A 144179-nucleotide genomic window follows, 5' to 3' on the forward strand; every position below is an offset into this window, starting at 1 on the left:
ACAGCTCTATTAGCATATTGATTCACTTATTAGTAACAAGGTTCAAGGATGCCAATTTAGTAGAATGGTCAAGTCAGCATTCTTAGAATTGTAGTTGATTAGTTTACAGTTGAACTATGTAACAAAGTTTAGATGAACTGCCAACCTTTTATTGTATGTCACCTTATAGTTTACATCTCACAACAACAAGATTCAGCTGCTAGCGTGTACCTCATAAACCAGCATCTAGCTGTCAGCTATATTTTAGTAGTTGTCTACCCTCAATTATAGCTCACTTGTATGGTAGGCCTATTTGTCTCATCTGTATTTTAGTAGTTGTCTACTTTTAGTCATAGCTTTCTTGTACGCTACTTGTCTCAGCAGTATTTTAGTAGTTGTCCACCCTCAATCATAGCTCTCTTGTATGCTACTTGTTTCAGCAGTATTTTAGTAGTTGTCTACCCTCAATCATAACTCTTGCATGCTTCTTGTCTCAGCAGTATTTTAGTACTTGTCTACCCTCAATCATAGCTCTCTTGTATGCTACTTTTTTCAGCAGTATTTTACTAGTTGTCTACCCTCATTCATAGGTCATTCGCGTGCTACTTGACTAGTTATTCAGTTCTCCCACATCAGGGCAAAGTTTAGTATGTCAGTGCTTCAAGTGTAACAGCATGTTGGATAGAGAGTAAAGTTTAGTACGCATGAATCATCTTAAATTTATGACTGCATCTCTCTGCCAGCTTCAGCATTATGACCTAGTAACTTAGTCCTCTCTCTCTACTTCCCCCAGGCTGGGTCAGCAAAGCTGGCAAGATCTCGTGCCACTGCCAAGGGTTTGTCAGATGAAGAAACACGCGGAGCACACAATTCATTTTCTGTATGTCTTCTGCCTCATCTTTCTTATAGTGATCTTGGCTCCTTTAAATGTTTATCATATGCCAAATCTCTCCTTCTATCTGCTGCAGTTGAGGGGATCTGTAATATTTATTAACTATTAAACTGGGAGGTACCTTCTCATTATAGTCGTATTCCCTTACACCTGACATTTCTTTCAAAATGATGATCAAAAAAATATTTTGTTCATAAATATATGATTGCTTGTACATGGAAACACTTATAAAGATTCTTAGGTGTTGGTGTTTCCATAGTCAATATAATGGATAACATACAGGACTAAATTCTCTTCACCATGATGATAGCTGTTGCTAGGGAAAACTCTATATCCTCTGTTGACAAATATTATTATTTACGAGAAGGTACGCAAGCTATGCCACTCTAAATACACAATTAATTCTGGTCACTCCCTAGCTATTCTCAGTCTATTGCTATAGCTGTATCTGCGCATTACGCACAGAGGCTGTTTTAGGTGATTTGCATCACAAGCCACAACTTAATCTACTTCTTGTTATATTATGGCTACTCCAATATTAAACCTACTTGGCTCATCAGCCAATCCCGTATACAGCCAGAATAGTGTAGCCGTATAGCCGGCCATATAGTCTCGCCAGAACTTCATGAAATTCTCTTCAATTGGAGTCGTCTGTTCATAGAGTCATTTTATTAGTAATATTTTAGGATATTGTAATTATTTGCACACTGCGAATATAAATGGCGTACTATTTTTGGTTATTTTTAGCCTACCACAGCTGGTTCGGATAAAGTTGCGGGGTTAAGGACAAGTGAGGATAGCATATCTGACACAGAATTGCGCAATGCACTCTCTCGCATACGCTCAGAACGCCTCTCTACGGTGAGTGGTCTATAGGTTATAAACTTACCGTAAAACCTCTAATTGAACCCCACCTACAATTGACCGCCACTGTAGAGGAAGGGTTAAAAATAAAGCACCACGGCGATCAATTAGAGGTTTTACGGTATGCCTGTTATAGCAGAATACTCCGCTGGCAGTCATGAGAGATCGTTGTGTGTAATAAGTAATACAAATTTGCATAATTAGTCTTAAATTTGGAAAGGTGAGTGGCGCAGATGTTGGTATGTTTAGTAGCTGCGAATCCAAATATCTGGGTTCAGTTCCTGTGCAGTGCAATCTTTTTTCCTAACGCTCTTAGCGTGGTTTCGGAGAGACGGACACAGCTGTTATTGTAAAGATCGTTGTATAAATTGCATCGCTACACTGTCTAGGGTATGAATTTTGTCGTTATATCTGATGTTTGTGTGAGCTGTGTTGGCATGTCTTGCGGAGCTGGGAGCTGGGAGCTGTAGCTTTTACCTATCGCCGTCATTCATCGTCTTATAAGTTTGGATGCCAAACTTGACAACGGTTATTTAAAAAGTGACATACATCGTTTTTGTTGTTTTCCAGTTGTAGAAGAATCTCTTTACACACGTTTTTCTTGCTCTTGGCCATTATATCTCATGTGTATATACAGGGTGACGACCGGGCAGAGTAAAATAAGTATTGAAGATTTAGTCTAGGGTCATTTACGTTGTCTCTGTTTCTCTCTGCTGCATTAGAGAGAGTTTGAATTGTAGCCATATCCTGATATTTCTCTCTAGGTGAGTTTTGGAGATACACAGTTGAAGCGTCGAACGCCTGCACTCAGAAAGAGATCTCCATCACAAACTAGCCTAGACAAGAAATCTGTCTTGAATCAAAAACCTCGAGCAATGGCTAAAAGGTTGGGTGAAGCACGCATTGGAACCATCAATGTTTGCCATTCATTTGGAATTGTCTGACACTGTCACTACCTGCTATAGTTATTTTATGTCACACGCATGTAGTACAGTCATTTCTCAACAGATGAAGTTAATCCTTTCCAATATTTGCTTCTTTGTTGAGACCATAATATGTATAGGTTGAAGCAAGTATTCTTATAAAAATAAATTTGTTTTATTTAATTTGTTCCAGAGCCAAAATACAGTGATGAATACTTGAAGTATTTACACAGCATTAAACCACATGTATTATATAAAGTATGTAAAAAACTAAATAGAAACTCAACTTACATGTGATTACTTTATCTTAGGAACACGTGAACAGAAGTGTAGGCTCGGCAATAGGTAGGTTCAGTGGTAGAGTAAGTAATAAAAATATTCAGCATAACTTACTCTAACTTACACTAGATATTTGAAATTAACTTACTTTACATATTCTTATTACTTTTGCATTTTTTCATTACTTTTTGTTTTATGGGAAAAGTAATGTTTCAAGAGATTTCGATTTCTGTATGTTAGAAATTACTTCATATGTCAAGGCAAATATTTGCTCGAGTTTGTCATCATATGTCTAGCAATTCATATGTCGAGGTAATTGTAAGTCAAGGTGATTTTAAGTCAAGGTGATTGTCAGTCAAGGTTTAATAGCATATTTTGTTTGCAAGCGAAAACTTTATACTTGTGTGGTTGCGGGACTTTGTAAATTGTAACTCTAGTCGTAACGAGATGAGACTAGCTGAGATCGGAAGCTGTCTGGTTGCATGCAGGTAAAACAGCTCTAATAGGATTACTGAACATGTCTCAATAACTCTCCCTGTCTCATAGCCCGACCAAGAAAAAGGGACTATTTGATGATGACTCAGTGACTCAGCTAAGCGCTTCGAATGAACAACCGACAGAATCTACTGATGCGGACTTAGAAGCCCCGGCGGTACGAGAAGATCCTATGACAACCATGGAGGACATACTACCACCCGCCGAGGCAGTTTTATCACCGCCACCAGACACCGATGTGAAGATTGAGGAAGCACCTTACAGGCCTAAATACACTCGAAAGCTTGGTCATGGTACACGTGAGGAAGAGCATCTGGTGGACTTTGAACAAATGGTAAGAATATTACGTTGCCAGTTGGTATACACCAGCTTTTTCACTTTTACTTACTAAACTATTATGTTTTGGCATACTTTGAGGGTCATTGCGTTGAAATTACTTTGTGTGCTTAAAGTTTGTATGGTATGTTGAAGGATTTCATGTTGAGATGATCATAGGCATGAGTATGACTGTATCATAGATTATTAGAGAGTATATGGATGCTAAGAGAGTATTATAGACTAATATATAGTATATAGATTATTAGAGAGTATATAGACTATTAGAGGGTATATAGACTATTATAGAGTATATAGACTAATATAGAGTATAGAGTCTATAATAGAGTATAGAGACTATTAGAGGGTGTAGAGTCTAAAATAGATTATAGAGACTATTAGATAGTATATAGACTATTATAGAGTCTATAATAGAGTATAGAGACTATTTGAGGGTATAGAGTCTATAATAGATTATAGTGACTATTAGAGAGTATATAGACTATTAGAGGGTATAGAGATTATTAGAGAGTATTGAGGATTATAAACGAATGCATAGATTACATAGACCACCACGGTACATATTGTAAACAGTAGAATTTGTTTAAATAACAGCCGATATACTTACTAAGTATAGATTGAGCACTGCCAGCAAATAAAACAATGGCGACTATATTTATCATCTCTTGAAATTCAGATAGGCCGCGCACAGGCAAGGTAGATGACCTCCTCATGAGCAATGATAACATATCATTAAATCTCTTGCCGGTCCGGTATCATGACTCATTCACAATGCCAGAATAAGAGATCAACATTGGTTTTAAAGTTAGCCAACTTGCGTATCCCATTGACAGTTGGAATGCACTCACTACGGTATTACGGTTGATATCCTGAAAAGTAAGATGTTGTGTTAATATGTATCCATTGTGACTAGATATGTGCCAGTTGCGGTAGGGGGTGTACCGAGTGTGATATCTGCTCACCAGTTTGTATAATTGAGAGGTAACATACACTAACATTTTACACTCGGTACACTAACATTTTACACTCGGTACACTAACATTTTACTCTCGGTAAACTAGCATTTTACTCTCGGTAAACTAACATTTTACACTCGGTACACTAACATTTTACACTCGGTACACTAACATTTTACACTCGGTACACTAACATTTTACACTCGGTACACTAATATTTTACTCTCGGTAAACTAACATTTTACTCTCGGTAAACTAACATTTTACACTCGGTACACTAACATTTTACACTCGGTACACTAATATTTTACTCTCGGTAAACTAACATTTTACTCTCGGTAAACTAACATTTTACACTCGGTACACTAACATTTTACACTCGGTACACTAATATTTTACACTCGGTACACTAACATTTTACACTCTGTACACTAACATTTTACACTCGGTACACTAATATTTTACTCTCGGTAAACTAACATTTTACTCTCGGTAAACTAACATTTTACACTCGGTACACTAACATTTTACACTCGGTACACTAATAATTTACACTCGGTACACTAACATTTTACACTCTGTACACTAACATTTTACACTCGGTACACTAACATTTTACACTCGGTACACTAATATTTTACACTCGGTACACTAATATTTTACACTCGGTACACTAACATTTTAGAATTTTGTTTTAATTTCTTCATGCCTGCTCATGTCTTCTTCTGTGTGACTCTACCATCGCACCGAATATCCCCTCTAGCTTTCTATTCATTCACCTACTCTCAGGTCAGGCTCACCAGACTGATGAAGCAGCGCAGGCGCTCACTCTCATATGACTCCGGCTCTTCTAAGCAAGTCAAACTCATCCAGGTGACCATTTTAACTGCTTTCTCCTGCTCTTTCTCTCTCTTGCTCTCTGCAGTCTCTCAACCACAAATGTATCTACTGACTTGCCAATATCTTGTCTGCCATAGTATGATATTTCAATTATAAGATGTCAAATAATTACTTGCTGTTATGCGATCCTGAAGCAATCAATTAGATTGCCTATCAGGTTATCAGCACCATTCTAGAAGTTTTTATTGCAAAAGTTAATTTGAAGTCAGCGTTGCTTTTGCCTCAACAAATTCTATTAGAAATTCTAGCAATAATTGCAGGGCTTTTATGCTGGACAGTCAGCAGTTAGGTCGAAGAGAGATTACTTGGTCTACAGGGCGAGTGATTCATATATTTTTTACTATAGAACATTTACGTCGGGAGTAAACATGAACTAATATTGTCAAGTACCTGTATTGATACAATCACCATGCTTTGTGTGTAATCTTTGGCTAATTTAACTGATAGAATAAGTTAGCGTTGCTGCCTCGCACACTCGCTCGGTTGGTATCGCCTCTTCAGGGAAGAAATGGTTGAAATATAACAATTTGCTGTCATATTTCACTTTTTTCATGGTTTTAGCTGTATGTGGAAGGGCATCTAGTTTAATCTATTGTTAACTCATAGGGGGTTTTTGATTTAACCGTAGGGATTTTAAAATGTTCTCCAAGAGTTTCTGAGAAATTTTTTTTCTAGTAGAGGTTGGTGCTCCCCGCACTCTTATAACTTTATTCATTCCGTAATTTTTTCTTTTCAGGTGAGGTCGCCCCTGAGAATGCACGCCTGGATGAATGGACGACTCGCACTTTCCAAGCGATCAAGTCGCTTTGAACTGCCGATTGACATGCGACTGCTGGAGACCATGACCCCTCTTGAGTATCTTGGAAAGTATTGTGTGGTGACCTCTAAAAGACAGGTTCTTTATGATAGGATATTTGCTAAACAGAAGAACACTGTCTCTGGCAAGCTTGGCTTTCAGGTAGGCTGCCGATGGCATCAACTCTGAAGCTTGTGTGATTAAAAGATGCTGTCTGTACACACACTTTCGGGTCAGCACTGAGTTCAGTTCTCAACACCAGTCTTGTCTGCTTTATCAACTCCCGAGCATTAACTTTCGATCATGTTTTTGTCTCATGGTCTAATTTTCTTTAAGCCGTATTGACAGGTGATAATAACGTCAATATATTTTTATCGTTACACCAGAAATTAACCTAAACATGTGATCTGTATGAACAGGATATATCAAAGGGTAGCTGCATATTTAACTATGATATAGCTCTTCACTTACATAAGTTAATATGAGTATTTATGAAACAAAAGAGTTGAAGTTTTCTGCCAAATATATGAGTCAACAGGATATCATACAAGAGTAGATAATACCTTTTGCTTGACATGAGAAAAAATGCACTATTTCAAACTGTGAACTCTTTTTGTTAATCATAAAACACTAAATTTAAACACGTACAAATTTAACTAAAGGGAATGCACAAAGTATCAAACGCATCCATGGCAGAACAGTACTAGTGTCTGTATTGTTAGTAACCAGGTGGTCTTTGTTATTTAATGACAATGTTATGCATATATTGAAGACTGCAAGAAATACTTTCACAACGTCCAAATCAAATACATCAGTGTATTTCATATAGATTTGTGTTGAATAGCTTTTTCTATTTGCAGCATTGACTTTGTCAAATAATAAAATATTGCACATAGGATCCTATTATTGTACTGCTCTTACCTTGCATGCTCACAGCAGTTAGATATCTATGGTTCACATTGTTGATGCCATATTGCAGTCTATAGACCCTCGCAGTCCAACCATACCAAAAATACCAATAAAACAATCATCTATTGTTCAGACTTCCTCAAGTGTACTGTGCATGTTGTTTTCAGTTTATTTTTCTCGGTGGGTGGGCAAATGTAATAAAATTGAACCTGTTGGCTTGAACTGAGCTAGAAACAACCCTTACTCATAATGAACCACACAAGATGAAGTGATTCAACTGCAAATTTACTTTCTTTTGACATCTCTATAGATTTTGCTTGTCACCAGTCCTTTTTATTCCTTATAGTTGTGAGATCATTATTGTGAGTTATCTCCCTCGCACACTGCCTTTGAAATGCTCCATAAATCTTTCATCTTATCATTAAAATATCCCAAGCAAATTCAACCACCATTATTATATGAAAAATTTTGTTTTTATTTTAAATTATTTATGTGAGCTTAGCGAGTTATTTCCTGGCGGCAGAGCTGTTCGTGATGTTACCCGTCAACTTTGTCAACTTGAATACTGTATAGCAAATAGAGTGCAACTTACAGCGTATAACTGCCCATAACGAGTAGACACTGTGTTGAAGGAGCTGCAAAAGGCACTATCTGAGGTGCTCATCCAGTCAATAGACGAGCAGAAGATGGAGCTAGTCCTGGACATGCTGCGTGTCGATGATAAAGTGGTCATCGACAAAAAACTTTTTCACGGAGTCTCAGCCTTCGCAGAGCGACTGCTCTATCCTATATTTGCGTATGTAGAATAAGTCTAGCGCATGTCTAATTTCTTCCTCATAAGCGCAATACTTGCTGAAAATCTTTTCAACAACCCAAACATCTGTTTGCACTCTCTAATAAACCCAACATGTTCTTATATTCTCCCTAATAAGCCCCTTTTACTATGTAATGTAGTCTGTATCCAAAATGTGTTTCAGGCGTAATGACCAGTTTGCATCGGAGACGCAGAAGGAAAAGATTGAAACTGCCGATTTCTTTGCTTTGGAATGGAAATTTCATGGAGTAAATGTCAATCCATCTATCAGGAAAATCCTAGAAGCACTATAGTCATTATTTACAGTTCATGATTATAAGGTTCTAAGTCTAATAGTTGTATTTACTGTTCATGATTATAAGGTTCTAAGTCTAATAGTTGTATTTACTGTTCATGATTATGAGGTTCTAAGTCTAATAGTTGTGCAATTGAATTTTCTCTCATATGGCCATGCTAAGCATCGTTCATCGTTCGGCCATGTCACAATCATCTGTTTAGGGAACTTGTATTTATTTACTGTAGCATTCTGTTTTGTTGTACGGTCAGCAATCATAGATTATTTTTAAACTTATCATTTCCAATACATTCTGTATAATAAATATTTATTTTTCTTCATCACTCCAATATTGCAAAAATTTGTTTCATCTTTTAAAAAGCAATGTCACACCCAACAACAAAACATAGGTAAGACACCTTGAATTTTATTTGCAGTCCCTAGTGTTCTTTAAATGCTAGCCATCTATCTCCTCCCACTACAACCTCCAAATTTGATAATTACCGGGTAAAAAGCTAGCTGTAAGTAACCAGGATATATGAATATTCACAGGCCACAAACCGGCATTATGGGAGTAATATTATACAGTGTGGACGGACAGTACTATTCTAGTTAATGTCACGAACTAATCTCTTGTTCATGTCTATTATTAAATCAAGTACAAAGAAATAAAAAAGAATAAATAAAGAATAATTACCTATAATATATCGATATATAACAAACACTCTAATGGACGGCTTACAAGATACCTCTGATAGTGGAATGTATAGCTTTAGCTCCTTAATCTCTGTCAAGGGCTTGCATAGACAAGCCGTAAATGGATTCCTTCAGTTACTGAGCAAGGTAGTCCTGGCGATTTGATATCCTATTTTGGTTATTGGCAAGAGATAACAGTCTGCATAAAAAAGAAAATGGAAGCGCCTGCTTTATGTCATCATGTGGTGGGAGGCCAGACCAGGAGGAGAGTACGATACCTGCTTAAGGTCCTCAAATGACCTCTCCAATGATAGTAGATCCTATAAAAATACATGTAACAACTTGCACACTAACATTAGCATTGTAAAGACAATCAAATAGAATCAAAAGCTGGCTGGTGCCGCTTCTGATATACTGTAAATGACACCAGGAATCCTAAGTCATACAGATTAGTTGGAGTTGTCGCTACAATACAGAGATATAGGTATTACACCCACTGCAGAAAAACTTACTCATACCTTAGTTTGACTGTTTAGTGTATGCTGTAGCTGATTGACTTCTTGCAGTTTGTGGTTGAGAAGGGCCTGGTTCCTCGCCGCCCTCTCCTCTGCCAGGTGGGCCTTTAGCTCAGCTAACTTTACTCTCTGTTCAAGAGCCGTGGATGCGCTCTCCGCCTGCTAATAGTATGTTCTCAGATATGTGTCTCTTTGACATATTTATTGACTTATCTAGAGTTCTCATACAGTCATAGCGACATAATATTTAAGAGATCCATGCTGCACTTTGAATTTGTAAAAACCAGGCAAATGATTGCATTCTTTTTAAGTGGCACATCTACAAAAGAATACTGGAATTAGAGTCTCAAACTGGCAACTAGTAAAAAAATTGATCTCTCCCAAAAGATTAAAATTACTTTATACTAGGTGAATGCCCAGGTAACAAAATAATAACCTAATGAATTTGAGTAACTTACCTGGTAAGTTAGTAACTTACGCTAGATAATAAGAGCCATGTGTGAAGCCAGCTTAATAAAGCATAACGATCAAGCGTGCTAGTTAATAACCAACAATATACCTCCAGGCGCTTTAAGCGTGAGTATGTTAACCGATGTAATGAGTATGGGCTTAATCATTCAGCACTACAGCCAGTCGGACAACAGAGCTTAGTGGTTAGTACGCCTCTTGGAAGACCTGGAGGTTCCTGAGTTCAAACCTAGTGCATAGCAGATTTTTTTCCTAGATTTTAATTGCTGTAACTGGACACATGAACAAAAGACAGACGAAAGACAAACAATGAGATTTTTATATATAGATTAACTATCAAATTGATTCTATTTTATTGTTCCAGAGTTTTTACGTGACAGAAGAGTGGAGCTTGGGCATCGACATACACCTATTTGTTTGCACTAAAAAGCAAAAATATTCAGCTTTTTATGTATTACCATTCGGTAAGAATAAAAACAATAGATCTTTTGTCGCCACCACTGACTTGCATGGTTGTGCAAATCCTACTCCAATGGTTTAGCATTCACATTTTTAGCATTTTTAAACTTGTGACTTGAGAATATAGATGTCTAATATAGCTCTGCCTAATATTGTGTTTTAAGTATGAACCCTAATTGAACAGAAATCATAAAATATACCAGATATATCATGTAAGATATCGCCATAGTACTTCTATACATAGAGTTATACGACATCTCGAGTGAAAGCAGAAGCAATATAGTTTATCCTTCCCGGTGCAGAAGGCAAAAAGGCAGGCCCGGCCATATTATTAGCATTACGTAATGCTTACTGCTAGAGAGAGGTCAGGGGTTGAGAGAGATGTAGCCCGATGAGCTGATGAGCTTCTAGATCGAAGTTGTCTGATCCTACTCTGCACACTTTGCCGAAGGGGTGGAGATGCACCGAGGTCATCCATTGCCAAGTTTCCACTTTGTTGTCTGTCTGCACTTTGAGTCTACACATACCAGCTAAATCAACACTTTAACTCTCACAGAATAAATAAATAAATAGATTTGCTCATGAAAACTAAAATCCTCCAGGAGACGTTCTGATTGGTCTATTACCTTCTTAGCGGAGTCCCTTAACGAGCGATGTAGAGTCTTGTCTGCAAGTTTTCTCTCTAGGCGTGACAAGTACCTGCAAGAGATGGTTGGTTTATGTAAATGAGAAACAGTGAGATCAGATGATGAGTAAAGGAGTGAAAAGAAAGTCTAGCTTACACTTCACTAGTTTATTTCACACTGCCTTGTAGATATATCAATTATAGTAATCCCTTATTTTTTGTGGTTAATCAGGACCCACGCCTTATCCGAAACGTGACAATCCCCAAAATAGAAACCATTGAACTTGTATAGAGCAAAACCACTTTTCCATTAATAGTAAGCACTTTCTTCATTTTTTCAGGTTTATTAGACTATGTTGAGGCTTGAGGGCATTTAAGAGACCCGATGGAGGGTGTTACGAGAACTGTACTTTCACACTTCACAAAACATAACAGGAAAACAGTGAACTGCAGTGACTACAGTCACAATGGTGCTAGCGGAAGGATCTCACTGGGCTAGAGCCTGAAATAGAATTATTTATTTTAGTTTTGCTTATGTTTATTTTCTTTATTCTTAAACTTTCTAATGAATATTTTTTATCCTGCAAAGTACCGAAGGATTACTGTAATACAGTCTGAAAAGGTGAGACTAGGAAATCCATAATTATGGTTTGCGAATCACATTGCAATATAATTACGTAATTGCATATCAAGTGTAGCATCAGTAGTTTTCTCTGAATGATAGAAAACTACTGATACTTTCTGATAAAATCTACTCAAATTTTGTGTGTAAGTTCATCTTTCAAACAATTCATATAAAAGTCCAACAAACTGTAGCTCTAGGTAAACACCTGTTCTACATGCCATAACTGAGGCAGACAGTGGATCAATGGACATTGCAATAGGTCAAAGGTTATGTGACACAGTAGCCAGTGTTGCAAGAGTGGAACAGGTAAAAAGTCTTGTGTCAATATAGCCAGTATTGTAAGAGTAGAAAAGGTCAAAGGTTATGTGACACAGTAGCCAGTGTTGCAAAAGTGGAACAGGTCAACGGTTATGCGTCACAGAAGCTAGTGTTGTAAGAGTAAAAAAAGGTCAAAGGTTATGTGACACAATAGTTAGTGCCGCAATAGCTCCCCAGCAGTGAAGGTTATAGCAGCAGTTACTATGATAAAATCACAAAAAATACAGTGTTATTGCAGTGACTGCCACAGTAGCAAGTATAAAACACAGAAAATCAGTGCAGGTGGTAAGTGAGCACCTTACTGTAGCCAGCAGCTCATGCGTTACTCTTTAATGAGCACACTTAACTTATTTACAGTTTGAAGCGTATAACTCTATGAGTCAGTGTTAGAAATTGGGCACACGAGTGAACGACTACTGGTTTTAGCGGACTGCACAAAACACTCAAATTACACTTTTAGTTGATTGTGTAGCTCATCCGTAAACTTGTCAGCCATTTTGTTGGCAGTTTCATCTTTCCATGATCTCATATTTTGGCGAATATCTTTCAGCTCTCGATCTCTACTGTTAACCAGTTTGGACAGCTTTTCATGTTCACCAACCATCGCGCAAATGTGGTCTATCTGCGCTTTGTGCTCCTGTCATTTTTAAAATTCATCGTTCATAGTAGTTGGTAACTATGGTAACTGAAACCTTGAACACCACTACAAATGAGTTGTCTGCCCATAGCAAGTGAAAGAGACAGGTTTGGGATTGCTCATGAAGGAAAGGCACCTCCTTTGCCAGATTTAAAAGACATAAACTAGCTGCCGACTACTTAAATAGTCACTACCCCAGTCTAAGGCTAGCCTGTGTTTCTGTGTAAAAGGCAGAATGAGCAAAATCTACAAAAGGATGGAAATAATAGGGAGAAGAAAATAGGAGGAAGAAAGAGGACAACAAGATGAATAAAATAGTCACACAAAATCTTACGGGCTGCGACTTTTGATGTCTTCCAATGTGGACTGGCTGTTAAGCCCATTCACCTGTGAGTTTACAAACACTTTGATGTAGTGACACGATTCGGTAAATGTAGTTGCCAACATAAAACAAATGATGTACACTTCAATTTTGGAAAACATAGTAGTTGTCTTCTCATTGTTGCATTACAATGTTTATACTGTTCAGGAACAACTCCGTATCTTAAGTCATCAGCATTGCCTTCTGTTCATTCATGCATCAAAACCAAGCGCAAGACAGCCTAACAGATAATAGTGTAGTTCATTAAATGCTGCAGAATGTCGTTTTAGAATGAATCAAAGGCCGAGGCAAAAATAATTCACTTTCACGTTATCCACACGTTCTCTTTAAAGGCTTAACAACTTTTGCAACAAATATGTGATCTGTCTATTCTCATAATTGCAAGGGCGTGTATAGAAATGATATGACTCTACTCGATCTATGCGTGCATAAGCTAACCAACAACTTATAGAGTGCTGATTTGGTATTAACAGGTCTAAGCAGGTCCTTACGAAATAAGACCCATCGGCAGAACTTTCCGGAGAGTCCGACTCGATATCGGTACTTTGGGCTTCTGGCTCCATGAGATTGCTAGCACTGAGGTCTAGCATGTCTAACACGGACTGCTGTGTTGTGACTATCTGAGTACGCAAGGAAGAGTTCAATTAGAAAAAGGGTGTCATTTACCAGCTAGTTATGCGGTTAGTACACTTAATACTGGTTGAGCAGTCACTTTCGTATCCAAGTTTGTATATGAATTACTTGAAGGTCTAAACTTAGCTATGCTCTGTGATGTAGATGTGTTGAGACAGAAACAGAACGGAGATGTTATACCTGGGTTAGACGCACTCTAAGATCATCCATGTCATGGCCTTTCGCTCTTGACATTTGCTTTTTTATTTCTTCCAACTCCGTTTCCTGTTGAAAAAATTAAACTCAATTATATGAACTAAATAGCATAAGGCTTATCGAAAGAAATTTTTAAGAGACTGATGTCTTACTTTTGACTTCTTTGCTTTGTAAAGAGCTGATTTGAGCGCCTCCACATCCTCCTTCAGTTCCTTCACAGCGTTCCGCATCTCTTCATTGCAGGCCCTCAAGTTGGCTATGGCTGATGTTGTAACAGACTTGGTCCGCCGACGCTTGCCCTTGCCGCTCCTGCTTGGAGAGCTGCTGTGGCGAAAGCTGCATCAAAAAAATGCACACATGCGCATAGCTTCAGGTCTCAGGTTGGGTCTCAAACCAAATACTACATGCTTAATCTCACAATGTTGGTTCTCACACCAAATCTCAATGCATGGCTTTAGGGTATTGGGTCTCACACCAGATACTAAATGCATTGCTTTAGGGTATTGGGTCTCACACCAAATACTAAATGCATGGCTTTAGGGTATTGGGTCTCAAACCAAATACTAAATGCATGGCTTTAGGGTATTGGGTTTCACACCAAATACTAAATGCATGGCTTTAGGGCATTGGGTCTCACACCAAATACTAAATGCATGGCTTTAGGGTATTGGGTCTCACACCAGATACTAAATGCATGGCTTTAGGGTATTGGGTCTCACACCAAATACTAAATGCATGGCTTTAGGGTATTGGGTCTCACACCAGATACTAAATGCATGGCTTTAGGGTACTGAGTCTCACACCAAATACTAAATGCATGGTTTTAGGGTATTGGGTCTTACACCAAATACTAAATGCATGGCTTTAGGGTATTGGGTCTCACACCAAATACTAAATGCTTAACCTCACGAGGTTGGATCTCACACAAGAAGATAGATATTTATTAAGAGGCGCAACCCTGACATACGATAGTTCTTCATATGTGCTAAAATAAGGTTATCTTTTGTCAAATGCTTTGATAAAAATTTATATACAATGAGTAACAATCATGGATGACAAAATATTTTAAAAATAAATCAGTCAAGGTTTGGCAGTGGGAAACAGCAATTAGTTGTTCAAATTACACAGCAAACTTTTTATAGAGGAGTTCAATATCTCACACCATGCCCAGTGTCACATGACATGCCCAGTGTCACATGACATGCCCAGTGTCACACACCATATCCAGTGTCACACGACATGCCTAGTGCCACACGACATGCCTAGTGTCACACGACATGCATAGTGTCACACAGGATGCTCTGTGTCATACGATATGCTTACTGCCACAATGCTTACTGCCACCAGTGCCATACGCCATGCCCAGGGTCACATGACATGTCCAGCATTACAGGGCATGCCAAGTGTCACACGACATACCCAGTGCCACACGAGATACCCAGTGTTACAGGACGTACCCAGTGTCACATGACATGAGCAGTGTCATTTGACATGCCCAATATTTCATGACAATGAGGCCATTTTTATAGTTTTATGAACTACTGTGAACTATTGATTTAAAAACGTCAATTTTTCTATCTGCATGTAATATAAGTATGGTTCGTTTATGTTACTTGTTCATCAATATATATTGGTAGCATTTGATAGATTATCATTATATAACTTAAAAATTTACAGATTTATAACGTATTATTTAATAACATATTTGCAGATATCTTAACACTGCTGACAATGGATCGACGCTTGTAACTCCTCTTCTATTGCTCATGAAAAGCTAGTTTTGGCTGCAAACTGTAGCAAACACATCAATGAGTGCAACAAGCTTTTATTCAACATTGTTAAATATCAATATAACATAAAAAACATGAGTTAAAATTTTAAATGAAATAAAATTTTGAAAGCTCTAACAAATTGCAAAGCAGGACACAGGCTATAATATCATCGCAGATTAATAGCAAGCAATAGATATCAACTGGTAAAGATATTTCTTGGCTTCCCAATGCATATTTTATTTAGAGATCTTTAACAAGTTAGAGGTAAGTTAGCAGATTTATTGCATTCAAAAGGTTTAATATCGATCAATCGGAAAAAGAGGGCAAGATATAGGCAACATTCGTTTCGCCAAAATTCAGGCGAGCCATTTGAAAAATACACCGTCAGCCTCCAATTGATCGCCACCAAAGATGAGTTGATAAATAGAGCGCCAGATCGGTAGATACTCATATACACCAACATACATACAGATATACACCTACACACATTTATACACATCAACAAATACAAAGGTATATACAATAACACACATACATGCATACACTTACATACACACATACATACACATGTACATGGTATTTACATGCTATCAATGAAGTACAATATCTGATTGGATGAGAAAGGGATGGCTTACCCAGCACCCTGTGCCTTGCGAGGTGTCAAACCCAGCAAGTGGGCTGTTTTTCGACACTCATCATTTATCTCGCTGACTACGAGCTTCTCAAGCTTCTCAAGAGCGATGCAGCTGTCAGAGTCTTGCTGTTGAAGGTCGCTCACTTCATTCTTCAGTTCTCGAATCTCATCTTCCCTCATGGTTAATTCACTCCTCAGCTTGTCAAGCACCCGTTCTGTATCCTGAAAAAACAACAGCGAGTGGGCAACGCTAACCTTTAAGCCAACAAATATTTAGGCTTGACACAGCAAAGTTGCGCAAGTGTGAGCGAGTGTTTGTCATCATCTCAGCAATTCATTACTTTCCACTCAGTATCTCACGTTTGCTGCCTCCTCTGCGCGAGATACGAGAGCTCTAAAGTTATCAGGTCTAACAATAAGAGTGATAAAAGAGCCTTCCTTTTGGAAGCAGTATAAAACTGATACAAAATTGCGAGTTTCTGCTACAAACTAACAGAGCTAAAGGATACAGTCGTAGAGTATTCTAATAGCAAATGTGTATCATTAGATTTTTGACTCAATCAACTGGATTCCATAAGGATATACATGTATACCATTGGAGGCACTTTGGCCTGATTGTAATTCATGAGATTATATGCTACTTTCCATCATCACCTTGCGAGTGACAATGTCAAGGTCATACAGTTGACCTCCCCAGATATTTATGTCTATTGCCAGTAGTATTTCCCTATCAATGATTCATGTAAAATACACCACTTACAGTGTACCACTGCATTCAAGCATTCACCGCCGCCGATAAAAACAGCATTAGAATGATTGTATGTGTTACATGACACCTGGTGTATCCTTACCAGCTGCAGATGTACCACAAAATTTAGCACAAAGATCAGAGCTTAGGAAGAGGTGACAGGCAGCAAAGATCAGAGCTTAGGAAGAGGTGACAGGCAGCGAAGATCAGAGCTTAGGAAGAGGTGGCAGGCAGCAAAGATCAGAGCTTAGGAAGAGGTGACAGGCAGCATCGATTTTTTGCGTGACAAAAAACGAGTTACTGCTGAAATGCATCAAAGCTCCATCCACAGCAGCATTAGGAAAGGTGACCTTGAACTGTTACAGCATAATAAGCAGACGCATCAAAACCAGGCCTAGTCAGCTCATTAGTGTAACCATACGACTACCTCCTCCAGCTGCTGACGAATCTTCTCGAGCTGTATGTTAGTCTCTTCTTGAGCTGCCTGCTTAGATTTGCCGACCGCTGCCAATTTTTCTTCATAAAGTTTCTGATTTTGATGACGCTGTTCTTCGAGCTCCTAGAAGAGAGAGAGAATATGAGCTAAAGAGAGAGGAATGGAATCTTAAGTAAGAGTATCAGATACACATAAAAATCCATGACATTTTTCACTTTCAGATTACTGTAAGAGTGTAAAAAACTAAGAAAAAAACAAATAATGGAAGCGAAACCAAGGTATTGAGCTGAGCAACAGAAGTACAGTCCATGTGCAGCGCAGAAGTTTTGAGTGTGACACAAAATATACACTTTACTAGCATCAGTGCTCAACGAATACGAAAAAACATGAATACAAAAATAAATTTTACCGAAATATGGTTTTTATGAAACTTGATGGATCTCTCATATGACTAAAAGGCAGAACTCGGTGTTAGACAGACACTTCAACAGAGTTAATTCAATATGCTACTTACCGTTCTGATTTTAGCTATCAGTGAATTGACATCTATGCGAGCGACTTCGTGGGGTGACATGACATAGCAAGTGAGTTCTAATTGTGACCATGTCACCTACTATCCAGGGTTTTAAATAAGCTAACATTAATATTGACAAACGCTAGCTAACAGGTCAATACCAACAAGGCTGCTTGTCAATATGCACTAAAAGGCGTTGCAAACCTACTAGAAAGCAACAAGTTCAAATTTTGTGAGTAGATCAATAGAAAAGGCAGCAGCTAACACACTTTACATACATTTACAAGCACAAACACTATGTCAACAGTTGTTATATTCACTTTAAAAAAGAAGAGTCGTTATTTGAACACGAAAGGTTTCTATTCCTACTAATTTCTTCCAGTATAACTACTCGGTTAAAGGGCGCTGAGAAATAGACGCGGTTTCTAACTGACTCCATAGAAATACTGTTGTCATCACCTTAGTGCATATATTAATAGCATCATCTAAAATGCCTGACCTGCTGCACTATCGCCCCTAGGATAATCTAAGTATTTGTAAACAAAGCTGTCACTAGAGGCAATTTACGTGTTTGTTGTAAATGAGTTTGCAAACAAGCGCCTTGTATAGGCTATTGAAGACGGGAACACTTAAGTGAGAAATTCATATCAACTAGCTCGTAGAGAATCAAATATTATGACCACCCTTCGAGTACTTTGGCAATCCGCCAATAACAATGCCGCTAGTGACTCAAAAAGTAAATGAGTAAAAGAGGTAAATAATTATGGAAGGTATTTGGTCAGCAATAAAAACAAGCAAACAAACATGTTCGTGAAGAACGGTAAATAATCTAATCGCCTGCCATAGAGCTACTCACAGACTTCAGTGCTCTGTACTGATCATCCAGCTGTCGGCAGCGCCGTTGCTCGATGTCTATTTGTTCTCTCAACTGTTCATGCTGTTTGTCCGCTTCTTCTCTGTATAACAATAGAGAAATGATATTTGTTGCCTCCACCGCAAGTGAGCAACGCCACTCTGAGGGAAGCCTCTCCATACATTTAGTCTGACCATTCACCGGAGCGCCATAATAACCAGAGAGTAGTCAGTAGAGTTCGTTATGGTGGGTAACACCAGTATTCACTAACTTTATATGTTTGTAGAATTTTATCTGGTAAAATCTCTGACACAGTTAGACACGCTGTTGAGCCTTGACATAGGAATCTAATTCGAATCAAATATTCTCGTAGAGTGCTGATTATGATTCAGTCAATTCTTCCTAGAGACCAAGACCTCCATAATAAATACTTGAGCTAATTATACATAGCGGTGAAACAGACCTGTTATACAGAGATGTTTAAGGAAATACTAATAGGGAATGAAAAGATAGTTTCTGTTACTTCACCTTAAAAGCACCTGCTTGTAAGTGTCAGTATGGCAGTAAGCTCAGAGGTAGTAATAGTTATACGCAGTGTAACTTACACCAGGTAAATTTAAAATAACATATGTATTCTTATCATTTTTATGTGTTATATATTTTGTTTTCTTTATAATTTTTCACTCTCAGCTTATTGACTATCACATATAAAACTGAAGCCTCAAGAAACTAGACGTAATATATTTATAACTACAAATTCATGCTGTAATTATACTTAGTATGCTAGAAACTCTACACTGTAAGGTGACTTTAAGTAGAGGTATGACTATAGTTCAAAAGTGCCAGTCTAATTTAGGGTTTGTTTTACAAACACTGACTTTTGTACGACCTCTGAGTATTACTTCCTGTTAGTGTTACTTCCTGGGAGTACTACTTCCTGGGAGTATTACTTCCTGGGAGTATTACTTCCTGGGAGTGCTACTTCCTGGGAGTGTTACTTCCTGGGAGTATTTCTTCCTGTTCAGACTCTAGACCTTACAATTGCTCACCAATATACAAATTAACAACTTAATTTCTTGTCTGCGACAATTTCGAAACATTAAAAACAGAAATGATTATTTGTAGATGAATGTAATGAAACTTGCAAATTAACTGAGAGATAATCATAAAACGTCCATAAAATAAACTGCAACAACAGATTGTATAAAATGTGGGTTCTTCTCTGGAGAGATTTATATACGTACAAAATTTTTAAGGGAAAACTCTGTTTGATTTCACTCCAGTTTATTTATAAATTCTCTCATTCAGTTAAGCAGAGTAACTTATCTAGGCACTAGCTGACAGCGTGAGAGACTAACAATTATATATTAACTTACTCCCAGCCTGCTACAGCTACCACAGTAGCACTTCATACCACAGGTAATCTAAAGCATGTTTATAGTAAACTTAACCTTTGCCTTAGGTGGTACAGCAAGGTTAAGTTGCAGTACTCTGGTGTACCCTATACTGAAGCTAAGGCTATAACAGGAATACGGTGAGCTGAGGCTATAACAGGAATACGATCAGATTCTATACTTACTTGCACTGTTTAAGAGTTTCTCCCTCAACGTGTCTCTGTTCCTTCTCCCACATGTACCTCTCATTCTGTACAGCTTGCTCAAGTTGAATACGTGTGTCAGCTTTCAACCTTTCTGTCAGCTTTCTGCCCGCTTCCTCTTGCTGAGTGAGACGACTCCGCAATAAGCAAATCTCCTCATCCTTTCCCTATAGAAGTAGCATCTCTTACAACTAGACATGCAGCTCTTGAAGGCAATAAAACTAACCTTCCTGCAAAGCCTCTTTAGCACTCTTTTAGCACCTACAGTACTGACAAGTAGTACCTACAGTACTGACAAGTAGTACCTTCGGTACTGACAAGTAGCACCTATGGTACTGACAAGTAGTACCTACAGTACTGACAAGTAGTACCTACAGTACTGACAAGTAGTACTTACAGTACTGACAAGTAGTACCTACAGTACTGAAAAGTAACACTTACAGTGCTGATACGTAACACCACAGTACTAACATGTAGCAATTACAGTACTGACAAACAGCACCTACAGTACTGACAAGTAGCACCTTCGGTACTGACAAGTAGCACCTATGGTACTGACAAGTAGTACCTACAGTACTGACAAGTAGTACCTACAGTACTGACAGTAGCACCTACAGTACTGACAAATGGCGCTAATTATGTTGCTAGAATTGGTGCTGAACCAACCATTACTTACGTTTAGAAGGTGCTGTTGTTGGTTCAGCTGGCTATCATAGTCCTCTTTAAGACTGGCAATGAGCTCTTCGTGCTGCCTCTGCAGCTCCGTGTTAGTCGTTTCAACCATATTGAGATTCTCTATCTCCATCTGCAGCATTGTACAGTAGCAATGAATGTCCTTTATCGCATACACGTAGTATTAGTATGTTGAGATAAGAGCAAGTACATGGAATCGTTATAACTATGTTAACTCCCATAGAAAAATGCTAGGGAAGAGATAAAACAAACCTTGACATGCCCGCTGCACTGCCCCATGCGCTCGCCATCTAAAGGCTGGTAGCCTAGCAGTGACAGGAGCTCACATACACAGCCTATCTTATGAGTTTTGATGTTTGACATTGCCTAACAATCGCTGCCGGCTGCCTATGGAGACTAGTAAGGAGAAGCCGAGTAAGTTTGACGAGGTAAGATTACAAAATGCGTACAGCAAGGGCTCTTGAAACAGCTCGGCGTGAGAAGAGAGCACTTAGCTACTTCATAGCTTCTATTCCTCATTTTAATTATCTAATAACCCATTTCCTCCGAAGGGAATGAATGCTCATTGAGAGTGACGTGAAAGGAGCGATGATCGAAATTGCTGCTAAGTCATCTTTCAAGCGTATCTCAGGCTTAGAGCCTGTTTATTTATACATTTGAAGGTTATGATCCCTTCGCTCGCAGACCATTTTCTTCTTAGACCTTTTATTCATTTCTTAGACAAATGATACAGCAGATACCATCTCACCAAGTAGTTGCTGCCAGGCATCGCAACTCAATAATTAATTGTTATCCAACTCTGCAGGAGAGTATTTCAATTTGTTTAAACAAACAGTCGTACAAGAGCAACCTTCCCCATTTTGAACAGTTCCCTTCTAGATTGCTAGCTAGGGGCTAGCTAGTAGCTTGTACTAGTATGATAATAGTAAATTTAATTACCTACAGTTCATAAAACTTGTTTCTTTTCAAACAAAAGCAGAGCATAGCGCATGAGATTATTTGGTCGAACACAAGCTCCAAGTTTGGACTGCAGTTTAATGGCATAGGTTATCTTCTGCAAGTCATAACGCAGAGGACAATGCAGGACAACTCCAATACTAATATGTACATTGCACCCGGTCTACCAAATATCCACCAGTGTCCAACTCCAGTAGATGGGTAAGAAGACCTCAATTCATCTCACTTCTAACCCACTCTTTTTAATCAAGAAAAAATCTTCACAAAAACTCCAAGCCTAGTGAAAAAGCAGGTGGGTGGAGCAAAGCCAAAGTTGAAAGCATTGCTCAGAGTCGTTTAAAGCCAACATTTAAAAAACCAGGTAGCCATAGATAACCTCTAATAGACTAGCCAACAGTAATAGACATAGATATCAGTGTATTTCAATGTTTCTTTGTTATAGCAGTTTTCCAAACTTTATATGTAAGTTATTATGTATATCATAAAAGAAATAAACCCCTAATTGATAAAAGTGAAAAAATAATTGTTGATTGACTGCTATAAACCAATTTTCCATTTCTTAAGTATTAAAATAAGACAACCCTCTGGGGGCAACTTTATGATAGTCTATACTAGCATTTCAGGACATTTCATATAATAAAACGGCAATATGAAAAACTTTATATCAAACAAATAAGAATGCTTTATTGTTCTGCACAAAGAAATGTATCATTTTATTTGAAGTCTTAGCAGCTCTCTAGATATAATTATACTATTAATAAACAATTACTTGTAGACCAAATATAGTTATCAATAAACACCTCAGCTGTAGCCATACAGAAACATTCACCACTCTGATGAAACTCGTAACCTTTTAAAAATATCATTTGCTTTCATTAACACTTTTATTTCAAACTATTTTGGTAAACTTCTTTCTTGTCAACTTTCTATTTTTCATTTTTATCATAGCAAACATTTAGTTTCTAAAAACTTCTAAAAAATGAATTTAAAGTTAATTATAAAACACAGTTCTCAAATAATACAGCTCAAACAACAGTTTAATTAAAACCCTTTCATCAGTGATAATATGCGCTTAGCAGACAGTTTAAGCAGGTGCCTGTCACTTTTTGCCTCTGCCTAGTTGTAATAGGTAGACAGTTTAGGCAGGTGCCTGTCACTTTTCCAAATCTGTCCATTCATAATTCACAGACAGTTTAAGCAGATGTGCGCACGGTATCCTTTCGCCACTGTTTCTGTACTCACCTGTGACTTGAGCACCTCTAACTCAGACTGTTTCTGTTCTTGGAGCGCTGCCAATCTCCTTGTCATCTCTCTTATCATCTGGTCATGTGACTCCTCCTCATCGACTGTTCGAGATTGCAGTAGGTTACACTCCTCCCTAAGGAGTACAGTCACGTATTGTAAGCAGTAGGTTACACTCCTCCCTATGGAGTACAGTCACGTATTGTAAGCAGTAGGTTACACTCCTCCCTAAGGAGTACAGTCACGTATTGTAAGCAGTAGGTTACACTCCTCCCTAAGGAGTACAGTCACGTATTATAAGCAGTAGGTTACACTCCTCCCTATGGAGTACAGTCACGTATTGTAAGCAGTAGGTTACACTCCTCCCTAAGGAGTACAGTCACGTATTGTAAGCAGTAGGTTACACTCCTCCCTAAGGAGTACAGTCATGTATTGTAAGCAGTAGGTTACACTCCTCCCTATGGAGTACAGTCACGTATTGTAAGCGAGTAGCATACTTTTGATATCTCTCAACAGGACTAGCACATGTACTACTAGTACTAGTAACTAGCATATGGCAGCAACTCACCTCAGGTCCTGATTAAGATTTTCCCTATGCTCGATCTCTACTTGAAGCTTGAGACATTTCTCTTCTGCAATCTTCAGCAGACGATTGCTGTTGTTGAGGTCATTGTTCAGCTTCATCTTTATTTCTAAGACATCTCTTTGGCTCGTTTCCTTGAGCACTTCTATTTCCTTGTCCCTCTCCTTATAATATACAAACAGAAACTTATGAGGGCTTGAGGTCAGCCTGGAACAAAAAACATTTACTGTTTGTCACCGCAGTGACTCTTAACGGCTGCTGGCTAACCTGGTGTGAGCAGTCAACCTTTTTTGTTTTTATGAAAACATATGTACTACTCTAAACATGTAAGCAAATTCCCATGATCTCTGCTTAATTTTTAACAAGAAAGGTTTTTTCTCTCAAAGCCTGGGTACAAAGTGGCTCGCCTTTATAACCTGCAAGGGAGCTGATCTATTTTTTTCAAGTTGTTCAAGACAGAAGAGTTTTTATGTTCCTTGTAATCTTACATGTGTTCTTCCCAGCTAAATAGCACCTTGCTGTAGATAGGGGCACCATGTAACGATTGAATATCGCAGTGCAACATGCTCTGTGCAAAGTCCAAATGTCAAAAAACTCAAGCAACTGAGCTAATTAAATAGATATTCTCATTTTAAAAGTACTCCTGGCCTAAAGAGCATAAATGGAATCGCTAAAAGGTTGTCAGAATCCTCTGAGCGCTTTATAATATCTTAAATCTCACTCAGACTGGAGTGAAATTTCTCTAGATATTAACTTAAATCATTCAATATGCACAGCATCCTGCCTTGTTAGGAGTTGTCCTCACCATTATAGCCTCTAGTTTAGACTTCTCCAACTCGCGCAAGCTTTGCTCAAGTTTGTGATTTTTAGACCTGAATGCATCAAGCTCTAAGGCTTTCGTCTCTTTCTCAGTGTTAACTTGACTGAGCTGAGCCATCAGGTCCTCCATCTTGTTCTCTAAGCCCGCTAATCTGTCCCTATTGGCTCGTTGTTCAGAGAAGAGTTCCTGTTTGGTGTCATTTAACTGCCGCTCTATCTCTGCCTTTTCCAGTTGCACACTACTGTTTCTGCTTTCGACAATGGTACGGAGCTGGTTCCTTTCAGACAAGAGATCTGAAAGCTGTAAAAGAGCAGATGAATTGGCAGACCGAAACGGTAAACACAGTTTTTCCATTATTCACTTTGACCTTGTGTAACAGGCAAAGAAATACACTTAAAATTGCATGCATTAAGGCTAAAATACAGAAACTATATGTAACCAGTAGATTATCAACAAGAGATTATCATCTGTAATAAGTATGGGCACAAATATTCCACAATGCAGCAAGGCAATAAGCTGAATATCCGAGTTGGAGTTTCATGTGATGCAGTTTTCTCCGTTTTTTTAAGCTTGGCTTCAGACGGATGGGCGGCCACGGCTCTTATTATAGTAAAGATTATGGTTATCTTCCGGATGACCTGAGACTAACCTCAGCACTAGACAACCCAAATGAGTTGCCCACTGGACCTTGTGCGGTGACAGGAATCCTCTGCGCGGACTCTAGCTGTATGTCAGCCCGGAGTTGTCTCCCTCTCTCCAGCTCAGATGACAGCTCTGTGAACTCCTTAAGAGCCGAGTCCTTTTTAAATTCTGCTAGCAGCATTTGTGACCTGGTGAGTTAATATAGAGTATAGCAGAAAAGTGCAACATATGTGGGAGTTGTCACACAATGTATTAGCCACCCATAAATTTACATTTCACTTTAAACGCTTGAGATACAAGTCATTACAAAAACCTTATTACACTTCTCAATTAAAATAAACACTCTGGACTGACAGAAGAGCCGCAGTGCAGAAGTCATTCTTTAAATATATACACTATTTACAGCTATTTTACAGCATATTTTATATATATAAATATATACATACATAGATATATACTGTACATATATACATGTATATCTATATTTCTTATTTCTATGTATATATTTCTCAAAGTATGTCCGTATGTATGCATTCCGGCTATAGCTATTAAAATCTTGGAATAAAGAATCCGTACTAAAAAAAGACTTGATCTCAGGCCTTACCATTCGCCAGTCAGACGCCCTACCCAATAGGCTTGATAGCTTGTCGATATAAGTCGCCATATGGGAGCACATACCCAACGGCTTTGCATACCACGCAGGGTGATTGCATAGGTAAGTGATTTTCATTAATTAACTTACAAAATTTTCAATTGGCAATCTGCCAGGCTAATAGCAAGTGACAAGCAACCTCAATACTTCTCATTGTTTATAAGCTGATTTTTATTACTCGGGCAACAGCGGGTAGCACACCCTGCAATCACCCAGCGTAGTATGCAAAACCATTGGGTATGTGCTGCCATATAGCGATTTATATCACCAAGCTATCGACTCGTTCTCTGTGGCCAATTGGATGGGGTGTCTGACTGGTGAATGGTAAGGTCTTAGATCAAATCTTCGTCACTACTGTCTATTTTCGTCCACTGTACATATATATACATATATATATATATATATATACATATATATATATACATACATATACATATATATATATATACATATATATATATATATATATATATATACAAATGGTTGGTGTAATCAAAGCTATCAAACTGAAAAGGCTTTGCCAATTATGGCTTGTTATAAGCTATCTTACAAACCTGGCTTCTTCGACCCGCACTCTCGTGTCTTTGGCCTTCCTTTCTGATGTTGAAAGTTCTTCTTCCATGTTTCTCATTTTTCCTTGAAGCACACTGATCTCTCTGAGCAATCTCTATAATTAACCATGTAGCCAAAATTGAACTGCAGACCTCAATAGAAAAGCAGCTAGAATATGTTAAAAACTTGACAAGGGTTGATAACTTCTGCCTTGTTTACAAACCGTTGAATAATAACAGTAAGTTGAAATACTACAGACTCTTACAATTACAAGTAGTCAACCATCTACTTATAACTGCCTTGACATTTGAAACAAGGCTAATAAATTGGGTATTTAGAGGTTTGACTATATCCGTGTTGTGTCTAGTTGTTTAGAGGTGACCACGATTCAGTGGCATGGAAGAGCGGTGCAGCTCTCCTTCTCCGCTCAGTTTCACCAAACCTCAACCCTTACCAGCTTCTCATTGTTGAGTCTCTCTATCATTTCTGCATCTCCAGTGTGAGTGTTTGCATGTGAGCTATTTACCTGTAAAGTGTACACATGCTTGTGTTTTACGATAAGGGAATCAACTAAAAGGAGCAAGCATGTTGTCAACATGCAGTCAACATGTAAAATATTATAATGCGTAACTAAGGAACTAAGGCTATAAGAGCATGCTCACCGACAGGCTAGGAATGGAGACCTGGGAAACAGTCGTAGCGTTTGTTGGTGTTCCAGAATTACTTCCTGTCGCATATCGACTGCTAGATGCTGAGTACTGCCTATCTGAACCATTTGGAGTCGTGTCACTGCTTGCAGGAGTTTTCTCCCTCGATTTGGGAGTCATTAGAGCTGATGTGGAAGACGCCTCCTTATTGCGCCTCGCTTTTCTCTCTAACTCCATTTCCTTCTGTATTCTTACACTCTCCTCTCGGATTTCTCGAACCATCTCACGGTCAGTTTCAGATTCAGAAGATGCATCGTAGTTCTGCCCATGGCTACAAGTACTATTTGCTAAAAAGCTTTGCCACTTGTTACTACTATTGTTATTCTTAACCAGCCAACAAAGGATAAGAAGTTAGCCTGTACTCCAAGAGAGCCGGTCTTGTTTAACTATCTGCAAGCTTACTCAGCTTCCTTGACCTAGTTCCGCCGCTTTGACCTAATTCATATGTGACTCCATTTTACCACTATAACTAATACATGAGTGTTCACAAACCACTTTGTTTAAAGGTTTACTTGCAACAAAATTCTCATTACAGTTATTTGGTATCAAAAGGTTCGCCATGTCTCACTCTGCTGTGTTTTAGGTGCAAAATATGTGGAAATCTGATTACAAGCTCTTAAAAGCTTAAAAACGAACAGCTAATCGTAGCCATCACAAAAACAGCATAGTTTTGAATCTCTTTATTTGGCTGGCGTACTCCAACGGTTTGGCTATTGTTTTCACATGTGATGCTATCACATGAAATTAAAGGCCAATAAAAGGCTCAATATAAAACGTCTCATAGCACTATCTTATGACAAATACTTTGGGTTCAACCGGAAAGCCCGTATCAAATATAAATGCTCGCTACTTTACAGTATCGTTTCAGCTTGGTCTAATCATATAGTCGTAATCTGATCACGTGACCCATACTTTCTGCCAAATCGCGTGAATAGTTTCTGCAGCATTTTTTGACTATCGCAGGTGACCAACAGGCTACTCATGTTCATAGGAGGATGATATGCACTCCTTCGAGCTAAGGTTAAAAAATTAAACAAATTTTTATGGTAGGTTTTGAGATACCAGTGCTCAAATAACAGCTTTACAATTATGATGAAATAGACGCATAAGAACAATAGACATGGTTTTATTGAATGCGTGAAGCATATTTGTGAAAATATTTCGACGAATGAGGTTGCATGAAAGTGTAAACAGAAGCCATCTTGTTCAACTACGTCCCATTTGAGCCATTTTAGAAGTGGATTCCAATCTACGGCGTTTTCGTGATGGCTGCGATTAACTGTTTCTTTTTGAGCTTTTAAGAGCTTGTAATCAGATTTCCACATATTTTGCACCTTTAACACAGCAGAGTAAGACATGGTGAATCTGTTGATACCAAATACCTGTAATGTGAATTTTGTTGCAAGTCAACCTTTAAGCAAACTTACGAGCATAGGTTCAGATTCTTCATGAGCTGGCTTATAACCAACTACAACTTTGAATACTGAGTGTTTGTACACTTAACCTAGTGAAGAGTTGTTACCCCGCTCACTAGTACCTTTATGACAGCACTAAGGTACACTTATCTTCGCTTGTTAAGACTGAGACGACAGACATACCCATTTGATAAATAAGATGGTTTAGATGATCTATGTCTTTCTAGGTCACTCATGGTTTCCATTGTGTCTATTCCAGCTGTGCTTATTATGTCTTCCACTTCAGGTGCTGTAAACGTACGCAAATCAGGAACTGGGAAAATAGCTAGATGCTGCAGCAAATGTTAATTAATTACAGTCATACCTCAACATATGAGAAAATCAAGATACGAGCAAAAATTCGAGCAAGTTTTTGCTATTTCGAGCAAAAATTCTAAAAACCTTTGAGATACGAATATATGAGCCAGTTCTCGACCACCAAGCGGCGAAGTATGCGAGACGCTGTTTACGGAAACACCACCTCTCGGTTTTTCCCTTCGGATCAGTCTGAAAAAGTTCTAAAGAAACCGGCTAAAGGTTAAAGTGAAAGCGAGGCAAGAAGCGTAAAAGTGGAAAGAGATAATAAAAATTTATAACGAAGAAAAAACTAGAGTTAAGATTAGTATTAACAGATTAAAACTTAGTTTTACGTGTGAGTGTTTAATAAACTAAATTCAAGGTTTATGTTATGTTACGTAGCGTCACAAAAGTGTAGTGTACCAAATAACTTGCTGTCAAGTCTCTCACACCACCGTTTTGTTGTAAGTCAACCTTTAAGCTCTTATGTCGAGGTATGACTGTATTAAAAAGAAACAAGAGATGAGACAAACCCCATCTCATAACATGGATGCATGAGGAAAACTTTAGTCCGGGTTACAAGAAGAGCAAAATACAGTAATCGCTCCTACAATGTAAATTCCACATAACGTAAAGAATTTATATGAAGTTTCTGTTGTGTACAATGTAAAGAGCTACATATAACATAAAGTGTCAAGTCGGTGCAAATTCTCAAATTCTGTTTAAATAATGGGAATAATGGTTATTTAACCCTAAAATATCGATATCTCTTGACGTACAGTAAAAGAGAAAAAGACATATTATGTATAGCACTCTCTCTATTACATATACACTAATACGAAAATAAGTAGCCACACAATTATACATAAATACTTAAAGGTGATCTATTGGTGCAGGCGTCTGAGTGTCGATATACCAAGTTTTCTGTCACGAGTTTTAGTTTAGTCGAAAGCTATCTCTTAACCTAACCTCGAACCCAGACAACGGGCGGTCAGTCAGACACCCGCTCCTAATACAAATAATACAGCCATATTACTTTTGCTTTTAAATACATAAAATATTTTGCAATATTTTTTCTTTTACAGAGTTGACAAAGCTGTCTAAAAATGAAAAGAACCGATATAAATTGATATTGAAGGTGTGAGCTCTCCTTAACTTTTTGTAAAATTACCGTTATCATGAGCCATACACCGAATGAAATTGATAAGTAAAAACCTGTCGATACAAACTATTAATACTACAGTTACTGTTCAGTCTTTAAATTAAAAAGTTAAGTCTAGTTTTTCCTTTGGAAAGATTAAAAAACAGATTAGGCTATTACATATATTTTACTGTTTCTATAACGTAAAATCCCTATGGAATACCTTAAACCTTCCTGGAACGAATTATTTACATTGTAGGAGTATCTACTGTAACTAGAAAAACAAATAATTAATAAAAATTAGATTAAAAGAAATTTAATTTCACATAAAATACGACTCAATATAAAATAAATACAATATAAATCCGCTCTCACCAGCTATGATCAATACTTGAGTTGTAAATAGGCAAAAGGAGATTGTCACTGCGACCAACCTGCTTGCTGAATCTTGTCTCTAACAAAGTCAGTATTGACTGTATCTGAGTCACTTTCTAGGGAGAGACAACCGACCACAGGTGCCCCAGCCACCTGCTTGACTAGATTATCCTGAAATGCTGCCTCAAAGTCCTCCGTCCTGGGTGTGTCGACCGACTGAACGGAGGCTCCGTCTGCTGACCCGAGTTCTTCAGTATCTAGATATCAAAGCAAGCATCTATGAAGACCAAATCTGAGAGACCAGGTAAGGAATGCAGTAAAATAGACATACACTAGCATAAAAAAACTAAATAACAGCAAGTCAACAACTAGCAGGGGTCCACAAACACTAGTTTGTCGGATAAAATTTGTACCAGTTCAAAAGCTTTTTTATGTAACGAGAGAGAAGAACACGCAGTGCAACCCGTATAAAAATCAGAAAACAAAAATCGGGTATATGACATCATCATGAAAAAACCAAGACAGACAAGCTAAAAGAGCCATCAGACAAACTTTTCAGAGTAGAGTAATAACCTGGAAGTGTTATGGGGGCATCAAGGAGGCTAACTCTTTGGTGGAGGCCAGCAGAAGCTAAGAAGGAAGGATGGGAGTTCATATGTTTGGTGATAGGAAAAAGGAAGGGTGGGTCTACAAACACATCACAACATGCACCTAGACTCTCTTAGCAATAGGCTAGATATGCTACAAAGTCTAGTTTACTGGCTGCTGTAAATCAAAGTCCCCTGTGGTGCTGAGACCAAACAAGAGCCACCAAGTGTACCGATATAGATAGACCAGAGAAATCGACAGATGTGTCTCTTTTTGCTGTGACTTATTATATAAGCAAATCAAGGGCAGTTTCAGATTTTATTTACATACCCTTGGTTCCATACACGCACCCTCGGTCTTGTCATCGAAAGAAATGCTCGTGACATCGACATTTTTTACATCAAGTAGGTGCGCGTGTGTTACTTGAACAATCGTCGTGTAGATATTATTTTGGATAGAGTGAATTTTCCAAATGTTGGTTGATATGATTCCGGTATTAGTGATTCAATGCACAAGTGTTCAATACTCAGATACTGGTGACGATTCAAGTCAATATTGAAATTATTTTATCTTGTAAAAAATCTAACAGTAAAAAGTTGTGCGCCATTATAATAAAATACAATCAAGGCAGAATTTATGAATGTTTATAGAGGTCAGGAGGTCAACTGAAACTGCATGAGATGGACAATATAAACGCATACCAGGCACAAAAAGGGAAAAATCTGGTGACATTTCATTCGCGTTTCAGTAACAGTGGGTGAAACTAAAATGCTAGTAGCTACGGCAGTGGTAATAAATTCACGCTGCTCTGAAATTCCCTGTCAGCTGATATATTCATGCAACAATTCACCACAGCAGTTGCTCATGTATCCTTTTCAAAGCTATTAAAAGTTTTAGAAATGAATAAATTATTTTTTTTATTTGTGTCAATGGTGTGGAACCTGAACGGCGCTGTTGACAAATTTTTTCTAAATTATTTTAGAATACGTGTATGGTACCCCAAATCACCTACTTTTCCTTTAAACCATTATCAGTGCATTTTAAATTTTTGCCGTATCTTTCTCATATCCACACAAAACAACAGAAACAAACAAGAGACAAAATATTTACGTTAAAACACTTTGGCAACCATTTTGTTAAGATTTATAAAAAAAATTACATAATACTGTTGTTGAACAGTGTAGAGTGTCAAACAATGCCTGTCACTGAGCACCGCAGGAAGGCAAACAAAGCAAGCAAATATCTAACAAGAGATAGCATCTAACAAGAGATAGCGAGCACACAAACCACTGATAGACACCGGACCGGAGAGCGAGAAAAGAGATAGTAACCCTGCACCTAGATTTGTTTGCCTGCTTAGCTCCGACTGGTCATTGTAGGTAGAGCTACCGCTGCCGCTCAGACCCGTGCTGCCATTTAACGCTGTGTCACCCAAATGGCTAGATTTTTTAAATTTTGTCCTTGACTGCCTCGAAGTGCCTACAAATATAAACAGTCCCACCTTACTAACTATAACAAGCTGAGCTCTACATCACTGATCTTAGGACAAAGACACCTGGCGTTCCACGCAAAGATGAGCTTGTGGCAATGAATATATACTATAATACTAAATGAAGGCTTGTGCGTGGGAAAGAGCGCCACCGCCCTCCTAGCTGAACAAGATGTTTTCAGGTTCAATAAATTTGATAACTTTAATTTAAAATTGTGCCAAAAGTAGTTATGTAATATGCAAAACAAAACTTGCAGTGTTTAAAAAAGGAGGTTTTTAGCAAGAACAAATCTAAAAACCTTAAACCATAGACTAACAGAGTACATTGGTATGAGCAGAGTACAGCTAGCAAATTTGCTTTTAAAATTAGCACTTATAGGAAAGCGATTCACACAGAAAGCCTCTGCCCTCGGTCAGACAGAATTGCTCCAGCGCATATCTTTATTGCCCCCTCCGCATAGTATGCAAGATATTCTTGAGCAGATCAAACAAGGTAAGACGCTCCGCTCTACCGAGCCTATCAATTCATGTTTAAAAAGTATGATGTTTGTACAAACAAATAGATGAAAAGACCTTTATTATAGAACGCAGCGATTTGAATTTGCCAACATGAGCTGCTTTGTGTCCTCCTTAGACCTGCTGCAGTACGAATTTATCTCATCCCTGGAAAGGGAAAGACTAGGAGTGAAATAGGCAGCCATCACTTGTGAAAGAATTCTTCATACAAGCCCTAATCGACAGAGCGATCTGTGCATCCCATAGTACTCCAATGTAGGAGAGAAACTACTAGAAATCTGAAACTTGTGATTACGGTTTAGGCATATTGGAAGGTTGTTATTTCGGTGTTATGTGAATACTCGTGATTCAATTTAGAATGGTGAAACGGATTGGCAGAAGATCAGGTCAGCGCAATAGAACTAGGTCAAAGTAGCTGAGTAAACCGGCAGATCCCTAGTGGGCAGGAGCTATGGTTCAACCAAACAGCTAGAACATCTAAAATTGATGAGCAGAGAAAAATGAAACAGCTTGTAAAGGCCTGAAAGGGTTATCAGAATTGACCTATAAATTATCGATGCAGGTTAAAAGGAGTAGCCCAAAAACTGCTCATGTTTTTAAAATAGTGAGAGCTTACCATACCTGATTTGATGAGTTCATCAGTGTGTTGTAAACCAGTAGATGAAGATCCGAGGCTAACTGCGAGCCCAGAGTCACTGCAGCTGCTCTCTTTAGATTTAGAAAGAGACCGTGGCTTCCCTATAAATGAGTAGGAATAATAGCCGCTCAAGTCACTGACATCTCACTACATTCATCTTTACTTTATCAATATATCAACATGTCAGCATTATAATACGACCAAAGATAAGATCAGCGGAGAGCAGAGGCTTATTGAAAATACTGCAAAACTAGCTAGCCCGTGAATCCTCAAGCAAACCTAGCTATAGGCATTAGAAAAGCTGAACGTGTCCTTCTCGCTATGAGAACTGCGAACTACTGACATAGATATAATCTATCACCCAACTGGGTAAAGAAAGCAAAGACACTTTTGGCACTATCTTAGAGGAGAGAAGCGCATAATGTACGACCGCTATAAACATGTGTAGTACAGCTACTTCTGACTGACACTCTACCTCATGTTTACATAATACAATGTTACACCAAGTCAAGAACCTGTCCTTAGTAGTATACAAATGAAAGCTGTATCAAGCATACCAACAAACTCGCTGACCCAACCAAATACGCTGCCGAATACACTTACTAATCAGATAGGCCTCAGCAGTAATCCCCAAATGGCCTACAACAGCTATTCAGAAGTCAAACTGCACACGTGTGGCGAGGCAGTGGATGCATCACTAATGACGCTAGCTTCGAGTGGCTACAACTGATTACATTCTCTTCAAATGTAAACAATGACAATACGTCTGATTTGTCAATTCAACGCTTGCTAAACTGTAGCCATGTTGCACAACACATCCCCACATTATTCCTCTCAATTCGTACAAGGACTCCGTGGTCTAGCTTTTATAGCTGACATTAAGGACAACAATAAATGGCAGACTGAAATGGTAGTAAAACACATCCCAGAAGTCATGCTGATGAAGTCACCAAGAGATTGAGTGCCTGGGTCAACAACTTTTGACTGCCGCTGAGCTAAATCAGGTCTACCTTCCATAGCTGACATCCAGGACAACAATAAATGGTAGACTTTGCTGAAATCGTAATAAGACGCATCCCAGAACACACTGCTGATGAGGTCACCAAAAGATTCAGACTAAATCAGTCAGTAAGAAGGTCTCCAACAATAAACCTAAGAATTGAAACATTTTATTGATTTAAAGCTAATAGCGTAAAATAATGATAACAAAATTATTGTCATCATTCTAATAATCGAGACAGAGAAGCACGTGTACTTTGGATTAAATTCAATGTTACGTCTGTATGAGTGACATACAACAAAAATCTTGATGTCCATGTCTCATTTCGAGAGGTGCAAAACGCGTCTCCCTTTTTCAATTCACATAGAGTGAGGTCTTACAATACAAGCGCCCAAAATGTTTACCCAGTGCATCACTGACAACGAAGATTCTTAGCTATGACAGCCCAATACAAACTATCACTTGGCTTGTAAAATTGTATAAGTGATGCCTGATGAGTAGCCAATGTTATGCAATGCTGAGCTATGCTACCACTGTGCTAATATTCTTAGTTTTGATTAGGGGGGGGGGGGGAGAGATAAACTTTGAGTTTAAATATCTGTAACTGTGAGATTCAGAGCAGACAAACTGTGTGAACCATAAACAACAGAACACTCACAATAAGATGATGTCTAGTGTCACCGACAATATGATGATGTCTAGCGTCACTGACAATAAGATGTCTAGTATCACTGACAATAAGATTAAGTCTAGTGTCAGGGAAATTACCCAGTCATAAACTTGTTAATCCTATACTCACCAAACACAGACCATTTCCTGGTTCTGCGTTTGCTGAAGCCTCTAGACAATGAGCGAGTCCGATTAGCAGACCGAGAACACCGGGTGGTTATCTGCAAAACAAACACGAGTGTAGTCTGTATTATTTATACGGATATTAACGGTAATGATAAATATCAGATATAACTCATTTCCTTTGTTCATGTTCCAACGTTCACAACCATTAGGTTCTGTAAACAGTATGCAATTTGTATCTATATGAATGTTTCGCTGAAACTTGCTGAATATTCTAAAGAGACATGATGTCAACAGATGGTTTTACTAGTATACAGCAGTGTTGGATGCTTTGTTTACAGGCACACAAGAGCCCTTCCTACACATTATTATAGTTTAGTCATCAACTAATCCAAATCCTCTAAAGATTGGATAGACTCTGGTCCCATGGTTTGACAGCCACACCTACCTGTAATTGGTCTAGCTCGTCATCGATTCTGTCCATAAGGCTATCCACGCTGTCATATTTCTTCACCTCATTTCCGAGCAAAAACTGAACATTCCTGGTAATGTCTGGTGACCTAAACCGCCCCGCTCGAGTCAGTGTATCCATGGAGCTAGGCAATCTGGTGGCACTCACCAAGCACTTGCTGATCTCCTCTATAATGCACAAGGCTAAGAACACTCGCCCATTCAGGCCCCTAAAGACTGCTAATGAAGTTATATTATGTATAACACCATTGTACACACGCTATTATTAGCGCTAATTATTTGTATTTGACAACCTGCGCTTGCCTGCCATGTTATTTATGGTTGCTCCGCTCCAGCATGTAAACTATTCAATAATATAGTTTACTCTTCATTAGCACTGGGCAATAGCAGGCCTTCTATGGATTTCTTGAACCTATTACCTTAGACAGGATGTAGGCCCCCCTTGCATTCATTCTGCACCTTTCATCTCATAATATTTCAAGTTCAAGTAAATATATCTACTCACTATAATTACAGAGTGTACTGGTTGGATAACAAGACATAACCAAGGGCTTTAAAAATCGCTGACAAGCACCGAAGCCGACCAAAACTTGGAAGATTAAAAGTATGGAGGGACAATAAAAAACTGGTTTTGTACTAAATATTTATGGTGTCTAAATACTGAATGCTGAAAATGTACATTTAGCAGATAAAGAGCTTGGGAATGGTATTAGCCAGTTTCTGCATTGAATGTCATCCAAAAACCTGCATCGGATTCGGAAATTATTTGAACACAAAAATTATTTCCATGAATAAAACAAAACCCTTATGACATCAGCATAGGCTAGGACAAGTCTAAACTTACGGCAGTCCAAACCACAGCTCGCTTGTTCAAGTAAGTTGAGGGTTGGTTAGGTAACAGTATAATCCATTAAAATAACTCAATGAGATACATCAGCAATTACAGCGAGCTCTCTCCAATAATGACTACTAACAAATAAATGAGCACATCATTCAGAAACAGCCAGCACACCACAGGTCAATACTATGCATTATCTTTCACTACTCAACTACAAAGGCCCAAGCACGCAATACACGCTGCTATAATAAATAGTAGTTAGGAACAATACAACGTTAGCTTTTTTAACGCTCAGCTCTTTGTGGGCACGAAAATACTGCATATTGATGTTCTCAGGAGATAAACTGCTACGCAAACTGTCAGAAGGGACAATGATTAATGTACACTTCTTCCAGAATATAAAGATTTGTCTTCTCCTATTGAGAACAATGTTAAGGTCATCAACGGGTGACCATAATCAAACACAGGCTGACAAAATAGTTCACGCTAGTGCTACAATAGTAAGCTGACTATTGTAAAAGGTTTTTCCCACAGTAGTTTTCACATTGATTGAACTTAAGGTAGCACAGTGCTGCTGCAGCCCTAACTTTATAGAAAAAAACATATGAGACTGAGGTGAGGCAGTCACTGCATTAAAAATATATAACACCAATTTACAAATATAACCACTTCACACACTGGTTCATGTATTACATGCGGACAAAATGACTGTTTTAACGACAGCACATAAAAATGTTCATAATATTAGTAGAGGTAACATTTTATGTCTCCTCTATTATGTTTGTGACCTTGAAATAAGTTTGAGTTATTTTAATGAATTATACTCGCCAGAACTTACTCTAACAAATAAGCTGTGCCTACACAGCTCTAGTTCAAAAATGTATTAGCTTATACTAATGATGTTAGGTTTGAAGGGATTTTGGAACAATAAAATAATATTGCTGTGCGTCATACACACAGCGGTGGACCTGCCAGTATTGGCCTTCACAACTCTCAGAATTTAGTTGAACGGCCAGGATAACTATAAATAATTTGTTGTATCAGCAGATAATAGCACAACTCTTTACTTGAGCCGAATAGTGTTCACTTGTTGATAATAACCAATCATATTGTATAATGACAATAAATAGGCCAATCAGCAGGCCATCTGTAACACCCTCAAAGATTTTTTAAAAGAAAGGCTAAAATGTACAGTGGATGTGTCTCTGTATATTGCGTACATGCAAACTAAAGCCTGATGCAGGCCTCAAAGAAAAGTATGAGTAAAATAACAATATGGGTGTAAACTGTACCCAACCTCATCAAGGGCTGTTGACTGGGAACATAAGCAATCAACTGCATACTCGTATACAGCACAACATATTGGAGTTGTCTGCTCATCAATAATATTAAATAATAGGTCTCCTCAAAGCATGGCAGCTAGCAATAAGACTGCTATGTTGCAAGCTGAGTAAAAATGGAGCTATGAAATTGGGCAGCAGGTTTGGAGCTGTTTGCTTAGCTAGTGCAGTATTGAAGCGCCCAGATTTTCTTTAAGTACCGTGCTAATGCCCGTGTCTAATTTCACATGGCCCTCAGTCTTTATATCTCGAGTCTCAACAATACTGAAGACAAACTGAAGGCACCCAAACATAAGGTGGGTTCCATGTTGAAGCAATGCTGTGCCTTCCCAGCCTGTCCCATTCGCACCAATGAATGCTGCGGGGCTACCTTTGCATCCACAAGCCTTCTCCACCTGTAGGACAGGACAAGCGAGGTTTAGGCGGGCAAGCAAAACTAGGTAATGATAAGCATGACGGCAACTGGACACACACACTACATTTTCGTGCTTCGAAGTTGCTTCCACTCCGAATCATAGAAACGTTAAAATCTGAGCGCATTCGATGCCATTTCGCTTCAGTAAATTTGTGCAAAGGCATTCGTCAGGAGTGTGCTTCGATATCATAGAAATGCTAACTGCTGATGGATCTAAATCACTAATACTCGGTTAAACTCTCCCCAGTGAAAGTAAAATAAATTATAGCAAACAACCAAGCAGGCATCTGCTAGGGGTCAGAGTGGTCTAAAGGTGTATATGACTATGCGTATATTTCTAGCGTAAACTGACAGATGCCAATTAGCTGTGCTAACACCTAATCCGTATCCCTGATGACACTACCATTCTAAAGCAGCCACGAATATTCTAACTGACACACCAGGGATGACAATGCTGAGCTGTTGTAGAAATGAACTTGTGGCTTATGAAAAATTGGTAAGCTTGCCAAAAATTGTTCATATATAAAGAAAACGTTGACAGAGGTAAGACAATTCAAGACAAGTTCACACATGCTTTATGTTTATTAAGGTTCACTAAAGTGTAAAGTAATGCAATGGGCGTGACCAGAGTGCAGTGAGCTCACTGGTTCCATTGAAATAGATCAAATTTGTTGATAATCCTCTCAACACTTGGCATAATATAGTTGCCACAGTTGCACTCACCCTTATCTATAGAGTGCACCCTCAGGATACGATGACACTGATATATGATTTTTTCACCTTACCCAGTGGAACATGATGATTTTTTCCACCTCACCATACAAATCTTATTTCAACATAATTTAAATAGTTCAAATTGGTCAATCGGTGTGCTTATTACCTACGTCAAAATAACAAAGACACTGGAATGCTGTTGGCCAAAAAATTTTAACAACGCCTCAAAGAGACACGATGACCGATTTCTCTCAGCTCAGCAATTTTCATGGGTAAAATGGTAATATTTTCCCTTTAAAACCAGTAGTCAAGTTGGAGTTGCAATCCCTTTAAACAGAAGGTTTGTTGGTCAGACTTCTTTTGACCTGCTAACAAAAATCTACTTCATTACGAAAACAGCATCGTTCGGACTTTCTTACCGATTTAGGTTGAAAAAGGTTTTAAACAGACCTGTTAAAAGTTATAGAGAAAGCGAAGACAGAAACTGGTTGGTACTGTTGGTCACTACTAGCACGCTGAAGATCATGATTATGTGAGAGATGATGATGTGTAACACAACTTATAAGCAAAAGTATAAGCACGGCTCTTATTATAGTAAATTACTAGCTTGAGTTAGTGGTTTAAGTTACTCAAGGAAACTTAGACAATGGCAACTACATTACCTGCCACTGTTTATAAGCTATTTTTATTCCTGTGCAATGCAGGGCATTCATCTAGTTTTTAGTATATTAATAATAAAATGTGGTTTAGGTGTCCGTGGAGTGGTTAACATAAAAACATCCTGTTTTTATTTTGTCACACATTATATCTACTCTGGCAGCTGGGCCTTACGATGACTACTACTTGACCATCAAAGGACTAGGTTTGCCACATACAGAGAGTAATTTTAATCCCTTTTCTTTGAGAGAGGCAATGGAAGTAACTCAAGTAAATACCTATTGTTTTCTTTGGAATCTTCAAAGCCAGCTCTGAGCCATGTTATTTTATTTTGCTTCTTGTTGAATAAACAAGTCCTTTTATGCTATCACAGTTTCGATGCAATCATGGCTAACATACAGCAACTGGTTGGTGTGATTTGACAATACCTTAGTAAACATTAGCCTATAATCTTAACTTAATCTTATTTTACAGTTAAAAGACTAGGTTGTCATACATTAAAGAAACAGTGCAATGGAACCAGCGGTTACATAAGAGTGTAATCATGAAAACCAGCTTTACAGAAATTAATATGTTGATTGAAAATAATTTTTAATGCTTCTTTGTTCCTTACTAGTAACCAAGTACAAAATTAAAAACTGTCTAATCTGTTATTCCAACAGATATTTAAAAAAGATCAGACAACTCTACTTGTTTTTTTGAGCTCATTGGGAATGCTTATTCAGAGCTTATGCAAACTGGTGGACAGATGATGAATTCCCTAATGCCATACAAATAATAAGCCAAGGGAAGCAAATCTAAATTTAGTGCTAGCATAAGTCAAAAACTTTCTAACAATGATTTTGCTCACATCTTCAAGCAGATGCATTAGACACTAAAAAGCTTAAGTACTGTAAAACCTCTATTTCAACGCCATTCAAATGCCATCTCTAAGTGACCGCCACTATTATAGTCGCGGTCAAATAGAGGTATCATTCAAATGGCCAAAAGTAGAAGGGTAGTAAAGTAGAAGGGTTGAAAATAGCGTGCCATCCTTTAATTTAGCGCAACCTCTATTAGACTGCAACTTGGACATTCTTTGATCTTGACGAACCTATAATAGCAGTGATCAGTAGAAAAGTCTTTTACAAAATGGTACTAATGATGACTTGGTTATATTGATAACTAGCTGTGCTACCCGGCGTTGCCCGGGTAATAAAAAAGTCTTTGGTCAAAAAATTGATTTGTATTTAACATATAACGACATTTGCCATTCTAACTTTCAAACTACATATCACGAGTAAAGTGTTTTTGTAATTAAAGTAAATTAAGGGAGAAAATAAAAACAACTGTAAAGGTTTTCAAACTTTGTCAAACAACTTTCAAACTTCATATCATGAGGAAAATGTTTCATGCAGGTCAAACAAATTAAAAAAAATAAAATGACTATAAAAAGGTTTAGATGTAAATGCGGAATAATTAGCAAGTAACAGCTAAATTAAGTCGGATTTGCTACGATAACAATAAAAAATGATTCGGTAATGATACAATTAATACGAACTGAGAAAACAAAATAAAAATCCTGAATATGTTGAATTAATAATATTAAATCTTGCATAGAAGTGCGTATGTATAAAAAAGGTTACTGTTCTGCCAGAAGCTATCTATCAAAACTTTGAATATGGCGATATATGTACCTTTCGACATTGGTACAAATGTAAAAATGAGATATCGGATTGTCTTTCTCTGATTGAACGGTGAGAGAATGTAGAGGCTCTTTTCACGGAGACGATATAAATGTCCGCGTGAGAAGAATAGGCCGTGACTCCAGATATAGTAATTGAACCTTACGAAAAATATTTCTTAACAGGGGCATCCTAACGCGTGGCCGCATCGGAAAAGTAATCAGCATCCGCTGTAGCTATAGCTGGAATGACAGATCCACGGACAGACATACTTTGAGAAATATATATATAAATAATTAATTATATCGTTGTTGCTGTTCACATCGAAGTCCGTTTTCTAACTCTTCTTTGAGGCTAAAACTTCTGCTTCGCACGCAAGTGCAAGCTTACACGTGGCTAAAAACTTCACTTTATTTGTGCAAATGGTGTTTTCTAAATGGTGACAGGTAAGCTTTGCTCAGCTAAAAAAATGTTTGAACACTAATATCAACTAGTTCAGCAGCGCAGAAGAAGATTTGAGGTCAGAAGACACTGTGGTAGGTATTGAACAGACAGCAGAAGATGAAATGGGTTCAAGGGAAAGCAACAATCAGAACACAACTGGCTGAGCAAACGATGCTAATATTTTTGTTTCAAAAATGTTAATTTCTGTTACTGTATGTATTATAAATACGGTTTATTTGGCACTTGGTTCATGAATATATATTTATAGCATTTGAAAGATTATTATTATATAACTTAGAAATTTGCAGATTTATAGCATATTATTGGATAGTATCATTGGGTTATCTAAACTCGGCTTACAATGGCTCATAACTCTTCTTCTATTGTACATAAAATGCCAGTTTTGGCTGCCAACTCTAGCAAACATATCAATTAATGCAATGAGATTTTATGCAACATTGTTAAATACAATTAAAATAAAAATCTGTCTTCAAATTTAGAATGAAATAAAAAATTGAAAGCTCAAACTAATTGTAACGCAGGCTATTAGATCATCGTAGCTTAACTGGAGGCAATAGATATTAACTGGTAGAGATATATATTTCTCAGCTTCCCAGCACATATTTATTTAGAAGTCTACGACAAGATGGAGGTAAGTTATAGCAAATTTCTTGAATCCCAGAGGGTGGATGTCACTCCACCGTATGAGAGTGCAAAAAAGGGTTAAATTTATCTTTCCAAAATTCTGACGAGCTATTTGAAAAGTACAACGGCACCCTCTATTTGAACATCACCTTTAATAAAGCACTACTACAAGAGAAGAGTTCAAAAATAGAGTGCCACAGTGTTCAAAACGAGGTTTAACAGTATATATAAAATTTCCTACACTCTTACTGAGCAAACAACTCTCACTTACCTTACTCTCCTGGCATGCCATGATTTCAACCTTAGCCTTAGACGTCTTAATAATATCTTTAACTTCAGCTACCATTGAGGGCACCTGTTCCTCCTTGCCATAAGACTTCTGCGAAAAGTCGAGGCTGTAGAGGACATTGTTGACTGACGTTCCATGCATGCTGTAATTCAGCAACTCGTACTGTTTCGTTTCCTTTAAAAATAAGCAGGAGTCATTAGTTGAGAGAAACACTGAATTTCTTAGCTTTTCATCAACAGCAGTCAATATACAGTGTTATAGTGACCCCATGAATAGAAGTGTCAATATACAGCGTTACAAGTGACCACATGAATAGAAGTGTCAATATACAATGTTACAGTGACCACATGAATAGAAGTGTCAATATACAGTGTTACAGTGACCACATGAACAGAAGTGTCAATATACAGTGTTACAATGACCACATGAATAGAAGTGTCAATATACAATGTTACAGTGACCACATGAATAGAAGTGTCAATATACAGTGTTATAGTGCCCACATGAATAGAAGTGTCAATATACCGTGTTACAGTGACCACATGAATAGAAGTGTCAATATACAGTGTTATAGTGACCATATAAATAGAAGTGTCAATATACAGTGTTATAGTGACCACATGAATAGAAGTGTCAATATACAGTGTTATAGTGGCCACATGAATAGAAGTGTCAATATACAGTGTTACAGTGACCATATTAACAGAAGTGACCAATCCTGTGACAGAAATTGGGCACTACAAGTCACCAATACCTCGTCATAGAATATGGAAGCATGCTGGGCGCTGATGTGGTTGCAATGTCCAAAGTCGGTAAGACAGAGGTCTACCTCTGAGCCAGTACCAATTGATAGGCTTCTATACTGCATCGGTAAGGGATGTCCCTTACTACCTGCCACCGGGCAAAGGAGAGCTCTGGCTTTTATCCTGCTTCCTGCAATGAATTGGCCATTATCTGAATCACTTAGCAGCAGCAGTGGCTATTAATCACTTGCAGTTCACAACAATGTCTGAATATTACAGCCTAGTTTACACTGTATTAGCTATACTCTTACATAATATCTTACACTATACTAGCTATACTCTTACATAATATCTTACACCATATTAGCTATACTCTTACATAATATCTTACACTATATTAGCTATACTCTTACATAATATCTTACACTATATTAGCTATACTCTTACATAATATCTTACACTATATTAGCTATACTCTTACATAATATCTTACACTATATTAGCTATACTCTTACATAATATCTTACACTATATTAGCTATACTCTTACATAATATCTTACACTATATTAGCTATACTCTTACATAATATCTTACACTATATTAGCTATACTCTTACATAATATCTTACACTATATTAGCTATACTCTTACATAATACCTTACACTATATTAGCTATACTCTTACATAATATCTTACACTATATTAGCTATACTATTAAAGCTTAGCTTATGTTATATTAGCTATAATATTACAATCTAGGTATAACATTACTACCAGCTTACACAATGTTAGCTATACTATTACAGTCAAGCCTACGCTATATTAGCTATACTATTAAAGCAAAGCTTACATTACATCGAGTTAATATTATAGTCTTACAATTGATGATCCCAAGGCTAAGTCGCTTGCTTGAAAAAATTGGCTTGTAAATTTAGACACTATTTTAGATGCGGCTCAATTTATTTTTCAAAAAACAGATTTTATGTTACCAATGCCTAATAGGATCAGTAACTACATGGAAATCTATGAGAAAATTACCTCAATCATACCTAAAATGGTGTTTAAATTTTGTAACTCAAGTCTTTCTAAAATGTAATTTGAGCATTTTTAGACTTGGTTTTTCAATTGACAACAAAAATTAACACAAAATTCATATTAAATAACAAAACATTAAAGAAACAAGGCTTGTGTGGGTAACTGGTAGGATATACATGTAGTTATGTGATAAATTAGTAATAAAAGCTGTTATATCTGATCCGACGAGATAAATAGATCAATAATAGTAATTTCCATGCCGTCAGACAATGCGGTTGATCAGAGCCGACAGAGTGAACAACAGATATCCCTCTAACAAAATACAATAAACTAGATGATGGAATAGGGTGCTCACAAATACATCAGTCATTGCAGAATAGAATTGTACAGAAGCTACATATAGTAAGATGGTATTTACTAGAAACGTAAAAAGCTATGGTCAGAAGATATCAAATACTTACCAGACAAGATATCAGTGAGTGACCCCTTTTTAGGAGATTGAGGAGCTTTTGGTATCAACTGCTGCAGTCGCTGCCAGGCCAAGATACGTAGGAGCTTTTCATCTAACTTACTCAACTCGATGTCTGCAAGGTATACATACAGGTAAGTACGATCAGCTAGCCGAGAGGTAGATACAACAGGTAATGACGATGGTTATGGCTTCTAAATAACAGGTTTTCTGGAGCAGGCTTGGGTTTAATATCAATTAAGTAACATTAAGGGTTACATGGGGAAGTTAAGTGAGTGACAGCCAACTGTTGCAGAAGAGAAGATATTTGTACCTGCATTTCCGTCAATGTATGACTGTAGGGTGTTGTTCAGCTGCGTGACTGCTTGACTTGAAGGTTGAGTAGAGTTAGCTTTGGCTAAAAACAAACATGGATAAAACCGAGCCATGTCAAGCACACAGTCATATATCATCCTTACTCAATAATAAAACTCTTTCTGTTAGAGGCAAAAATAAGGCCTCTCTTTAAACGTACCCGCAGCATTGGCATTGAGCTTGATGAGATTGGAGGGTTTTGAAGAGAGCTTGCTGACTCTGGGGGTGAGCAGAGAAGACATAGGCTTGGCTGAATCTGTTACAGTGGTGGCAGCAGTGGGGTTGTCACTATCAACACTAGCTGATCGACTAGAGGGTAGCAGTGATACTGTCTTCAAGACGAGAGCATCCGAGGAAGCTGTACTCGCCGTACTGCCTGAACAGCAAAATTCACTGATATGATTTTTCTTACTTATGTCATTGATTAATAAAAGGAGTAAAAACAGTTAATAAAAATTGTAAAATTAATATAATTAATAAAATATTAATAAATCTGTATTGTTAATAATATAGATTACCTTATAGATACCGGTACTAAGTTCCCATTCAGCGTTATGTAGCGATAGACCATCATATCACACTGCAATGTCATCATGGAAACAGACGTGTTGCTCTCATTATGTCATGATTCAATGTCGTCATTTGGGAACAAAACTACAGTGTGGCAAGCCAACTTTGTGTCTTAAAAATAGCCTTAGCGACCAACGGTGTCACTCTTGTGAATAGGCCATGCTTTCCTGTTGCTTCATATGCAAAAATATTTGTTGTTGAAACGTGCTAATCTAGCTTGACCTCTTAAAGACGACAAAACCTTGACATAAAGCGCCACACAACCATCGCTCTACTATAGCGCCCTATGAGAACATGATCTGCTGTTGGCCCAGCGCGATGTGTCGGTACTGGCACCCAGATGTGGCTACATTATCGCTGTATGGAAACTTAGTGTAGATAAGCAAAAAATCTAAAGATGTGCAGAAGGAGACTCACCGTTAGATGGTGTGGGAGAGGGTGTGCCAGATCTGAGAGGTTGAACTGAGGCAGTTGGTTTCTTTGTTGCACTTTTCTTAGCCAGATGCTGAGCAATGCTTGTTTGTAGACTTATTATAGATGTCAGCCACTGTTGAACAATATATAACATTCGCTGAGAATAATAGAGCTATAATACTAACTCAAACCTTCTAAACAATAAGTAGAAGCCTATCTATACTCAGGACGGACAGTCGTGTGTTAATGCATGGTGACCATGGCCTTTTTTAATGTTTGAACCTCAGTACCGTATATCCACAATCCTTAACATAATAACTAAAATACAATTATAGAACATTTTCAAATTTTACCTTATTTGTTTTGTTTCTGAGTTAGAATATTAACATTTTCAATTTTATAATACTTCCACACGCTGAAAATGTTTTAGGATGATAGCAAGGTAGAACAAGTTGGTAAATAATTGGCATTTTGCTTACGATGCTGTGTTAGTCAAAGTTTTTTTCAAATTTCACAAAATTGTTCACGAAATATTTGATATACATGTACAGTGAAACATGGATAACTCGCCCTCGGATATAGCGAACACATGGTTAACTCGAATGGATTTGCTTGGTCCGTTCCCACGCAATGATAAATGGCTCTATATAACTCGAACTCAACACTGTTTGTTCGAACTGTTTTTTGCCCAACGACTACCGAAACGGTTGCTATCGCTTTAGAAAATCGCTTTATTCCAAGCCATAGAGGTAAACCTCAACTTTTCGTAATTCATAAGCGTCGTTATTACCACCATCAACAAAATATTTTTGTCAATGACTTTTCTAAAGGTTTGGTGAAATTTTATTTATACCAAGCATCCGCGTAGCGATCGCCCTTCGGAAGCGAGGTAAAGTGAGGTAATCTTTGCATAAACTTCATGAAAAATCGGCAAAATTGATCGTGGGTAAAACGCTAAAAAAAAGATGTCTTTTCTTTTGAGCATTTCAACAACGATCAAGTTTTGCCAATGTCAATCTAAAAAACGTCCTGACAATAACATCACCTCAAACAACGAACCAATCTCAAGTGATAGAAAAATCTCTATACTTTTTGATAAAAACGTTTCAAACTTTACATTAGAAGCATTTAATTTGAAACAAGCCCTTTGTGCTTTTGATTTATATTATAGATTGTATATGTACATGTATCTACTAATAAATAAGTAAATACATGGACTTGTGACAGTGCTCTGATAACTTGAACGCTCTGATAATTCGAACACTTTTGCTCGGTCCCTTGAAGTTTGAGTTATCCGAGTTTCACTGTATATAGTTCATGAATGTTAATGTCTTCAAGCAAAAAAGGTTACATTATATTTAACACTGCTGCGTAACATAACAGCAAGACTACGGTGTCCAATGACTTCTAAAAAATAAAGTAAGGTGGATGAGTCTCAATTTTGAAATCATATCAAATTATATGTGTATTTATACACACGTTTTTGAAAACAAAATTAAAACTGATTGTTTTGAGAGAATTCTTACTTCGTAATATAAAAGACTCAATACATTTACGCATAACTGTACACTATCAACATCTCAGGAAACCATGAATGTACAATCTATATACGTATATATTTCTCAAAGTCCGTCTGTATGTCGTATATATGTCGGTTGGTTTTTCCTCTATAGCTATTATTAGAACAGCTGAGCTGGACAACAATGCAGACAACAATGCAGAATGGTAAGTCATGGCTTACTGTCATTGGAAGCCTAACCTTATTAACTAGCTTAGTGGAGTTTTCCATTGGCAATATGCCAGGCTACTAGCTTGAAAGGTACAGTTGTTTGACAAAGTTTTAAAACCTTTACAGTTGTTTTTATTTTTCTCTTAATTTATTTCAACTACACGACACACTTCTCTCATGATATGTAGTTTGAAAGTTATAATGGCAAATGTTGTTATATGTTAAAGACAAATCAATTTTCTGTCCAAAGACTCTTCTATTACACGGGCAACGCCGGGTGGCACAGCTAGTATCAGTACATATACAGACAATGAATGTACAATGTCAGTAAATATACAGACAATGAATGTACAATGTCAGTAAATATACAGAGGATAAATGTACACTATCAGTACATATACAGACAATGGCTGTACACTATCAGTACTTATACAGACAATGAATGTACACTATCAGTACATATAGAGACAACGGCTGTACACTGAGCATCTGCATATCAATGATTTGGTAATCTAACATGTAAATTGAGAACAACAAATGTATTGAGTGTATTGGGCAGTATGAATGCTAACTACCAGAGAATAGAAGGGCAGCACAGCTCAAGTTTGACCTATTTTCATACCTGCTCCTGTTCTTGCTCAGTGCACTGCTGCTCCTTTCCCTTTTCCTGGACTACCGAAGAATCCTTGTCTACCGCCTCATCATCATGAACCTCAGCTCTCCTACCAGAGGTGGCGGGCAGGGGCAGTGGCTTTGGCGGACATCTAGAATGGAAAGCGTAAATTTTATAACAACTGGGTGGTACCAGCAGCACAATAATATTATTTTTTAGTCATAAAGACAACGATGACGGAAACAACAAGCAGACACATGATTAATGACTAATTTTATACCGATAATGGGCCTTGATAGCATCGGGTACACGCAGAGTTGGTCGGGTTTTACGTCGCACCTTGGCCCTGAACGGTGGATTCTGACGATGGATCTTATTGAGAAAGTCTATCTTGACGGTGTGCTGGTTGACTGGCCCGCAGTATTTATCGTACAGTCTCACCCTCTCCGTTACTGACCGACTCTTCAACAGCTTCTCATCCTGCACAGTTAATAGATGACTCACAGATTCATAGAGGTACTCGAGACAAATGAGTAAAGAAGAGTTGAACAAGACGACTCACAATGAGGTGCTCTGCATGATTAGGACACATCCAACGACCGGTTGGCATAACTGCTAAGGGTGGATTAAGGCAGTCGAGGTGAAACAGTAGAGGACAGTAGTCGCACTGGATGAGTGGTGCGTGTCGGCAATTCCTGCAAAATAAGATTGCACCTTTAAATCGAGTCTTTCATAGATATAGAGAGCAAATAATCATCAAGGGTAGAACTGAAGCGTACTTTGAGCACATGAAACAAATTTTCGCAGGAAGTGGAACAAGGCCGCAGTCAAGTTCATGAGCTCGTTTTTTGAGAGGCGGTATTTTCCCTGCTGTATCACGAGGATGACCATATTTCCGTTTGCTCATGCCTACAATACAATGCATTGTCTCCTCTGTACACACATAGATGTAGAGCATGTTTTACTGAGAGGTCTCTATACAGTTGCTTGACCAAAACCTTCAGCAGAAGAACTTAGCATTATCATTAAGAGATTTTCCTGCTGTACATTCATAAAGCAAACGTTCACCACATTCTAACAATAGAGTGAATATGATTGTAAGATGGTGAACGCTGGTATATCCATAGAACAAACACTCATCACATTCCAACAATAGAGTGAACATGGTTGTAAGATGGTGAATGCTGGTAGGCCCATAGAGCAAACATTACCACAATCCAACAATAGAGTGAACATGGTTGTAAGATGGTGAATGCTGGTATACCCATAAAGCAAACATCACCACATTCTAATAATAGAGTAAACAAGGTTCTGAGATGGTGAATGCTGGTATACTCAAAGAGCAAACGTTCACCACATTCCAACAATAGAGTGAACATGGTTGTAAGATGGTGAATGCTGGTATACCTAAAGAGCAAATGTTCACCACATTCTAACAATAGAGTGAACATGGTGATAAAATGGTGAATGCTGAAATGTCAGTTGCAACAGTAAAATTACACATACACGCAATACAAGGAGAGGTCATGTGACAAACCTGGTAACTGAACATGCATCATATATGATTTCTGTAGGTCCATCTGACCAGGATTCATCATCCTGGCAGCTCTGGCCAGTGTTTGAAGAGGGTGCTCCGAGAGACCCCCTAACTCAGCTATGCCCACTGGACAACTGGCATTGATGACTACACGGCTGTTGCTAGAAGATGCTGCCTACAAGAGCAAGGCGTGTATGTCATCAACAACTTCGAGCTCGGGTGCAGCAAAGAGTCTCCAAATACTAACATACAATGCAACAGGCTACTTATTAAAAGAAATCCCAAACTTTTTATATGAGCCTGTGTGTTGGACATACTCAGAATATGTAGAGTTCTAATTATAAAACACTCAATATGTTGATTATCTGTAAAGAAATGCACAAATGGAACTACGACGTAGTTTATGCGCTTTAATCGAGCATGAACCATGTATATAAAGGTGAAAACGCAGTTTGGAAAAAACTGGAACACAGGCTAACTTCAGGTGAGTCACAACATAGTAAACATGAAAGCACAAAATTGTATTGACGGAATGTCCAGGTCTTCAACAATAACAATGGCCCACCTCTGTTACAACCATTTCTGCTTTGCATTTGTGGCATAGCCATTCTCCTTTAGGTACATCCTCTTCTTCCAGAGGAGGATTGCTAAATATTCCAACCAACACATAAAGTCTACTAGACATGAGCATTTTGTCACATTTTGTTAATCTAAACTTACAAAGAATATTCACTGCAGCATATTCACGCATACCACACCAGCAAACCAACAAGGATGTCAATACAAACTAAGGGTTGCTAAAACAATTTCATCTCAAATTTTACCGCAGAAAAGGCTAGAATTTCAGTTGAACTAAAAACTAGCAAGGAAACTATGTGCAACACAAGAGTATGGAAAGTTACCATCTAGTGAGCATTTAACAGGCTACAATTATTCCCTAGTACAATTGAAACCACTACGGAAGAGTTACAAGGTCATCGCTATGTATAAAACTACATCGCACAATTAACGATTAACAATCAAATTTAGTTTAATCGAAATTTATTAACATCAAAGTTTACACAACAAATATTGAGTTGTATTAAACATAACTAAAATCATCACATTAATTATGGGCAAGGCCAAGCATGGTGTCACACACAAAGGCAATTTTTTTTCTGCCTTTAGCAACCATAATTTTTAGTTAATTAGCAAGCAAACATGTTCAGACATGTGGAAACACAAAAGTTTTCATAATGAAATCTTCTCTTATGAAGATATTGGGCATGCAAGTAGGTTTTTCTGGTACGGTGTGTGACGCGCGGGACAATTGATCATCTCTTCTCAAACTTTGCAATTCATTCTGAAATAAATTTTTCTTCCATTTTATAATCAATACTATAGTGGATTTTATAGCCCAGGTGTTTTTTCCTAGCAAATGCAAATTTTTCCTTACCATTTAGGCAAGCAAAAAGTAGTTTGTCCCGCGCGTCACAATTTAAGTGCATTTAGTTGCAGCCTATTCTTTCAAAGCTATCTGAGATAAAAAATTCTCATCTATAATTCGATTTTGGGCTGCTATAGCTTAGCCAAACGCGCCAATTTGCTGAAGATACTGCAAGTTATAGTTTTATAGGTACATGGAAGTATTTGTGACGCGCGGGACATTTTTAATAATATGGTAATGTCTGCCTTTGTTTGGGAGTTCTCTTTGATACTCTGGTATTTGAAAGTAATGCTGGATATTCCAAGTCTTAAAAGCCAGTTTCTTTGCTAAAAATAATGAATTAGAATTATTTTATGAAGTTTTGTAACTCAAAATATGGAGCTTGTCAAGATTACTCTTTTGATACACACACACACCTAGCATGCAAATCAAGAGGTAATCCTTGAACCAAATGTGTATTTGTAAAGTATGGTTACAAACATTACTTTCCACCCATGCATTGAATTTTCAGTCAATAGAGAAACTAGGTTTCCCTCATAAACACTAAGAATTTTTCAGAGAGAGTATGTTTGCTTTTTTCACACTTTCAAACTGGCATGTGTTCTAATGACTGCCAAACTGCTGTTAAAATCATGCTACACTTTTTGTCAGTATGGTAATACTGCCAAAATGACACCATACTAAACATGCCATCCTCGCTGTCAGGCAAGGCTGACAGAATAACACCACACTCAACATAACGCTCAGCGTCATGCCATACTTGGCGTTATGTTAGATGTCATTTGCTTGCAAGATGCCTAATTCGATGGATCGTAAGCGTAAGAGTAGAGAAATTTTCATAGCACAACATGGATTTAAAGCATTCAGGAAACTAGAGAATGAAAGGTAAAATATATTTAATGCCTATTATACATTTCTGAGCAAGTATACACAAGTATGTACAACATTTTTTATCAATCACACAACTTGTGGTTTGATGATGTAAGGTGAATCACGAATTTGAGTAAACATTCAACAGGTTTCATGCCATATACATGTATATGATATGTACATAATATGGTTTAATCTGTAATGAATATTAGTGTACAGTTTTATGATTTTATAGGTGTGGATAGCACAGGGAGAGAAATATTTCGCATGGCTCCATCAGATTTAGAAGCAAAGCGTGCTAAGGAAAGAGAGAAAGGTCAAATATCGCGCTAAAGAGGCAGAAGCTAATTCAACACCAGGAACAAGCACCTCTTCCATATTTTTAAGCTGACTGTCTGAATGAGGAGCGAGAAAAAAGCTACAGACAGCATTGTCACACTTTCCATGGAGAAAAGCTCTTTTGATTGGTAAATAACTAACTGTCCATGATGAGCCCGACCAAACAAGATATTGTCCTTCAGGCAGTTTGTCTGCCTAAACCAAAAGCGCGAATGAATTTTCAGCCACGGAACAAGCTACTTGAATCAACAGTGGAGAAGATAACTTATTTCTACCGGGACAGTAAGATCAGTCGAGAAATGCCAAGCCAGAAGGATACCATCAGTGTAAAAGACAAGACTGGTAAGCGATGAAAACTTCGGAAACACTGAACTACACGTTAAGTGACATCTTTGAGATTTTCAAGGAGGAATATCCATATATCAAGGTTGGCCTTAGTAAATTTAAAAAGAGTTGCGCCCAGTAAATTGCAAGCCAGTTTCTAGACATGTATGGTCAAATTGTCTGTGCTTGCAAATACTGCGAAAATGCGGATTCAGCTCTACTGGGACTGCGGCAGGCTAGTGTCTGTTCTTTGGAAATGCCTACTACGCTCCACCAGCAACTGAAAAGAACTGTGTAAGATGGAAAATGAATCATGCTGATTTAAAAAAAAATGGTTTACTGCATGAAAGTCTGACAATCTTTAGGTTATATATGTTTTATGTTTAAATAAAATAAATGCAATATATAATAATATTAATTACTAGTGGGTTTAATACAAATATATTCAGTGTTACAATTACAACTCATGGCAATTTGTGGTCTAACAACAACAAAACATAGAAAAATGTTTAATTTTTCATGATGTTATTTTTGTCCCGCGCGTCACAGTCCCGCGCGTCACAGGTGGTTGTCTTGTTTCAAAACTCACAGAGTCATTAAACTTGGGCCTGGAAACAAAATGGTATGTATTCCTAGCAGAAGGACAAAAGAGCTTTGTGCTTGTCAAATAATAATGGTATGAGTTCAAAAATTCAGAAGATTTTTCCAATTGATCAACGAGTAGTTTTTCATGTCAAATTATGGTCCCGCGAGTCACACCAGCTTCAATGATTCATAATTTGTTAACACATTTCATGACGAGGATGAAATCTCATTCAGTAGTAGTTGATGTCAAGTACTTTCTAAAACAGTATGAATGACACCAGAATTTCCCATCTGAGCTGAGAGGTATGCGAGGAAGCGTTTAAATGTCCCGCGCGTCACAATCCTGCCAAAAACGGCTTTACCCTTATAGGAAAGTAGAATGTTTCTACTTATAATTCTACCGCTCATTATAATGATGTAATAATGCTTTGTTAAATATCATAAAAACGCTGGATGGTCGGTTGACACCCTCCAAGCATGTCTGCAAGACCATAATTTGATTTCGTGCAGTGTCTGAGGTCAAAAGACCATATCAAGTGTTTGAATATTTTCAAGGTTAAATAAACAGATCCTTGTCAATTAATAAATAGATTTTAGCTCTAAAAACGAATGCAACATTATCACATCCGCTTGCATTTTAGATGGATTTAGTTGCATTCCTATTAAAATATACTGTATAGCAAACTATAATTGACAGATTATAGGACTCTGATGGTTTGTGTCAGTAGCACATTGACTGACAGAGTTAGTGATCAATGGCTTGGTGCTGCCAGAGTCAGTTTATTCTAATATGCTGTATTGACTATTCAAAAAAATTGCTATGCTATCAGTTAATCCAATTGATTTGACTAGAAAACTTTCGGAGACAGATTTTTCCTCAAATCTGTAAAATAGTCATTTTCCATTCTGAGAAACAAAAAGAAAAAAGATAATAGGCCATTTTGACCAGCAAAACACTATTGATAAATCGTGGGGTAGAAAATAATCCATGCATACAATTTAACATATCTTCAATCTTATACGTTACTTACTATCTACATGTATGTAAATGCCTCTATATAGAACGCTTGCTTTCTTTACAAATAACTAATCACAAGCTGAACACAGTTGACAAAAATCATCACACACAGTGACATAACGACAATCACTATGTTTCCATGAGGCGGATGATGCAGATTTGGAGTTGTGCACACATTAAATTACTGTGCAATACGGGTAAGTGTTGCAATGGACATCCCCATGATGCGGATTAACATGCGTGCTTTGATAAAAAAAACATACAGATTCTTATGCTAGAGGTCACAGCGACGCATTCGCATCAAATAAAAATGACTGAATTGTGGAAAATATTTCAAATGGAATAGCTTGCGCAGCATTTTATAGCGCAACATCCACAAGTGCCATTTCCATCTTTCACAAACATGAAACTTTCGGCAAATGATTTGTGTGTAACAAAACTCACTTGATTTACAGATTTTTGCGGTTTTTATCTTGCAGATGACGCATACTTTTTAATATACCGCATCGTGGAAACATACAGTGCACCCTCAGGATACTATTACCCTGGTATACCAATTTTTCACCTTACCAAATGGAACATGATGATTTTTCCCTTGCCATATAAATCCATTTCATCATACGAATTCAACAAAACTTTTGCCCGAGTTCAAATTTGGCAGTCGGTGTGGCTACTACGCATATCAAAATATCAAAGACGCCGAAATGCCGGTGCCGAAAACATTCTCACAAAACCTGACAGAGACACGATGACTGATTTCTCTCAGTTCAGCATTTCTCATATATAAAACGGTAATACTTTTCTTTTGAAACCTGAAGCAAAGTTGGAGTCGTGATCCCTTTAAACAGAATGTCATCGGTCAGACAACTTTCATTAACCTGCTAACAAAACTATACTACTTAATTGCCAAAGCAGCATCGTTTGGCCTTTCTTGTCAAATTAGGTTGAAAAAGGTTTTAATGAGATCCACTAAAATTATATTGAAAACGAAACCAGAAATTAATAAGCGGTAACATTTTAGTGATGAAGGTTGAAATTCCGTAAAATAGTTAAAAATACATACAAAAACTTAGCTTTATGTCTGTGTTTAGTAAGCTAAACTTATTTAAAGTGAATTCAAAGTTTATGTTATATGTACATCTGCCTTGAAGGTAGGAACTCTCAACGGTACTGCAAAACACATTGCAACGTTACATTTTAATGCAGATCATAACCAATAAATACACTAAATACACTCAAGTTACTGACAGTAACTATAGTCACTAAGGTTAACAAGCTGGTTAATAGGCTGAACAACAAGAAAAATGAGCTCAAAAAAACGCGATTTTATCACAAGCTAGCGGTTGTTATCACGCTTTTTTGAGCTTATTTTTAAATATGTAATGTTAAATAGCTTATCTACCCTTCTGAAAAGACAGATTATTTCGAAGGCTGAATTTAGATAATACTTGGTTTTAAGACACCCATCTCTATCATTTTAAATAGGACTAAACATCCCCAATTTCCGTTCCTAAAAAGCTAGCGTACGCCACATGTTTATGGGCGGAGCTTGCTGTGCCGATCGTGTTGTTTTCGAGACCAATATTGAAATGCTGTAAAAATGCCTTCATTACTCTGAAAGTTAGTGGACCAATCTTTATTTTGAGTACAAAATCGGAATCGGCGTGACTGATTTACCTAGAAAATACGATAAAAGTTGTACATGGCAGTTATGGTTTAAATCATATCCTGAGGGTGCACTGTATCAAAATCCTATGACATGTAGCCTTATGCAAAAAAGAAACTATGCTGTAGCCCGTCAGGCCAGGCATTTTGCGATAATACTAGGACTCCCCAAGTGTTACAATGCTAACATGACACTTCTAACAGCCAATGAAAATGGAGCAGTCGCTGTTTGTTAAAAAAAACCTCACTGGCACTGGAGATGGAAAGCACACGGGCACTTATCACAGCATAGCAAGTCTCCTCCTTCCTTGCAACTGTCGCATGTATCATGATTCTTGCCTGGCCGTAATCGGTATGCCTGGTTGGCTTCTCTCTCCGCTTTACGCTGCCTCTTAACAGCCTCCTCACTCATTGGTTCAGCTATCATTTTTTGGATGCGCTAACAAAAACACCAATCACCACCTTTATGTAGTATTTTGCTTATAAAGCAGTAATTGAGGAGAATTGTTAATATATATTCTGAAAAGCCTAAGCTACTAGCTATTTTTGGTGAAACTAGAAAGCCATAAATAGTTGATGGTTTAGTCAAATACTTGTGAGGCAGTAGGCCCAAGTGTGTAGCGATCAAAAGTAGAACTTGTAACCAATTCAACTATAAAGCTTAGCTTTGCTGCATCGAAAAATGTTAGCTTAGATTTCTACGACATGTCTGACATACTGGCGACAAAACAAAGTCTGAGGTATACCTATTACACAATCTGTTCAGCTGAAAAACTCAACCTGGATTCATCTGATTCCAGATTATTATAGTTGTAGTAATTAGCTTAACCAAGTTTTGTATAGCGAAGGATGATTTCTACAAGTAAGAAGCCAACTACCTTAACAATAGAAACAAGGCTATGAGTGTGACGACATGCAACTACATCATCGATGAGCAAAATAGACCTGTTTATTCAGTAAAAAGCAAATCAAAATACTCCAACCTGACTTAAAGATTTAAACTAAAACAATAACTGATATTAAAATGACTCACTTCCATCACCTCTCCCGAAGAGAGAGAATTCAAATCACTTTCCGTATTCGCCATCATGAGTCCTTTGGTAGTCATACAAAAGTTATCGGTTCATACGGCAAGGAGAACTGGATGTGCCAGAACGGATGCGCTATGATAAACGTGCATGCTGTTAGGTTAAAATTAATTCAATAGAAGTACAGTTCAACCAACTTTTATTATTGATAAAATGTCATAGAATGTGTAAACATTACAGCCGAATAAAGATAATTGTCAACGGCTTTTATCTATTTATACGCCACGTTCGTTGATAGGTTGATAAATTAAATGACAACATAAAACCATACCTAAATGTCACAAATAACTTGATTCATCATTCAATAATCTATGATCCTCAAGCGTTGATAGAATATTACATACTCATCTAAATAACGAACTGTTGTAAAATAAGTAAGACAAGCCGAGTTGACGATCAGATTTGCAACGCCGTCTAATTCGAGGGAAGTAATTTACCCAAATAATTTTATTAAAAATTTTATACCCACCACTATCTTGAAGGTTATAACCCCATGATGTATCTCAATTGTACGAACATAGCATGTTATAACGCTTACCTGTAAACAACAGCAACAAATTCGAGTTATGCGCGGCAATTCCGGATGTTTTATAAATCTCCTAATAATGGAGTCGCGATATATAATAGCGTAATGTTTTTATTTCTAGGTCAGCTGACACCGATGTATTTCAATTTGACATACATTTTAGCTTTGAACATTTCCTTTCGTCTATGGTCTAACTACTCATCATTCTAATTATGGAACATAGCGCAGATCGTACGACTACCGCAGAAGCTCCAAACGTGTGCTTTTTGACTTTGAAAGGAGACAAGAGTTGTCCCTCCGTTGCGTTATACAGAAACAATAGAGCACGTTGACAGGTCCTCTTCATCTTCCCTCATTAATCATTCAGTGACTGGGTACAGACAAAGCCAGCAGTTCCTGCAGCAGCTGAACAAGAAAAATCTAGGATTTGCTTCACCTACTTCAAGTAAGTCAGTTACAGGTGTATCAACTTAAATAGCTTTGCAGAGGTTGCATCTTTGCACGTTGTTGTCAACGGGTTGGGTTACCTTAGATGTTGAGAGTTGACAGGTGCTGAGCAGGTGGGTACACTGTGAGCAGCTAGGTAATGCATTAAATACTGCAAAACTCTTGAAGAGTTGCGCGCATTTGGCAAATGGCTGGCAGTTTCGTAAGCACTTTGCTTCTGTTATGCATTCCATTTTTGCTAATATATCTTCAATTACAGTATTATTTTAGTTTACATGCACTTAGCTGTGCTTTTCACTGTGGTAGGCCTATCATTCAATTTTAGCATTAAAATGAGGCTCAAGTCTGATGCCTAAAATTGCTTGTTGGACGAATAGCGCACATGGCAATAAAACTAGGTTTGTCTTCCAGTATGAGATCAGACCAGATCTGATTGATTCGACCTTTTGTTAGCCTAACTAATATAACAAAAGCGAATTGTTGTCCATTTCATTTGTTGTTTGCAGTTAGGTTCTATTGTGAGCTCTGCAGGGTCAGTAATTAGTAGCATTCTCTTGAGTATATGATGCATAACTGGCAGGCGTGGAGAAGTTCACAGGAAAGACTTAAGCAAATAATGGCTATAAAAAGTACAAACACTTTTGTGCTTTAGATAGCTTCATTGCTACTAATTTAAAATGATTTATATAGTTATTTGTATATACATGTATGTGTAAATCCTTACTTATGGCAGTCATCATACTTCAAGTTTGGTCTGTAACACCTGCAATGCACATGTCCGTGATTAGATTTATCTTTTACACTATCCTGTCATGTAGGGTTATAGGGTCATACGGTTTGTTTGAACTTCGTACAAATTTAAAATAAACAAAAGCGTGTCAAGGTCAAACTGGGTTTAAGTTTTAAAAATGAATGCAGCAATATCAAATCAGTGAATTTTAAGTGAATTTGGCTGCATTCCTAAAAAAATTGCTGATCGCAGGCTAATTATTGTCTGCTGGACTCTGTGACTGCTTGTTTCAGTAGTACATTGATTGATGGAGTTGTTGATAGATGACTCGATGCTCTCATTGTTGCAGGTGCTTGCAAGTGCTTACCGCCTAGTTAAACTTCATTCAAACATCCAGCCTGACGACTCAAAGAAACACATTGACATTAAACCAGCCAGGATGGGCAGATACAGCGGCAAGTCATGCCGGATAGTATCTATGTTGTTTTTGACTACAAGCTTTCTGCTTGTGGAGCTCATTGTTGGACACCTATCCAAGTCTCTCGCACTCGTCGCCGATGCCTTTCACATGCTCAGTGACACCATGGCTCTAACAATCGGGCTTGCAGCAGTCAAAGTGAGTTGCGGTGCCTGGTAACCAAATTTTCATGCCTAGAGAGTGCACGCTCTATATAATGGCCCGCACGATCATAAAGAGCTATTTGTTTAGTGAAGTACTTCCTATGTAGATCATTATAGCTGTAACCAGGTATTGTGTGCATTGGCTGCTCATCAAACTCCCATGCTTCGTTTCACATATTTGCTTTCACATATAATCTTTCACGTGTCGGCTGCGCAGTTGCTAGCATGGTAAGCCTGTGGCCGGCTTGAACAGCTGGCCTATTTTCAAGGCAACTTTGGCGAGCGTATATAATTAGTATTCAAAGGAAAATTATCATACTGTGGCAGGGTGAGTGATAAACAGCTGAGACCCCCATTAAACTGTGCTAGCGAGCAAAATATTCTAAACATTCTTGTATTTGTTCATTAATGTAGATCTTATCAATCTATCAGTCGTCCTCACGACCGACCGCAGCCTTCAGCAAGAAACTAGCTGCTAAAGTCTAAGAATAGCATTTGGTAACTGAGGATTAGTATAGGTATGGGAGGAAATATTTCTAGATTTGAATCAAAGGTAGTCAAATGTACACTGAACAAATGGCTCTATACCGTCGATGGTGTTTGCTGAAATTATCAGGGTTACAATTTTAGCTAAAAAGTTTGTTTGAAGCGAGCAATGATCATGTCGAGTAACACATCTACATATCTCTTAAAGTATCAACTTTCCAAATGGCTCAAACAAGTTGCTGTTTTTCCAACTGTGTTGTTTACATTGCCAGAACAACCCACTGTGTTTTTATAACAAAAGCGCAAATTTTTATCCTTTTTTTATTTACGAGTTGCAAATATTTATTAAATTATTTCTTGCCATATAATTAAGAGGATCATCCTTAATTAGACTTACTAGCTACTGATTAAACATAGCCTGTGTACGTGGTCTATCGTGTGATTCTGTGATTGTGGTCATCCGCTAAGTAGCACACAATTACACCCAGGTTAATGTTTTACTGGCTGCCAAAAAGTTTTAAGGGCTGGCGTTTCTGGCATGAGCCAATCTTTGAACTTTGAGCCTATGGTTCTATTTATTCTACGTGATCTAGTACCGGCTGATAGCAGACAAACGGGATGTTGCTCAACCTCAGGCAGGCCAGGGAAGTGATCATTGTTTCTGTTCACGGTATGAGACCATTGTGAAAATAGGAAGAATAATTGAGTAGAGTATTTATTCTGCAGAAATAAAACTAAACAATAACGCTGCCAATGATGGCCTCCTACCACGCAAGGATCTTGTGGCACTGGTCAGACTACCTGTTGGCTTATATTATGCATAAATAGCCTGAGGACATTACCTTTTTAGGAAGTACTAAAATACATGAGAATATGGTTGTGACATGGTTGAAGCAATCTAATGCTATCATCAACTAGTCAAACTCGACGCCAAATGACCAATAAGAAAGCTCAATTTGAAAACATTGCAAAATAATTGCGTGTTCAACTTCAGGATTAAGTTTTTGTTGCTCAATATTTCTCCATATTATTTTCATCACCGCAACCTTAAGTTTTGTATATAGAATAATAATATGACAGTATCTGATTTTAAGATTTTAAAAAAACATATATTGCAATGACTAATGTTTAATATAACCAGAGAGCTATTGCAAAAAAGTAGCTCTCAACCTATCGATATGCTTTTATCTATGCGTGTTATCTTGTTGCTAGCTGGCCAAGAGGCAGACTTCGAGCACCAACACATACGGATGGGCACGAGCGGAGATTGTCGGAGCTCTTATCAATGCTGTCTTCTTAGTTGCTCTGAGCTTCACCATATTTGTGGAAGCGGTAGAGAGGCTTGCGATGCGGGAGCCTATAGAAGACGCCCAACTTTTACTGTATGTAGGAGGAGTTGGCCTCGCTATAAACTTGATTGGTTTATTTCTCTTCCATGACCATGGTGAGCAAACGAAAGCGTTATCATGTTTTTCACTGACTGAATTTGTTAAATAAAATTTATTAAACGAATATAACATTTTGCAGCCCATGGACATACGCATGGTGGTATGGCGCACACACATTCCCACAGTCACTCTCATAACAATATTACCACACACAACCAGGAGGAAAAGCTGTTTGGTGAGACTTCCTCTACCGAAGGTAAGAGCTATGGAACCACAGAGCAGCAGGCTGCTTCTGGTTTTCATCTTTTTACGGTGGCTTATCAACAACATGGCCGCTTGTTTAGTTTTATCAACAACATGGCCGCTTGTTTAGTTTTATCAACAACATGGCCGCTTGTTTAGTTTTATCAACAACATGGCCGCTTGTTTAGTTTTATCAAAAACATGGCCGCTTGTTTAGTTTTTTAACTAGTCATAATCACTGTAATTCATGTTTCCTCCAGCCCACTGCTTATGATAAAGAATTCCCTTGTTAAAGAGTTTCTCTTGCTTATCTTTAATACTCAACATTTGTGATCTGCAGAAGTACGGAGGTACTTGCTTTCTAAACTGTATGACATCAATATGGCTGAGGTAAAATGAACAACTAAAAACTATAATATTGTTTTCCAATTGTTTTTCTTATCATAACACTATTGAGAGCCTTGATGTAAAATTTTTGTTGTCATCTGACAAAAAATTAGAGAAAATATTTGTCATGTCCAAAGCAAGGTCCAACATACAATGCTTGAAGTTTTCCAAAATATTGCAGCTGTGTAAATCAGTATTTATGTTCCCATTTCTCTTTTACACAAATTGACTCTATAGTGTTCAGATGACATTGAAAAGTCCTTCACACCTTCTATTTGAATTTTGAAATTACCAATCTAAAAAAACTTCTGAAAGTAGTTGTTATGGTGAAAAAAGAAAGAAAAGAAAGATAGTACTTTTTATAGTTGAAGATAGCGATCATAAAAAACGCAAACAAATTAATTTTATACAAATCCACGTAGACATTTGGTAATTATTTTGAAAAACTAAAATAAAGTGATGCAAAATAAATGCCTGAAATAAGTTTGTTAAAGTTAAGTTTAACAGGCATCAAATATTTTCATAATTATAATTTTTATAATTTTTTATAATATTTAGTAGATCTATATAAAAGTTTTGTAGTTTTTCAGCTCATGTACTTTGAGTTAGACGGGTAAAACTATCACCACTTCCACCTATTGTCAAGATTTCACTTCCATTCGCCTCGATTTAGCATAAAGTGGAAGCAATAATAAAAACGTATTTTTATTAATATAATTTTTTATATATAACTTTGTTATTTTAATTTAGTATGTTTAACATATCTTTTGATTTAGAAACAAATGGATTTATGTTAATGTTGTACATACATTATCATTAAGTGTGGAGCAAATTGAATAGTTTATTCTTATAAAAATATTTGCTAAGAAGTATGACAGCTTTTGGCAAAGAAAGAAAATTTTATTATTGGAATAACTCTGAATAGCAAGGCTTGACAAGGTGTAAAAAGTTTGAAGCCAGCCAGTTGTAACTTTCCACTACTATATTACTTGTGTGCTCATCGGTTCATGACAGCCAGAATAGGTTTTGTAAATTAAAATTGAATATAACCCTATAATTTTTGGCAGATTTGATGGTCATAATTATATAAGCAAAATTTACTTAATCTTTTTGTGGTCAACAGCCAGCACGTACATAGGCAGCTCCGAGCAGGCGTAATTTGTAAGAGACTAGATTCACAAGGAGGGAATGTATGCACTGTCGGGCGTGTGTCTTCAGAAACGAAATAGAGCCATGCATTCAGATAGTCTGTGATTCTGTAATTGATGGCCTTTTATCCATACATTAGTTAAGAGCTCATTCTCTTTATAACATACATACGCCACCTGACAAGTCCATTGTGCTCAGCTAGCGTTTCTAGTGCATTTATACATTGACGAAATCGTTATCAGTTTGATGAAAGCTAGAAATGGAATGATGTTTTTTCTCATGAACAAATAGAGTAATTGACACTTTCTTGATCTCAAAATTTTCTCGATGCAATGAATAGTCACTGAGTTTTGAGAGCGAAAGGGATGGTATAGTTACGATACGAGTAGTTGGACTGGACAATATTAACCATGAGCTCATTAAACAGTTTCAAAAATTCTAATTGTTTCCTGTTAGACTCACTAAAATATTTCATGTTTATAGCCTAAACGGTCGAAATACAAACGCTCATAAAATACTAGTAGGCTCAAGTCAATTGTATTCACACGTCTCGGGGGCTACTTCTACATTGTAGGTCAAGACGAAAATGTGCTTTTAGCAGCGGAGTGGCTAACCAACATTGCAGTTTAGTGTTTGAATAACAGGAAAGACGTATAAAAAATATTTTGATATTTTAACCTTGCTTTACCAGACCCTGATGCAGAAGACTTGACAGAAACTGGTTTGGTGAAAGCTAGCATTTCAACAGGAAACCCTGAGCAACAGAGAAACGAGAAGAAATGTATGTATCGTATGGATACTTGTTGAGGCTTCATAATTCTTAAGCATGATAAAATGACAGTGAATACCTATTGTTGAATGGAGTATGATATCTATTCATTTAGTCCTTTAGGTAGTCTAGTTATCCTCTATGTCAGGGATGGTCAAATGATTTTTTCCATGATCCGTTACAGCCAAATCTCATGAGTTAAGGATCCGCCAACAAGCTGAAGATATGCATTTTTTTACCATACATATGCATGTCATTATTTGCGTAAATCTTAAAACAAGGCATCGAATACGATTCTAAAAAAAACTTTATTTATATACATAGTTTGACTAGAAATCACTGAATGAATGCGCTGTAATAAATGTGTCTGATATCAGTGAGAAAAATGGTGAGTGAGCCTTCGACTTTACAATACCATCAAAACACGGTTCCCTGCTACTTATAGCGACTTTTAAAGTTCATGAAGATGAGTATTTTTAAGTCATGTTTTATGATTGTTTTCCACAAAACTAATTGCTGAAAAAAATTGACTTACAAAATTTATAAGAAAAGTTTACAAAAATCTTTTTTAAATCAAATTAAAAAAATTACTTCAAAAAAGTTTTTGACAGCCAACTTGAAAGATCCACAAAAAAACTACAAAGATCCGGATCTAGATCCGCCATTTGGCCAAAGCTGCTCTATGTGGTCCTTTCAACAATATATAACAGAAACAGAAAATTTTCTATCAATAACCCATGAACTATTCATGAATAAGTCGATAAAAACATCACCTAATGAGCTCGTCACAGGGCAAGCATTTAACTATGGTAGCCGACAATCATTAAACTATTTGTGAAGAATTTTATGATGCATTTTCTATGATTTTTACTAATGCATCAATGCACCAGCACTTATCTGCTGTTAACAAACTCCGTCAGATTCGGTTATCAGTCGCCTTGTGAACCTCAATCACGTTCAAAACTATTGTAATTCATGCTCGATTGGATACGTGATTAGCAGCAGGATGCCGCAAGTGTAATTCCTAGTAAATAATCTGAAATAACCCATACACATCTTGTAATAGGCTGGCCTTCTGAATGTGTTATTATAGCTGTCATTGCTAAATCAAAACATTCATCGTTTATATGTAATAGAATAAGTTATACTTAACTGCAACTCACATAGGTGAGCAGTTTATAACAATTTTTTAAAAAGGAACTTTTAAAGATTCGCAATCCGTATGCCAGAAATTAAACATAATGTAAAAATTGGCTGTAGCAAGCTTTGGGGAGTTGCTCAAAATGTATGAAATATATACAGTCACAATGATTATAGAATGTATGTCACTTATAATGTACAGTGGACCCTCGCCATACAACTGTAATTCGTTCCAATGTTCGTCTCTGTCACAAAGTGGGGATGCAGTGTGACAGGTTCGAGATATCTGGTGTTGAAAATATCAAGGTTTTACATACATACTGTGCGTAGCAAAATATTATGTTAACCTCAGTAGCTATAGTAACATTGTAAGCCGAGTTCGGACCCGCAATGATGCTAGCAAATCATATGCTATAACTCAGCAAATTTATAAATTATATAATAGTAATCTATCAAATTCTACAAATATATATTAAAAAATTGGTGGCATAAACAAGTTACCTGCAGTAACTTTAGTGTATTTAGTGGTTAAAGTCTGCAATAAAATGTAACATTACGATGTACCATGCCCAGTATGTACCGTAGGGAGTTCTTACCTTCGAGACAGAACATAAGCTTTGAATTTAACTGAAACGAATTTTGCTTACTTAACACATACTTAAAGCTAAGTTGCAGTATTAATTTTGCTAAACTAAACTTCAACTTCGTCATTGTCTAAAATATTTGTCCCCTATCTGCTTCCGGTTTTATTTTCACTATAACTAATAACGAATAACGCTAAACTGAGAGGGCAGGAGCATCATATCGCTTTCAGGCGTTGTGAGAGAGATTTCGCCAAATAGAATATCGACATCGTCGCCATTTTGATGTATTCAGTGCACCAACTGTCAAATTTTAATTTTGAGAGAGATTTTTGTTGATATCGTACAGCCAAAAATTTCTGTGTGGCGGGGACTAAAACATTACTTGTGACATTGTAAGGCAAAAAAATTGTATAACAGAGACTTCGTAACCCGGAGTGCAGTGTATAAAAACCCATTACGCAAAAACCTGTATTTTATACAGGTTTTTTATACCTACTGTGAAACCTGTATTTGAACGCCACCCTCATATGAACGCCACTTCTACTTGAATGCCACAATAAAAAAGGGTTGAAAAATAGAGCGTCACCCTTTAATTAAAGGCCACCTCTATTTGACCCGACTATATTTAACATTTTTATTTTTACAAACCCATAATAGCAAGTGATCAGTAAAAAAGTGTCCATAAAATCGCACTAACAAAGACTCAATTACATCAATAGCAATTAATTCGTTCGCTGCTTCTGTCTATAGTAAAGTCCATTTTCCAACTCCAAAGCTTTACAGATTTTTTATTAAAACTTTGAATGTAACACCATAGAAATAATTAATAGCTGTCTCAGACTATTAGTAGCTCATTGCTTAATGCGGTCTTTCTACTTCGATGTATGTGAAACAACGTTTTAACATTTATGATAGACCCTGTAATACTACGCATTTTGAGGCTATAATTTTGAGGATGTATTGATTACTGGCAGTTTATTTTTATTTGCGGGAAAAGTGTATATTCTGAATGGCATCGTGTAAAACCTTTGCTATGCTAAAAAATTGTTTGGACGCTAATATGAATTAGCTTGGATGTGCAGAAAATGAGTTGAGGTCAGAAGACATTGTGGAAGGTATTGAATAGCCAGAAAATATGAAATGGGTCCAAGCGAAATCAACAATCAGAACACAATTGAATGAGCAAACGGTGCTAATATTTTTGTTTCAAAAATGTTAATTTTTATTCCTGAATATATTTTTAAATGGTTTATTCATGCCAACTGGTTTTGAATATATATTTGTAGACTTTTATAGATTATTATTATATAACTTGTAAATTTGCAGAGTTTTAGCATATGATTTGCTAGCATCATTGCGGTAATTTGAACTTGGCTTACAATGGATCGATGCTCGTAACTTCTTTTCTATCGCACAATAAAAGCCAGCTTTGGCTGCAAACTGTAGAAAGTATTTCAATGAGTGCAATGAGCTTTCATGCACTATTGTTAAATTTAGTTATAAAATTAAAATATGCCTTCAAATTTAGAATAAAATAAAAAGCTTAAAAGCTCCAACACATTGCAACATAGGCTATAAGATCATCATAGTTTAATTGCAAGCAATAGATAATTACTAGTAGAGACATACATCGGCTTCCACGTGCATATTTATTTAGAAATCTATGAAAAGCTCGAGGTAAGTTAGCAGATTTATTGCATCCAAAAGGGTTAATGTCGCTTCACTCGAAAATGTGCAAAATATAGCTGACATTTGATTTGCCCATGAAAGAGTTAGAATTATTTTTTCAAGACTCTGGCGAGTTGTTTGAAAAATACAACACTACCCTTTATTTGAACATCGTCCCTAATAAAGTGCCGCTGTAGGAAAAGGGTCGAAAAATAGAGCGCCAAAGTGTTCAAATAGAGGTTTTATGTACATAGCATATCATCAACGTACTACATCCACCATAGTATATGTTCGTTTATGAACTTTCTATAACCACAACCTTCAATTCACCATTTCGATTCCTTTATAATACTATAAGATTAGCAACTTTTAAAACACGTTCATTCAACTCACTCAATAATTCTTGATTTTTGTCTTCTCATTGTTATTTTGTCATGTAATGAAATAATTTTGTTGATGATTACCAATAAAGGTTATACATACATATGTAGGTGTATTCAAGGTGCCTATATAATGTATATCACTTTGTATGCTAGAGATGTAAGCTATAGCCATAGCTAAAGAATATTAATCTATGTAAAAATTAGTTAATGTTGAAAATAATAATTCATGGTTCAGCTGTCTACTGTACGGCTTTGATTACCATAAATCGGCATTCATAAACTTGCTAGAAGTTAAATATTGTCAGAGGAAGTTATATTTATGCAGTTTTTGAAGATTTCTGTGTTATTGCAGATTTCTTTGTTCCTTCCTGTATCGCCCCATACTTTTACCTACAAGAGTGTTTACGAATAGGCTTTTTTGCAGACACATTCCAATTTTTGACCGATATGATCAAATGACTGACACAATAGTGCTGACAGGTGTATGTTTAAAGTGGGATTAACTCTTGTTGATGTAGTGATAGGCTTGTCAATGCATTGAACGATCATGGCTCGCATTATTGATAAAGTCAGTTTGTCTAAGCAAGGTCACTCGAGCTGTAACTTAACGCATGGGAGTGACCAGGATCTGGAGGGGCTTTTGAGCAATAACAATTGTATCTAGTTACACATTATGTTATTGGTCTTAAAAACTGACATTTGTAGATTATATTTTTCAGTTTACAAAAAATTGCAATAACCCATTTTCCAATCATAACAATTATGATGATTTTGACAAAAACAACATTCTAAATGCTGTGTAAAGGTTTTTAACCTTTTTATTGACATAAAGTTCCTGGTGCAGCAAAAATGGCTTAACTAAATCTAAGACAGATTCCGATATTTTAATCGCATTGGCAAGGCGAGTAAGAAAATATTTTCGTAGTAAAACTGACATTTTGCAAAAAGAATGTGACGTCATAATTTGAGGTTTTTTGCATATTTTATATCTCACTTGGCTAGTATATCGTTTAAACTCAGTCACCTGTACTTTACAGAAGAGTACTTGCCACAGGCTGTCTGCCATAATACTTTGGTCATGGCATCTAAGTTCTTGATTGTCTATATAGCTAAATCCTGTATCGATAGGAGCGTATAACACGTTTCAGATGCCAAACTAAACACTTTTGTTCACTTTATCTGGGGTTTACATCGACAGATGTTATGTATAACAGTTTTTCACTAAAACACTTAGCATTTGTATTCAGCATTAGCCAGTAATTATTCATATTGGCAGTCATTTTCATTTACTGAGTAGCCATTCATCGAAACTAGATTTTCTTATTCAGAAGTCAAAGGTTTAAATTGCAAACTATGGTGATATATTCAAATTGAATAAAATAATTTATCATTTAGCCCATAAAACAAGTCAGATCTGTCCGAAACTACAACAAATTTAAAATAACTGAGTCTCAGCAAATCAAATCTTACGTAATCATTCAAGTAAAACTGGTACCAGCGGGTTTTAGTGTTACGATAAGAATGAGTAGTTTTAAATAATGACAGGTAGCGACAGGTAGCAACAAGTTGAGAGAAGTAGTTACAGACTAGGACAGATAGTACATGATATGGCAACTTTATGAAAGCAATTTTAGAGTGAACAGATACGTGGCAGCATAGGATAGGCAGCATAGGATAAGAGTGTTTACTCAATTATTACAATAGTAAAAATTGTCGGTGAAGAAAAATAAAAATGCAACGCTATGCTGTAAGGTAATTCTGTCCAAGACTTGAGCAGAGTAAAACTAACATAGCGAACACTAGTTGCCTACTAAAATCAGAATCTTCCTTTGACCTCTCAAACAATACCTAGATCATGTTAAAGTAAGTTAGCTTTGTCACGAAGACCTCATTCCTAAAATCATCTAATTCTCAAGCCTCTCATCGCTACTTTATATGTATGTTAAGGCAAGTTCCAAACTGCTACCAAATTTTTAACAGAATGATAGTTGATTGAAGCAATGCCAATTGAAGCATATTGCTGCATTTATGATAATGCCAATAAATATCAAATCACTAAAATGTTTGGGACTTGAAAAAGTATCTTTTTTTAAATGGTCAATATCACTCCGAATCTGACAATTAGTCAGAATGCTGTTATGATTATTGTCTACTGACAGATACACCCGGGTTTAATCCTATATTCACCGGTATGAATTTTTTTGGTAAAGTAAGATGTTCTCACAATTTTAATAAATATTTCTTGCTTATATGTCAACCTTAACTACTGCAGAGAAAAAAAATTTGTGGAGTTCTTTTGTAGACAATACTTTTTCATTTTCTCTTCTGATGAAAGCAAACAGATTTTTGCAACTGCCAACTTTAGAACTATCAACTTAAAAATGTTTACGTAAAAAATAAGATTCTTTTAAGTTAAATTATGCCTACTTTCCATGTTTGTCTTTGAGACTTTTTTATGGACATTGCGAAATTAATATGCTAAAACGGAATTGCGATCTCTTGAATTCAAAAGACGCATTTTTAAGAGTTATGGAGATTCTTGGTTTGAAATTTTTTTACGAAGTTTAGTTGCTTCTATGACACGCAGCAAGAAATCATTTGTCTTTTGCTTGTGTCACTGCTAAGCTTTGGTGTATTCAGATTTTAAAGAGATTTGTTTGGAGCTTTTAGTGCCATTCGCCGATGAAGCACCCGGATGGCTCTGAGTTGAGAGCCTCAAAAGGTATTCTACATTGTTTTCGTCTTGAATTTCATTTATAGATCTAAAAATAGCTGCAGTACCAGGTGATAATTGAAGTATTTTTCTTTAGTTAACACGGGTGTTACCATCCTGTGCAGGATGATATCTCCAAATGCCTATACAGTACATGTATTACTGCATGTTTGTATGGTGAGGTGACGCGTTTGTAGAACAAAACTGCATTATTGACAGACTTGAAACAAACAAATAGTTTAGGAATAATAAGAAAGCCAACACACGGTGGGGTTTAAACCCACAATCCTCTGTTTCACAGGCAGATGTCTTCTCTATTAAGCCACAGAAGCCCATTAGCTAATGCTGAGATACATGTAGTTGCGGTGCCAGAAGGAGGGGTAAACAAATGTGGAGGTCCACTTACTTAATCTTCGCTATAATCAGAGCCGTGTTCATCCAAAGCCACAGTTGATGGTTTGGAAAAAGATTGCATCATACGGGATTCAAACTCTCAACTATTAGAATGGTAGCTCCACACTAACAACTGCGAGACTCAATCACTTTCAAATCTTTCCAAGTAGTTGTACACCTACCGTCAAACCTCTATTTGAACACCACTTTTATTTGAACGTACACCTCTAATAGAACGTCACTGGTAAAAAAGAGTTGACAAATACAACGCCACCCTTTAATTCAACCTCTATTTGACCGCCACTATAGGGGAAGGGTTGAAAAATAGAGCCTCATGGCGTACAAATAGAGGTTTTACTGTAGTTATTTTCTGCGCTTTATCGTATAAACACTGTATATAAAAGTTCTATTATAGTAACATATGAGTAGGCTTACCAAAAGTTTGCATCGTTCTTTACTCAGGTTGAAAGATTTTTGGAGAATTGCTTGCAACAGCTGGGATTTGAACCCATGATCTCTAGAAGAAGTGCCATTTAAATGATGGTCAGGCAAACTTGTTAAAATATTGAGCAGTTCAGCCGTAGGTTTTCCTACTCAAGCTCCCAAGGAGAAGGTTTAGAGAGGCGTGTGAGAGTAACACCAGTTTGCTAAGCAAATTCCCAGCTGAAAAAATACATTGCTTTGTTGAGACACCTTAGCATCTTTTCTCCAAGAACCTTTAGTATTTGCTATTTTAATGTTTGGGCTGTACAATATTGTTTTAGCACACTCGCACCAGTTGAACATGCGAGGAGTGTTTATACATGTACTCGGAGACGCGCTGGGCTCGATAGCTGTGATGATTAGCGCTGGTATCACTCTACTGGCTCGAAAATATTTGGCTGCCTGCACCATAGACAGCAGTCACCATCACAGCAGGATATTCATAGCAAACCAAACAGATATTATGAGCTTGGAGGAAACGGAATGTGTATACAAAGAACCTGAATGGGTTCTCTGTATTGACCCTATTTTGAGGTAACTTGATATCTATTATCAATGGAGTTGTTCTTGGTATGCCAATACATCCAGCTCAAAATTATCAAGTAGTTGCAAAAGAAATGTCTTCTCAATCCTGGAATACTAAGTAAAATATAGAATAATAAAAATGGAATATGTATATAAAGAACCTAAATGGGTTCTTGGTATTGTTCCTATTTTTAGGTTTTTTGTATGCCAATACATCCAGTTTGAAATTATTAAGCGGTTACAGAGGAATTGTCTTCTCAGTACTAGAATACTAGGTAAAATATGAAACCTTTTGTTGTAGCCTGCTCCTGGTGACTATCATATTGTCCACGTCCATCCCATTATGTAAGTAATCCTATCAGCTCTTGAATGTTTAGCCATGAGACCTTCTCTATAGTATTTCTTATCTTTACAGTATTGAAACTTATGAATAACTAATAATCAATGATACTTAGCATTATTATTATTATCAGTACCCTGGCAGTCTAGTGTAATGTGAGAGATCGTCATGTGTGCCAATAAGCGCAGAGAATAAGTATATGCACAGTAATTCGTTAATCTTGGAAGGTGAATGATCGCCGCAGGTGGTAGCGTGGGGGACAGTTGTGATGAAAATTCAAATCCTGCCTGATGCAATCTTTTTCTCAGCCTGCAATTCTCGGCCTCAGCCAGACAGACAAACACGGCTCTTATTATAGTAAATATTAATAAAATGCACAGTAGTGGTTGAATCGCGTTGCTATTAACTCGTTTTGGCATTCTGTCATGAAATCTAACCTGAAAAATTTGCAACTTTCCTTTGAACTCTCTCTCTGATTGCAGAAGAGGAAGCAAATAATAGCAAATTCGTGAAATATGTTGTTTTCTTGAGAAGAATTTTTTATAATTTAGATAAACGATGTAAGTTTATCTAAATTAATTATAGCTCACAGTAAGCCCTGCATCTTTTGAGACTTCTTTTATTTTCAATGAAAATTCCTGTACCACTTTCACGACAACAATTCATGGATGTATTCATTGAAGGCAACTGTCTCTAATACACGAGAAGCTCTTATGATTTTCTAATCAGATAGAATTGTAGCTCATTTACGTGAAAAATAAAATTTGTAAGTTCGCCAATCGAGCCCCCCGGCTTTACTTGGTGTAGGTCTGCATTTTTGACATTAAATAAGCCTAAGGTAATGCGTGGATCTCTGGCAGCCTGCTCTTACAATTCTTCCACAACAAGAGCATTTATTAATGCTGCCGGACACAGCTCTTATTATAGTGAAGATTATTCCGCAAATCGGTCAGATTGCCGTAGCTGGTAGGTTGTCAGGGTCCAATGCCGGATGTCACGAGCTCAAGTCCCGTACATAGCATTCTTTTAGGAAGCACTTTAATTAAAGCCTGTGGCATTTTTTCAGTGCAACTGTATCAAGTGAGATTATAAAACTTAAAAAATTATTTGTTCGATTAGGTCAGCGCTTCTTTTTAGACGGTATGCTTAATTTATTTAGGGTCAGAATGAACAGATTTTTCAACTAGCAATTTTAGAGCACCCAACATAAGGTTGTCTGTGTAAGAAGCATCACAGACAACCTTATGTTAGACAACCTTAACAGAATTTCCTCCATCATCAATGCTTGTTTTTGCAAAACTATTAGAAACTGCAATATTTCTTTAATGTAAAAGGCAATTTTTTGGAAGAGAAAGTTTGGTATGTCGCATCTAGTAAATATAGTTACTTCCATGGCACCTAGCAAGAGTGCCTTGGTCTTCTACCTTGTCCAACTACTAAGCTTTGGTCAATCCATATTTTGAAAAATATGTCAGGAGCTCTTACTTTTAGTGTCAATTAGTGTAGAGGTACTTCTACTGGCACGAGGGAGTGCAGTGACGCGGAAGGTGTATTACACCGTTTTCATCTTGAACTATCAACTATACAACTATACAGTGTCTATACAACTATAAATAGCTGCAGTTCCAAGTGATAGCTTAACTAGTTGTGAGCTGATGTTCCTAACAGCGACATTGTTGTGGCGGTACGAACAATCGTGCACAAATTGATTTTTCTTTGTGTAAGTTTTGAGCTAGATTTTGGAATAATTCACCTTGTACCACAATGAGTGGCGCTCTTATTACAGATCTTTTCATCAACCAGTCAAAAAATTCTTTGACATGCTATTTTAGCCGTTTCACCTCTTGGTTCTGTATTTTGGCCACATTTCACAATACGTGCATCTGCATACGACGGTATTTGTGGGATTGAGAAAAATAAGTTTGTCTGGTGAGGCTTGAACTCATGCTCTCCGCATCTCATACCGTGTAGCGCAGTACCGATTGCACCACTGAGGATTCTTTATAAACATTTGGCATCATTTTATGTTGCAAAAGTGTAATTATAATACTTCTTTGATAGTGCAAAAATACTTGCTTGAGATGAGAGAGCTCATGCGTACCACAACGTTTATATGTACTTTACACCAATTAAATGCTTTACTAGCGCTTAAAGGTTGACTTGCAACAAAATTCACATTACAGTTATTTGGTATCATAAGATTCACCATGTCTTACTCTGTTGTGTTGAAGGTGCAAAATATATGGGAATGTGATTACAAGCTCTTAAAAGCTCAAAAATGAACAGTTAATTTAAATTACCGTACAATGCTCACTCAAGCGTATGCGTTGCTGTTGTCTTTCGACTTGGGCATCGCATGCACCTGCGTGTCGCAAAAATCATTGCAAAAGCCATTCGTCGGTCAACATTGTCATTCCTCTGACAGACACGGCCGCATTTGACAATCGCACAAACCACGGATGCTGTCCAAACTGTTGAACGTCTGGGAAGCAATATCTGAAAAAGTATATAGGTGCAACCCACTATATACTTTTGTGGAAAAGGCTTGCTCTTGCATTACCCATGCATTAAGGCATCTTCAAATACATAGCAGATGTTCACACAAGTGAAACCGGGATGCTTTATTTGAATGTGGAGTTAAAGATATAATGAAAGTACTACATGATCTCTTCTGTGAAAAAATTCGAACCTGTAATAGTTTTGTGTAAAGTCAAATCAAAGGCTCTTGAAATAAACCTGCTTTCCTTGTGAATACATCACCGCAAACTCGGAAAACTAGCAAAAACGAGTGCTATTCAAAGTTAACAACTGCATTTGGAATAAATAGGGTTGCTTCGATTAAAAATCTCTGTGCTCAAAGACTATGTAGATATCCATTGATGCTATATGTCGAAAGGGTCTCACCGCCCTCCACCTTTTAGCCACCCTATCTCTGCGTATCTAAAAAACAAAACTTTTTAAATGATAATAAAATCTTTACTATATTTAAAGTCGTGTCCGTCCATCTGTTTGTTCGTTTGTCCAGACAAATGTTCAGAGATTAGAAAAAAAACAATTGCTTTCAACAGTATTTGAACTCACGACCTTCGCCTTCGTATACGGAGACTCTACCTCCTGCACCAATCAACTTTCTTGACAGGTTTATGAATAATCGTTCTGTTAGCTAATACGATCTCTCATTGCGTACACGACTGAAAGGTTACTAGTAATTATAAAGGTAGCTAATGGTTGTACTATTACACTATTGACTGTTATGCAGGAAGTGTACAAGCTTAAAAAAGATGCCACAAATATATTTAGCAAAAAGCAGACACATGTACATGTTTGCTGTTAAAACCTACTCTGCAGCTTAACTTTCACCATAAGTTATGAGCAGGTTTGAATTGCTTATCGATTAACTTTTCTTAATACCCGATACGTTTTTCAATAGACTACGATAGTTTATAATATATTTCGAGCGTGATAAACACTGATTCAATAAACAATAACAGTTGCCTGTGCTAAGCTGAGCGAAGTTTACATTCTACAAAAACATTGTCACTGCGTTTACTCTACTGCATCGTTACGGTTTTAGCCAATCATATCTCTTCCATCACGCTATGGCTGGAGTACATATCTCTCCTATTACGCTATGGCTGGAGTACATATCTCTCCTATCACGTGATGGTTGGAGTACATATCTCTCCTATCACACTATGGTTGGAGTACATATCTCTCCTATCACGCACTGGTTGGAGTACATATCTCTCCCATCACGCTATGGTTGGAGTACATATCTCTCCTATCACGTTCTGGTTGGAGTACATATCTCTCCTATCACGCTATGGTTGGAGTACATATCTCTCCTATCACGTGATGGTTGGAGTACATATCTCTCCTATCACGCACTGGTTGGAGTACACCTCTCTCCTATCACGCTGTGGTTGGAGTATATATCTCTCCTATCACGCGATGGTTGGAGTACATATCTGTCCTATCACGCACTGGTTGGAGTACACATCTCTCCTATCACGTGATGGTTGGAGTACATATCTCTCCTATCACGTGATGGTTGGAGTACATATCTCTCCTATCACGTTCTGGTTGGAGTACATATCTCTCCTATCACGTGATGGTTGGAGTACATATCTCTCCTATCACGCTATGGTTGGAGTACATATCTCTCCTATCACGCTATGGTTGGAGTACATATCTCTCCTATCACATGATGGTTGGAGTATATATCTCTCCTATCACGCTATGATTGGAGTATATATCTCTCCTATCACGCTATGGTTGGAGTACATAGCTCTCCTATCACGCTATGGTTGGAGTACATAGCTCTCCTATCACGCTCTGGTTAGAGTACATTTCTCTCCTATCACGCTATGGTCGGAGTACATATGGGTCGCGGTCACAGAAACCATGGTTAAGTCGCAAATCACGAAGTTGAGTTATCCGACTTTGAAGTTGCACTAACTGAATTTATAATATTGGTAACGACTTTTGTAACACGTGCATCTGGACCAATCACAGAGTGATCTTTCTGAATCTGAAGTCAGTTTAGCCAATAGAAGTCTTTAACCCTCGAAAAAACCCCATTAAAACCGTTGCTATGCTAAACAGGAAGTACTGAAAAATGGCGTCCGATAAATATAATCGTTTCTTTTTTGCCGATTTTAAAGATAACGTTGACATTTTGGACACTTATAATGAGTACTTTGGTATTCCAACTAATGTCAAAAGCAGTGAAAGTAAAGGGAACTACGATGATATTTTCCTAACGATTCTTACAAGCTTATTACAATATTTAACTCTAAGAATAATTATTCGATTTTATAAGAATGTTTTCAGATTTAATTTTAAGAACAATCATTCGAGTTTACAAGATCGAAGTATATAGTGATCGATGGTGTGCAATATGTTACTGTTGTTATTTTTCTAAAGATTTTGTTGATAATTTGGCTGTGCCCAATATCGCGATACTGCCAAGCCGTTTTTAAAATCTGCAAAATTAAGTAATACGTTTTTTTTATAAATATAAAGCCATTTCTATGACAACCAGTTAAAATCTGTTTAGATTTTTAAATTCAGCCTAATTTTTTGAATATAAATACAAAAATCTAGATAAATATCACAACTTCTTGATATTGGTTGCTATGACGTTTTGAAGTGTAAACAAAATTGTGCATTGGTTTTCGTTTCTCAAACTTTAACGCCAGTTTTCTCGGAACTATGTTTTCGCACTAATGGTAAACGTGCATTCAGTTTTTTGACCATAGAATCTGCTGTAATTAAGCTAGAATCAAAATTTTTTTGCGAAATAGCTGTGATAAATTTCTCCTTCTACTAGTGTAAATAACTCTAAATCTTATAATCCCGACTTAACCACGGTTTCTGTGATCATGACACATATCTATCCTATCACGCTATGGTTGGAGTACATATCTCTCCGATCATGCTGTGGTTGGAGTACATATCTCTCCTATCACGCTATGGTTGAGGTACATATCTCTCCTATCACGCTATGGTTGGAGTACATATCTCTCCTATCACGCTCTGGTTTGAGTACATATCTCTCCTATCACGCTATGGCTGGAGTACATATCTCTCCTATCACGCTATGGTTGGAGTACATTTCAAAGTGTTCTGATGAGAAACATTACCCTGATGCTCATCTCATGACATGGTTTGAGATTGAGCTGCCTGAACATTTGATGAGCAAATGTTGAATATGCAATACCGTAATATTATTTGCAGTGAAGCAGGCTGGGTTCGTCCTCATGCAGACTGTTCCAGGCCACATTGAACTTGAAGTTATGAAGGCACACATAGAGCAGGTAAAAGATTATTCAGTTTTGCCAACTTGGCTTTTTTCATTCAAAGACTTATCTTGTCAGTCCAGAGGAGAACCCTTATTCACTCATAAATATTTGAGCAAAAAGATTGTATTGTATATATATATACCGCCATATATATACCGGTATATATACCGGTGTACATATAGATACTTATATATCGGTATATATAGATACATGTATATGAATCATTTGTTTATCAATTCAGTTAGTAGACAGAAAACGTCTTCCAGTCAAACATCCAAGGTGAGTGCACTCCTAGATCTGTTGAAATCATTGTATGTTAAAACAAATATTCTTATATGGATGCAGTGTAATTTATTTAATTTGTTCCACAACTCAAATACCCGCAGAAACTCTGTAATAAATAATGCAGGTAAATTACAGACAGCATTAAAACAAACGCATGTAAAAATACGTATGACTGACTCTAGCTTAGACTTTGGAAAGTTTAATCTACCATAGTTAGTTATTTGTTTTCTATTTTCTGTTTAAATACATATTTCTCAAAGTATGTCTGTGGATCTGGCATTCTGGCTATAGCTATAGCGCACGCTGGTTATTTTACCGATGCGGCCACACATTACGATGTCCCTGTTAATAAATATTTGCCGTAAGGTTCAATTACTATATCTGGGGTCAAGGCAAATTCTTCTCACGCGGACAATTATATTGCTCCGTATCATCGTATTCAAAGTTTTGATGGATTCTTCTGGCGGAACAGTGACCTTTTTAATACACACATACACACACTTCTATGCAAGAATTGTTATTATTAATTCTAAATATTCAGGATTTCTATTTCGTTTTCTCAGTCCGTATTAATTGTATCACTACCGAATTACCGAATGATCTTTTATTGTAATCATAGCAAAACCGACTTAATTGAGCTATTACTTGCTAATTATTTCACATTTACATCTAAACCTTTTTATAGTCGTTTTATTTTTAAAAATTTATTTGACCTGCACAAAACATTTTCTTCATGATGTGAAATCTAAAAGTTGTTTGACAAAGTTTGAAAACCTTTACAGTTGTTTTTATTTTCTCTCTTAATTTATTTCAATTACGCATAAAACTTTTCTCACGATATGTAGTTTGAAAGTTAGAATGGCAAATGTTGTTATATATTAAATACAAATCAATTTTCTGACCAAAGACCTTTTTTATTACCCGAGCAGCGCCGGGTTGTACAGCTAGTTATGTTATATATTTAAACTCGGTTGTTTAAAAATTTTCATCCGTATTTTTCCTTACAAAAATAACTTGAATTTATTTTATTTTATCATATATTGATAGTTAATTTAGGCTTAGAGTTAAGGTTAGACAATTCTCAAACTGAGTTTTAAGTAAAGGTTTAACTGTAGTACAGTAGAGGCTCCTATAATTTAAACCTTTTACGTACATTCCACATAACGTAAAAAAATTAATTCAAAGTTTTTGCTTTCTACTACATAAGAAGTTCCAAATAATGTAAAGCGTCAAGTCAGTGCAAGTTCTCAAATTCGATTTAATTAGCGAGAGGCCCTATACGTAGTTAGCTTTGAAATGTCTTTTGTTTATTGCCGGAGTTGGGAGAGAAAATGATGTATAGGGTATCTCTCTTATATATACTAGTACCCTGGCAGTCTGATGTGCTGTGAGAGGTCTTCAGGTGTGCTGATAAAGCACTGAGAATGAGTAGCTGCACAAGTATTCAGAAATACCCGAAGGCAGTCGATTGATGCAGGTGTTAGAGTGTCGGTCTACCGAGTTAAATGTAATCAGTTCGAATTTTTCTGAAAGCTATCGTTTATCATAACCTGTAACCCAGGTAACAAACCAGGTAATCCTAACAAATAATTAGCGAGAGCGATTTTAGCAGCTTTCACAATTGGTATAGTTCCAGAGGTCGGCAACCTTTTCCACTCAAACAGCCATTTGAACCTGTTTTCCGCATGGAAGAATGCAGTGGGAGCCTACAAACCCCCTTTAATATTTTAGATTGAAAAAAAATTACATGAAATGTTTTTGTTTAGCTTTTAATACTTCTATGCCATGTTTACACTATAAAATGAAAAAGTGTGGCATGTATAATGATTTAACTGCTGAGAAAACTAAATTACATATTTACAAAAAACAATAAAATAATTTTGGCGATTTTATTGGCGCATAAATTGTTGTAAGGTGTACTATTTGTATTAGTGTTGTTGTTTGTCATTAGTGTTTTTGAAGATATTGCAGACCTAAATTTCTAATTACTAGATTTCTAATTGTTTAATCCAGTTCGTTGAAATTATATCAGAAGGTATCTCGTAGCGATCTGGTCCTCCGCCCGAATCCGGTTGTACGTTTTTCTGTATTTTTATGTTAAAGTTAAAGCTACGTGAGGATCATGAGATGAGGTGGTAATAATAATATAACATATATAATGATATATATATATATATATATATATATATATATATATATATTTATCACCATAATTGCAATTTTTTAAATTATATTACAAAATCTGGTGATAAAATTTCTCTGTTTTTATGAATTATTTAGCATATGGTGAAAAAAGGAAAAAATATCCAAAGTCAGAGGGAGCCACAGCGAGGGGATGAAAGAGCCGCATGCGGCTCTGGAATCGCAGGTTTCCGACCCATGGTATAGTCCAAAACACGTATTGCTACACACAATAAAAGTACAGTGGAATTCGACATAGTACATACGGTACAACTGCTTAGATTGCGCTATTGTTGGTTTTTTATTGTTTGGACACTATGGCTACAAATTGTCTCTTTTTTAATAATGACAATTTTTATTTCGCAGCAAAAGTTCCGTTGTAGAAAGAGTCTCCATCTTTACCGCAATCAAGTCAGTTGCATGGTGTGTGCTATGGCAAATTGCGTTATTGTTCTTGCGTGTCGCGTTATGTGCTTCGGACTATATAAATTGCAAAAGCTGCTAGAATCATGCTGGCTAATAACTTGTTTAGCCAATTAAAAGCGTTCCGTCAATGATTTTGGTGTGCACTCACAGCTCTGACAATTCTGTGAATTTCTGCCGAATAATTCTGTGTTTTTCGTTCATTTCTTGATTTTGGTCAGAACCAACGAAAAATCAGCACGTGTGGCCAGATCTTTACTTTGTTTTAAACATAGGGAACACTTTTTATAATTTTTTTGCAGCATAGACTTTGATGACTAGAAAGAAGTAAAAAAAATTGATTTAAATCGCTCCCCATAATTTAAATGTAAAATAAGTATATTATATCATGGACCCTAACCAAGTGAAAGTGATGAGGAAGAGGAGAAAAGTTGTCGATACAAACCAATATTAATACAGTTACTGTGCGGTCCTTAAATTGAAAAGTTCAGTTTAGTTCAGTTATGTTCAAAAGTTCAGTTTATTCTTTCATTTTTCGAAGAGTTAAAGAGATGAGTTCTTCGAAAAAATTAGGCATTTTACAATTCATATAACATAAAATCTCTATAATGTAAATGTTCTTGAAGCGGATTATTTACGTTGTAGGAGCAATTACTGTGGTTCAAATGGTTTCCACCTCAATTCATATTTGTAGCTTATGTTCTAGGTGTTTTGTCATCTAGATACCATATATGCCTCATTTCAATTAAACAGATGCGAGGTTTAGAAGGAGTGCATGACTTTCATGTTTGGAGCTTGGCTGGTAACAAAGTTATCGCTTCCCTACATATACATACAAAGTGCTTAGAGGATTACATATCTCTTGCTCAAACTATCCAGATTTATCTCCACAATGAAGGAATACACTCTGTCACTATTCAGCCTGAGTTCTCACATGTAAGTTATTATAGTGATGATTATATTATAGGTGTAGATGTAGTTGCAGGACTAAAGGCGAAAACACACTAAGAGACATTTAGCGCGATATCGTGCTGTGTGGCGCTAATCTGCGTTAGAACTCGCTCAGCTAGCTCATGCAGAGCGATAACGCTAGACATTATCTATCACAACTTTATCGCTAGCGAGATGCGTTTAGATTGGTTGGTTTGTTCCAGAATACAATTTTATTGTGAGTAATTATTTCTTATTGATGTTCACCAATGTGCAGCAGCAAAATTTGCTATTTTGTTACAGTTAAAACATCATCAGAACGAACACTGAATTGTTCATAAAGTTAATAAAAGCACTCCCAGTTCTGTATGAAATAACATTAAAAATTACAGAAAATCCTTGTTGAAAACCAATAATTGGAGTCAATTGTTGCCCAGGTTGACCATCTTAAAAATGGTGCATATTTAATATATTAAATATAAAAAACTACTATAAACTATAATTGTACGAAAATCGTAAAATATTACTGTTAAAAATAGAATCATGTTTTCTCGTGTCTTCTTTTAGTGTACAATTCGTGATGGTGAGATAGGCCTGATAACAAAAGCGGAAGTTGTTTACGTCGTTGCCTAGACGGCGCCGTGTTGACTTACCTAAATTTATTAATTCCGAAGAGACTAATGATACAGAATTTTATTGGCAGTTTGTGAGCGTGCCCACTATATCGTTTGCTAGTGGATTGCTCAAGTTTGTTTAGGGACACTCCAGCGATATCTCCGCCCTCTTCATGACGCACGTGATAAAATCGCCTAGTGTCTTTGGACCTTTAGAGTTAAATGTAAGATTTTGAATGCATATAACCTTTGTACTACTGGTTCTGTGTATTTGAAGAGCAGATTTTGCTTTTTTAGCTTTTTGAAAAAATGTCAATGCCCATATCAATGACTTGTTGATATCTCTTCTTGTAAGTCAAGTTACCAAGGTCCATATTTGACACATCTCAACTCATTTAAGGTAACCTTATTTTAAATATCAAGTGTGAGGCTGACGTCAGGTGGACTTAAAATCTCCAAGAACCTTTTTTATGTAGGCCTATGTGGAATTTTTTTCAGAATTTAAATTTTGGAAATCTAAATGTATATAAATCTCAAAGTCGGTTGTTTGGTGTGTATAGCTATTAAAATCTAGGAATGAAAGATTCAGTTCATGCTAGATTTGATATCCAGGTGATATCCTTACCAATTGAGCTACGCGAGACGCAGTGGTGATACTGCATAATTTAGGCGATATGAGTCATTATGTAAGCTATTTCCACAGCACTCTGGATTTTGCAATGCTCAGAGTTTGCTCTCACGGCTTTTATTAGTAAGTTAAGCAACACGGAAAGTAGTGTATTCGAATTGCCTATTCGAAAATGCCAAATTGCACAAATTCAAATGTGCCAGGCTAATTGCAAGTGGATGGCAACCACACTATCCCTCACTGTTTATAAGCTGTCTTTTAATACTCGTGCAACGCCAGACATTTGGCTAGTAATTTGTTAAACTACTCTTTACGTAGGCATATTAAATATCAATACATGTATAGCTAAAACCAGTGTATTAGAAATTTAACTATTCAATGTAAAAATGGTTAGACATATTCACTGTAATACAAAAATTTTTGTGCTGACCATACATAATGTCTGTGACCTACATACAGGACTTTTTGACAAAAATCTGCAAACTGTCACAATAGGCTGCTTTTTAGATTTGTAGTACATATTTTTATTTCAGATTAGTAAGGCAAGCATTTCAAAAATGTATCACAGGCATTAACACTCTAGCCTTATTAAAGTTTATTCAAATAATTAGCTAACTGGCCTTACTAGATGAGTTTGAACACCCCTGTCAAATAGGGAGTAATCTTCAGTAAATCAGGATATTGCAAATAATCCACGCACTTTGGATTAGTGATTGAAGTTATTTAATTAAAAGCATTTCTATGGCTATGGTTTGGATGTTCAGTGACATATATGCAGTGACTGTCCATTTCATACTGGTATGGATTAGTGCAGTAACTGTCTAGTTGATACTGGTATGGATTAGTGCAGTGACTGTCCAGTTGATACTGGTATGGATTAGTGCAGTAACTGTCCAGTTAATACCGGTATGGATTGGTATGGTCTAGATATCTTATTTGGAAAATCTTAAAGCAAGGGCCAATATTAAATTTAAATAACAGTGTAAATGGCATAAAGCTGCTCTTACTGAAAAGGCCATCCATTTTTGTATCAATATGCCTCAGCTTGTTATTTTACAATAAACTAGCGGCAATATTTTTGCTGTTTCTGGCTACCCTAAACCCAGTATTTCCATCTTGACCAAAGAAAGAGTAGTATAACTGGCCACTTTTTTATGTTACATAACTGCCTCCTCCAAGAGCATTTCAGAAAAACTTCATTTCACATTGCATGTTTCACTTAATGATTCAAGTATTTTTTCTCAGTTGTTGTGCTTCACGTGTCATTAATTTCTGACCGTACTTTATCTCAGCTGTAATCCGATTAGGGTAGTTTCATGCCTTCTATAATTTGGTGATTAAATACTGTAGGTGAGAGCGAGTCCAAGTGCTTTGAATGATTTCAAGTTAGTGAAAGCAGTAAAAGATTCATTTATGTCACTTTCGGTCAGACGAAATACACGATAGTCGTTGCCAGTGATTGCTTGATGTTCTAATTTTTGTCAAAATTTGTTCTGGAATTTTAATTTCACAATTTTTTCTGCCGCTTCCCTCGTTGAGCATTAATCTGAAAAGATATATGAGAGAAAACTGATCATCTAAGAACTTTAGGTCAATTCATAGACATATTCATAGACATATTCATAGACATATTCTTGTTTTATTTTTATGTTTCGGAATTGATAGTTGAATAATTCATGTACCTGAAACTAATAAAATAGTTTTTGATAGTTACTTAATGAAAAAGCACAAATGCTAAAAAGGTATATTAAAAAACACTAATAAAAAGCTGCCCAAATAAAATGAATAAACACACAAAATCTACTTCAAAAAAATCATGTTTATCAAAAAGGTCATAGCAATAGATATGTGTCATTGGTGGTGTTTTTTCAATGCGGTAACCAACAGTAATAGATTACCACGCTTAAAATGAAACATGTAGTTGTAATTTTAAATGTGGCATCAAGTTTTGAGCAGTCTTTTAAGATTGTGCTCATATTTTGTTTGCTAGTGGTCATGGTTATGCCAGAGCATCAGCTCTTTTGTTGAGATAGATTTTGTATGTATGCGGCCAACGTAATACCCATATCAATTCGCATAAGCGTTTAAGAAGCGTAAGAAAAAGACATTGTTGCAACTAACATTTTATCTGATTGCTTTAGTTGCAAGAACACAAAGATGGTCGTGTGTGTAGCCTGGAATGTGGCCCGGACCTTGAATGTTACAAGGACACCTGCTGTGGTAAAAATGCTAAACTGCAAAGAAGGAATACTAATGGCATTAACAATCAGGTGTAGATCCGGCGAAGAGTGAACATACCTGAGTGCATCATTTTCAGCTAGGCAATACACCCTCTTTATGCATATAATACAGAAAAAGTTATAATAAAGTAGAAATACGCTTTCAGACCAGCAATGATAAATCTGCAGCAGAGCTATTTAAACTCGGCGCTGCTCGATGCAATCCTGCAATGGTGCTTAATCATTTGATCAAGCTTAAGAAAAAAATATTTTCTCAACTTTCTTTGTCATTATCAGGAATTTTATACTTTTGATGACTGAAGTCATGTTTTATACCGTATAATAGAATGATTTGCATTGAAATAGATCACTGACTCTTTTACTGAGTTGTGTATTTCAAGATCAAATTTGTGTATCGCATGAAGATTGCTACTGTTAATAGCAATTCATGGATTCTGGTGCATGGTTGGTATAGCTATCATGTGTTTGTGTTCAACAGTGCACCTCTCAGAAGCTTGTTAGGTTGGGTCTATTTTCAAGACACGCTTTGCATGGTTTGTAGTTAGAACATGTGTTTGAAAGCCTGTAGGTCTGAGTAAGGTCATCAACCATGGAGAAAGTACGGATTGGATAATCACTATGTCCGTTTACCAACCTTCCAAAAAACCCAGAAATGCTGCTCAACACTTCAAAGGCCCATGTTATGATATAATCGTGCAATTACCTGTATGTTTATCTTTTGTTTTAAAAATGTGAAAATATCTTTGCTGGTGCCGGAAAAGAGATGGGCACAAGTTCATCCTACTCAAAAATAAAAGCCAAATAAACATATGCCTGCACTGGCTGTTCACAGTTACAAGCCATTTACAATTTTTCTAGCTAAAATGAACCCCAAAAAATAATACAGAAACTACTGCTAAAATTGATTTGGTATGATAAGCAATGATTCTCAGCATATATAAAATCAACTAAAATAATCCCTCATTGTTAGATTATTGCCAGCAAACTTTACATTTGATTATTTGGTTTAAGCTAAGACTGTTTCTGTCAACAAATCGCTAAATCCCAATTGCTGAGAGCTAGTAATTGTTGCAAGATGGATAATGTTACCAGCCAGGATATGTGGCACAGCTACAATATCTATTTTACTCTTGTCATACCGGCCCAGCTTGCAAGCTGTCATAATATGGTAGACGATTATGAAATTATGCGAAAATTACAAATTGATGTAAAAGTAGCCAAACCAAAAGGTAAAAAGTCTGGTCAAACTCAACGATGCTACCGAGTCACCTTTTATTTAACATCTGATCTATCGTGCAAACCTGCCCAAGTAGTTTTAGTATTCACTAGCAATAGGAATACAAAATTTCAAAAAACCAAGTCAAGTGTTACCAAATTTGCAATCGGAATCACTGATTGTGATTCAACATACATTTGTTTCAAGTTCATGTCGATGAATAAACATTGCTCAGTCACAAGGTGCGTTTATAAAACTACAAAGAAATAGCAGGAAGCAATAGAGCTAGTTGGCTATTCCTATCGTTTCTAAACTGGCTGATGCTAAAGTGGTTCCATAGATCTCAACTATGAAAATAAAGTTAGATGTACCCTTCTTGTTATATAGCGTTTTCTTTAATCAGTAATTATACGATGGATTGCGACGAATTGCATAGCATTGAAAATATGATGCGCTTCATTCATAATTTGAGCGCTACATAGTATATATACAAATTTACATAATATTTTACACCGAAGATAACAGAAGTTCCCTTCAGGCCGTCTTTTCGAGTGGTGCATAATTCAAAAGCTTTTCAATAAGATCAACATGGGAGAGAAGCATTCTTCTGCAGCAATACCTCTTCAGACCCAAACAATCCAAAGCATCTCTAAAAGACAAACAGAAATTTTAGAGCATGATATAAAGCTGGATCAGATACACAAAACTGCTACAACAACCGCATAATTGCAAAACATCTGCAGTTGCCACATAAACTGGGCTACCAATAACACAACTTCAAGCAATGAGCGTGTTGGGTTAAAATGTTGCTTTGGTATATGTCTGACAGTATGTGCTCACCCCTCCGTGTACTCGGCCTGTAGCAAATTCAAGTATGCTTCCCATTTGTTTCCAAGCACTTTGCCACAGGTGAAACATCTCACAGGTATAATCATGGTGGCAATAAGTTACAACCGCAGGAGAGCTCAGATATCCTTGTCCAATACCAGAAAGGAATAGCTCTAAAGTGATCAAATACTACCTCTGAACACTTCTGGAAAAATAAAAACAAGCTAGGAAATGGCATCGAAAATGCTAGTTCCTCAGTTGACACTTTGTAGGCTGACACCTCAACGTGACCTTCAAGTGATGATAATATAGTGGAAGTCTGAATTTTTTAACTTCTTAAATCTGACGAGAAGGACAAATGACAAAGATTGTTCAACATAATGTGCTATAGATATGAATATGTTCATACTTAAAACTGTATTTCCAAAGACCATGCAATAATTATATAAAGTAGGTATATAAAAGCATGGGCAAAGGAAACAAGGAAAAAGCTGCACTTATGAAGAGGTAAGTTTTATAATTTTCATCCTAATCGGCCGCAAAACAAAGAAGAGGCTGATGATGATAAGGTCAACAAGTCTACACCAAAAGTTACTGCTGCTGACATGCGACGCAGCCTACAGTAGTTGCAACAAAGCAGTCAGATTTCGGCAAGAAGGGCACTTGAAAATCATAAGGCGTTCCCACCGAAGCAACAAAAACTGACAAGTGGTTGTAAATTAATTTAGAATTATTGTAATGATGCTTTAACGATTGCGAAATGAATGATTTTGTGTTGCTTTCATGCAAACGGATGAACATGCAATAAAACTGGTTTTTACATATTTTTACCGAAATCTGGCTACTATTGGCTATAGTGGCTGCCGGTTATAAGGATCATTTTGGCTGATCCCGAGGGGGCCACTATAAGCAGCCACCACTGTATTATAATTCGACACAAAGCTAAGTCAGATGACTTGGTTTGACTTCATGACTGTCTTGTAACTAAATTAGTTACAGTTAAATAATATCTAATATACTTCTATACATCGGATAGAAATAATGCATAGTATAGTTTTACATAGCTGCTGCTATGCATTAGAAATATAACTTATACAGCATTTACATATTCCAAAAAAGATTCTAGTAACTCTCAAGAAACTACTTGAATGTAACCCTGTAAGACTAATTGAATGAGTTTACAGAGGCATCTTGCACCCCATAGGGGCCAAGCAACAAGTCTACATTTCTGACCCCTAACGTGTTACAGTAAACCATCTTTGTGGTCTATATTTTGCCACGAGATAGTAAAAGTCATGAGTGCCTTAGCCAGAACTTTCATCAGCATGTAAAACTTGACAGTTTAACATATATATCTCTAGCACTAGTTGAATGCCCGGTGTTGCAAGTGTCACAAATGTTTTTGCACAGAAAATGTATTTTTTATCAACATACACATTTACCATTCTAAATTTTAATTGAAGGTGTTTGTTTATCTCTGTGTGTGCCATAAGTTTAATTATAATAATTTACGCTTTATACAGTGCACCCTCAGGATACGATTACCCTGTTACACCATTTTTTCGCCTTACAAAGCAGAACGTTATGATTTTTCCACCTCGTCGTATAAATCTTATTTCATCATACAAATTCAACAAAATTTTTGCCTGAGTTCCGATTTGGCAGTCGGTGTGCTTATTATGTATGTCGAAAAAACAATGACGCCGAAATGCTGTTTGCCAAAAACATTTTCAAAACGCTTGAAAGAGACATGATGACCGATTTCTCTCAGTTCAGCATTTCTTGTGAAAAACTAATATTTTCCCTCTGAAACCAGTAGCAAAGTTGGAGTTGCAATCCCTTCAAACAGAAAGTCAGTGGTCAGACAACTTTTCTTAACCTTCTAACAAAAATTCACTTCATTATGTATGAGGACAGCATCACTCGGGCTTTTTAGGCAAATTAGGCTGAAAAAGGTTTTAATGAGGTCAGCTAAAAACTATAGTGAAAACGAAGCCGAAAACTGATAGGTGATAAAATTTTAGTGATAAAAAGTTGAAGTTCGGTAAAATAATTGAAAATACATAATAAAACTTAGTTTTATATGTATGTATAGTAAGCTAAATTCATTGAAATTAAATTCAAAGTTTATGTTATACGTACGTCTCAAGGGTAAGAACTCCCATAGTTAGTACTGCACATAGTACATTGTATCGTTACATTTTAATGCAGATCATAATCAATAAATCCACTAAAGTTACTGTAAGTAACTATAGTTACCAAGGATAACATAGTATTTTGTTACTAATTTTTAATATTTTTAATATGTACTTATATAAAAATTTGATGATATTTACCAGGGATGCTTGCATTGTATAATTACTATGGTTTCTATTCCCTTCCAACAGATTAAAATTGCATTCCGAGGGTGCACTGTACATATATTTATAGCAGTTTGGGAAAGTCTGGACACATATTTTACTTTTAGTACACTGGCAAGTCTATGCGCCATTAAAGATTGACAGGTGTAGTAAGTATGTCCACAACTATCCCATAGTATGACAAGGTGCCCGCGTGGCGTAATAGTTGGCGGGCCTGTCGGCAAAACTGGCGAATCTGAGTTCATATTTAGTGCGAAGTAGTCTTTTTGTTCCTAACGATAGCAAGTGCTACAAACATGCGTATTTCATGGCTATAACTGGACATGCGACAGACCAGCAATCGAACACTTGGATTTATATACATGCATGTAGATGAATCAGTTTATATTGCTTTTATGAAATCGAATTGTTCACTAATAGTCTAATTGAACAAGTGTGTAATGGCTACTGCAATAATCTTTCAATAACTATTATAAACTGTAAATATAAAAACTGAAAAAATCTTTTTGAGAACAGGCAACAGAGAGACAAACCATGCCTATTTTACAGAAACCAAAAGCTAATGCTATTCTGAGGATTCAGAGCAGACAGATTCACCTTATTTATTGCATGTTTTAAGAAAGTTTAAGAAAAAAGCTATTGGAAAGACACTAGAAGCCACCAAGCTTCCAGTGTCTTAAAGATGTGGTTGCGTCAAAAAGGTTGATTTAATGAAATTAAGACCAATAAAAGGCTAATAAAGACCATAATAAATATACTAAAGGTAATAAATTTAATGCTCATAAATACATTTACTAATTAATAGAATTATAACTTTTAGCTATCACCAATCATCGTTTTATAATTTTTTATGGTTTCACCTAGCTATATTCGCTTCAAATTTTCTTTGGTAGTTTTAGCTAGTAAATTAGATTTATGATCCGACTTTAGACACTCACTTCTCACTTGTAGAAAGTGAGGAAAATTGATTGATCAATGCATATCTTTAACATCCAGAATCAAAGCTTCGAATCGTTGGCTTGGCGTACTTATGCTTTTGTTAAACAATTATTCATTTTTAAAATTACACTCGCAATTCATGTAACTCCCAATTTGAAAGCTTTCAGTAGATATGCATTAGAATGAAATCTATGAATGACATATATTTATTGCATTTGTTTTATTGATTATAGGATGTTTATGTAGTCCCACTGGCGAGCAGCTTTGTCAGCGTGGAAACTGCCATAAATGGGAAAAACAGACTTGAATGTGTGCTGCATAAACCATGATGTTTTGTTTGATTTTGCTACAGTAGATGAATTTGTCCTATTGTATGAGCTGAAGCTATGTGAGTGACCACAAATTTGATGGATATTTTAATAGAAGCTTTATGCCAAGATGAAAAATTTTTTGCTTGTAAAAATTATATAATAAAATAATATTGTTGAAGATAATGCAAAACATGATTTGCAGAACATATTGAATACATTATAGCCCTGTTAGCATCTGTGCTGAAATCTTCTCTGATAGATGGATTTATGAACTGTAATCAGAGCTGAATTGACAGATATTTTTGAATAGCTCGACTCAATTCCAACGGACCCAATACTAAATCAAAAAATTTTATGCTTCACCCTACCCTACTAAGTGAAAACAGGTGAGTTCACAAACTGCCAACCAAGTGCAATAATGGCTTTAGTAATCCTTTGGCAGAATCGGTGGGTTAATTGATTTCAACGAACTTGACGTTTTGCGCTCACTATTTTGGAAAACTCATAAAACCATTCGTTTTGTACTTGAATTAACTAATCGAATGGACCAGCAAAATTTTCTACAAATTGGTACTAATAATGACTAAATAACGTAGACTATACATGACTTTTTGGGATGCAGTTGGTTTCACTATATATTCGAACATATTATTTCCAAAGATGGCGGCTTGCCTATTTTATTTAGTAGCTAGTTTCTGGTGTGCGTGTAGCAACTGAGAACTTAGCTGATACAAAGGCGTGATGAAATAAGCTAACTCGACGACCTAATTACCGTAGACCGGTAGAATTGGTAGTCGGTACTCAAATGTTTACACAGCATTTAGAGGAAGTTAATATGAGAAGTTTATAATTTCCATTGCTTGAGGCATTTGAAACATTCATAATAATGTATCTGTAGCTGGATTTACAATTTTATTTTAGCCAACATGAGCAAATACAAAATAAAATATATGCCCATAGAGCCACGTGGGACTGGACTTTATCACATTAGCCGATATAAATACGAGAGATAGAGACAGGTTGTATCACACATTACATCATTTTGGGGAAGCCTGGGCATGTTTTTTTGGCGTGAGCATTTTTACGGGGATCAATTCTTTTTGATTTTAATCTTCAAATATCTTGACAATGAGATTGCTTAACACAACCAACAAAATACCAGCTGATCACTTTGAGCAGCCCTTGCACTTTACACTTGCTGGTAAATCTAACAGCTCTGTCTTAGCTTCTCTATCGCCTCATTGCTTTTCTTTTGGACCAAATTCCACACTGTATCAGCATATTCCAAGACTGGACAACATAGACTGGTACAAATCAGAAACCGAGCTTTCACAATGGCATCATGGAGAATGTAGTTGAGAGCTCCGAGTATCATTGTTGCTTTTTCTTGCTTTCGTAGCATGTTTTTCAAACTTTGAGCCACTGTCTGTAAATTATGATTTCTAGAAACTTGATTATGTTTGTTTACACTAGCATTACCATCCAACAGGTCGCTAAGTTTTTCTGGAAAGCTTCATTGTCAAAAGATATAACCTGACACATTGTTGTGTGTTCCTGGTTACAGACTGCTGAGGAAAGAAAAGCATCTATATTCCTTTGGAAAGCCAAGGTGTCATTGACATTGTTTCCTACCTGATAAATCAATGTGTCATCAGCGTATAGGCTCACTTTGAAATTAACTGTGGTTTGCAAATCGTTTTTGTAGATGAGAAACAATATAAGATCTAAAACTGATCCTTGTACTAGTACACTAGATGCTAACAGAAGCTGACTAGACTACTCACTACTTGGTAGCACTAATTTCTAATAAAATATTGAACTCAATTTATGAGCAAGGGGTCTATTTAAGGTGCCCGTTTGATTTATACACCAGGAGTTGATGTGGAACTTTGTTCTAAGTTTTCAAAGCATAAGATTAGTGTTGGAGTTGTGCTTTTAATTTTTGCAGCCTTAGCCAAATTATTATAAACAGGACACAAGTTGCGTCTCGCATGAGATTCCTCTTGAAGGCCTAGGCTAACCGCTATACAGGTACGAGACTTTCCGTTTTTAATTCACGCAGGGAAATACAATGTGTTTCACCATTCTGGCCTGCTAGTAAAAAGTATTGGCTGGTAGTTTTTGAAAACGTCGTGATTATTTCTTTCACTCCTTTTACGTAGGGGGTTACATACGCCACCTTCTAGGAAACCTGAAATATCAGTAGATGAGACAAAGATGTAGTAGAGCGATACGTCATCATATCTCGTATTACCTCGTAGTTGTCTTCACACTAGACCACTTGATGTGGAAGTGGTGTGCCTCATATGATTTAATTTATTTTGTCGATGGTTTTTAATTTTCAAGTAATTGAGTTTAATGATAGTCAGTAGTGCAAGCTCAACTTGCTATATAAGTTTATAGTTCTTTAGCTGAGTGGTTATGTGTAGGATCTTTAATGTCTCTTATGGTTCTAGGTAGAAAGCTGTTAAAGTATTAACTTTTAGTGCCATGTATGGATGATGGTTGTTCTTTACTGCTTGCTCGGGTTGGAATGTGAGGCTCGGATTGGTTAATAAGTTCGTCCTGTGCTTGAATATGCTTGTACAGTATGGGATCCGAGTGACAGACAGTACATAACTTGGAAATGGTTCAAAACCGAGCAACACGATTCATAGCCAATCTTAAAGGTAGAGATGTCAGCAACACCCGTGAAAAGCTAGGTTTACAATCGCTTGAATCCAGAAGAAGAAATCAGAGAATAGCTTTACTGATGAAGATTCAATCACATGAAAGTAAGCATGTGCTAGCTTCTGCTTATGATGAGCTTTCTACTGACAGAAATGGACTGCCATAATCACAGGAGCTGCTGCCCGGGGTGAACCTACATCAATACATGCCATGACTCACCTCTTTCATAACAGTTTTTTACCCAAAACCGTTAGAGACTTAAGACTTAAATCTCAGACTGAAACATAACTCAGCCTAATGCTGGACTCTAGGTGAACCAGAGTATTAACAAAATTTTTTACTTCTGAGGCACTTTCTCAAGGCCCCTGGGGCTAATTACAAGTGTACCATTACTATCGAGTAAGGTCGTATGAACTGTTCAGTGCTGAATGCCTCTTCACTGAGTATCCTCATTAAAAGTCGTAGTCTGATGTCACGACGTCTTTTTTGTAGTAGCTCAAGACCAAGATTTGCTTTCGCTTCACAAAAAAGTTCTCGTCCTTCGAGGTGGCTCATAAAATGTACAGCTTGGTTCTGAACAGCTTCTATATCTGCTACGTGTTTTTATCCAAGGAGCTTCACCATCTTGAGCTTTTGTATAAACTAGTACGATTAACGTACCAAATCAGATGTTTTATTGAGGTGCAGACAATTCACACGCAAAGAAAAAATAAATATGGAGCCGCAGTCAAAATGAATCCTAAAAAGATCAACGAACTGTCTAAAGGCCTGTCTGTACTTGCAGCCTATAGCTAATCTGAGAAAGCCATTTCAGCAAATACAACTGGCGAGAATAGATGACGTAATGAGATGATATGGATATATATGTAAAACAAAATATTTCCCAAATCTCGTATAATAATGAGACAAAACAACAAGGGATGCGCTACATGTCCACAATAGTTTTCAATAAAGTCGATGAAAATGAGTTAAGCGCACGTTTTCATTGAACCTAAGAGTTAATTTACATCACGGGCTAGCCGGGTCACGCAAGATTTTCGCCTCGCATAATTATACAAAACAAAAACAACAGGGTAGACACACTTTTCGCGGTCTTCCGCACGAATATTCAAAAATACTAACAGATGTCAATTATATCGGCCAAACACAACCTACTAATGGATGAGCAACCTATTAATGTATCCGAATACCTCATATAAAATAAGCCAACCATGTTACATAATAGTTAATACCCACTTTTTCTCTGGAAATATGCCTGCCCGCGGTTTTTGGCCAAGAATAACCAGGGCTCATTATAAACCAAAATGTCTTTCACGGGTTCCGGAGGTAGCCCGTTATTGGCATTATCGGGTGGGTCCATTGCTCCTGTACGGAAACATAAACTATTTTTAAGCCAATCAAATTCAACTGCGGTCAAAACATCAGAGTTTGCGGTAAATTCAAGCGGATAAGCATCTGGGTGTCGTATGGTTGTTGAACTGTGTTGTGATTGGCTTATATTGTAGCCTTCATTTGGGGCCGGGTCTTTATATGGACACCCGAACTTAGTTTACAGTACGGGCTACCTCCGGAACCCGTGAGAAACATTTTGGTGTATAATGAACCCTGGTTATTCTTGGCCAAAAACCGCGGGCAGGCATATTTCCAGAGAAAAAGTGGGTATTAACCATTATGTAACATGGTTGGCTTATTTTATATGAGGTATTCGGATATATTAATAGGTTGCTCATCCATTAGTAGGTTGTGTTTGGCCGATAGAATTGACATCTGTTAGTATTTTTGAATATTCGTGCGGAAGACCGCGAAAAGTGTGTCTACCCTGTTGTTTTTGTTTTGTATGTGCGTGGCGAAAATTATTGAGTGCGTGACCCGGCTAGCCCGTGATTTACATCTAGCTGTCTAGTGCAAGCTTTACTGAGAAAAGCATATTGAATAATTAAGAGCTCATGGCTTTTTATCACTCTCCATGATTAGACTATCTTTCAGCTAATAGAAATCGGCCTAAGAAATTTACTTCACAGACGATATGATTCGAAGTCGCAATGTGACCTCGTCCTATATTCATGGCTTTGTCATAAAATAAAGCTAACGCGCTGATAACTAGAACACATTTTGCGCGCAGCCGATCAATATTTTTTCTCGACGTTCACTTCGTATCCGACGTTAGAGGCTTTCTCCACCTCGACTGTACACGCTTGTTCACCAAGGATAATTGAACGTTCGATCATACATATGTAAAGACTCCTTCTCTGGCTACTGTTTTTTGTTTCAGCGCTTAGCCAGCAATGCCAAGGGCTAGAATAGACGTTGGCGAAACCCGGGGACGACGGTTAGCCACCATTTATATGAATATAAAACTAACAGCCATCGATCACATTACATAATTACTATACCTTCTGATTTTTGTTTGTTGTTTCTAATCTTTCAATAATTTGAAAAGTTATTTTTTTGTTGTACAATGTTCTAAAATATATGTCGACACGTCAACTTATTCTAGAAAGATTGATAATGTATGTGCCAAGTAAACTTGGAATTGCTAGGTCATATTACCTGTCGTGTACCCTGTGGATTTTGAAGTAAATGTAATTTGTCATACGTTTTGACGTCAAACCAGTGATAATTTAGATGTAGGTAATCTGCGTTAACACGTGAAAATGTTTTTTCGAATACCATTTGATCCTCTGGTGATTCGATAATATACGAGAAGTTTGCAGTGTACCAAAGCATAGTAAGCTTATTTTCAAAATACTGACAAAACAGAAGTCATTCGAGCTCTTCACAGTGAATTATGGGTTCGTTTCATACATTTTTATGTTGGATAAGTTCATTTAGTTCTTTTTCACTGTGAACAAAACTGGTTCAGCAACCAACAGTGAAAAAATGACTTCTCGCACATCGGCCCTACGGCACATACAAATTATAAGTCATTCCGTGCTTCACATGAAATTTGCATTTAGTTATCGCTTTAAGGTTGTTAACAATGTTTCCATATCTGTGGCCTGTATCACATAATTGGTTACCTGGTAACCTGCATCAAAACATCAAAAATGCTTTGTCTGGTCCCACTTTGTTGATACCGTTTTGTTATAACATTCATTTGTTCAGTTCTACTTAGATAACTTGTCGACGCTGACAACGTAAAAAGTTTGTTTCATTTTGTAATCCAATAGATCTGGCTTTTACTTAAGCATCACATCATTATGAAAGTTTTAAGTGCATGTGTTTTAGGGAAGAGAAAAAGCGATCAAGATCCCGCAGTCCTCCGGGTCCACCGATGCCATCTCAGGGTGCCACTGTGCCCATGCCTGCTCCTGGCAAAGTGACTCTCACGCTCAATCCATTCACAGGTGTCATAATGCTCTGCAGGCTCAATCATTAGTAGCTGTCTATATGACCTACCATAGCATTTTTGTTTGTAGTCTAGTAGGCCATGGTTTTTTAGTTGCTCATATTGAGTGATGCGGTTATTACTTGTAGGCTTACCATTCACACCCAAGTACAATGAACTCTTTAAGAGAAGAAGCCAACTACCTGTTTGGGAGTACAAGCACAAGTTTACCAACTTAATGAACACCACTCAGGTGTTTGTATTGGTAGGAGAGACAGGCTCTGGCAAAACTACTCAGGTTTGGTGATTGTTCTATTTATAATTATCAGCTAAATGTGTTTAGTTTTTGTGCTTAGCTTGATGAAAAGTTTTATATCTGTGATTCGTGATAATATTTGTCTAAGAGTGCAGCTGTAATTAATACTGGAGACAGTATTCATGCAGGCAACACTGGCTTAAATACATGTTTTTGTTGCTGTACCGTAGTCCTTCCGTAACAAGGTTTTTAGTTGTTCCCACTGCTTTGACAACCACCAGTCAAAAAGTTTCTGATTAGTAAAAAGTTAATTAGGCTATTGTATTTGTACTTGAAGGTTTACTTGCAACAAAATTCACATTACAGTTATTTGGTATCAAAAGATTTGAAGGAGTGCATACCATCCTCTGATAAACATGATGAGCCTGTTGGTCACATGTGATAGTTGTAAAATGCTGCAGAGATTGTTCGCGCTGTACGTGCGTCCTGTGCAGTGCATTAGCAAGAATTTCTTCCTTCACACAAATAGGAAATGAAAAAAATTGTCCTTGCAAAAATTTAACAATCTCGGAACATTTGTTAAAACCTTCCTGTGCATGCTCTACTTTGATAAATCAGGATTTTAAACGAGCAATTTTTTTAGATAATTTAGGTGGAAATGCGTGATTTTAATCTATTTACTAATGAACCTGATCTTGTAATTTTGCTTGATACTGTCACATGAAAGAAATAACAGGGTGGTGGTAATTAAAGTGCTCCGCAAGTAGGTTTCTATTTTACGAAGCTCGTACTCATGATGTTCGGTTTAGCATACCAACACTCTACCAACTGCACTAATCCAACCGCCTTCCAGCTATAAAGAGTAACCTTCACCATAATAAGTGCATTTGTGCAGTTTGAGTTTGTGACATACAAGATTCTCCTGTGAGGGGAAAGCTACAAGAGCAGACTCTACGGCGCAATCTAGAAAAGCAGGCCAACTTTAAGCAATGCCAAGCTCAATTGGAATTCTTAGAAATTCCATTTCCCATATACATGCGCAATGACCTACCGGATTAAAAACTCCAGAAAATGCATTCGCCTGCATTAAAGATGAACTAGCACGAAATTTTAGGGGATTTTATCAGAAAGTATCGAGATTTTTTTGTCATTTGCGATTGTTGCTGATGTTTGAAGGTGATCTCACTGCCAGAATAATTAAAGATTGAAATTGACAAAATGTGTTCGCTATTAAAATGCTCAAACAAAAAACAGGTTTTTTGTCAGGGCTGCAGTGGACAATTGCCTTCAATGAATGCATTTATGATTTGTTGTTGAAGATAAAAGAAATTCCCAGCAACGCCGTCTTGCTGCTAGCATAATTATATGGTGTTTTTGCAAAGGTCGCGTATCTTTCTAGTTATTTTCATGACTTTGAATTGTTAATAAAACCTGGTTTTTGTTCAGAATTACACAAAAAAATGATTTAAACACCAAACTGCGATGTGGTCTGCTGCTTACTGTTGATGCATTAAAAATTTGTGCTCTCAGGTATCCTTTAATGCGTGATTCTGTAAAAATAATAATTCTGTTAACAAATAATTTTCTGGCAAACTTGGGTCAAAGATGAGAAGACATTCTATTTGGTTCATTGCGTGTTTTAGTATAAAGTACCGCGTGTGCGGCTTTGGTTCAAGCCCGGTTCTATTGATGCACTGTTTTATATCCATTTGTAGATACCACAATGGTGTGTTGACTGGGTTCGTATGCAGACGCCGAAGAGAGGGGTAGCTTGTACCCAGCCCCGTAGAGTGGCAGCCATGTCGGTGGCTCAGAGAGTGGCAGAGGAAATGGATGTGGGACTGGGCCAGCAAGTCGGTTACAACATCCGATTTGAGGATTGTACTTCATCTAACACCCTTCTCAAGTAGGCATCTTCCTTCAGTCAGCACTCGTTGCCTCAGTACCTTTCCATTTGTTTGCACTGGCACTAACGATTAGCCAGTGCAAAATTTAGTGAGAATTTTATTAAAACCCACTTACCGTATTCATCTTAATTATGTGACATAATGCCAAGTTTATTGTATTTTTGGGTTATACAGTAGAACCTCTTCTTACAAAATTAATTTGTTCCGGAAGCCATTTCGTAAGTAGCAATTTTATAAATATAAACACATTTTTCCATATAAATGCCTAAATCCTGTATTGAACCGTTTTAAATCCCGCTTAGAATAAATGTTTTAAAAGTGTAAGCAAAACTGTCATCATACAAAAATGCAGAACTTGAATTGCTAGAAACTAAAGTTGTCCTACCGTTTATGTGACACAGGATAACTCCAAATTTTACAACGAATGGAAATGAAACGCTTGTTGCTAACGGTTTTCGCTAGTAAATGAAAGTGAGTCCAGTATGTTGTTCGTATCTCCAAAAAGTGAACGGACAAAAATATGAAACACACAAATCGGCCAAAATATGAAAGGCCTTTCATATCCAGAAAAAAATCATAACTTGGAGCACAATTTCTACCAAAGAACATTTAGTAACTGAAAATTTTTGTGCGTGGAGTCATTCATAAGTAAAGGTTCAACTGTACAAGCTTTTTGTAGGTGTGTTTTAGTTAGTGAGTTTATTTTTACAACCTACTTAGCACGTACATCTTAATTATGTGACATAATTCTAACTGTATTGCTTTTGGGTTATGCGAATATTTGATTCTATCTGCATTTAAAATGATTTTCAACACATGACTTTCAAAGTTTGTTTCAAGCATTATAGGTTCATCAGTGAATGTGAGGATATTATAGGTTCGTCAGTGAATGTGAGGATATTATAGGTTCGTCAGTGAATGTGAGGATATTATAGGTTCATCAGTGAATGTGAAGATGTTTAAAGTGAAAAATGAAAACAATGTTAGAAAAAGATAGCATAAGTTGATAAAAATGAGGTAAGTTAGTTATTGGTATAGTCCAAATAAGAGCCAAGTTATGCTGCATATCGATCTCACCACCTTTACCTCTGCACCATATATCTCCTGCACCCATAAACCTACATTCTCTTTTGCCTTTCTCTAAAGTACAATAATAATAACAACAGCCTCTTTATTAATTTTTTTTTAATTCATTGTTTTCAAATCTCTTATATGATACAATTGCTTTAATTTTATTATACGTAACAATCTACACCAGTTTTCACTGAATTAATATTGGTTTTAGAGATAATGGTTGAATTAGTGTTTCCTGATGTTAACTTGTTCCTACATAAAATAGAATGAATTAAAATCGTATTTTGACGTTTGACTGTATTACCTTTTTATCTGATATTCTTTTTGGAAGGCATGCTAAATTTGACGGGTTATTTTATTTTTTTAGGTATATGACAGACGGTATGTTGTTGCGTGAAGCTATGTCAGACCCTCTTCTAGAAAATTACGGTGTGATAATGTTGGATGAAGCTCACGAGCGAACCCTGGCTACAGACATTCTCATGGGGTTGCTTAAAGAGGTGGTGAAACAGAGGGCTGATCTCAAGCTCATTGTCATGAGTGCAACACTCGACGCTGGAAAATTTCAGGTTGACTTTTGGCACATCATTTCATATAAATGCATTTTGTTGTTATGATATTCTATGTCATAGTCCTGGTTCTTATTTAGTTAGGTTGCCGATGCGCATTGATGAATTGTATCATCTATTTAGCCGATGTGCCTATGCTGCAGGTACAACCATTATTATGCCTATCATACCTATCATATCATCATGCCTATTATTTGCCTACCACCATTATGTTAGTCTTCGGCAGCAGGGTAGGCGACTGCATAGCTGTAATTGCTCAAAGGTGCTTATCCCCATTGGATGAAGTTCTGACTTGCTTTTGTTTTTCCGGTTTTTACATTTCAGCTTCGCTCATAGACAATAACAGATTTCATAATCATCATTTGTAGCCTTTATTGTCATGAGTGAAAATATAATAGTAGACAGTAATATATGAAAAATCAAGAGGCCTCTATTGACAAATAAATGACAAAACTAATCAGGGGAACCAATCAAATCTAATCAATAATCTCAAGACTTATTCTAAATAGTTGTAGCACTCTAGTTTGTTTATAGCATGGTAGCTGATTGTGGACAAATTCGTTATAGAAAACATCTGAAAAGAACCATTACACCACATTCAGTGGCCAAAGTCGTTTTGAAAGTTTTTTTATGAAAATTTGTAAATTCTAAAAAATGTATGCTTCACCAAGAAATAAACTAAAGTTGCTAAAGTCTCCCTACTATCAAAATCAGCTATCTTATTTACAGTTACCTCCCTCTAAACCTAGTTCCATAATGTATCTCCCTTTCTTTTCACGTTGTAGACATACTTCGATGGGTGCCCTCTGCTAACTGTGCCTGGCAGAACACACCCTGTTGAGATATTCTATACACCTGAACCAGAACGTGATTACTTGGAGGCTGCAATCAGAACTGTTGTTCAGATACACATGTGTGAGGAAGAGGCGGGTGATGTACTGCTCTTTCTCACTGGCCAAGAGGTGAGTTTACTCATCACTATATTCGTTGCTTCTGGTATTTAGTTGTCTATTCTCTGGTCTCTCCCATTGCCATCCTGCAACAGGAAATAGAGGAGGCGTGCAAAAGGCTTCAGAGAGAGGTAGATAACCTTGGCAGTGAAATAGGAGAGATGATGTGTGTACCGCTCTACTCGACTCTTCCTCCTGCGCTTCAACAGCGCATTTTTGAACCAGCGCCAGCCAGCCGTCCAAACGGAGCCGTTGGAAGGAAATGTGTCATTTCTACAAATATCGCAGAGACTTCACTTACCATAGATGGTGTCGTCTACGTCATTGATCCTGGCTTTGCTAAACAAAAGGTATTACTGCTGTACTAATTATTATCATTATATCATGGAACACTCAGGAATGCGCTATTTTTGTGTGTTTTGTGAGAAGGGATGTATGTTTTAAAGACACTAGCGCATGCCAGAGTGGGCATGTTCATAAGATAGTTTTGTTGACAATTGCTTGTCATATCTCGTTGCTAAGCATTTTTACTAGTATTGACAATGTTATGTCATATATTACTAGCTCTAAGAGCCGGTTTAACAAATATTTAAGCATAATAGATGCAGTAATTACAAATCTGGTCAATTTTGAAATAGAAACAGTTTCTGTAAATCTGATGTTTATTTTAAACTCACAAGGGGTTTACTTTAGAAAGCCTATTTTTCATAATTCTTTTAAAATTTCATGAACCATTTCACGAATATTGAATTTGATGCTAGAAATTTTAAGGATTTATTAAATTGCAAACAAATTTTCATTTGATTGAGTAGTATTTTCAAAACACGCAGAGATCATAGATATAAAACTATCGATACCATCAACTTTTACACTAGTTATTAGGATAAACACAGTTTTGGTGTGTAACAGCTAGATGTGTCTATAAAAGGTACTTTTTTTCCTGTAATGTTTTGTTGTCAATTACCTTGTGTCACATGAATGCACAATCATAATGGCTCATCGTGGCACCAGTGGTAATTGTGACGAAAGCTAAAAGATTTACTCCAAAAGAAATTACTCCATAGTAATTTCTAAGCAGGTAGATTTGTTTTTATCATTCTGTGAAATAAACAGGTTTCGTAATATTCTCATGACCAGATGTCATTAATTTTGAAGAGTTACTGTTCTTTTTAAACTCATCAGGAATGAACCTTAGCTAGTTTCAAAACACTTGTAAATTAATAACATGGAAAGGAAATTGTTTGTTGCGCACATATAAATTGGTTTAAAAGCGACTCCCGTTATTTAGTTTTTGGTTTTTTTAGTAGTGCCAATATCCGGTTTTTCAGAAGATCATAAAAATGTATTGTTCCCATATTTATAACAGTTAAGTGTTGATATACTGAAATAATAATAGAGTGTAGGTAAATCGAATTTTTGTCAAACTAATATCAAACATATATTAATATGTTATTATTTCAAAAAACGTGATAATAACGCTAGCTTGTGATAAAATCGCACTTTTTTGAGCTCATTTTTCTCGGCCTTCAGTCTATTAAACATCCTGTAACAAGCTACATGTACAAGCGATGTTAAATAGCTTATCTATCTTTCAGAAAAGACAGATTAATTTGAAGGCTGAATTTAGAGAATAATGGGTTTTAAGACACCAATCTCTATAATTCTATATCGGGCTAAACATTCCCAACTTCCGTCCCTAAAAAGCTAGACTACGTCACATATTTATAGGCAGGGCTTGTTGTGTCGTTTACGACACCGATATTGAATCGCTGTAAAAAAGCCTTCAAAAACAAAAAATACTTTGAAAGTTAGTTAACCAATCTTTATTTTTAGTACAAAACTGAAATCAGCGTGTCTGATTTACCTAGGAACATACAATGAAAGCTGTTTGTGGCGGTTATGCTTTAAGATTTGTTTCATCATCACATATTTGGAGAACACTTTTTTCTGAAACCAAACTTTTCAACCAAGATCCACACACCCCCTTGCTATCGCCTCGCTATCTTCACTACAGTTTCCATTAAAAATCTAAAGACTAGAAATTCCCCTGTCATGCAGCCCACGACCAAAGTGATAATGGAAAAAGAAAGGGTACTGCCGGTTGAGAAATGCAATATTAGCAGTCAAATGGCACTGCAGTGCAATAGGAGAACTCCAATGGTAGCTGCAATGTACTGGGTGTTATTATGTACAACAAACAGCAGTAATAGAAGGAAAAGATTATATGTTTATATCTCACCCCTGCAATAGGAGAAATGCAATATTAGAAGTAAAATGGCAAGCTGCTGTGTAATATACACAGGCTGGGAGGGCTGTATATCATTGGTCATAGCAACCAATATCAAGAAGTTGTGATATTCATCTAGATTTCTGTATTTATATCAAAAAAATTATGCTGAATTTAAAAATCTAAACAGATTTTAGCTGGTTGTCATAGAAATAGATGTATATTTATAAGAGAATTTAGGCCTATTACGTAATTTTGCAGATATTAAAAATGGCTTGGCAGTACCGCGATATTGGGCACAGCCGCAGTATCATCAACAAAATCTTTAGAAAAATAATAACAGTAACATATTGCATACCATCGGTCACTATATACTTCGATCTTGTAAATTCGAATGATTATTCTTATAAATAAATATTGTAATAATCTTATAAGAATCGTTAGAAAAATATCATCGTCATTTCCTTTGCTTTCACTGCTTTGGACATCTGTTGGAATACCAAAGTACTCATTATAAGTGTCCAAAATGTCAGAGTCCGGTAGAATCAGCAAAAAAGAAACAATTAATTTTAAGTACTTTTACGTCAATTACAGAAACCTTCGGCAATTGGACAATGCCATAGACTGGTGAAATGTGCACGTTTTATTCGTGAAATGCGCTCAACCTAATGGTTCTATTCTCTGTTGCACGGCCTTATCGGCGTTTCATTGGCCGGTCTTAATTTTGATTAAAAAAGGTTTGTCAAGTTTTAATGGCGGTTTTAGGCCAAATTAATTTGTCTATTTATGTATAATCCGATCAGATGGGTTAGTTTTAGAATATTGCGTCAACTTTTCAAAAACTTGATAACATATTTCAACAGGTTTATATGTGTTTTGTATTATTATTATACTTGAATGATTCTACACAAAAATGGTTAAATTTTTTGATGGGATTTCGGTACTAGGGTTTGGTAACGGCCGTTGACGGATCATTTTTCGGGAGTTGTGTGCGCATATGCATTTATGATAAAGCTCTCAAACAATCGCTTCGCTCGTCTTTGGTCGTGGGATAACTCAAATATAAAAAAATATGTTCCGTGTGATTTTTAATGCTTTATTTAGCTCATATAAAGTTGTGTTCTGCTTATCGCGATATGTTTGGCTTACGTATGTCAAAAGCGTTGTTGCATCTAAGCCGTTGACAGAAAACATTAATTTGGTTTACATATCATCTCTCAGAATTTGGTGGATGTGATCAGCAAATCTTTTCATGAAATGTTTAAGTTAAAATGTTCTGTAAAAATAAACCTTTTCTTTTCCTTGGTTATTTTTGCTCATCAATATTCTTTGTATTACTGTACACTAATTTCAGGTGTATAACCCTCGTATTCGCGTTGAGTCTCTCCTGGTCTCAGCTATTAGTAAGGCTTCAGCGCAGCAGAGAGCTGGCCGGGCTGGTCGTACGAGGCCTGGTAAATGCTTCAGACTCTATACAGAAAAGGCATATAAAAATGAGATGCAAGATAACACTTATCCTGAGATACTGAGGTAAGAGGCGGTCAGCTTGAATCTGTATTTTATTTGCGTGACTGTTTTCAGCGTTTGCGTTCATTTGACCAGATGTGTGTCATGCGCAACATAGTCTCTCTGTATTGGCAGATCAAACCTGGGCAGTGTCGTCTTGCAGCTCAAGAAGCTAGGTATTGATGACTTGGTGCACTTTGACTTCATGGATCCACCAGGTAAGCATACACTCAATATCAACTTCTTCACCTTGTCTATTTCCTGTGCTGCCTTGACTGCTTCTTGATTCAGTAATTGATTTTACCTAACGCGGCTCATTGTCCCACGACCAAACAAGAGTGAAACGATTGATTGGGAGAATTATAATAAATGCACATGTGCACACAACTCCCGAAAAATTGTCCGTTAACGGCCGTCACCAAACCCTTGCAACGAAATCCTATCAACAAATTTAACTATTTTTCAGTAAAGTCGTTTAAGTATAATAATGATACAAAACGCATATAAACCTATTTAAATATGTTACCAAGACTTTGAGAGGTTACCGCAAATTCCTAAAACTAACCCATCTGATCGGATTATACATAAATAGACAGATTTATTAGGACGAAAATCGTCACAAAACGCTTGAAAAGCTTGGTTTAATAAAAGTTAAGACCGGAAATTGAAACGCCGAGCGACAGAGAATAGAACGATAAAGTCTTGCCACAAATCGCTTGAACAGCTTGGTTTATTAATAGTTTCGACCAACCTACGAAACGCCAATAAAGCCGTGCGACAGATAGTAGAACTGTTTACTGTGTACTGTTTGAGGCGTAGACCGATTTACAGGTACAAAAATGTGGTAAACAGTTTATCAGCCTACGTTTTTGTCCAATTACCGAAGGTTTTTCAAATTATCTAGAACATCAGCCAGATTTCTTTACATCTTATCTACAAGGTAGGGTGTTACTACAACGCCCTTTTATGACAAGAATATTTCTTTATTTCACTCCAGTTTGCATAAAACTTCCAGACGTGTAAATGCCAACGCTTGCTCTCTGTTACATAACACTGTCAAAACCATTCTACATTCATCACAACACAACCAACTTTCAAACTGTATATTACACATCATTTTGCCGTTTAACTTTTAATATTGCATTTCAGAGATATAATAAACATATTTCCTTATTGTTGGTATTGTTGTTGTCAGTTAAATTACGTACAGTAGGTTAGGTCTACAGCTTGAATTAATATTTATTTTAACCAACAACCAACTTTCAAATTGTGTATTACACGGCAGCTTGCCATTTTACTTTTAATATTGCATTTCAATATAATAAGAGATTTAATAAACATATTTCATTATTGCTGTTGGTAGTTAAATTACGTACAGTAGTTTAGGTCTACAGCTTGAATTAATATTTATTTTATTATTGTAAAACATAAGTTTGAGATAGTTAAATATTTATTTTATTAATATTTATTTCTGTTACATTTCTGTTGCGCTTTTTTAGAGTCGTGCTCCCTCAAATTTATTTTATATCATCTCAAACAAGTCTCATTTACATTATACTCTGTCAATTCTTGCTGAGAACTACTTTTTCAACAACCAACAGTACTCTTTCTTTTTTCCATTATTACTTTGGTCGTGGGCTGTATGACAGTGGAATTTCTAGTAATATTGTTAAAATTGTGCCCCAAATGTTTCATGTCTGATTGTTGACCTGTTGGCTCAAACAAATGAGCATATATAAGCTCGTCCTTTATTGGCTATTGTATTCTGCTGAGCGAACTATTTTAAACAATATCAAGTAGAAAAATGCTAAAGAAATCTCTCATGATGATCTGGTCAGCCATGCGCATATTATACTCTGTGTTGAGACTGTACATTATGTGACAGCACCTGAGACCCTTATGAGAGCCCTTGAGCTACTCAACTACCTCGCAGCCATAGATGACAATGGAGAACTAACGGAGCTAGGCAGTATGATGGCCGAGTTCCCTCTTGACCCACAGTTGGCTAAGATGGTCATTGCCAGTTGTGACTTCACTTGTTCAAATGAGATCCTTTCTATCACAGCCATGCTCTCCGGTAAGCATTAGATAAAATAGCTTGCCTTTTCTGTAGCACTGTTACACTGGCACTATCACAGTCAAGCACCTACCTAGGATCGCCTCAGCATAGCCATTCCTTTTCTATTGCTAGATGTAAAATTTGTCTAACTATTTTACTCAACACTCGAAGTAACTTCCAGCGCAGGATGTTTTTAAATCACTTAAACTGTTCCAGTTATGTAGATGCAAGAGAACAATTATTAAAAGTTTAAAATAATACGTAGAAAGGGTGTAATATATAAATTCAGTTGCGAGTTAACTTTATCTAGTTCAAGTTAGGGTAAGTTAGGCTACTTGTTTCAATTATTACCCATGTGGGCTTGCGCATCGCCAAGTCCACATTTCTTTTCATTTTCATTGCGACTATATTGTCGTTTAGCGATAATGGGAAGAGCGACTGTTATGTCGCCACACGAGCGTTTTTAAAAAGTGACTTCTAGTTTGCTTATTGCCGGTTTTGTTCAAATCTTTTACCGATAGTAAACTGCAATAGATTGGCTTCTGTTAGTAACAAAAGACAAACTGTTTGGTAAAAAAAATAGTTGTTTTTACAATACTAAACAAACGAAAAATCTGAAAAAATAACTTGTAAATAAAATTTGGAATTTTGTTTGTAGATTTTTTCTGCTTTTGTTTCTACTTTCTCAATGTTTTCCTAAGGTACAACATTTTTTTTTACTGTCATGGCGACCTTAAACGAAATTATCAATATTCCTCTAATGCTGCAAGTAGTATTACTGTTAGTACTAGCGTTAATAGGATGAGAGACAACTAGAGAGACAGTTATATGAAGCAATGACTTAACACATTTATTTGTATTCACCTGTATCATAGAAGCATAACACAAGTCTACAATATTATGAATAAGAGTGTATCAATGATTGTTTGTAAATCAATTTATGAAAATTTAATTCGTTCAGGGTGCCCAAAATAGCCCCAAAATTAGCATGCGAAAGCTAAGGTAAAGTAACAATGGAAACCTCTTTTTGCTTCTTTGTACTTTATTAATTAGCTTTGTAACATGTAGTTTATATATTTGAATATTATGCTCAGTTATTAACTGAAGTATTTTGGAACTGTACAACGAATTAAATGAATTGCACTGTATTCTTACACAAATATTTTCTCCAACATCTAAAGCAAATCTTTGAACAAATTGACTTGGTATGTAGAGGTTTAACTGTGAATTATTTGTTAGAATGTAGGGCGAGAAAGTGCTGCAAATAAATATTCAGCCCAGGCCTACCAGCCTTTTCGTTTGAAGTAAATAGAGCTACGATACAGTATTTTCACCGTCTGAATGTCAATAGGTCAACCGTGATCGCTTAAATTATACATTTTTGGAAGCCACTTGGAACACGCCCGTCAAGTGTAGGCCATGCATTCCTATTTAACAGAAACAGTTTGAACTAAACAGAAATAATAATAATTGACTTACATAGATTCCGAGGAAGAATATGATTGTCATAATGAATACAAAGTTCACCCTGCAGCGTGGAACTTTGGTTTCACAGTATTATTTTGATAAACAATGTTCTCGAATAAGATTACGATTTACAGCAAAATTATTATTAATACTTCAATTATATTGCTAAAAGTTGCACTTGAGGCCAATTGGCACACAGCATAAAATGATAGCAATTGATCAATAGTTAAGCTGATCTACATGTACTTGCGAACATTCGGGTGAAGTTGTAAACACAAAACAGCTTTAATATCTCAATCCGTGTCTGAAGCGGTTAATAATAGGCGGCAGCGTGTAGTTGGGGTACAACTAATGGGTGATGTGCTGTAGTCCAGTTGCTTGTAGTAGGTGATACCATCTGTCCCTCTGTATTGCTGACCTCTACTTGACAATAACAACTGGCACGATCGGACCCGTCGGTCCGCCGTCTTCATATGTTTAGTGCCCCAGTGTTTCGTGAGACCAAACGAAGCCAAGAAACAAGCGGATGAGGCCAAGATGAGATTCGCACACATAGATGGTGATCATCTGACCTTGCTAAATGTCTACCACGCCTTCAAGCAAAGTAAGCCAGTACAATACAGGATAGTACATGCTAGCTCTTAATGTTAGTAGGCTCGCTTGAGCAAATGACAAAACAAGCCCGTGTATGTTAAAACTCTTCCATGATAAGGATGGATTTATGTTCTAGCTTTATTTCAGTGTAAGTTTAAATAAATTAATAGATTCTAACAAGTAGCTCTCAAGACATCATTACTAATAGACTAATCAGGATTATAGATATACACACAAGCAAAAAATGTTCCCAATAATTGTTTTCCCCACTTCACTTGCATGTTTTCAGATCATGACGATCCACAGTGGTGTTACGACAACTTCATCAACTTTCGATCTTTGAAAAGTGCAGATAATGTGAGAAACCAGTTGGCTCGCATCATGGACAGATTTAACCTGCGTCGCACTAGTACAGACTTCACAAGCCGCGAGTATTATATCAACATAAGGAAAGCTCTAGTATCTGGCTTTTTTATGCAGGTGATATGTCTCTCCCACTCTTGCCATCTCTAGTAGCTATGTGCTACTTCATATGTCTCTCCCACTCTTACCATCTCTAGTAGCTATGTGCTACTTGATATGTCTCTCCCACTCTTACCATCCCTAGTAGCTATGTGCTACTTGATATGTCTCTCCCACTCTTGCCATCTCTAGTAGCTATGTGCTACTTGACATGTCTCTCCCACTCTTGCCATCTCTAGTAGCTATGTGCTACTTGATATGTCTCTCCCACTCTTGCCATCTCTAGTAGCTATGTGCTACTTCATATGTCTCTCCCACTCCTGCCATCTCTAGTAGCTATGTGCTACTTGATATGTCTCTCCCACTCTTACCATCCCTAGTAGCTATGTGCTACTTGATATGTCTCTCCCACTCTTACCATCTCTAGTAGCTATGTGCTACTTCATATGTCTCTCCCACTCCTGCCATATCTAGTAGCTATGTGCTACTTGATATGTCTCTCCCACTCTTGCCATCTCTAGTAGCTATGTGCTACTTGATATGTCTCTCCCACTCTTACCATCCCTAGTAGCTATGTGCTACTTGATATGTCTCTCCCACTCTTACCATCTCTAGTAGCTATGTGCTACTTGATATGTCTCTCCCACTCTTGCCATCTCTAGTAGCTATGTGCTACTTGATATGTCTCTCCCACTCTTACCATCCCTAGTAGCTATGTGCTACTTGAGATGTCTCTCCCACTCTTACCATCCCTAGTAGCTATGTGCTACTTGATATGTCTCTCCCACTCCTGCCATCTCTAGTAGCTATGTGCTACTTCATATGTCTCTCCCACTCCTGCCATCTCTAGTAGCTATGTGCTACTTCATATGTCTCTCCCACTCCTGCCATCTCTAGTAGCTATGTGCTACTTGAGATGTCTCGCCCACTCTTACCATCTCTAGTAGCTATGTGCTACTTGAGATGTCTCTCCCACTCCTGCCATCTCTAGTAGCTATGTGCTACTTGAGATGTCTCGCCCACTCTTACCATCTCTAGTAGCTATGTGCTACTTGAGATGTCTCTCCCACTCCTGCCATCTCTAGTAGCTATGTGCTACTTCATATGTCTCTCCCACTCCTGCCATCTCTAGTAGCTATGTGCTACTTGAGATGTCTCGCCCACTCTTACCATCTCTAGTAGCTATGTGCTACTTGAGATGTCTCTCCCACTCCTGCCATCTCTAGTAGCTATGTGCTACTTCATATGTCTCTCCCACTCCTGCCATCTCTAGTAGCTATGTGCTACTTCATATGTCTCTCCCACTCCTGCCATCTCTAGTAGCTATGTGCTACTTGAGATGTCTCGCCCACTCTTACCATCTCTAGTAGCTATGTGCTACTTGAGATGTCTCTCCCACTCCTGCCATCTCTAGTAGCTATGTGCTACTTCATATGTCTCTCCCACTCTTACCATCTCTAGTAGCTATGTGCTACTTCATATGTCTCTCCCACTCCTGCCATCTCTAGTAGCTATGTGCTACTTGAGATGTCTCTCCCACTCTTGCCATCTCTAGTAGCTATGTGCTACTTGAGATGTCTCTCCCACTCTTACCATCTCTAGTAGCTATGTGCTACTTGATATGTCTCTCCCACTCCTGCCATCTCTAGTAGCTATGTGCTACTTCATATGTCTCTCCCACTCCTGCCATCTCTAGTAGCTATGTGCTACTTGAGATGTCTCGCCCACTCTTACCATCTCTAGTAGCTATGTGCTACTTGAGATGTCTCTCCCACTCCTGCCATCTCTAGTAGCTATGTGCTACTTCATATGTCTCTCCCACTCCTGCCATCTCTAGTAGCTATGTGCTACTTGAGATGTCTCTCCCACTCTTGCCATCTCTAGTAGCTATGTGCTACTTGAGATGTCTCTCCCACTCTTACCATCTCTAGTAGCTATGTGCTACTTGATATGTCTCTCCCACTCTTACCATCTCTAGTAGCTATGTGCTACTTGATATGTCTCTCCCACTCTTGCCATCTCTAGTAGCTATGTGCTACTTGATATGTCTCTCCCACTCCTGCCATCTCTAGTAGCTATGTGCTACTTGAGATGTCTCTCCCACTCTTACCATCTCTAGTAGCTATGTGCTACTTGATATGTCTCTCCCACTCTTACCATCTCTACTAGCTATGTGCTACTTGTTTCCCATTTGACTTCACCAATTATGTATCTTCAAAATTTTAACACGATTTTGACTCATTGAAAAATCACATCTATTTTGTCAACAAGTACAATTTTTCAAAATGTAATTTAGATTCGTCTGCCTCTTTCCTCTATTTAAATTACTTGATGATTAGATAGCAATCACCGGATAGTCTAATTATTTTTCTGTTGATTTGAAAGTGCATTAGACACCTTTGCTACTAAATTTGGACTAGAGTGCTTCATATTGTTTGTTGCAAAACTTTATTCTCTGCTCAACTGATACACGATCCCAAAATTTTTTGCTGCAAGTTATAGTTATTTACACATAAAGTAAACTGACAAAAATACAGTTATTTTCTGCCAAAAAAATTCTCGCGAGCAGTGTTCATTGAATACCATCACATGGAGATCACACAAAAAGCTCAGCTTGTTCCATTGGTAAAATAAATACTCAAGCTTATGATACCTGTTGGCGATTGTTGTGAAATAAACATCAGATTCAAGGGCTATCGAGTGTGTGCATGTATGAACATGTTGATAAATTGCCATAATACATCCATACACAGCTGGGTTTCCAGTGCTATAGCTGTTTGTACATTAGCTAGCAGTCTGTTATTAACTTTTGACCTATTTTTGTACCTCGCAATTTGTTTCACAAATGGGCATATTGACTGATCTGTTCAACGTTATTATTGCTTATTAGCATATTTTAGTTAGTTCCGCGTGACAAAAAAAACTACACTCGATCTGCTCTGATAGGTAATTGCAGCTGTACAATCTTTTTGAAAATGATTTAGTTTCAACAGCAGTTTGGACAAAAATAAGTTGCATAAGCTGATCAATATTTTGGCAGAAGCTGATAGATAATCAGCCAGCGTACACGCAGCTTACGAAATGTTTTGGGACTCTATTCCACCTTTTTTATTCTTTATCGTTAACTACACTGATAGTCATGCAAAATTATGTTTGTTGTACTTTCACAATGTTCAATTATTAGCATCATCGTTGTTATATCCCGATTCTAAGAGATTAGAATGCTATAAAAGGCTTCTGGCCCTCTGTACCGATATGGTTTCCCATAGGTTGCTCATCTTGAAAGAACCGGTCACTACCTGACTGTTAAGGACAACCAGATAGTACAGCTGCACCCTTCGACTTGTCTTGATCACAAACCAGAGTGGGTCCTCTACAACGAATTTGTCCTCACCACCAAAAACTACATTCGCACAGTGACAGACATAAAGGCGGAGTGGTCAGTTTTACCATAGCCATTTGAGTTGGTCAAATACATGAATTTATGTTAATGTGTGAGGAGCGTTGTTCACTTCAATGCTTTGTATGCAACAGATTTGTGTTTAGAAATTGTGTCACGGTGTCTGTTTGCAGAAAGGCTGGTGGCATAATACGCATGTCGACAGTTCAGAGCTCAGACGTTTTTTTGTAATGTCTGACCTTGTCGTTGTTTCTAAATAACTTATTGTTGCAATGGGAAAGAGGCAGTTCGTGTTGCTCATCGAGTTGAACCTCAAATTCATACATGTTTTTAAGCCAGGTGTGACATTATTACACGAGTATTTTCATTGCCACTGTCCGCGACACACATTTTCTGCTAAAAGGTCGATGTATGAGAAGATGAATTGAAAAATTGCCTGTTAAAGTTGATAGTCGTTGGATTTTACAAATGTAACAATTACGATTTATATGTCGATCTTATCGAGTATTTCACACGGTCTTATGATATATTTTTATTTAAATCTTAAAGTATTTCACACGAAAAAGACTTGGCTCTCCAGTATTATTCTGGTTGTTGCCAAATGTAGTCGTACCACCGCAAACGACAAGTATTACCAAAAAAGGCAATCAATTCAAAACACCAAAATTATGCAATCCATGCCACGCGGATGACTGGTACAATTATTTTTTTGGTATGTATTAATACATGCATCAATTCAGTACAGTTATTACCCTGATATGCATCAATACATACATCAATACAGTAGTTATTACTCTGATATGCATCAGTACATGCATCAATTCAGTACAGTTATTACCCTGATATGCATCAATACATACATCAATACAGTAGTTATTACTCTGATATGTATCAATACATACATCAATTCAGTACAGTTATTACTCTGATATGCATCAATACATACATCAATACAGTACAGTTATTACTCTGATATGCATCAATACATGCATCAATACAGTACAGTTATTACTCTGATATGCATCAATACATACATCAATACAGTAGTTATTACTCTGATATGCATCAATACATGCATCAATACAGTACAGTTATTACTCTGATATGCATCAATACATACATCAATACAATACAATTATTACTCTGAGATAATTGCTTATGTCGTCAAGGAAAATATGTTAACCTTGACCCAACTTGTGGGTACAAAAATATACATATGATTATTGCAAGGTGGAAAATGATGGTTTTAACTGTCAGGTATTATCTTCTGTTTTACTGATGATCTCCTCATTACTTGCAATTGTTCAACACTAAAGTAATAAAATCTTTTAGTAACTTGAGGCTCGACGCTGTTCTTAAACTTGCTGTTCCTAAACTGTTCTCATTTTGCTTAGTTGTACAGAGCACCCTCGGGATGCGATCACTCTGTTATGCAGCTTTTTTTACGAAGTGGAGCATAATGATTTTTTCACCTCACCATACCAATGCAACAAAGTTTTTTCATACGTTCAAATAACAATAACAAAAACGTCGAAATGCTGTTAGCCCGAAAACATTTTCACAATGCCTCAAAGAGACACGATGACCAATTTTTCTCGGTACATCATTTCTCGTGTGTAAAATAATAATATTTCTCTTTAAAACCAGTAGCTAAGTTGGAGTTGTGATCTCTTCAAACAGAAGGTCTGTGGTTAACCCTTTCGCTACTAAAGACGCATTTATGCGTTTTCTAGGGTTGAGTGCCACAGACGCATTTTGTCGATTTTCCCAGCAATTACGTAGTAACTTCATTTTAATATTCGTTGACAACATAACCAACGGTCCTTAGGACTTTTATAATATTGACTACGTTGTCCGAAGATATCTCTATAAAATTAGCCTAAAATCACAGAGCAATTTTGAACTTTTGTTTGAGAACTACCCATCTAGAAACGAACAATTTTTGTGTAAGTTCATCAAGTACCACGCGAGTCAAAAAACAGGTAATAAGTTATGTTGATGACATTATAGCCAATTCAGATTCAGATTTTCGTGATTATACAGATAATTAAAGTAGCAGCACTGTCTCTGATAGTGGTGAAAGTAATAGTTTTGTAAGAGTAAGGAACATTGTGGAGGATCGTTTTAGCTTTGCATCGTTCGTTGCTTCACATAGCTTTATCATCGCATAAAGTATAGATCCATTGAATTTTTGCATAGCAATGTTGGTTAAAATTTTGGCAAAATAAAATATGTAACAAACATGTTCTAGATAGAGATTGAGATTGAAAAATACTGTATAGATGACATGAAGCAATATCGGTAATTTTCGGTAAAATGGCTGGCACTAGGCCGATAGCCGAATTTGTACATGGTTGGCAGTGAAAGGGTTAAACAACTTTTCCTAACCTGCTAACAAAAATTCGCTTATTACGTAATAAACAGAACATTTTCGAGAGCAGCATCGCTCGGGCTTTCTTGGCGAATTAGGTTGAGAAAGGTTTTAATGAGGTTGGTTAAAAGTTATAATGGAAACAAAGCCGGAAACTGATAAGTGATGAAAAGTTGAAGTTCAATAAAATAATTAAAAATTAATACTAAAACTTAGCTGTAAGTGTGTGTTCAGCAAGCTAAATTCATGTAAGTTAAATTCAAAATTTATGTTATACGACATCTCAAAGGTAAAAACTCTCTACGGTGCGTACTGCCCATCTTAGCACATTGTAATGTTATATTTCAATGCAGATTATGACCATTAAATACACTAAAGTTACTGTAGGTAACTATAGTTACTAAGGTTAACATACTATTTTCTTACTAATTTTTAATATGTACAGTACTTATAAAAAAATTTTATGATTTTTATGAGGGGATGTTTGCATTGTACAATTACTATGGTTTCTATACCCCTGCATACAATGTCTTTGCTATACAATGCCAACCCTGGAACGGATTAACATCGTATCCTTAGGATGCACTGGAATTTAGTTTTAATCTTTATAGTTCTTATATCAACCAAGCCTTGGTGCTTTGCATCCACCTCTTACAGATCAGGCAACTTGGCAAGTGTTGGATTGAAGCCAGTTTGATCGTTTGCTCTGTGCGTGTTCATCCAGTAATTCACCTCGTCTCGCTTTCAGGCTAATAAAGATTGCCCCGCAGTACTATGACATGGGAAACTTTCCACAGTGTGAAGCTAAACGAGTCTTAGAGAGAATCATTGCCAAGATAGAAACTAAGAAATTTGCAGACTCGCATGGTGCCCGTGCTTCTTACTAAGCTATGTCAACAAGCACCAGATTCACATGACATGCCTCTTACTAAGGGATGTCAACAAGCACCAGATACACATGACATGCCTCTTACTAAAGGATGTCAACAAGCGCCAGATACACATGACACGCCTCTTACTAAGCTATGTCAAATGATATAAAATTGTTACATGTGGGTAGTGATTTCTAGTTTCATTGATCGAGCTAAAGAAAGGGAGCTGCTGTCATTAAACTGTCAGTAGCGGATACTCGTACTTGTTTTCCAGGTGTTGTAAATATTGTCAACTGGTTGATGAATAAAGTCACCAAATAGAGACAGTTAGATATTATTAACACATTGGTTTCGGTTTCCCAAGTCCTTACATATAAAGATGCTACTTTCTGATCGAGTATTCGACAAAAGGTAGTTAGTAAATGCATATATTTCAGGAACTTGGTTTACAACCACTAATGAAGAACTCTTATCAAGGCAATGAGTAATAAAATAATCACAAACCAGTTATCCATGACACAATGTTCTTTGATTCTCACCGCGGACATACGTACTAAATTTGTTTCTGCTCTCCCTTAGATGAAACATTCGTATTTCTAGTAGTTAAACGTGGACCGCGCTTGACTACTATTTTTCGTCTTCTTCGGCTAGTATGATTTTTCCGAATTAGTAGTCCTATTATCAGTACGAACAAGATGGCTGCTATTGCTGTTGCAATAATTGGCCAAGTAATGTTGTTGTTGTTGTTCTCTTTCTTCTCTACAATAAATGATGGTGGTACTGTTACATATTCAAGGAAATGATTTTCATCATATGGCTAAATTTGAACATACAGTGCAGGAAATACCGGGCTGCCAAAGAAAAGTCTCTGAATTCTCTGCATGGGAAAAGTATGATTGGCCATCATAAAATAGGGGTACATATACCCAAATAACTTGCACAAGGGTTATGGCACAATACCTTTAACATCACATTTTGGGCATGCTCAATTTATTGATTGATGCATTAGCTATATAGCTTTTGAAGCAGTAAGGCTGCTGACTAAAATCTGGGCATTATTATGTAAACCTATTCACACTGATACAGAGTGCAAATGCTGAAAAAGCTAGCGAAAATAATCAAAGGCATATGGCTGCAAACAAAAAATTTGCAAATGTCTTAAGACTTTTATAGATTTGCTATTATATTTTAGGTTAGGTTATTTATAACATTTTATAGATATGCTACACTCAGCGTTTCACTAAAAAATTCATTTTTTACAACTAGAAAAGTCAACACACGCTTTGATGGATGGTAGTTATGGAAGCCATTGTAAAAGTAGCAATGCTATTGGCCAGATGGTGAAATGTTGTTAGCTAGCTTTATCATATTGCTAGCCTGCTTGCGCAACTGAAAACACTAAATTCAAACAACGTCGATCATTTTTATTAGTATGGTGGATTTTAACATGATTGAGTCTTCCTAACAAGTGAGAAAAGCTTTCTAGCTGTTGAATGCGTTGTTCATAGTGTTCCTCAATGGTACAGTAGCATGTTTGCCGATGGCTAGCCAAAGCCGGAAAATCATAGTTATACTGTGCAGCGATTTTGCTACCAAAGGGAAAGTAACCTCGCTTCCTCAGCCTCCTGATAACTGCAAACCTGAAGATCAGTGTACTCAAGCTCTCTTTATCAAATCACCAAATGTGTTCTCAATACAGATTTGCTAAACAGATGTTGAAACAAAGTTGTCTTGCATGTATTTTTAAATTGTCAAACTTTTTTGTATATTTTAACAGTACTAAAACTGCAAATGGATTTTCATGGTTTCTCAAGTACAGTAAGCTATCCAGTCCCATCCTAGTTACTGATCTACTATTATAACACGCAAAATTTCTCAAAGTGTTTGTTGAGTTCAAGTTCTTACTTATTTCATTTTCATATGGAGTAAGTTGATTGCTCGTCACTTTCCATTTGATAGAATTCTTTGTTGACTCCATCACACACCACCACACACTTCCTTCCAGCTGCTCCAAACCCTCTTCGAGATCGAATGCAATTGTCGTCAGCATAATATTACTCCATAGCGCATATGAGCTGACCACCTAAATGATGAGCTTATTTAGGCAATTTGTAGTTGAAAGCTTTGTTATCACATTGCATGATGTATTTCCGATGTTTCAGGACATTAGAAACAGTTCCAGAACATTTTATACAATAAGCAATTGACTTATGTGAAACAGATACGTAGCTTTTCATGCAATAGAAGAATGTTCTTCAGAACTTACTATTCCATCTATAGGATTTAAAGTGTTGAATATTTTCGTCTCAAATTGAGAATGGTTTGTTTTCCAGTAAATGTTTGTATCCCTAAATCCTGGATCTAAGACCGCTTTACAGAACCATTGATTTGTTCCATTGGCGCCAACTTGCAACTGGACAGGCTCTGCGATGGTAAGGGAAAGTACAGAATAAGGAAAGACACGAATGGAGATACTGTGGTAATACTGGAATATCATTTAATATTGAAAAGATTGCCAGAAATTCCTAGGTATTATGACAGAGGTGTAAAGACATCTGCATGTCAGAAACATAGGTTGTGGTAAGACAACTCTTACGCTATCATGCTTCTTGGTACAAATGTAAAAGCAATAGTAATCGTTAAGAGCAAACCTAAAGTCAAAGTCTAAATAAAAACTTTTGTACATATTCACGTAACAAAGTAAACAAAGCTACCAAAAATAAATGCACAGCGTATGTGATCTACCTAATAAACACAGTTTGCAGGTTAGGGGTATGTTTTAGTATGATTTGATTGTAAAGAGTAAAAGTGGATTAGCTAGAAATAACACAAGGAACTCTATTAAACCCAGTTTGCTGGTTTGTCATGCGAAGCCAAAATTAAATTAGCCTAAATTAATTTGATATGTTAAGGTTTGACTGTGACAATAATAATAATAATAAGAGTTACTGAGTCTGAAGTTGAAGTCTATCGTAGCATTGGATTAAAAAATTTTGCATTTTGTTTTTTAAGCCGAGGTGGTTTTGACCAATTCACCCAGCTAAAGTCAGGTTCCCATTATATCAATGTACACTGTACTGTATGTCAGTTTTGTATTCTCGGCGAACATTCACCGATTATGTGCACCGTAAACTGAAGGCATCGTGGAGGCTACGCTGATACTTCCTTACGCAATAGCATAAACAGTAATTTCAATGCGTTTGTTCTCAAAGTAGCTGCGCTCAATGTAGTCGCCATACAATAGTGCTGCACGATAACACGATATAATTCGATATGACGATATATTTCAGTGGATGATTTTATATTTGGTCAGATTTCAAGTCGATATGAATATCAAAGCCGATATTTTATCGAAATAATGACTGGTTTTATTTTGCAAAAATTGAGTTGTCCATTCTCCTTATTGTAAAGAAGGGACAACTCCTGTTTTTCAACAGATATTAACCAATATCCTCATATAGTTCATATTAAAGTCTAACACTACATATCGAGAGGAGACAACTCCAATGTTCGATATTTTTCGATATTCGACATATTTTGAGACCAAATAATCGAATGTACGTGTACATGCAAAGATATCGTGCAACACTACCATACAACATGTAGAAATGCATGTGAAAGAAGGTAAAGTCTATCTTCTTTGTCATGTGTCTCAAATGACGACAAGTAAAAGTTCCTATAGGCCATGAATAGCTAGTATATGAACTGTAGCCATGGATAGCTACTCTATGAACTGTAGCCATGGATAGCTAGTGTATGAACTGTAGCCATGAATAGCTAGTGTATGAACTATAGCCATGGATAGCTAGTATATAAACTGTAGCAATGAATAGCTAGTAGTGTACAAACCGTAGCAATGAATAGCTAGTCTATGAACTGTAGCCATGAATAGCTAGCATATGAACTGTAGCCATGGATAGCTAGTGTATAAACTGTAGCCATGTATAGCCAGTCTATGAACTGTAGCCATGGATAGCTAGTGTATGAACTGTAGCAATGGATAGCTAGTGTATGAACTGTAGCAATGAATAGCTAAGGTATGAACTGTAGCCATGGATAGCTAGTGTATAAACCATAGCAATGGATAGCTAGTATATTAACTGTAGCAATGGATAGCTAGTGTATGAAGTGTAGCCATGGATAGCTAGTGTATGAAGTGTAGCCATGGATAGCTAGTGTGTAAACTGTAGCCATGGATAGCAAATGTATGAACTGCAGCCACGGGTAGCTAATGTATAAACTGTAACAATGGATAGCCAGTCCATGAACTGTAGCCATGGATAGCTAGTGTATGAAATGTAGCAATGGATAGCTAGTGTATAAACTGTAGCAATGGATAGCTAGTGTGTAAACTGTAGCCATGGATAGCTAGTGTATGAACTGTAGCAATGGATAGCTAGTCTATGAACTGTAGCCATGGATAGCTAGTCTATGACTGTAGCCATGGATAGCTAGTCTATGAACTGCAGCCATGGGTAGCTAATGTATGAACTGTAACAATGGATAGCTAATGTATGAACTGTAGCCATGGATAGCTAATGTATGAACTGTAGCCATGAATAGCTAGTGTATGAACTGTAGCAATGGATAGCTAGTGTATGAACTGTAGCCATGGATAGCTAGTCTATGAACTGCAGCCATGGGTAGCTAATGTATAAACTGTAACAATGGATAGCCAGTCTATGAACTGTAGCAATGGATAGCTGGTGTATAAACTGTAACAATGGATAGCTAGTGTATAAACTGTAGCCATGTATAGCCAGTCTATGAACTGTAGCCATGGATAGCTAGTCTATGAACTGCAGCCATGGGTAGCTAATGTATGAACTGTACCAATGGATAGCCTGTCCATGAACTGTAGCAATGGATAGCTAGTGTATAAACTGTAACAATGGATAGCTAGTGTATAAACTGTAGCCATGTATAGCCAGTCTATGAACTGTAGCCATGGATAGCTAGTGTATGAACTGTAGCAATGGATAGCTAGTCTATGAACTGTAGCAATGGATAGCTAGTGTATGAACTGTAGCAATGGGTAGCTAATGTATAAACTGTAACAATGGATAGCCAGTCCATAAACTGTAGCAATGGATAGCTAGTGTATAAACTGTAGCAATGGATAGCTGGTCTATGAACTGTAGCCATGGATAGCTAGTGTATGAACTGTAGCCATGGATAGCTAGTCTATGACCTGCAGCCATGGATAGCTAATGTACAAACTGTAGCCATGGGTAGTTAATGTATGAACTGTAGCCATGGATAGCTAGTCTATGAACTGTAACCATGGATAGTTAGTCTATGAACTGTAGCAATGGATAGCTAGTGTATAAACTGTAGCAATGGATAGCTAGTCTATGAACTGCAGCATTGTATAGCTAATGTATGAACTGTAGCCATGGATAGCTAGTCTATAAACTGTAGCCATGGATAGCCAGTCTATGAACTGTAGCCATGGATAGCTAGTCTATGAACTGTAGCCATGGATAGTTAGTCTATGAACTGTAGCAATGGATAGCTAGTGTATAAACTGTAGCAATGGATAGCTAGTCTATGAACTACAGCCATGTATAGCTAATGTATGAACTGTAGCCATGGATTGCTAGTGTGTAAACTGTAGCCATGGATAGCTAGTATATTAACTGTAGCAATGGATAGCTAGTGTATGAAATGTAGCAATGGATGGCTAGTGTGTGAACTGTAGCAATGGATAGCTAGTGTATGAACTGTAGCAATGGATAGCTAGTCTATGAACTGTAGCCATGGATAGCTAGTCTATGAACTGCAGCCATGGATAGCTAGTCTGTGAACTGTAGCCATGGATAGCTAGTCTATGAACTGTAGCAATGGATAGCTAGTCTATGAACTGTAGCAATGGATAGCTAGTCTATGAACTGTAGCCATGGATAGCTAGTCTATGAACTGTAGCAATGGATAGCTAGTCTATGAACTCTAGCCATGGATAGCTAGTGCGTGAACTGTAGCAATGGATAGCTAATGTATAAACTGTAGCCATGTATAGCTAGTTTATGAACTGCAGCCATGGGTAGCTAATGTATGAACTGTAGCAATGGATATCTAGTGTATGAACTGTAGCAATGGATATCTAGTGTATGAACTGTAGCAATGGATAGCTAGTCTATGAACTGTAGCAATGGATAGCTAGTCTATGAACTGTAGCCATGGATAGCTAGTCTATGAACTGTAGCAATGGATAGCTAGTCTATGAACTCTAGCCATGGATAGCTAGTGCGTGAACTGTAGCAATGGATAGCTAATGTATAAACTGTAGCCATGTATAGCTAGTTTATGAACTGCAGCCATGGGTAGCTAATGTATGAACTGTAGCAATGGATATCTAGTGTATGAACTGTAGCAATGGATATCTAGTGTATGAACTGTAGCAATGGATAGCTAGTCTATGAACTGTAGCCATGGATAGCTAGTCTATGAACTGCAGCCATGGGTAGCTAATGTATGAACCGTAGCCATAGATAGCTAGTGTGTGAACTGTAGCAATGGATAGCTAGTCTATGAACTGCAGCCATGGGTAGCTAAGGTATGAACCGTAGCCATAGATAGCTACTGTATAAACTGTAGCCATGGATAGCTAGTCTATGAACTGTAGCAATAGATAGCTATCGCGTGAATTGTAGCTATAGCAGTCAGGAGGGTTGGGGTAAGCCACTCACCTACTAGTCGGAGGTTAGTAGAGGTTCGTCCATACAGGGTATTATTGGTTAAAGCATCACACCAAACAGACTTGAAAGACTCAGCTAGCTGGTCAGAAGGGATGGCAACCACAAGGACACTCCAGGATCTTCGGAAAAGCTTCAGATCTCTGGTATTGTCTTTAAATGAAAAGAAATAATTTTTCTGAGAGGTCGATAAAAAGAATCTGGAGACCACGTCAGATACAGCCAATAAGGCCTCTTTAGCGAGTAAACAAAATTATGGTAATATAGATTATTCGAGTTTAATTATGGCTTGTTCATCCCAAGTAAATTTAACTAATTGTCGAAAGGTATAAAAACATAAAAATTTATTCTATTTACAACTACAAAAAGCATGCATATGGTGGCTAAATACAGCGATCGGTTTTATGATCGATGTGTTTATGAGTGTTACAGAAATCTGCTGTTTTCAGTTGCAGGAATCAGCTATGTAAGTAAGCTACTCATAGAGCTCTGGGTTAAGTGTTGATAATGCTGTCCGTAGAGCTCTGGGTTAAGTGTCGATAAAGCTGTCCGTAGAGCTCAGGGTTAAGAGTTGATAATGCTGTTCATAGAGCTCAGGGTAAAGTGTTGATAAAGCTGTCTGTAAAGCTCAAGGTTAAGTGTTGATTAAGCTGTCCGTAGAGCTCAGGGTTAAGAGTTGATACTGCTGTCCGTAGAGCTCAGTGTTAGGAGTTGCTAAAGCTACTTGCTGAAGTCAGTGTGAATAGATTGCTAGAATAGATCTGCCCATTCGGGAATCATAAGCAAAACATGAGAATCTCAAGCAATCACCTCTACCAATTTGGGTTTGCACTAGGAGGGCCACTTCTGTCAAGCTGTTTCCAGTAAAACTACATGTAGATTAAGAACAGTCATGGGTTGGTATATATGACTTACCTGCTTCCACTAGTTGGTGATCGTAATAGAGGGCAGCTTGCCTAGTAATCAAGTGTGTGCATTTAAGTTCTATGACTGAACCTCCTGGAGCAACTTCAGCAGAGATGGTGGGACGAGGGAAAATTAACACATTTACCTGTCAAAATATTTACTGATAGTGAGCAGTGGTGAAAATAGTAGCCTTATTCAGATAAAGACTACTGATACATGGTGATAGGTACCGATATGTACTGATGGACACTGGGCATTTTATTGCACAGCTCAAAAAATTAGTGACAAACAATTCTGTAAATTAGATGCAACATTAAAACAAAAATTATTCATTATTCATCAGTTAGTCAATAAACTGAAACTCAAAGATTTTTCCTTGACTTTACATAAATCACAGACGAATGAGATGTAGCCTTGGTAATACAGCGCATAGGTAGAAGGGTGATAGCGGTAAGAAGTTAGTATCATTTGGGCTACATCAACTTTAAATATAACAAAACTTATTTATATTTTTCACTTTTATATTTAGTACTTTGATTTTAATTTTCAAGTATTTTGGCGAGCATCACCGCTTGTACTTCTTTCAAGCTATGGAGCTATGTATGGAGCTATCTAGCTATCAAATACTAGATGGCTCCAGAGAGTTTCAAAGATTCAATGAATGTTTATTCGTGTTCTTCTCCATTTCTTTGTTTTTGTTGTATTATTAGAGTACTCTTGTGTTTCTTTTTTACCACCACTGGACTAAATTAGTCTAAGATCTAAAATCTTGAAACTAAAAGAACAAATTATGAAGCTCCCATTAATATTATTAAAACACTTGAGACCTAAACTATGTTCGGTATAACTGTGTACTTATAGACTGATTTACAAACATAGCGTTTCGAGAAACTTACAACTTCGTATCAGAATTGATTTGAAATGTCATGACACATGTTCACTCAAATTTTACAATGAATGTCAAAGTATGACTGCAATATTTATTAGCTTCAAGTTATTGGCTAACTTTCTCAACAACCATAAGCTGACATCGTGTATAGAATTATAAAACCTTATGTTTCTAGTGCAGACGTTGTGCGCTGCGTGGTAGTTAGAGTTTACGATGACCAACTACCAGTTTACCATATTGTCTTGCATATGAAAAGATCAACTATGACTCTCATCAGCTAAAGTTACAGCACTATATACTATCATCAGGTAAAACCATACCTTGATGTAAGCTCGACTAAAATTTCCTCTTCTACATGTCCAAAAGCCATTTGCATTCGCTGCCGCTGTAAACCGAATCCAGTTAATAAATTTGGTAAAGGTTATGTTGCTTCCTTCAGGTCCGCTCCATAGCAACTCGGGTACATTGGTAGTACTGTCAAAAAAACTAGAATTGTTAGAAGTGTATTTCCCAACAGCAACTTCTCATGCTCAACTTGCACTTATGAATATTTCTGCATAACACATTGTTAACCAATGAAAAACCATTAATTTTTAAATTAGCCAATCAGGTATAGGGAAGAGTTTAGCTCCAATAAGCCCTTCGCTTGATTGAAACTTTGAAGGGCAAATATGAAACTTTGAAGGGCAAATATTGTAAAACAGCCTGAATTACATAATAAGTTGCTTAATTTGACAAATCGCATCCTTTATTGCAATATATTCATGGGTACATATAATTATGCAGGCTTTACTCCTTCCAAAACTCACAATTCTTCAAAGTTTTTTGCGTGGACCAAATATTAAATGTTTGCCTGTTCTTGATAGCACTGTCGGGGTGTGTAAACTATCTTTAGTGATAATTGGTTGATACATCTAGAAAAATTAGTGAAAGTATTTGAGCAAGTTTTATTTAGCCTTATCTCAAAAGCTTTAAGTTCGAAAAAGGTAGTTGTAAAAACTAATGAGCGAATTGCAGTTATTCATAGCCTTAGAGCTAAGATTAAGAGGAAAATTTAAATCATAGTTGTATATGTATGTACCCCCAGCTGTATTGTTATTAATCCTAACTCACAGACTTGATTACGTTTAAAGGAAGTTGGTAAAAAAGTAATCATTAGGCGAGAATTATTGAAAATATAAAATGCTCAACCAAAGATTTCTAATTGCTAACAAAAATGAGAAAATATGTCAACTTTTTGCTTTGTGTCAGCATATAGAATCTTTTCAAGATTGTCATGCTAAATAAAGTAAGACTACATAGGTCATACAAGTAGTACACTCAGAGACTATGTAAGTCATACAAGTAGTACACTCAGAGACTATGTAAGTCATACAAGTAGTACACTCAGAGACTATGTAAATCATACAAGTAGTACACTCAGAGACTATGTAAGTCATACAAGTAGTACACTCAGAAACTATGTAAGTCATACAAGTAGTACACTCAGAGACTATGTAAGTCATACAAGTAGTACACTCAGAGATTATGTAAGTCATACAAGTAGTACACTCAGAGACTATGTAAATCATACAAGTAGTACACTCAGAGACTATGTAGGTCATACAAGTAGTACACACAGAAGACTATGTGAGTCATACAAGTAGTGTATACAGAGACTATGTAAGTCATACAAGTAGTACACTAAGAGACGATGGAAGTCATGCAAGTAGTAAACTCAGAGACTATGTAGGTCATACACGTAGTACATACAAAGACTATGTAAGTCATACAAGTAGTAAACACAGAGACTATGTAAGTCATACAAGTAGTACACTCAGAGACTATGTAAGTCATACAAGTAGTACATACAGAGGCTATGTAAGTCATACAAGTAGTACATACAGAGACTATGTAAGTCATACAAGTAGTACACTCAAAGACTATGTAAGTCATACAGGTCGTACACTCAGAGACTATGTAAGTCATACAAGTAGTACATTCAGAGACTATGTAGGTCATACAAGTAGTACACTCAGAAACTATGTAAGTCATACAAGTAATACACTCAGAGACTATGTAGGTCATACAAGTAGTACACACAGAAGACTATGTGAGTCATACAAGTAGTACACTCAGAAACTATGTAAGTCATACAAGTAGTACACTCAGAGACTATGTAAGTCATACAGGTCGTACACTCCGAGACTGTGTAAGTCATACAAGTAGTACATTCAGAGACTATGTAGGTCATACAAGTAGTACACTCAGAGACTATGTAAGTCATACAAGTAGTACATACAGATACTATGTAAGTCATACAAGCAGTACACTCAGAGACTATGTAAGTCATACAAGTAGTACATACAGAGACTATGTAAGTCATACAAGTAGTACACTCAAAGACTATGTAAGTCATACAGGTCGTACACTCAGAGACTATGTAAGTCATACAAGTAGTACATTCAGAGACTATGTAGGTCATACAAGTAGTACATACAGAGACTATGTAAGTCATACAAGTAGTACACTCAGAGACTATGTAAGTCATACAAGTAGTACATACAGATACTATGTAAGTCATACAAGCAGTACACTCAGAGACTATGTAAGTCATACAAGTAGTACATTCAGAGACTATGTAGGTCATACAAGTAGTACATACAGAGACTATGTAAGTCATACAAGTAGTACACTCAGAGACTATGTAGGTCATACAAGTCTCAGAGACTATGTAAGTCATACAAGTAGTACATACAGAGGCTATGTAAGTCATACAAGTAGTACATACAGAGACTATGTAAGTCATACAAGTAGTACACTCAAAGACTATGTAAGTCATACAGGTCGTACACTCAGAGACTATGTAAGTCATACAAGTAGTACATTCAGAGACTATGTAGGTCATACAAGTAGTACACTCAGAGACTATGTAAGTCATACAAGTAGTACATACAGATACTATGTAAGTCATACAAGCAGTACACTCAGAGACTATGTAAGTCATACAAGTAGTACATACAGAGACTATGTAAGTCATACAAGTAGTACACTCAAAGACTATGTAAGTCATACAGGTCGTACACTCAGAGACTATGTAAGTCATACAAGTAGTACATTCAGAGACTATGTAGGTCATACAAGTAGTACATTCAGAGACTATGTAGGTCATACAAGTAGTACACTCAGAGACTATGTAAGTCATACAAGTAGTACATACAGATACTATGTAAGTCATACAAGTAGTACACTCAGAGACTATGTAAGTCATACAATTAGTACATACAGATACTATGTAAGTCACACGAGTAGTACACACAGAGGACTATGTAGGTCATACAAGTAGTACACGCAGAGACTATATAAGTCATACAAGTAGTACACGCAGAGACTATATAAGTCATACAAGTTGTACATACAGAGACTATGTACTCTTTCAATTTTTTTATTTTTCTTCACAATGTTTATGTCTCTAGAAATTATACTGCTGTAAAAACACTATTACGGATACTTATTACAAACATACTGACCATGAATCGGTATATCGAATCGTTATCTGAATTGGCCGGTGAATTTAGCATCGGGGCATCTCTTCTTATTACAAACATACTGACCATAAAAGCAATCATTGATTGACCAAAATGTAGAATTACCAATCAACTCAATACTCATTCATATGTCTGAACCATGAAAACTTACTTGAGTATGCTTTGCATTCCATACCTCACTTCCACTAAAATTACACTCAGTATGGGTCTGCTCTAATGCTGCTCCGCATGTAGCCATAATCACATAATTCATACAATCATAGTCATATAATATAATCATATAATAATATAATCATATAATAATATAATCATATAATAATATAATCATATAATAATATAACCATATAAACATATAATCATATTATTCATTCAATGAAATACTATTGATGTTACTCGCTGGTATCTAAGATTCCACCGGACAGCTACGCTAATTCACCTGAATTTGAATAAAAAATTGAGTCAGCAATAATGCATGAGTACAATACACTGTTAAATAGAATTGTGGGTAAAAGTAGCAGACTATAACACGGGTTTTATTAATTAGAGGAAATCTCGCAAGCATTTACTAGTTGGTTCAATATTGAAATTACGAAATAATATAATTGCTTTTTACATGATTGTTATTCTATAGCCTTTTGTATCTAATAGTGAGCATAGGTTATAGATATGTAACACAAATCAATCAGTAAATTTTTCAATAGGTTCGCATATCTCAACAGTAACACTCACATTTGCCCAGCTGTAATTTTCAAAGCTGTCAATTGCACAGCTGTCATTTGCACAACTGCCATTTTCGTAGCGATCCTTTAAACAGGTGTTCTTTGCACAGCTGTCATTTGGGCAGTTTTGGATATTGTCAAGTCAGTATTTGAAGTTTCCAGAGTTCAAAAATTATTAAAATGTTATATTTGTTTAAAATTATTCAAATAGGACTACTTACTTGCCCTGATACAAGCATACAAGTTTGCAAGTACGGCCCTCAATACAGGTTACATTACTGCCTTCAGGAGGGTACTGCGGAGAAACAGGTGGTACTGAATTTGGCTGATTATTCGATCCTAGAAGAACATTGAGTTGATGGTTCCCCACTGTAACCCTGTCAATGCGCCGTCCTAAAGTTGCTTTGCATATATAGGTATTGCCATTTAATTGGTCCTGGTTTGTTAGGAGAGCAAAATGTAGGCTTCCTACAAGTAATAAATAACAATTAGAAAGATTAGCTAAGATGAGGAAAGTGGTGTAGAATGTACACACTTACAAAAACTTTGTCCAACACACATGAGCTATTTAAGAAGAAATTAATTTAACAGTATATATTGTCAACAATGATTTAAATGAGGTTGCTGTGATTCGTGTCAGAATACCGTAACAATAACAAAAATTTGTGATGGACAAACCTTTTTATTTGTGACATTGATTAATAAAACACACCGTAAAATAGCCAAAGGTTCAAGAGTGGCACTTCTTATCATAACAATTTTTCATAAAAAGCCCACTATCATTACCACTAATATCACCTCTACATGCAAAGTTATCTACAGACGTTAAACTATACAATTGTGTTCTAAAGAAACTTTCTGTGTTGTAGGCTGAAGGTAACTTCAGAGTAGCAATTTTGCTAAATATTTATATCAGAAGAAAAAAATCTTGTTACTGCCACAAGCGTAGCAATTTCCTAAAGTGGAAAAAGTGGATAACTCTCACTTCTAGTGGTAGCTGAAGTGAGAATGGAGAGCGATAACGTATTTTCACCTACATAGCGACATATATCGCCCAAAGAATCCATCAATTTCGCTTAGCATATCGCACTGTCTTTGTCTGACTGAACGGAGGGAAAATGTCGAAGCTCTTCCTATAAATGTCTGCGTAAGAAGAATTGATCCGGACCCCGTATATAATAATTGAACCTTACAAAAAGTAATTCCTTAACAGGGGCATCGTAACATGTGGGTGCTTCGCTACAATAATTAATGTGTGGTTACGGTATATCGAATATGATAACGCCTTAGATCGAAATTTTCTAACTTGGGCTTCGTAACGTGTGGGCGTAATGCTAAAATAATAGCTGGACAACCAAAATGACGAATACACACCCGACCAATTTTGGGAAATATATATATATATATGTATATATGAATCTGTATATGTATATACATTTATGTATATTTATATGTATATAAATACATTTATATTTATTTATATGTATATATACTAGTGGAATGCTAGTATATATGTATATATACACAATATATATACTTATATATATTGTATATGTTGTATATATATATATATATATATATATATATATATATATATATATATATATATATATATATATATATATATATATATATATATATATATATATATATACACTGCAATATTTCGACTCAACTAATATATTACCCGTGCAATACCGGGCATACTTTTTGGTTTTGGTAAAATACTTTTACCAAACAAATACTTTTATCAATTGAACATTCACAAAAATCTCAGAACGAAGACTAGTCACCACAGCATGTGTATTCACAGACTGACATAGTGGAGCTTCATTAAACTATTGTCATCCAAACACTAAGTCATATTATGCTAATATTTGCTATAATAAGAGCTATCTTTTGCTATAATAAGTCCGTCTGTCTGAAGTCATGCGTTGATGTTGAAAAAATATTGCATCAAACAAGATTCAAACTTACAACAGTTGGTTTGGTCGACTGACACTCGCTTGGCACAAGTGTTATAGTCTAACACCATCACCAATCAATTACCTTCTGTCAGGGTACCAGCGAAAGTGATTTGGTAGCAGTTATTAAAATTTAATAAATACATTATTTACATCTCAGTTTGGCATGGTTTACTGGTTATATGAGTATTTCGTTATCCATGTCAAGACAACTACACAATAAGATGTTATAAGCATTGATTTATAGGATGTAGTATGAGTGGAAATTTGGTTACATCTGTATATATAAGTCTCAGTGTTTGTCTTTTTGTTAAACCCTGTGTCCAGTTCTAGCAATTGAAATCTAGCAATGAAAGATATGAACGGCATAGCATTTGGGACATCCAGATCTAAAGGCGGCGAACTTACCCATTAAGCCTATAGAAATTCAATGTATCTATTGAGCAAATAGTCATTATATTGGTTATAATACTGATGCTTAAAGCGCTTGCTTGGGATTAATAACTATCACTGACTGTTGATTGTTATAATGACCCAAAGTGCGGGTATTGTTTTAGTAAAAGATCTTAGTAAAGATCTAGCTTTCCAGGTAAGTTACTCAAATTTATTAGGTAATTATTCTATAATCTGTGCAACGCCGGGCATTCAGCTAGTCCACACGTATATATATATATATACATATATATATATATATATATATATATATATATATATATATATATATATATATATATATATATATATATATATATATATATATATATACAATAGTAAGGGAGCATGAGTATATGCTCCCTTACTTCGGTTTGGTTGAGTACTCTATGAGAGGTGTGGCACTATTAGCCTTTGTGCAAAGCTCATCACTTTTGTGATTTGAGCACTCTGGTGCCAGCACATTGACTTTCTTAAAGTCTGCGAGGCAACTTAGTTGTTTCGTGGCAGGAAGTCAACTCTCATGGGTAATGGGATTTGTTTCCCTTGCCTAAGCTCTGAGCTGCACTGATGAGGCTTCAATAGCCGAAACAGTACTGTCTGTAGCATGAGTATATGCTCCCTTACTTCGGTTTGGTTGAGCACTCTATGAGAGGTGTGGCACTATTAGCCTTTGTGCAAAGCTCATCACTTTTGTGATTTGAGCACTCTGGTGCCAGCACATTGACTTTCTTAAAGTCTGCGAGGCAACTTAGTTGTTTCGTGGCAGGAAGTCAACTCTCATGGGTAATGGGATTTGTTTCCCTTGCCTAAGCTCTGAGCTGCACTGATGAGGCTTCAATAGCCGAAACAGTACTGTCTGTAGCATGAGTATATATATATATATAAATATATATATATATATATATATTTCAGTTATATTTCAGTTTCAGATATATATATATATAAGTTTCAGTATTTGTCTGTCTGTAGTTAGTCTGTCCAGTTATAGTAATAAAGTTCTAAACACAAACAATCCGCTTCGCGCTAGAATCAAACTTGAAGCCTGCAATTCGGCAGACAGGCATCCTATCCATTATACAACGCACCAAACATAGTGTACTTTGGAATATATGTGCTCATAGCTATTCTATGCCAATCTTCAATGCTGGTTGGTCAAGTTACTCGAATTTATTGAGTAAAGAAACTCAGCCAATTGGAAGATAAATTTTCTGCGCAAAACCTTTTTATTACTTGTGTAACTCTGGGCATTTAATTAGTAGTTTTTAATAAAACTGGCAACTTTTAAAGCCTTCTTTCATGTCACCTCTCAACATGCATATGAGAAGATGTTGCAAGACAAATAGCTTAGCTTTTTCCTTAAACTGCGGAACTTGATCATAAAGTTCTTACCCGTTATAGGATTTATGTGGATTCGCTCCGACTCATCAACGTAATCTGATACGCTGAAATTTCCTTTAAACCAGGCAAAAGTCAGCAAATTCCAGTTCAAGATGTCTTCGGGTACAAATGTAATCTGTTGAACCAGGCATGGAAGTATAAAAGGCTGGTGTACCTGTTCACTCCACATAGCGCGTGGAAAGGGTGCCGGGAAAGGTTGAGCCTTTTTGATGCCTACAAATGCAATCTATGTAAGAATAATATACCATATTTGTATATAAAATTACTTCTAAAAGTAAAGACATTACAATGTCAAAATTAAAACTGCCAAACAGAAATTGTATTCAATGTAAAAATCTACTCAATTGAAGAGATAAACCGAACAGAATTTTTTACACAATCAGTATTACTAAATATATACTATATATATATTATTAAATACAGTTTAATCACAAGTAGCTAAAGAGGAATATGTATACTGTTACGGCAGAACGCCATGACCAGGGCTAACCTCCTTGCCACCATGATCACAGGGCCAAGCCTTCAGGTCACAGAAGAAGACTCGGTCACCGTTGAAGAATCTCGGACAACCGAGGAAACCGTACTAGCAGACCGAATGTAAAATAATAAGAAAAGTGATTAGAGCCTAAAAAGGAGGAAAAATATAAAAGGAGCATGAAACAATCGTTTGAGCACACTCTTTGCATGTTTACATGCGGTTTACTAACTGTGCTACTCGGCGTTTACAGGGTATTAAAAATCAGCTTATAAATCATCAGAGGTAATGAGAGTTGCCTGCCACTTACTGGTAGGCAACATTGGCTTGTCACATTGCCCATGGATAATTTGAGTAAGCTTACTAATAAGAACTACCCATCCTCATGACCTTGCTGTAAGACAGAGAGCTTTAATATATTTGCTCCCATATAATGACATATATCGCCCAACAAACTCATCAAGGTAGTGTGGCAGAATTGGTAAGGTGTTGGAGTGAAGAATCGGAGGGTCCGAGATCAAATGTCCTGGGTTGTGGATTCTTTATTCCAAGATTTTAATAGCTGTAGCTAGACATACCCACATACTCATAGACTCATATACTCTATACCCACATGCTACAAACTTTGAAAAATATATACATTGTATAATAATATAGATTGCCTATTTTACATGTATGCTGAAGTATATTTATTTATTTAAATATATAAATACTGTAAGTATATTTATTGTTGGAGTTTACCACACGGTGTTATTGCTTGACTGTCTCGTGGAGAGTAAAGGGAACTAGCAACTTCCTTTACAATAGTTAGTTTGTTTTCACAGAAAGAAGTCAGAGGCACATGGCGATAATTTTATTTATTACAAAAAAGTTATCTTTAAAAATAGACATGCTCAATTCTTTTGTGGTCAGTTATCTAATGAATCTTGCGCTGAATTTTATATTTCAATTTTGCTCAAGTAAAGTACAGCGTAGATGATTTGAAGCGGTTTCATTACAATCTTTTCTACAATCGTCACTACAATCTATACTACAATCTATACTACAATCATCACTACAATATTTTCTACATTCTTTACTACAATCTTCACTACATTCTTTACTACAATCATCGCTACAATCTATACTACAATCTATACTACAATCTTTACTACAATCGTCACTACAATCTTTACCACAATCTTCACTACAATCTTTACTACAATCTTTACTACAATCTTTACTACAATCTATACTACAATCTTTACTACAATCTTTACTACAATCTTTACTATAATCTTTACCACAATCTTTACCACAATCTTTACTACAATCTTTACTACAATCTTTACTACAATCTTTACAACAATCTTTACCACAATCTATACTACAATCATCACTACAATCCTCACTACAATCTTTACTACAATCTTTACCACAATCTTTACTACAATCGTCGCTACAATCTATACTACAATTTTTACTACAATCTTTACCACAATCTTTACTACAATCTTTACTACAATTTTTACTACAATCTTTACTACAATCTTTACCACAATCTTTACTACAGTCTTTGCTACAATCTTTACTACAGTCTTTACTACAATCATCGCTACAATCTATACCACAATCTATACTACAATTTTTACTACAATCTTTACCACAATCTTTACTACAATCTTTACTACAATTTTTACTACAATCTTTACCACAATCTTTACTACAATCTTTACTACAATCTTTACTACAGTCTTTGCTACAATCGTCGCTACAATCTATACTACAATCTATACTACAATCTTCACTACAATCTTTATCACAATCTTTACTACAATCTTCACTACAATCATCACTACAATCCTCACTCCAATCTTTACTACAATCTTTACTACAACCTTCACTACAATCGTCACTACAATCTTTACTACAATCTTTACTACAGTCTTTACTACAGTCTTTACTACAATCGTCGCTACAATCTATACTACGATCTATACTACAATCTTTGCTACAATCTTTACCACAATCTTTACTACAATCTTTGCTACAATTTATACTACAATCTATACTACAATCTATACTACAATCTTTACTACAATCTTTACCACAATTTTTGCTACAATCTTTACCACAATCTTTACCACAATCTATACTACAATCTTTACTATAATCTTTACTGCAATCTTTACCACAATCTTTACTACAATCTTCACTACAGTCTTTACTACAATCTTTACTACAGTCACATATTAATGTTGTTATATAAACTACGATGGATTGAACAAGTTACAGCATTACTGAGAAATTTGTACGACTTTCTGATAACAAACTTTATGCAAGGCAGTCATTTCCTGACGATACTACAGAAGTTTAGCAATGTAATTGCGCTAAAAAGTTGAGTGAGATAAATTTGTTGATGTCACTCATTTCGCACGAGTCTGATTTCTTTAGAGACTGCTGAAGTCTTTATATATAATAGCTCTTATTCACAGCACATTTTGGACACATTTCGCACTCCGCACACAAACTGGAAAGTTTAACTTGTTGACTGATGTAAAATTATTTTCTCTCCATCATTGGAGATGGCAGACAATTGATCCGAACCTAACCTTTCCTGCAGTAAACCTTGTCTGGATGGAGTAGTGAGGTAATTATAATAATTTGTACACATGTAATAATAATAACGCTAAAACTGGTGCTTGGTTATTAAAATGTTTGTGAATTACTTTGAAATTGTGATAAAAGTAGTTTCACTTTACTTTGAGAACTTTCTGAAATTTATTTTTTATCTTTAGAGAACACCAACAATAAAACTGAGCGATCCTTCCGGACGCATTACATTCATACCAACTTTTAGTCTTTAAAGACCACGTATACCAACTTCTTAGAAACTAAACCACAGAAGCAACAAATAAACTTGCAATGGTATGACAACTACCAACATAAACAAACTAAGCATAAACTGAAACCATCACACCATTTATATTTAGTTGTTGTTTAAAGATATTAACATACCTGGACGAATGATGCGAACTGGTGGAGATCGGGCTATATAGCCATAGAGGTTAGTAGCCAGACAAGTGTAGTATCCATTTATTGTTATAGATGCATCTTCAGAATCAGCTGACAAATTCCTGGCCAACTTTAGCGTCGAATCTTGCGTAAGAGGCTCTTCTTTAACAGCTTGAGGCAGTGGCGAGTCCGAGTACCTGCCTGCCAATGTCTCGGCAAACGTAAACGTAATATTATCTGCATTCGTAGCTTCACATTTTAAAATATGTTTTGATCTAAAGGACCACACCTTTATTAAATTGTTCGAGTGATCTGAGTCCGATGGTGAGATTATGGTTGGAGGTTTATCAACTAAGCTTCGTAATATATCACCTAAAAACATACAAATAGTCAATGGTGCACATGCTTTACCGGCTGTAAGATAAAACTAGAATATTGTACATAAGAACCTAGAGATGTTTGCAGAGTAATTACAGTTATAATTCAAATCGTATGAAAACGCATTCACCAGTTGTCCATTTAACAATTAAATATTTATCAGAACAAATTGAATTAAAAAGAAAGCATTAAAGTCTGTGTTAATAAATTTCATTTTGTCATCTGGTGTAAATTTTACAGGCATATGCTCTGTGCCTGTCCCGATGTCTCTAAAAAATATTTGGTTTCAAAGTTCTGTCTGGTTCCTGAGAACCAGTCATTTACACACCTACCTACTGGCTATCCATTTTAAAAAGAGAAAAGATTTCGGGCACTGCCGGTCTTGCTGCTTGTAAACAATACATCTGACAATATTTAAATGCCAAATTAAATACATTACACAGTCTAAATAGGAGTAAAATGGTGTATGTGAAAATATGGCAGAATGACCTTCACCTTTTCTTGTTTACTTACGATTACGAGCTGATAAGTGAGTGCATTCAGCTGAGCAGTCACTACTTTTAGTTAGTGCACAGACTAAGGGGCTCCAATTTATCAAATCACTCAAATTGTTTTATACAACTGTTCTACTAATACATGTAGTTTGTGCATCTGAATGATATGATTATCAGAACAAGCTGTTTCTGTGGTTATTCTCTCTTGCAGTCAGTTGAGATGACTGAAACTGTCTATAGTTGTGTTTCCTAACGCTGCATGCGAATGTTCATGTGATTTCTGGCGTTCGCTGTACCAGAGTCACTCTCTCAACAGCAAAGAGATGTTATCCAGCGGGCATGAACAGGTTGAGTGGGACATGATAGTATTTCTATCCTGTTGCACCGGTTGGTCAATAGATACATTTGTTAATCCTCGCCGTTTAGATGCTGCCACAGTGAATCACTGGTATGGTGCAGTGCTTTTACAGATGTTGTTTTTTTATCTCTGTGAAGGTGTCCAGTTCACCCTCTCCATTTATATGAAGTTGGACGGTTTAGGTGCTATAGTCTCGAACCATACACAGGTGATATCGGGTCACATGTATTACAGGTAGCCGGTCCATTGAGCCAGACCTGACCATATTATTAATAACGAAACCAAAAGGGAATTTACAAACTGAAGGAAAAAATCGGTAGTTGAGTTTGCTAGTGAGCTGCCTGGATGACACCAAAATAACATACATGTAGTTTGCAAGCTAAATTTATGATTAAATATTTGAAGATATACCGGATAGAATGAAAAAGCTTAATTGGAGTGGGCATAAGTTGTTGGCTAACATGACATATGAATGGTTAACATCCAAGGTTTAGACACTGTAAATGGTACGGGGTCATTTTGTCTGGCTCAATGCTAAAATTCCTTCCGTGTTGCTAATGCAAAGTTTGCTGTTTTTATCTGCATTTGATCACTGTCGTGTTTTTATGTCATAAATTGTACCTGTCGCATTCACCTAACCAAACATATCTATAGCCTATTAGAGAGGCATTTGTGTAAAGAAGTTAGTGTGACTTGTATCTCACTACTTTTAAATTTGGCCACAGCATGGCAGTCTCAGCCGTTAGCATTATTTTTCTGGCCAGTTTCACAGCTCGCTGACCATTAGAAAAACAGTTGTTCACTAGGCACCAGATAACCATTACTAGTCTTATGTTAGGCTGTAAGTCTTACTAAGCATTTACGTATAGCTGCTTGTATTTGGTGCTTCTAAAAGTAGGGAGTTGCCTTCTTTTTGGGAAGACTGTGACTTGTATCTCACTACTTTTAAATTTGGCCACAGCATGGCAGTCTCAGCCTAGTTACTAGTTACTAGTCAGTCCTATGTGAGACTGTAAGTTTTACTAGGCATTTATAGCTGCTAGTATTTGGTGCTTCTAAAAGTAAACAGTGGTCATATACAGCTAAGAGCCATAGAAGTACAATAAGAGGAGTTGCCTTCTTTTTGGGAAACAATGGTTACCCTACAGGATGAAAATATTCAAGTTATAAAAATTCACGATTTCGCGAACAGCCAATTTCGTGAATTATTAAATTCCGTGAAAAATTAGTTCTATTTTTAATCACAAGGGAGAATAACTACTGCCTCAAAATTAAAAACTAGCCGCTAAGCATAAATACTAAAATAGTAAGAATCAAGTTTATTGCTTGTGTCAGTTGGTCAGTCCTTAATTATAGCTGAATATTAATTTCGGTTGCAGAGCTGCAGGAAGACAGTCTATTGAGCAGGTTCAATGGTTACAAGTTGGGAGATTGGTTGAAATGTACGTAGATAGACCGCGATGATAGTCTAAGAGGCTTGGGTTTTGAAACATGGAAGTTACTTTTACTACCATAATAACCAAATTCATAATTCTGTTCTCTTGAACATAAAATTGGGTGTGCAGAAAGAGTGATACATTGCCTTTCCTAGACTCGAATAAGTTCGGAGTTGCCCGCTGCTGATAAATTCGTGTCATTTCAACGATTCGGCGTTGCACTATAATCTTTCCAAAATTCGTGACATATTCTTCTATATATATATATACCTCTCAAAGCGAAACTAGTTAAAGTGGACTCACTTTCTGGTCGTGGTCACTTCAATTCATGCATAGTCAATAAGTTGTACTGAATAGAAATTGTTTCATCTCCATACGAGCAACCCATCCTTGTCATGTAAATTTTAATGTAAAAGTAAAAAATCAAGTAGAAACAGTAGTGAGCTGTAGTAGAACATTTTCGTAGCAGAGACCCGTATGATACGCTGAAGTGCGATGAACTTCTTCTTTTCTTCTACCGGGAGAGCTTAGCCGAGCAGTATCGATTCCATTCTATCAGCAGTGAGCGTTTTTATGAGGTTGAAGCAGTTTCACAGCGAAATTACAGCGAATGCCTTTTACAGCGAATGCCTTCGCACTAATTTAGAGAAGTAAAATGGCATCGAATGCGTTCAGATTTTACTGTTTCCATGATTCATAGTGAAAGCAACTCTCAACCCTCAAAGCTTGGAAACACCATGATTATCCCATTACTAGTGTTGATAATCCTGAGATTAAATAAAAAACTACAAGAAGTCATTTAGCTTAAAGCTTATTGTACCGTCAGACCGTTAAAGATACAAGGCTAACAACTGTCAACATAAAATTGCCATGATAGCACTAATACTATAATAATAAATCTGTAATGATGAACAGGTGAACGTTTGATGTTTGCTTGGAAAAGTGGGCCACTGGAAGACTCCTGTTCTTACCTCATCTTCAAAATGCCTTTTTCAGCCATATCACAGAATTTCAACTAAAATCAACTGCAGTATAAGGACTACAACTATAATTGCTATTCGTAGCGGCGAGGAAACATCGCCCAACTCACCTTACCAAAAGACCACATAGTGCCTACGTATTTGATGTTATCAGAAGACTAAACGGTTTTTGCAATAAAAATTATTTTCAATTAAAACGGTAGTAGCTAAAAGAATTCAAAGAATTCAAGATGGCGATGGCAGAACTTTTCTTTACGAGGCAACAGACTTTGATTTATTCTTTACTATAAAAACTTCTATATCTGTCTGTTTGTCCGCTTGTCCGTCTGAAGCCACGGTTCTAAGCTGGGAAAAAAGATTGGATCTTATTGGTTGGAAAGATTGGTTTCAAACTCTTAAAGGTTTCAAACTCGTTAGATTCAGCTAGGCACGCTACCATCTACGTTGATAGTTCATATTCCACTACATGTATTTTAGAATAGTTGTATACATACTTAGCCCCTATGCATTTATTGACACGCCTGATGATTTCTCATGGCACTCTAGACTGCTAGGGTACTAATGTAAAATAAATTTTGAGAAACAATGTTACCAGCATTGCTAAGAGGTCAATAGTCAGTATGGAAATTTCCAAGCATTTCTACAAGGAGAGGTCTATGCAATGTGAAGATCATGCAAACATGCACTAACATAACGGGTGTGAGCACACATGCACTACCGGTGTGAGCACACATGCACTACGGGTGTGAGCACACATGCACTACGGGTGTGAGCACACATGCACTACGGGTGTGAGCACACATGCACTACGAGTGTGAGCACACATGCACAAACTGACATACATATCGCTGCATGTGTACAAAATGCTTAGTTGGTAAAAAACCAACAGTTTTTAGAAAAGGGCAAATACGAACGCAGAAATTGACTTTCCAACTGCACAAACATTAAAATGTATTTAAATTATTACAATGTCAATGACAATCGTTAAGATCTGTTAGCAAAATAAGAACAAAATTGACAAGGGTTCGTATCATGGACATCTGCCATATTATAAAACTCTGAATTTGTAATCTTAATCACTTATGTAGGAGGTAATTACACTTCATAAAATATTGCTATGTACTGGTCTCGATCTCTTCGCATTCCGTTTGGTTGACCAACACTACAACTTCTTTTACTCGACCACCTTCCTAGGTTGAACGATATTCTTTTGTATCATAAGAGTGATGTTCCGTGCTGTTAACAAGTTATCATGTGAGGAAGAGTTTTTAGAGCAGACTTCCGACAGCTTATTCAATGTGCAAAAGTAGAAATACTTCACTCAATTTCAGGCTCAATTGGCAGTCTAAGAACTTTTGTTTTCAATATAAATGTGTCACGATTAATCAGATTAAAAACTCAAACATCCATCTTCACATGCATTAAGGACAATTGCCCTCAATGAAAGCGTTCATGCATTTGTGTAAAGCAACATTTAGCGTTGAAAATTAAAAAAAAATTCCGAACGTCTCCAGACTTAACTCTTTCACTACCACAAGCCATGTAGTACCGCCGGGTAAAGCGTTTGCATGTGACCTGCATGTGAGCTGTGAGCTGTGAGCTGCATGGTGCAGCTTTAGTAGGCTTCGTAGAATGTTTTAGAGCTTACTCTGCAACTCATTTGTAGCATCAGCTCATGTAAAATTTTGTGCTGATCACTTTTATAGTAGCTGATCACTTTTGTATCTAAACATTTTTACGGACCATGTGGTTCAAAAGTTATGACAATTTATCTTGTCAAATATTAGATTTTACCGAATATTTAACTATATCACGGTCAACAAATTAATTTGGTTGAAAAAGAGTTTTACTAGTCCATTATAAAATTCCTTTTTTGTCAGCCTGTCTTTTTAACAGTTTTATGTGGACCTGCAGGTAGCGATAACAGAGCTATAGAGAAGGGAACAGAACGGATGGCAAAAATGTAGCAGAGAAACAGAGGTGAAGTATGAAAGATATAAGCATTGCAATAAGTGACAAACTGTAAAGAATAAAAACGGCAGCCGCAGTAAAAAGACATGAGAAAACAATAGTGTGAGGATGTCGAGAGAAGTCGGTAATTCATATCCATCACCAGCTGGTAAATCATGACTGTCTATAGCATTAGTCAGTGTTTATCAAATAGAAGCAGGGAGCAGCATTATAAGGAAACCTTACCATTGCAGCCAATTAGCATTAGAAGAATACGGCAGAGCAGAGCATTCATGTTACTCTTCCTCAGATAATATGATGATTATCTACATAGAGAAAGAAGGCTGGTGTATTGCATTCATGGAACCTTTTGCTATTTCTGTTGCCACTGACTGCATGAGAAATCCCTTTTCATAAGCTGTGTACAGAATATTTATACTTATATTACTTATACTATTATATACTCATATTATTATAAACTAAACATATTCACTAATTTTAAAATACGTAATATACATGTACAGCGGTATAAAAACCGACTGCTAGTGACCAGATGAGAACATTGTAACAATTGTTGCTCACCACAAGCTAGTCTCGGTGAGACTTGTAAATACATATGCTGACAGTATTCTGTATTCGAGTAAGGATTTTCATTACATAACATATCGCTTTGCTAACCAAAGTCATTTGCTGAAAGGCAAATGCCTTTGGAAGCATTTGCCTTTCAGCTTCAAGTGTTGAAAGAGCGAAATTCCTATTTGCTGCCTTCAAAAATTTTCCCAGGCGGTCTAAAGATTATATCTGCACATATATACGGTAATTAGCTGTGCTACCCGGCATTGCCTGGGTAATAGAAAAGCATTTTTGGACAAATAATTGATTTGTATTTAACATATAACAACATTTACCATTCTAACTTTCAAACGACATATCATGAGAAAAGTGTTTTGTCTTATAAACAATGAGAAGTGGTGAGAGTTGCTCGCTATTAGCCTGGCACATTGCCAATAGAAAATTTAGGTACGTTAATAATGTGAGCCAACAGCTTTTCGTGACGTTATGCTATGACCCACATCGTATGCGAAGCCGGTGAGTATTTGCACTTATTTAATGACTTATATCAGCATGCTAGCAACTCAATCTCGCTGGCCTGATGGGTGCGGCATCGGACTGGTGAATGGCAGGTCCGAGATCAAATCTTCGGTACGATTCTATAT

The 144179-nt window shown here is 36.7% G+C and overlaps 4 protein-coding genes and 1 long non-coding RNA gene across 5 annotated transcripts; 2 read left to right on the forward strand and 3 right to left on the reverse strand.

Annotated features, from left to right (window-relative positions):
• Positions 1-9292: 9292 nt before the first annotated feature.
• Positions 9293-36252, reverse strand: LOC137395268 (interaptin-like). Its single transcript, XM_068082140.1, has 26 exons — positions 36110-36252; positions 35669-35759; positions 33854-33970; positions 32566-32706; positions 31213-31326; positions 30699-30896; positions 28971-29076; positions 27328-27643; positions 27120-27191; positions 26668-26780; positions 25469-25649; positions 24805-25119; positions 23985-24163; positions 23417-23552; positions 21201-21329; positions 20507-20691; positions 18931-19030; positions 17552-17683; positions 16378-16598; positions 14123-14306; positions 13956-14039; positions 12576-12760; positions 11182-11254; positions 10908-11072; positions 9632-9787; positions 9293-9433 (listed from the first exon to the last, which is right to left on the reverse strand). Exons 1-26 carry the CDS (start codon positions 36143-36145, stop codon positions 9344-9346), a joined length of 3819 nt encoding a protein of 1272 aa, XP_067938241.1. The 5' UTR covers positions 36146-36252; the 3' UTR covers positions 9293-9343.
• A 1907-nt stretch (positions 36253-38159) lies between these two features.
• LOC137395319 (PHD finger protein 12-like) lies at positions 38160-58533 on the reverse strand. Its single transcript, XM_068082220.1, has 16 exons — positions 58457-58533; positions 57864-57993; positions 57079-57269; positions 51169-51250; positions 50604-50778; positions 49846-49975; positions 49629-49761; positions 49347-49546; positions 49076-49217; positions 46728-46857; positions 45901-46116; positions 45700-45783; positions 45379-45501; positions 43893-44071; positions 43121-43312; positions 38160-38705 (listed from the first exon to the last, which is right to left on the reverse strand). Exons 2-16 carry the CDS (start codon positions 57936-57938, stop codon positions 38472-38474), a joined length of 2286 nt encoding a protein of 761 aa, XP_067938321.1. The 5' UTR covers positions 57939-57993; positions 58457-58533; the 3' UTR covers positions 38160-38471.
• A 200-nt stretch (positions 58534-58733) lies between these two features.
• Positions 58734-86334, forward strand: LOC137395423 (proton-coupled zinc antiporter SLC30A1-like). The gene is made up of 10 exons (XM_068082228.1): positions 58734-58889; positions 59971-60237; positions 61941-62172; positions 62256-62372; positions 64587-64676; positions 72310-72562; positions 72855-72898; positions 78633-78712; positions 82340-82522; positions 85900-86334. Exons 2-10 carry the CDS (start codon positions 60061-60063, stop codon positions 86032-86034), a joined length of 1311 nt encoding a protein of 436 aa, XP_067938329.1. The 5' UTR covers positions 58734-58889; positions 59971-60060; the 3' UTR covers positions 86035-86334.
• Positions 86335-87256: 922 nt separating this feature from the next.
• On the reverse strand, positions 87257-88195 carry LOC137395602 (uncharacterized). The gene is made up of 2 exons (XR_010978475.1): positions 88055-88195; positions 87257-87863 (listed from the first exon to the last, which is right to left on the reverse strand). It is a non-coding gene; the product is annotated as an uncharacterized lncRNA (long non-coding RNA).
• Positions 88196-96463: 8268 nt separating this feature from the next.
• On the forward strand, positions 96464-117701 carry LOC137395334 (putative pre-mRNA-splicing factor ATP-dependent RNA helicase PRP1). Its single transcript, XM_068082221.1, has 14 exons — positions 96464-96651; positions 97551-97669; positions 97800-97948; positions 99622-99812; positions 101255-101456; positions 102242-102418; positions 102502-102756; positions 105988-106163; positions 106275-106357; positions 108025-108216; positions 110147-110269; positions 110549-110739; positions 113991-114160; positions 117241-117701. The coding sequence occupies exons 1-14, from the start codon at positions 96608-96610 to the stop codon at positions 117377-117379; spliced, it is 2211 nt and encodes a 736-aa protein (XP_067938322.1). The 5' UTR covers positions 96464-96607; the 3' UTR covers positions 117380-117701.
• Positions 117702-144179: the final 26478 nt, after the last annotated feature.

The sequence above is a fragment of the Watersipora subatra genome, chromosome 1, assembly GCF_963576615.1.
Source record: "Watersipora subatra chromosome 1, tzWatSuba1.1, whole genome shotgun sequence".
In the NCBI taxonomy this organism is placed as follows: Eukaryota; Metazoa; Bryozoa; class Gymnolaemata; order Cheilostomatida; family Watersiporidae; genus Watersipora; species Watersipora subatra.

Excerpts from the sequence above, each read along its gene's own strand:
- LOC137395268 (XM_068082140.1), bottom strand. The coding sequence starts at position 36,145 with ATGGACAGAATCGATGACGAGCTAGACCAATTACAG. Across the intron at positions 35,760-36,109 it reads ACGAGCTAGACCAATTACAG|ATAACCACCCGGTGTTCTCG; the intron begins GTAGGTGTGGCT and ends TTTGTTTTGCAG. Across the intron at positions 9,434-9,631 it reads CACTAAACAGTCAAACTAAG|GATCTACTATCATTGGAGAG; the intron begins GTATGAGTAAGT and ends GTATTTTTATAG.
- LOC137395334 (XM_068082221.1), top strand. The coding sequence starts at position 96,608 with ATGCCAAGGGCTAGAATAGACGTTGGCGAAACCCGGGGACGACG. Across the intron at positions 101,457-102,241 it reads TCGACGCTGGAAAATTTCAG|ACATACTTCGATGGGTGCCC; the intron begins GTTGACTTTTGG and ends TTCACGTTGTAG. Across the intron at positions 102,757-105,987 it reads CTGGCTTTGCTAAACAAAAG|GTGTATAACCCTCGTATTCG; the intron begins GTATTACTGCTG and ends CACTAATTTCAG.
- LOC137395423 (XM_068082228.1), top strand. The coding sequence starts at position 60,061 with ATGGGCAGATACAGCGGCAAGTCATGCCGGATAGTATCTATGTTGTTT. Across the intron at positions 62,373-64,586 it reads TGAGACTTCCTCTACCGAAG|ACCCTGATGCAGAAGACTTG; the intron begins GTAAGAGCTATG and ends TTGCTTTACCAG. Across the intron at positions 82,523-85,899 it reads TTCAGCCTGAGTTCTCACAT|TTGCAAGAACACAAAGATGG; the intron begins GTAAGTTATTAT and ends TGATTGCTTTAG.
- LOC137395319 (XM_068082220.1), bottom strand. The coding sequence starts at position 57,938 with ATGACTACCAAAGGACTCATGATGGCGAATACGGAAAGTGATTTGAAT. Across the intron at positions 51,251-57,078 it reads GCTTTCCATCTCCAGTGCCA|CAATCCTCCTCTGGAAGAAG; the intron begins GTGAGGTTTTTT and ends TGGAATATTTAG. Across the intron at positions 49,976-50,603 it reads GATGCATGTTCAGTTACCAG|GCATGAGCAAACGGAAATAT; the intron begins GTTTGTCACATG and ends ATTGTATTGTAG.